Below are 144,179 nucleotides of genomic sequence, written 5' to 3'. Positions count from 1 at the left end.
TTCCAAATGTCTGGAGTAGCTGCAGCTGAACTGAAGTCAATGCCAGCTCTCTACTTTTATTCAATCTATTGTCTTTGTAGTAGTTTTTGGTACTTGTGGCTTTTCAATCCTTTTATGAGAGAAATGTAGTTTTTTTTCTCTCTTTTGTTTTTATGGAGACAATGTGCTCAAGCAAGACATGTTTTTCTAAGATTGTTTTTTTCCCCTTCTATCAGAGAAAAAAGAAAAATAAAAACCCAAACCCAGAAACATCTGTTTTTCTTCAAGTTTCTGAGACTTTCCATGTCCATTCCTCAGTTATTACCACCAGCTAATTGTCAAGTAGGTGATTTTTTTCTAGGTTGTTCTTAAAGAGGAATCGGAATAAATACACTTGGGAAAATGATTTTCTGAACCCATTAGATAAACTCTTTGGGTAGGCAAGCAGTTCTCAGTGTTTACCCAATACAACTGTGACCTGGATTGCTCTTGGAATCTGATTTTTTCTTGTCTCCTTTCCATCCTGCTGTCCCCACGCATTTGATAGTAGAAATGATTGAACACATGGGAATGACCCTCAAGGTGGCATTATGACCCATGAATTTGTATAAAACTTAGACATGTCTGCAATAGAAAGCTAGTATAATAAAATCTCCATGATCTTCACATTAACTTTTGGAAGAGATCTTTGAATTGGTCTCAGTTTTTTTTTTCAGTAAAATGAGGCAAAATATAAGTTCATAACTCATTGAAATTTTCTGAATTTTTATAAGTAGTGATATAAGCCATTTACTTCCCAAATTAATGGAAAGAAATGCAATGAACACTAGACTCTAAATTCAAAATAATTCTGTAATTAAATGAACAGACAGTTCAGAATAGACTAGCATTACATTTAAATCAAATTTTCCATTTATTTCTTTTTTCATAACCATTTTGATACTAACTGGTGTGGCACAATTTTGCAACTGTTGGTGCACTGATGATTCATTTTAAATATGCATCTACTCATGGTTTATGCTTGTGCCTTTATTTAGTGTTTCAGATCCAAAAGTAGACATATGGTGAACACATATTTTAGTCAATGAGAGAGAGGAAAGATTCTGTGAGCAAGGGATATCGAGACCATGACTGGAAAAAGTACAGAGACAACTACCAAACTAGTGGAAATGCATGAACTGTGGACCAATAGCTGAGGGGCCCCCATGGTACTGGACTAGGCCCTCTGGATAAGTGAGACAATTGTTTAGCTTGAATTGTATAGGGGGCCCCCAGGCAGTGGAATCAGGACCTGTTCCTAGTGCATGAGCCGGCTTTTCGGGAACCTAGTGCCTATGGTGAGAAACTTTGCGCAGCCTTGGTGCAGGAAAGAAGGGCTTGGACCTGCCTCAACTAAATGTACCAGGCTCTGCTCACTCCCCATGGGAGACCTTGCCTTGGAGGAGGTGGGAATGGGGAATGGGTTGGGGGGAAGGCTGGGGGGTAGGAGGAGGGAGGACAGGGGAATCTGTGGTTGGTATGTAAAATGATTAGAAAATCTCTTAATAAAAATTATTTAAAGTTAAACAAACAAACAAACAAACAAACAAACAAACAAATAAATAAATAAAAGATATTCATGAAAGAAAATGCACCAGTACCCGAGTAGATGGGGTTGAAGTTAAAACCTCATGCTTTGCTTATAGATAGGCCATCAGAGACAAGGGATTCCTGTTGAGAGTTCACTATATACAAAGAATAATACTAGATGCTTTTAGATTTAGTTACTTATATGCTTCTCATAGGACCAAAAGGAATATGCATTGATTTCTCTGTACTTTTTTGTTTGTTTGTTTGTTTTTTAATGAAAATCCTGGGGTTTAGTTGTGATGATACCTCTGTAACCACAGAGGTAGTAGAAATAGAACTCAAGTCAATCTCCTTTCCCTCCCTCTCTCTCCTCCCACACCCTCTCTCAAACATGATCTTGATATTTGACTAGCTTGACCTGATACTCACTAGGTAGTTCAGATCAATCTCAAACTCATGAATCCTTCTGCCTCAGTCTTTCAAATGCTGGGATCACAGGTACGCCCTGCCGTCACCAGATTCAAAGTTCTTTTCTGACTCTCAACCTCAGACATAGCTAATAGACTACCTTCAAGGGCTGAAAACTGAAATTGCCATCTAACTGTGGGGGAATGAAAGAAAATTAGGGGATTTTAGAAAGTGTTAGTAATGTAGGCCTCTTGATAAAAATGAGCGATGCATGTGGCATTGTAAGATGGTTCCATAACCTTCTACCAGTAATGTTTATTATGTTACAAGACAACAAGGAGTCTGCAGTTGTTAGGATTAATAATCAGTTTGTGTCAAAATAGGAAGATTATCTGTGTGGGCCTAACTGTGTCACAGGAGCCTTTCAAAATTTTCTTTAGCTTGTTGCAGAAGAGAAATTCAGACTTTCTGAGCCTGCAAAGAATTCCACATGAGGAAAATTGATGACTGGTCAGAAGTAGGTCCCTTGGGTAAGACCTGAGAGAGGCCTCTGGTTGCTGTAAGTGACCCGGGGCCAAGAAGCAGCAAGAAAGCAGGCAATCTGTTTTACTTCCATCAGGAACGGTAATCCTGCCAACTGTGTGAATGAACTTTGGAAGCAGATTCTCCTGGGAACTTCCAGCCTGGCTATGACACAAGATACAGAGGGACCAACAGGAATATCAGCTAATAAACAAGTGCATTTTAATCTGTTAAATTTCTGCAATTTGTTATGCATCATTCAAGAGCTAACACATTAAGTTAATGTCCAAACGAACCTTGCTCATAGTTACAAGTGAAATACTTTACTACTGAAGTTGTTTGCTGACTTGGATACCTGGATCATTTTCTTATTGTTTTTATCCTGAGACTTTGCCTTCACCTGGAAGGCTTATCTTTATTTAAGCACACTGATCTATGTCAAATCAGAATAGAGAATGAATTCTGTCAACTTTTAGTTTCTACAACATTATTTCTCTTGAAAGAGAATTGAAGGTCATTTAAACTATGTTTCCTATATGCAGAAACATTAAGTCATGTGCTGTGTGTGTAGGTATGTGTTTTATGCATATGTGACTGTTGTGAGTGATTACACATACCTATGTATGCACATGGACACCAGAGTAGTGCGTCCCACCTTGTCACTCTAGTTTTAATTTTCTTGAGACATGGTTTCTCACTGAATTGAGCTAGACTGGTGGCCGGCAAGTTCCAATGATTGATTCTCCTGTCTCTGCTTCCCACATTGGTGGAATTATAGACACATATAACAACACACCCAACTTTTTTTTAAAACATGGATGCTGGAAATCTGAATGCCAAACTTCCTGCTGGCACATCCAGTTCTATTGTCCAGTGGACCATCGCCCAACTCCCAGACTTTTGGTTCTCAACCAATGGGTTGCAACCCCCACCGGGGTTGCATATCATATACCCTGCATATCAGATATTTGCATTACAATTTGTAACAATAGCAAAATTGCAGTTACAAAGTAGCAATGAAAATAATTTTATGGTTGGGGGTCACCACCACATGAGGAACTGTATTAAAGGGTCACAGTATCCGGAGGGTTGAAAACTACTGTCTTAGAGTGTGTTCTTAATAAGAGATAGATAGACTTAATAAGAGATAGAAAGATAGTAAAATGCCATCTACAAAATGTCATTTGTGATGGAAGTAAGTCATCACACAAGAGTATCTTGTGCACTGTTAGGAATCAGAAGTGCTTTCAATGTACTGGAGTGTCTGGCAACTTTGTTTGAAAGTCTTGTTTTTATTAAAATGGCTTGGGCTGAAACTTTCTTTGATAATTTAAAATTCCTTTCCACTCTCCCTCCTTCTTCCTGCCTCCAGCCACCATGCTTAAAACATCACTGGTATTTTGGCAAATGAGGCAAGATTAAAAACAAAGTCCTTGCCGAGATTTCTTCAAGCATCTGTCTAACAATAACACAGAATGTGTCGATGGGTATGCTTTATTCTTGCTGCTGTTGTGCATGGATTTTATTCACCCTTATTCCTCAAGACCTGCTTATGTTGCATGTTGCTCTAATTGGTCTCATTATACCTTTCCTGGAGCTTTATGTCTCATGAAGACTAACTGCTGAGATACTCTAGGCAAGTCAGCAACAGCACCTGTAGCCTCACGCCTCCACTTCTTTAGTATTTCCTTAGTCAATTCCTCCATCACTGTGGCACTCTTTCATCCATTCTTGTTGGCTACTGGTGCTGTATAACAAAGTCACTACACTCAGTGCTATAGAGCTGCAACAACTGTGTCACATGTCACTCTGTGGGTCAGGGATGGTTTATGTCTGTTCCATAAGGCCTGGGGCCTCAAGTAAGGGTGACTCAAACATCTGAGGCCTGAATCATTTGCAAGTTTCTAATAACGGGTGAGTTGGCATGACTCAAAGGCTGGGTGTGGATGGGACTATTTCCTGGAGAATCTAACCATGGTCTGCCCCTGAGACTTAGGATATTCCCCACATAATCCCCATGTCTTATAAGAGAACATACCAAAAGAATGTCCAAAGGGGAATTTCAAATGACCAAACCAAAAGTCACTTCGGTGCTTATGACCTAGAAAAATAAAATAAAATGTGCACAGCAGCATATCTACTGTACACTGCATAGCCATAAGTCAACTAGGGAAAGGTGAATCAGTAGCTGTTATTGGTGGGAGAGTAGCAAGACACACTTTAGAAAATACTTTAAATAGTCTTATTTGCCCTCTGCCCATAGTTCACAACACACCTGCACTGTAAATAATAGCACCCAACTCCCCTCAAAGTCTCACTTCGTTGTGAATTTCGGGCTCAAAAACCCAAATTTTTGTCCAAATGAGCTGATGTGTTGGTGAGATTCCCTGCGTGCAATACCTCTAGTGTGATTTCCCTTGGTATGACTTGTGAATGATAAGAAACTATTTGTTCCTCAAACATTAGTTGCGCAATAGCAACACAAATGCAAGAAAATTGTTCTAATTAAAAAAACGGGACCATGGTTTCATAATAATTGAGGAATCCAGCAGAGAACATGTATTTATTTCCTTGATTCAGTCACATCTGCAACCTAAGAGATGAACTGTGTGACTGCTTGGGGTCATCATGGATTCTTTGTGCTATTCTTGCCATATTCTTTCTCTACATAAGCAACAGCTTAGTCTACAACTGAACAAAAAATTCACATTTGTTTGCTTCTCTTAACAACTTTAATATGCTCATTGTACATGATGTCGGGTTTTATAAAACTCTTTCAAATACATCATGTACATTGGCCATATTCATCCTTCCACGTCATTCATTTATAATCTATATCCACAAAGAAGAGCAACTACGTGTTCCTGAGTCTGGCTTATTCTGCTTAATATGATGATCACCAGACTTGTCTATTTTCCAGCAAATGACATCATCTGATTTTTCTCTGTGGTTGGATAAAATTTCATTGCAGGCATGCATGTGCATGTGTACATGTGCGCACACACACACACACATACAGGCATATGCACACAGAAGTATGCACATGTCATTTTCTTTATCCTATCATCTTTGATAGACACCTAATCTGTTTCCACAGCAAGGCTATTTGAATAATGTTGGAATAAATATGCACACACAGGTATCTATAAATATTCGTGTGCAAGTATCTAAGTGATATGACTTAGAGTCTTCTGTGGATATACTCATGTGAGTTATAGCTGGATAATACCGTAATTCTATTGTTCAGTTTTTGAGGACCCTCCACATTAACTTCACATTGGTCACACCTTACAATCTACCGTTAGTTTCTCACCAGCACGTTTATTATAATTTTTTAAATTTTTTTTTACAACAGCCATTCTGACTGGGGTGGTTAGAATCTCAGCATAGTTTTAATTTACATTTCTTTGTTTGATAATGATGTTAAACAGTTTTGTCATGTTTATTGTCCATTTTCACTTCCTGTTTGGAGAAGAGTGTGTTAATTTTATTACCCTATTATTGATCAAGTTGTTTAGAGTCTGTGGTAGTTAGGGTTTTTTTTAAATTTATTTATAAATTCTAAATATGCCAGTACCAAGCTGTTTTTATTACTGTAGCTCTATAGTAGAGCTTGAGGTCAGGGATCGTGATGCCTCCAGGGGTTGTTTTATTGTACAGGATTCTTTTGGCTATCCTGGGTTTTTGGTTTTTCCATATGAAGTTGAGTATTATTCTTTCCAGGTCTGTGAAGAATTGTGTTGGTATTTTGATGGGGATTGCATTGAATCTGTAGATTGCTTTTGGTAAGATTGCCATTTTTACTATGTTAACCCTGCCTATCCATGAGCATGGGAGATCTTTCCATTTTCTGACATCTTCAATTTCTTTTTTCAGGGACTTAAAGTTCTTGTCATATAGATCCTTCACTTGCTTGGTTAATGTTACCCCAAGCTACTTTATATCATTTGTGGCTATTGTAAAGGGTGATGTATCTCTGATTTCCTTCTCAGCCTGTTTGTCCATTGTATATAGGAGGGTTACTGATTTTTTTGAGTTGATCTTGTATCCTGCTATGTTGCTGAAGGTGTTTATAAGCTGTATCAGTTCCTTGGTGGAATCTTTGGTGTCACTCAAGTATACTATCATGTCATCTGCAAATAGGGAAAGCTTGACTTCTTCCTTTCCAATTTGTATCCCCTTAATCTCCTTATGTTGTCTTATTGCTCTGGCTAGAACTTCAAGTACTATATTGAATAAGTATGGGGAGAGCGGACAGCCTTGCCTCGTTTCTGATTTTAGTGGAATCGCTTTGAGTTTCTCTCCATTTAATTTGATGTTGGCTGTTGGCTTGCTGTAAATTGCCTTTATTATGTTTAGGTATGTTCCCTGTATTCCTGATCGCTCCAAGACCTTTATCATGAAGGGGTGTTGGATTTTGTCAAATGCCTTTTCTGCATCTAGTGAGATGATCATGTGGTTTTTTTTCTGAGTTTGAGATATCCTTATACCTCTAGATGAAGTTCCCTTGGTAATGGTGAATGCTCTTGATTTATAAGTAAATTTAGTTTTTAAGATTTAATTGAGATCTTCTGCATGCATATTGAATTGGGAGATAGTCCATTTGTGTGTGTGTGTGTGTGTGTGTGTGTGTGTGTGTGTGTGTGTGTTAATTGGTTTTGGTATGTGCATTCATCATATGAGTTTAGTAGCATCTTTCACCTCTCTATTTTATGAACTATGTTTAGAACCACTGATGTTGGTTCTTTTGGCTTGGGCTTTGCTTAGATGGCAGGCATTTGGTTTGTTAGTGGATTAATCTCACAACTTGTTACAGATCTACTTAAATTGCTTATATTGTCTTTGACTTTGGTAGGTTATATATATTCTGAAATTTATTCATTCACTTTCCATTCTCTTATGTTTGAAATATAAATTTTCCAAGTATGCCCCAGTGGTTCCATGAATTTCATTGATGTCTATATTAGTGCCTCATTTTCACCTAATTTATAACTTTGAGTCTTTACCTTCTCTCTGGTTAATTTAAGAGTTTGTTAATCTTGCTTGTCTCTTTAAAGAGCCAACTCTTTGGCCCTTGTATTTTTCCCTATTCTTTCTTTCCATTTCAATCATTTCTCTATTGGTCTTCTCTTTATTGATTTGGGCCTTCATTTATTATTATTATTCTAAGGCTTTTAGTTGCATCACTAAGGTACTTATTTGTGGTGTCTCTGATTTTTAAATATAGACATTTGTTGCTACAAAACTTTCTTTTAGAATTGCTTGCTATTGTACTATAACCCCCATGGTTCTAGTACATCGTGTTTTCAATTGATTCCAAGATTTAAAGGAAAATTCTTTCTTGATATCTTTGATGACCAACTCATCATTTAGTAATATGTTGTTAAGCCTCCACAAGATTTTATGTATTCTGAAGTTTCTCTTGTTCTTGATTTGTCATTTTTTTCTGTTATGCTCAAACAGAATAAAAGACTTAATTTGTATCACAAAATGTCATCTATTTTAGAGAAAGTTACATGGGTCACTGAGATGAATGCATATGCATAGTATGCTATGTTTGAAATGAGTTATCTGTAAATGCCTATTGAGACTATTTGAACTATCAGTATTCCATTCTCAATTTTTAATCTTGATTATCTGTTTATTGATGAGAGCAGGGTATTGAATTAATTTAATATTGTATTGACACCAATACACACTCTGTATCATTATGTCCTGTAGTCTTTGGTTTATGAAACTGGGTGTGCCAATGTAGAGTAGATATGTGCTTAGAGTGATAATAGTCCCTTCACAGTTTATGCTCTTTATCAATATGGAGTTACCTTCCTTATCTACCCTGATATTCTCATTTGATTTCTTTCTTTTTTTTTTTATGGTTTTTCGAGACAGGGTTTCTCTGTGTAGCTTTGCGCCTTTTCCTGGAACTCACTTGGTAGCCCAGGCTGGCCTGGAACTCACAGAGATCCGCCTGGCTCTGCCTCCCGAGTGCTGGGATTAAAGGCTTGCGCCACCACTGCCCGGTTCATTTGATTTCTTGTTTGATCAGATGTTAGTGAGATACACCCCTGCTGGTTTTCTAGTTCCATTTGCTCACAACATCTTTTTTTCCCTTTATCATTAAGACTGTGTTTATCTTTGTTAGTGAAATGTCTTTCTTCTGTCAACCCATGGAATTCCTTTTTAAATCTGTTCTGCTAGCCTATGTCTTTTGCTTGGAGAAGGAAGATTGTTAACTTTCTAAATTATTATGTAACGTCTACCTTCACTCCTGTCATTTTGTTCTTTGATTGGTGCTTGATGCTTCCCTGCTCCTCATTTGCTTACTTACCAGGCTAGTACAGTTTATTCTTTCCTGTGGCGTCATGGATACGTTCACCTTTTTCTTTGGTATGTCTAATTACTTTCAACCATCTTCTGTAGTGCTGACAGTGGGCATGTGTTGTTTAGTTTGTGTTTATCATATAAACCTTTTATTTCTTCAATTTGGAAGTATTGTTTTGTGTGCTTGGTGTTTTGACACCAGTGTGGTACAAAGAAGTTCTTTTCTGGTTTTTTTTTTTTTTTTTTTCTGTTCATCATTCTAAGTGCCTTATGTTTCTGGATGGTTATTTCTTACCTTAGATACGGATATTTTTCTTCTGTGATTTTATTGCACATATTTTCTATGACTTCATTTTCTTCTCCTCTTCAATACCCATGATTTCTAAATTTGGTCTTTTAATAGCTTCCCATAGATGGTGTGTGTTCTGTCCATATATTATTATTTTATATTTGTCATAGCCTAAATGTCAGGTATTCAAGCCTTGATATACTGTCTTCTTGATCTATTCTATTGGTGAGGTTTTCCACTGATTTTTTTTAAATTTAACTTATTGAACTTTCTTTCCATTTACAAACTTTCCATTCATTTTTTTTAAAAAATATTTTTATCTCTTTGTTGGACTATTTCATATTTTGTATTTATATTTCGTTCATCTACTTTTAGTTGGCTTTGTATACATTTAGGACTTTATTTGTGTCTTATTTGAGTTTGATAAAAATTCTCATAATCATTCTTTTCCTGAAACTTCATGAAATTAATTTCTATTAGCATCCCTTATTGTGATACTAGTAATTTTTGGAGGAGTCATGCTGCCTCAATTTTCTTCATGTTTCTTGTTTTTATGCATTAAGATTTGTGTATCTGAGATGGATCACTGTCCTAGTTAGCTATAATTGTTAAAATAACACAGCCTCGGGTCATTTCAAAGGAAAGCTTCGAATGAGGAGTTGCCTAGATCAGATGGGCGTGTGGGTATAACATTTGGAAATTGTCTCAATTATTAATTGGTATAAGTGGACCCTCCCCCATTGTGGAAAATAACATTCCCTTGGAGGTGGTCCTAGGATGTATAGGGAACTAGCCAAGGACGAACCTTAGCAAGCCAGACAGCAAGCCAGCAGATGATATTTCTCCATGGAATCTGCTTCAAGTTTCTGTTTGACTTCTTGCCCTAATTTCACTCCCAATCAACTGTGACCCGGAAGTGGAAGCCAAATAAACCCTCTTCTTCCGCAAGTTGCTTATTGTCAGTGATTGGCACTGCAACATGTAGCCATTTAGAACAGTTGCTGACTGATTTTTTAAAAATCACCTCTATCACTTCAGTGGAAGTGTTTCCAGTGTTCTAATGGAACTAGTTTTTAGAAGACTTAAGATGTTCTTTCTTTCAGGATTGAGAGTATAGCCCCATAGCCTAACATGTAGATTCTCCTGGGTGCCTGCATTTCTCAGGGCATGGAAGCAGAATTATGAAAGGAGAATCTTTCAGGATTGTTTAGAGAGACCAGGTGTCAAAAGATGGGACCTATATTCAAATTTTGTATTATATTCCTCTTACTGTCTCTCCGTGTGTGTGTGTGTGTGTGTGTGTGTGTGTGTGTGTGTGTGTGTGTGTGCGCGCGCGCGCGCGCGCATGTACGTGCAGACACTCATGGTGCATGTGTGGATCTCAGAGGACAACTTGCAGGATTTGGTTCTCTCCTTCGACCATGTGGGTCCTGGAGATGGAACTCACATCATCAGTCTTATGAACAAGCACCTTTTCTCACTGAGCTGTCTCACCAACCCCAAGGATGGGTCTTTTGAAGAGGGAACAGTAAAGCATCCCTGCAGTGCAGCAGGTTAGATAAGCAATACTACTTCAGCCACCATCAGAGGATGAACGTGCCACAAGCCACCATCTCGTTTAGTTGTATGTATATACACTAAATGTATGGTTTACTTATTTCTTTCTTCCTAAGCCTTTACTCTAAAGTATATCTTCTTTCTCTAGGATAAAAGGCAAAAAAGCTGATCAGACTCACATTCACAGCCAGTGAATTTCTACAGAAAACCTGTCATTTCTATAGCAAATCTGTCTTTAAAAAGCACAAAAGACTTAATGTGTAGCGTTTACAGTGTGTATTCAGAAGTGGTACTCTATTCAATTGCCCCACAAAGAACTGTAGCTATGTAGTTTAAGGAAATTTTTATAGCTTTTTTGAGCTTTAAATTCCTTACTTGTAAAGTGGTAAAAATACTATCCACCTTCTTTGGTATAATGAAGACCAAATCAAAAGCTATATATAAATAACATAAGACATTATAAGAAATAGCAAGTAATCAATATGTAATTCATATAATAAGTCTGATTTTCAGCCCACTTTTTACTAAATAGCTAACACACACACACACACACACACACACACACACACACACACACACACACACACTTGAGTGCATACATGCGCACACACCTACCCCTGCTCTCCCACCCTCACACCACCCCAATACATGAAACATTAAGCTTTGGTATTACCATGAGCATTTGAGGGCTAGCAGATGTTTAAAGAATTATATGGTAAAAAATGTAATCATCATTGAGGAAAATTAACATTTTTAATACTCACATCCCATATTTTTGTCTTAACAATTCTCAAAAGTTGGAAAATTGGATGCTTTGGGAGTTATAATTTCTCAAGAAATTTGGAAAAGGCTTTCCTGTATCATTTATTCTTAATCTTTTGTTTTGTATTTTCACATTGATCTGTATAATTGATCTTAGCAGCATATTTATTTTACAGTAATATTAAAGATGCATTTATTCTGTACTAAATATTTTCTCAGACTGTAGAAAATATGTTGAGAAAGAGAAGGGTGGATTTTTTTTCTTAAATAGATGACAGTTATTTTCTGATCTGGCTTGTTTTAGCTACATATGCTTTTATGTGTTCAAAGGACAAACAACTACTTTAAGAACTTTATAACCATTCTGAAAATGATGATGATACAATATTAACAAAATGAACTGGGGGACTGGAGAGATGGCTCAGAGGTTAAGAGCACCGACTGCTCTTCCAGAGGTCCTGAGTTCAATTCCCAGGACCCACATGGTGGCTCACAACCATCTGTAATGAGATCTGGTGCCCTCTTCTGTATACATAATAAATAAATAAATTTTAAAAAAAACGAAATGAACTGAAGAAATAAAGAGTGAGAAATATTGGAACGATAAGTTGCAGAACATCTAAACACAAGAACCAACTCTGAAAAATTAGTCTAAGGGGCTGATGAGATGCTTCAGTGGGTAAATGCAGCCACTGTGTAGACCTGGCAGCCTGAGTTTGGTCTAGGGGACCCATGCAAAGGCAGAAAGAGAGAAATGACTCCATAATTGTATTCTGACTTCCACATACATGCTGTGGCATGTACACACTCCACACATATCATGCATATTCTTACACAATAATAATAATAAATAAAATTTTAAAAAATTATATCCCTTCTCCTTACTTTTTCAGAGGTTAGACAAACTTTTGTGAGTGTAGTTTGGGAACTGCTGGGCCTGGATAAGTAATTATTATTTTTTTTTTTATGACTTTTGGCTTGTAGCAGCCTACCTTTTCTGAGACGCTGGCACCTCCACAGTTGCGCATTAGTGTCATCTAGACCCTTTCATGGATGAGTAATTCTCCTTTCCTCATCTTTTCTCTGTCACTGACTTTAATAATGGGAACATTTCCCCCTTTGGAAGTCTCCCAATGTCCCCCAGACACCAATTGGTCAACTTCCCACCTGATAAAGGTATGGCTGACACTCACAGAGTGAAATAGCTGAAATTTGTAGCCCGGGGTGATCTTGAGACGTTATTGTTCCTGTCTGGTGATGACTGACTGAATTTGCAGCAGAAGAAAGCCCTGAACCTTCGCTGCGGCTGCACTGGCTTTCCTAGTGGGCTGTCTGCAGGCAGGCACCTGTGCGTGTTCTTGATTTGTAAGACATCTCTCTATAAACATCTTGGTTCTATTTTCCTTTGTTGACATGTGTGAGCACCATTATGGTCGTAATTTTATTTGATGGTACATGACCTTTGAAGTGTTCTTTGTGCATTTTGCAGCTCCAACTCTGTGGGGCCGAAACAGAACATTGTTTCCTGTGATTTATAATGACATGGGAAGATGATTAGATCTTTCACATAATTATTCAGGATTTGGCAGATTCTTGAGCTGGATTTTAAGCGACTGGAAGAAAAAAGGCCTTTTGAGCAAAATATTGCTTCATCATACTGATTTCAAAGTACTTTTGCATTCAAGGCAGCTAAAATATAACAACGTGGTCACTATTTCTGAGGTGCTAGGACTCTCCCTTTATTTCTCTTAAACTTTTAAAGAACAGTGTTCAGAGTGTTTGACATGTGGCTTGACATAACCTTAACTTTGACCTTAACTCTAATTCTAAACATGGCCCTTACCTCCTCCCAGCAATTTTTTGCTATGTTCATTCCTATTCTTTGTGCCTTAATTTATGTTATTTGAAGGCAATTAAAAATATATGCTCTCCAATAGCATCCTCCCTTTTAATTCATATTGATTTGATCCATAAGTGTACTAAGAACTGAACAGACAGTTCTCAAAAGAAGAAAAACAAATCATCAATAAATATTTGAAAGAGTTCGACAAACATAGCCATTGGGGAAAATCAAGTTAACAGAAAAAGAAAACACACACACACACACACACACACACACACACACACACACACACTGGAATTTTACAAAGCCATGGAAAAGAAGATGAAATTATGTCAATTTTGAAAAATGAAAGAAAATGGATATCATCATATTAAAACAAGACAAACTTGGAAAGAGTAATGCTTTGTCAGTTGATGAATCTGAATTTAAATTTATGTAAAAGCATATGCATAACACACAGATAAATATGAAGTAAATTAATATAGAAAGGGACCTATGGGATGAGGATAAAGAAATCTGAAGATTGGGCAAAAGCAGCTAAGTGCTGTGAGATGGTCTTTCTGCAGGCTGTGAATATGTGTTGCTCCCATTGGCTAATAAATAAACTGCTTTGGCCTATGGCAAGGCAGCTTAGAGACAGGCAGGAATCCAAGCAGAGATACAGGGAGGAGAAAGGTGGAGTAGGAGAGACGCCGGCCTGCTGCCCAAGGGGCAACAAGATGCCAGCAGACTGGTAATGCCACGGCCATGTAGCAACACATAGATTAATAGGAATGTGTTGAGTTAAGTTATAAGAGCTAGCTAGCAAGAAGTCTGAGCCATAGGTACTTGGGACTGAGCAGCTGCAGGACCAGGTAAGACATGGGAAAACTTCCAATTACAGCTAAGAGAATTTGTGTGACATGAAAAGAGACAGATGGACATTTTAAGAGGAGAAAGGGGAACAACAAAAGGGATGGATGGTGATGGGGGATAGTAGTTAAGGGTAAATATAGTTTTAAAAGTATAATGGCATTATATGTATACAAAGTTATAATTCAGCTTACTACTCTGAATACTAAACTTTGAAAAAATATTTATTTTATTTTAGAGATAATATTACATCCTTTCCCCCTCCTCCTTTCTCCCTCTAATTCCTCTTATGCACCCTTCTTTGCTCTCTTTTAAATTCATGGACTTTTAAAAAAATTAATTGTTGTTGTATGCATATATGTATGCACACACACTTATAAATGTAACCTGCTCAATCTGCACAACGTTACTTGTCTATATGTTTTTAGGGCTGGCTGACCATTTGGTATTGGAAGACTGATTGGTGAGCTCTTCTTTGGGGAAGACGATTTCTCCTGCTCTCGGCATTCCTTAGTTGCCTAGCTCTTTGTGTAGTGTTGAGGTCTCTTGGTCTTTTTACTGTCCTCTTTGTCATGTGTACTGTTCCTCTTGTTTAGGATGTGTTTAGTCTGTCATGTTGGTGAAACTTGATGGGTGTACATTTTAGCATTAGGAGACACCACAATCTCACAGCAAACTCCCTGGTGCTTTGGCTCTTACAATCTTTCTGCCCCCTCTTATGAAATGTTCCCTGAGCCTTATGTGCAGTAATTGTTTTTTGTTTGTTTGTTTTTGTTTTGTTTTTTGTAGATGTATCCATTGGGACTGTGCTCCACAACTGTGCGTTTTGGCTAAGTGTGTGTGTGTGTGTGTGTGTGTGTGTGTGTGTGTGTGTGTGTGTGTTTTGCTTTGTCTTTTATTTGTTTTGTTTTGGTTTTTTAGTGGTCTCGTTTGTTGGAAAGAGAAGGTTCTTTGATGAGGGGTAAGAAGTATACTTAATCTGTGGGGCTGAGGACAGATATTTAGAATGTAGTTAAGAATTATACTGGTTTAGTAAAGTTGTGATTTTAGATTCTTATCCAAGATCCATCACTTCACTAGTCCTGGGTAGTTAGCTGGGATATTAGCATGAGGCATAGCTCCCCGGTGGCTGAGCAGGTCTTAAGTCCAAATAGAGAGCTGTTGGTTACCACCAACATATGTGTGCCAATAGTGCACTTTTAGGATCATCAATCCATCTGGTCTTTGTTGTAGTTCATAACTTGACTGATGCTTGGAGTGTGGGGGCAGATCTGGATGGGTGGAAAGGTTGGGTATGGAATTTGAGAGGCCTGTGGGTTGGGAGGTAAGCATGTTGGGTCCAGGAAGAAGCCTAGAGATTGGTTGTAGAGTAGGCAGGGGTGTCCAGACTAGACCTGGGCATAAAATATAGGACCCAGACTAGATATGGCAGATTATGGAGGTTGTGTGGAGGGGATGGTCAAGCAGATTAACAGGACCAGACACTGGAGAAGAGTGTGGGAAATCTGGCTAGGTAGATGACACATGAGAGGGACTTCACTAATTTTTCTTTTTTACTAAAAATTAGAAAATATATTGCTCACTACTTTATCATCCCTCGACACTTCATGTAGCTTTAGTTTTTCACTTTGAAATATTATTAAAATCCCAGTGATAGATAAAATTAGTGCTTGCACCTCAGTTATGATAATACTTAGACTCCAGATTAAATAATCAGTATTTTCAAGTTTTCAAATGCAGAAAATTATAACAAATTTGGCAGAATTTTGAAGTCAAAAAAGTTATTGTAAATACATAGCATAATTTCTATCCTATCAAGAGAACTTTCTCAAATTTGAAGGCACCTGTAAGAATGCCCATGTCCATGTTGCATTATTGATCTGACTCTCAAAATGGGAGAAATTTCCACGTACAGAATGAATTTCCTCTCTCTTGAAAAGATTCAATTACTATAGGTATTTCTGCAGGAGCGGATAACGTTATATATGTCAGTAATGACTCATGGGAATTCAAACACATATATAGCTTCCAAACTAAACACTTAGGAAATAACTTCAAAAGAATTGCTCCTTGGAAACTTGAATAATATTGACTATCAAGGAGAAAAGAAGCTCAAGTGCCACTTCCCTGAGGAAGACTTATGAGAAACTTAAAAATCATAAGAGAAAGGCTGGGCGATGAAGGCCTTTAATCCCAGCACTAAGGAGACAGAGGCAGGCAGATCTCTGAGTTAGAGGCCAGTCTGTCTACAGAGCGATTTCCATGACAGCCAGACTAAAATAGAGAAACTCTGTCTCAAAATACAAAAAAAATTGATATGAAGGCTGGGCGGTGGTGGCGCACGCCTTTAATCCCAGCACTCGGGAGGCAGAGCCAGGCGGATCTCTGTGAGTTCGAGGCCAGCCTGGGCTACCAAGTGAGTCCCAGGAAAGGCGCAAAGCTACACAGAGAAACCCTGTCTCGAAAAACCAAAAAAAAAAAAAAAATTGATATGAGAAAGACAACAAATTTAGTATAATATTTAAGAAGGTAAATGTCACAAATAGGAATTTTAGAAGAAGAATGAACTGACAGAGATAATAAATGCAAAGTGACATTATGTTAGATATCTATTTTTCTATTACAAATTACCCTAAAACCCAGGGTAATTTAAACACTGCACTTTTATTATCTTATGGTTGCTGTGGGTCAGAAAGCCTGATTCTCACAAGTTCTTTCATGAGCTTGTAGCCAGAAAGAGCTGCTGGCAGAGGCTATGCTTTTTCAACCCAACTGTTGGTGAAGCACCCAAGTTCAAGACAACTCATTGTGGCTTCTGGCAAGAAGCTCCAGTTCCTTCACAGAGATGTTCTCCACTGAAGTACTCACAGAACAGCCTTCCCCTGAGCAAGGGCTCTATGAGACAGAAATGAAATAGTGCATCCCTGGTGAATGAGCGAGCTTTCTGGATCCCATTACCTATGGTCAGACACCTTGCTCACCCCTGATAAAGCAGGGATGGGCTTGGTTCTGCCTCAATTGAATGGACCAGGCTTAGCTGTCCCCCCATGGGAAAACATACCCTGTTGGAGGAAGGGATAAAGGGTGAGAGGGGATGTGGGAGGGATGGGAGGAGGGATTGAGAGAGGGATCTGTGGTTGGTATGTAAAATGAATTAAAAAAAAATGAAATCATGCACAGGCATTCTCAAGACAGAACTCAGAGCATAATCCAATACCAGCAGGGACATCTGCTCACTCCTCTGTATGCTTTAGGAGACCAACTTGGTACAAACTTCTGTGGGATGACATAACGATGTGGCTATCCAAAAGTGAGAATTATTGGTAGTCTAACTGTAGGTTCCTTGCCACAAATATTACAAAAGACGTAACTCTAGAGTTGAAAAATAGCCAGAATCTGCATTTCCAAAAGGTTCAACCAATTCTAGGTGAGGTGAATAAGAAAACATGTATATACATTCTGTGTAAAAGTTGTGATTGGTGCTGGAAGTTGTAATTCAGTGGTTAAGCACTTGGATACTATGCACTAGGTCCTGTGTAGATGTAACCAACCTTCTTATTAAATAAGAAACACAGAACCAATGCAAAGAAGAAAGCCAAGAGGTCAGAGCTAAGAGCTAAAACCTTACCCTTCCTCCTGCAGTGGTCCTACCTCTCTGAACCAGAGCTACCCCTGTGTTAAAGTCTTTATATAGAGTTCCTGTTCTGCCTTCTCATTGGTTGTAAACCCAACCACATGACCGTCTCATCACGACCTGTTTGTATAGGCCTCCAGGTTTTCTATGATTGGTATTGAGATTAAAGCCATGTGTATCCAATACTGGCTGTATCCCTGAACACACAGAGACTTACCTAGCTCTGCCTACCAAGTGCTGGGATGACAAGCATACACCACCACTGCCCTGCTTTCCTATGGCTTGCTAATAGCTCTGACTCTGGGCAACTTTATTTATTAACATACAAATAACATTTTAATACAAATAAAATATCACCATAGTCCTGGGTTCTCTCCTGAATATGAAAAAGGAAATAAAAACTTAAACACTAAATATCTAATGACAAATAACAGCAGCTGTAAGCTTAAACTTATTGTCATTACAAATAATCAAACACCAAACTAGGGCAAGACTTAGCTTTGAAATATATATATATATATATATATATATATATATATATATATATGTATGTAATGATAGAGAAAGAGACCATGAATTTACAAGATAGCAAAGTTGGGTATATGGGAGTGTTTGGAGTGAAGAAAGTAGGGAAGTAATGCAATTATATTATATAATCTCAAAGAATAAAGGAAGTAATAAAAATTATTATCCAGAAGAATGGTGTCTAAAAGCTAATGAAACTAAAGGATAGCATGCCAAGAATTCTATATCAAGCTGACAGCATAAACCTAAACAATATGAACAAGACCTCGGAATATATGTCGCTCATTTTTTTCTCTATAGAAATAATTGAGAAAATATATTTATTAGCCCACTATATAAACTGTTACTCAGGGCCTTATCAGGAAATATAGGAAATGAATACTGGTAGCATTGTACTATGTATGTTTATGAGAATACATAACGCATATGATAATTTTTCTTTAAAATGGAAGGATACTCCAGAAAGGAAATGATGGGGCTCGATTTTTGTAACAAACAGCCCCAAACCAATGTATCTGTGATTTTCTGTAATAAAAGCTTCCTTCTCACTGTTCATAGTTATCTTCTTTACCTTTGGCAACTCTTCCATATAGATGGCCTTCCCCAATCTTTTTTTTTGGAATTTTTTTATTCATTTTACATACCAATCACAGATCCCCCTCTCTTCCCTCTTCCTGCACCTCCAGTCTTGCCCTCCAACCCAGCCCCCATTCCCTCCTCCAACAACGTAAGGTCTCCCATGGGGAGCAGAGCTTGGTACATTCAGTAGGGGCAGGTCCAAGCCCCTCCCTCTGCATCAAGACTGTGCAAGGTGTCCCACCATAGGTAATGGGCTCTAAAAAGCCAGCTCATGTACCAGGGATGGATCCTGATCCTACTGCCAAGGGGACCCTTAAGCAGACCAAGCTATACAACTGTCTCAGTTATGCAGAGGGCCCAGTCCTCTTAAACTTTAAGTTAGTTAAATTTGTGACTCTTCCATTTTAAGACAATATCTTTTTGGAGTGGCCTCTTAGAAATGCTTCAACCTGGAAATCTCCCACAAGACTTCCATTTACAGTGTCCAACTGTGTGCAAGAGAGCTCTGAAGTAAATGCAGAAAATAAAAAAGAAAAACTTCAATTGATAGAATGTAGGTCTTTTATATTGAAAACAGAATCCAGAAAGGAGAAATCATGTAGAGTATTTCCTTTCTGGGTTGACTTCCAATGCCTTACCCCAACTGACTGAAGCATTAATCAACTTACCAAAGTCCTTCATTAACATGTATGCTGATTGTAGGTACAAAATAATGTTGGGACTCTGTCTCTTAGGAGATGCTCTGATTCTGAGCACTCAACTAGTCCTGCAAAATGTCTTTCATCTTGGCAGATGGTCCTCGGTGCAATATTTCCAATGGAGAACAGGCCATCATCTACAATAAAAATTTAAACTGATATAATGATGAAAATGATAAATTTCTCAATGAAGAAAATTATAACTATAACAAACTTGTTAGCTTTTCTATTGTTTATGTGTGCCTTACACTCCCTCATCAGCCCAAGGAAAAAGGCCCATAAATCTTGCAAAATGAAACTTTTTTTTTTCCAAGACAGGGTTTCTCTGTGTAGTTTTGGTGCCTGTCCTGGATCTCGCTCTGTAGACCAGGCTGACCTTGAACTCACAGAGATCCGCCTGGCTCTGCCTCCCAAGTGCTGGGATTAAATGCATGTACCACTACCGCCTGGCAAAATTAAACCCTTCTGATTAAGTTTTTTCTTCTTTTTCTACAAGTTAGGCTGGAACTTCAATTGTGTCTATTTAAATTCAGTTTGAGTTAAACTTTGTATAACACTTAATAGTTCTATCTGTCAAGGCACCGAAGGCAGGAAGCATTTCAATGAAACTCATTCCTTTGGTTTGAGATGGCTAAGATTTTCTTTGTAGATAAATCTCAAGAGTTGACTAGTTAAATGTATGTAGCTATGGAGAAAATATTTCAGGAAACTTGAAATTGTCTGGCTTCATGTAAATATAACTAGCTGTCATAGAAATTCAGGAGACTCTGAGAAATTGAAAATCATCTTATTCTGATAATAGAAGAGGTCAGCAGGATGCACATATGAGAAAGCGAAGTCGGAGAGGGATCAAAACCATGTACTTACTCTCTTTGCAGGGCTTGACACAACTCTGATAAGAAAACTTCTGTCTAACGTTCCTAAATTCCATTTCATTTGTAATAAACTTCTCAGCAAGTCATAATTAGATTTCTTTGGTGATAAGAAAAAAATTAGTTGATAGCATCAAACATTTTAAAATTGAATTGCTATAGTAACGAATAATTTACTGATTGGTTGATTTCCCATTGGCTAGGGGGCTGAAGAGATTGCTCAGCAGTTAGGAGCACTTGATATGCTTTTCTTTTTGTTGGGGGGTGGCTGATGGGTGTTTATTTTCTGCTTAGTGCAAGGAACAGTTATGAGTCAGGAAAGCTCAGGGCAGTGAGAGAAGAGGAGGGCTCTATCCAACTCTTTTTTTTGTTTGTTTGTTTTTTGTTTTGTTTTGATTTGTTTTTCCAGACAGGGTTTCTCTGTGTAGCCCTGGCTGTCCTGGAACTCGCTCTGCAGACCAGGCTGGCCCCGAACTCACAAAGATCTGCCTGCCTCAGGCTCCTGAGTGCTGGGATTAAAGGTGTACACCACCACCATCAGGCTCTATCCAACTCTTGCTGGTGTCTGCTCCTTGTGGCAGCCTGCCTAGTTTTCACAGTGGGGTGGTTGGGTGGATGGGGCTCCAGCCTAGCAACAGTGAATCTTGGGGCAGCCACTTTTTCTGCTGGGCCAGGATGGGGCCCTAGTGGTGGCCTGGCCAGGATGAATGACTAGTTTCTTCATCGTGTTAGAAGCCAGGCCATCAGTGATCATTTCACTTCTGGAGGCTGGCGGAGGTGTGTTGGGGGTGGATTTATGTTGAGCACTCAGGAGACTCCAACACTGTGGACATGAATTGGAGGGTGGACTTCCCAAAAAAGTAGCCGACACACCAGAGGCTATGCTTAGTTCTGGGGAGAACCGGGTGGTGGGGTACTCAGCACTTCCACAGGAGCTGTTGCTGGACAAGGAGGTCAGGGGTAACCTATAGTAGTCATGGGTGGCCACAAAAGAGCCATTTATTAGGGAGGGATCACTCCCGTGCTTCAGGGCCTGAATGTTGAGGAGACCTCTTCAGTGATCCCTGGCAGGCCTGGGCACTTGGTATTCTTGCAGAAGGCCAGACTCTGGTGTGAGCAGCCAGGCTCACAACTTCTTATAAATGCAACTCCAAAAGATCTTCTGAACCCTGTGAGCATTTGCACACATATGCACATGTGTGTGCCTACACACACACACACACACACACACACACACACACACACACACACACACACAAAATAAATCTTAAAGCTTCATTTGTTTGCTTTGCTGTTGATTTTTACTCTTTTTTGGGGACCCACTACCCAGGTCCCAAATAAATTCACACAGAAAGGCTTACTATTACTTATGAAATCCCAGCCTTAGCTTGTCTTAGTTTCTAGCCAGCTTTCCTTAACTTAACTTATCCCATCTTCCTTTTGCCTCTGGGCTTTTTCCGTTCTCTTACTTCTGTATCTTACTCTTACTCTGTGGCTTGCTGTGTGTGTGTAGCTGGGTGGCTAGCCCCTGGAGTCCTCCTCCTTCTCTGGCTCCTAGAACTTAGATCCCTCCTCCCAGTTTTCTCCTTCTATATATAATCTCTGCCTGCCAGCTCCACCTAACCTTTCTCCTACCTTGCTATTGGCCAGTTCTTTATTAAACCATCAGGTGTTTTACACAGGCACAGTAACACATCTTTACAGAGTTAAACAAATACAATATAAACAAAAGTAACACACCTTAAAATAATATTCTACTACATGCTTGCTTATTTATTTATTTATAAAAATGGTCTGGCTAGGTAATTCTGGCAGTCATGAAACTTATGTAGACCAGACTGACCAGGAACTCACAGACATTTGTCTGTTTTTGCCTCCCAAGTGCTGTGATGAAAGACAGGCCTCATCATGCTTAGCTAGGTATTTTATAATAGTGACATAAAGCAGACTAATACTGGTTAATATGATTAACATACAAAGGCAGGCAACAGAATAAGAGGAAAATTAAATTTGAGATTATATTTTCTATTGTTCTTTAAAATATAACTTATTTGCTTTATATAGAAGGCTGTCAAGTATAATATTTTAAATTTCCTTTGTCATTGGCAACTTACTTGGATTCTGTTTGGAAAACATAAAAGGCATTATAACCTGCAAAAAAGCCAATTCCATTGATCAGACCATATCCTACTAAGAAAGTCCAGGTAAGCAGTGTATGGGTGCATATACACTAAAATGGAATTATAGTTAAAGCATGATTCTATCACATCTAATGATATTCACTTATTAACTTTTAATCTGTCACAAACAATGAGCTCAGATTACTTATATCAGGACTCTTCTGTTTTTTTAAGGTTGCCATAATTAATTTATTATTTTGTGATTATAATTACTTCATTACCCCTTCTATTTCCTGCTTCCAAATCCTCCCATATACCCCCTTTGGTTCAAATTCATGGCCTCTTTTTTATCAATTGTTTATATATATACATATATATATATCCAAGTGTGTGTATGTACATATTCTTAAATACATAAATACAATCTGCTCAGTCTGTATAATGTTACTTTTATGCATGTTTTCAGGGATGACCATTTGATACTGGATAAATAATTGTTGGATATACAATTGGCATTCTCTTCTCTGGGGAAAACTATTTCTCCCCTGCTCTCAGCACTCCATAGTGTAGTTTTTTGTAGTACTTTGTGTAGACTTGAGGCCATCCACATTAGCATGTCTATTGCTCTTTTTCTAGTTCAACTCATGTTTAGAAAACCATGTTGGTGAGACTTTGTGTATGTACCTCCTGATATTCTTAGGAGACACAATCTCAAAGCCAAGTCCCTGATCCTCCCCTTCTTACAGTCTTTCTGCCTGCCTTTTGCGATGACCCTGAGCCTTAGGCATGAAAATTGTTTGGTAGATACATCTGTTTGGACTGGGCTCAACAACTCTGCACTTTGATAGATTGTAGTTTTCTGTAATGGACCTCAATGGTTGCAAAAAGAAATTTGCATGATCAAGGATGAGAACTACACTTATCTGTGGGTATAAGGACAATGTTTAGAATTTAAAATTCTTCTATCTTAATATATTTTAATTTAAGCCACACACCATTGGCGGAGTCTAAAAACACTATTTTAATGTATTTAAATTTGAAAAATAATTCAGCAATCCATGCGTTCTATTGCCAGTTACCAAATTAATGCCAAAGGAGCATTTGTGGTTTGACACAAAACCTTAGTTGAGTTGCAAAGAACACTTCCTTTCAGGAACTGACATTCTGCTCTCCTTCCAAGTGTCTTCCCACTCCAAATGGTTTTTGACTTTGACAAAGATCTTATATCTTTTACCCGATTACCAACAATAAAAAATGTCATGAGAAGAGAAGGAAGTAATTACATATTTTCATTGGTCCAACATATCATCACTAGGGTCTCTTAAATTTCCTGTCATGTCAGTGGTCATGGATACTGGTGTAAATTCTGTAATCCTTGGGGGACTCTTCACAAGAGAGTGTGAGCTATGGAGGACACCAACTTTCCTTTCTCCATGTTGGCAAAGCTCAGTGTAATTTGTGACTTTCTAAAAGGTGTGGGGACAGAAACCACACCTGACTCATTAGAAATCTCTCACTTCTTCTAAGTAGGTCTGAGAATTTAATAACAAACACTAAAAAGACTGTCAGACAGATGGTAGGCAGCATCTGGAGGAATTTATAAAATTCTATACTTGTATCAGGTAAAAAACTGGTGGAGGACCCAGCCTTTTGCCTTCTGAAATGAAGCAGTCAGTCAGAACAGAGAAGAAGAGTTGTAGTGTGATTCACTCACAATGGGACAGCATCTATGTCTACTACTTGACCAAAGCATGTCCATGTGTGGATGCTATGAGAAGGTAGATAGAGGAAAGCTAGGAGGTCCCACCAGAGCCCAACCCCAAGTTCATCTTGGATTTCTGGCTTCTAAAACTGTGGGGAAAATGCATTTATGTTCTTTAAGCCCAAACCTTGGATATTATCTTATGGCAACTAAGACTAATAAAGGACAGAAATACATTGAAAAGGAAGTTGAGTATATGGTAGCCTTCTGAGACACAGCTAGAAGAGAAAGTAGGAAATAGTCTGGAATGAATTGGCACAGGAGACCACTTCCTGAATATAACACCAGTATCACAGACACTGAGAGTGACAATTAATAAATGGGACCTCCTGAAACTGAGAAGTTTTTGTAGAGTAAAGGACACAGTCAATAAGACCAAACGACAGCCCACAGAATGGGAAAAGATCTTCACCAACCCCACATCTGACAGAGGGCTGATCTCCAAAATATATAAAGAACTCAAAAAGCTAGACATCAAAATACTGAACAATCCAATTAAAAAATGGGCTACAGAGCTTAACAGAGAATTCTCAACAGAAGAATCTCAAATGGCTGAAAGACATTTAAGGAATTGCTCAACATCCTTAGTCATCAGGGAAACGCAAATCAAAACAACTCTGAGATACCATCTTACACCTGTCAGAATGGCTAAGATCAAAAACACTGAAGACAGCTTATGTTGGAGAGGATGTGGAACAAGGGGAACACTCCTTTACTGTTGGTGGGAATGCAAACTTGTACAGCCACTCTGGAAATCAGTAGGCAGTTTCTCAGAAAGTTGGGAATAATTCTTCCTCAAGACCCAGCTATACCACTCTTGGCCATATACCCAAGGAATGCTCAATCTTACCACAAGGACACATGCTCAACTATGTTCATATCAGCATTATTTGTAATAGCAAGAACCTGGAAACAACCTAGATGCCCCTCAATTGAAGAATGGATAAAGAAAATGTGGCACATATACACAATGGAGTACTACTCAGCGGTAAAAAACAATAATATCATGAAATTTGCAGGCAAATGGATGGATCTAGAAAATGCCATCTTGAGTGAGGTAACCCATACTCAGAAGGACAAACATAATATGTATTCACTCATAAGTGGATACTAAATGGGAGGGAAGGGATGGCCAGACTGCAACCCACAACTCCAGAGAGGCTAGCTAACAGAAAAAGACCCTAGGAGGGACACATGGATGACCCTGTGAGGGAGAAGTGGATGAGATCTACATGAGTGGACTGGGTTGTGTGTGTGGGGGGGGGGGTGGCAGAGGGTGAGGAGTGGGGGATGAGAACATAGGGAAATGGGAGGGTCGAGCTGGAACAGGGACAGAGTGGGAGGGCAGGGAGGAAGATACCATGATAGATGAAAAATCAAAGTACTTGGTACAGCAGCTTTTCACAAAGGCAGAGAGAATTAAGGAACACGAATCTGATGTAAAAATTATGCTTGTGCCTACAATAATGGTTAAAGAAGGGGTGATTCATAGGAAGGGTAGAAGGGAGGAGAAGGGAAAAGGAAGAAATCATATAATTATATTTTAATTAAATAAAAATAATTTTAAAAAGAATGTGTGTGGATGAAGGTAAGGGTATGACTTTAAAGGTAGTACCTCAAAGAACATTCCTGCCCAGTTTATCTTGAGTTACGTTTGTCCTTAGGTCAAGAGTATAAAATAAGGTTGTTTTTTTTTCTTTAAACTTGATTTAAGACCTGTAGGGGTGTTAAATAGATTATTTCTGTAAGTAGAATGGGTGGGGCATTGGGAACTAAGAGCACTTTGCTTTCTTGGCAGTGTGGTGTCCTTCCCTGGGGTCACCAAAGTATGAGTCTTTTGATGGGAAGAACTTCAGTATTCTAAGATTTTTGCACAATTGTAGACATGTATATATTTATGTGAGGTAGCATTTAGTATATTACATGATGTTGCTAAAATAATGTAAAAAAGAAAATGTCATGTTTTATAGTAATGTCTAGAAAAAATCATTGGCAAAGGGCTTCTAACCCCCCCCCAATATTTTAACGTAAGACAGATTAATAACAACAACAACAACAATAACAACAACTGCAAGGCTACATTGATCAAATTAGGACTAACAGTCTGATTCTCCAGCTGGTAATTCAGTGTGGCACACATATGTGTTGCTGTAGGAGCAGAAAGAACATGAGGAAAGACCATCTTTCCCTGTTTTTAAGCTGTTGTGCCCTCACTCCCTGTGTGGTGCAGTGAAAGTTTTTTTAACCAGTTCCAGGTGTAGTTGTTTTTTTATCCTAAAAGTGAGAGACAATCCTCTATAATTATTAAAAACCCCTTCTAGTTCTAACATACATTTCTGAGATTATTTCAAGAGCAGAAAGAGACTGGACTGAGTGTTTTCAAATAAACTACAATGTAGAAAACCTCTTCAGCATATTGAAACCCTAGATTCACGAAGCACAGACTACAAATACACACTATGGCTAAAGTAAACTTTCTGTATGTGCTCTGTCAAGCAAATTGCCAATCACGATTTCCTACCCTGATGTCACAGGAACAAAGAGTTGTCGTCTCACGCGAGAGGAAATAAGTCATCTAATGTGTTAGAGAAAACCCACAGTGAGATAGAGAATGAGATTCTCACATGATATGAATTTTCGTTTAGCCACATCTGTCCTTAATCTGTGTGGGAAAGGATAGTTTAGGTTTCCCATTGACCTTCTTAACTGCAAGGCACCACTAGGGATGATTGGGGATGAAGTAACATCCAACACATCCACATGAAAAATAGAGTTGAAGTTTTTTTATCACAAAAATCTCTCTATGCTATATTTCAATGTTTACTGAAACAAACATTTTATAAAACAATGATGGTATTACTCATTTATGGTCTCATTCAAAATTGTTGTAATAGGAAATGTACATTTTCTTTTGTCATTCTTGTTCACAAATTGCTGAAATATTTCTATGCAGCTCAAGAGTTTGCACATCTTCCCAGTCCCTGTCTAACATGGTAGACATCATTAATTTTTACTTTAAAATATAGTGTGTTTGTTTTTTCTTCTTGTTTGCCTTTCTTATCCCATCTGATTTCTCTTCTCTTTTATACCCGCTTTCTTCTTCATTTCTGCTCTCTCTTCATTTTCCCTTCATCATGGGAACACGTCCAAGGTCGGGTCTCTGATCCTTTGCTGACTGTGTATCCTGAGGGGAATATGAGCTTCCAATACAACAACATGAAGAAATGGTGGGGGATCCTGAGGGTTGGAGGGAGGCAGGGATCAAGGAGGGGAATGGGAGGAAAGGGTCAACAAGGCAGATACGAAAATGCCATAATGACTCTTATTTTGAATGTTAATTTAAAAAATAATCTAAAAAGCAACAATGTTTTAAAATGAATGCCAGTCTTTCAGTGCAATGTCTAGAATAGAATCAGGGAAAACTGGGAGTGTTCGATCTTAAATATTAAAATTCCATCTGATTCTGAGTGTACCTTCTCCTTCCTTTGAGCAGTGTTTGCCAACACATCAGAGCATGGACAAAAGGAAAAAGAAAAACAAACCAACCAGCAAGCCAAAAGCAGGCCTAAAGGGTTACTGCTTAAGGATGAGTGACTACAGAGAGAAATAAAACAGTTCCTTTAAAACTGTAATAGGACAACAATTAGGGTGTTTGGCCATCCCAGTGGGACCGGGTCCTGTGCTCATTGCATGAGTTGGCTGTTTGAAACCTGGGGCCTAGGCAGGATTGCTTGGCTCGGCCTGGGAGGAGGGGACTGGACCTGCCTGGACTGAGTCTACCAGGTTGATCTCAGTCTGTGGGGGAGGCTTTGCCCTGGAGGAGATGGGAATGGGGGGAGGGGCTGGGGGGAAGCTGAGGGGGACGGGAGGGGGGAGAACAAGGGAATCTGTGGCTGATATGTAGAACTGAATTGTATTGCAAAATAAAAAAAAAAAAACTGTAATAGGGCGCTGGAAAGCTCAGTTGTCAGAGCATTTGCTCATCTTACAGAGGAGCCCGGAATGAAATTCCCAGAACCGCTTTCGGGTGGCTCACAGCTGCCAGCAATAAGGTGTCTAGAATCAGTCAGTTGTCTCTGCCCGTTAGACCAATAAGAGGCAGGAAAAAGAAATCTAGAAACAATAGGTAGCAGCAAGGGAAAAACATCTCAGACCCAGCCACAGAACCTGACAGATGAAAGACCCCTTTAAAAAGTGAAGAACAGCTGGGTGGGGCAAGGAAGGGATGGAAGGCAGAAGAAAGGAGGAAGAGGAGGAGGAGGAGGAGTGGAAGGAGGAGTGTTAGGGTCTTGGAGAAATCCCACAAAAGATCACCATCCACGCATGCAATCAACCAGAGCATTTATTTCCTGGAGAATAAAGGTACCAGCATGCTGGGGCTGCACATCCTACATAAAGGCAAAATGGTGACCACAAGAGGCTTGCAGGCTCCTTTTAAGCACAGCTAAAGCGGAGTTTCAGGGACAGTTAGGTCATCTCAGATATGACTGGGTTATATGACAGACTATCATATTAGTATATTCCTAGTTGGCTAGGGCTAACAAGGACTGCCTAAGGCTATAGCTTTTCCATTTTGGGGCAGGCCTGGACAAGTCCCAGGTTCTGTCCTTATTGGTGATTACCTTGGGCTGCTAAATGTGGGGGCCGGCCCAGTGGCCCAGGCTTTGTACATGCTATCTCCCTCATCCCTGATGTCAGAAGCATGGAAGATTGATTGTTCCTTGTTCGTGGCTTCCTCAGAAACTGCCTGTCCAGTTTCACGAGGCAGGAACTGAGGCCTGGTTCTTAATCGAGTTATCAGGAGACTGTCATGGTATTTGCCTGGCCTTCTCAAGGAGAAGCAGACTAGGCTGGCCTCTCCTGGAGGGCTGAGTGCTTTAATGGTCTTTCGTGGTCTTCTTCCAATCAAGGTTGGCCAGCATAAACAAAGAAAGGCTACTTGGGCTAAACATATCCTGATCTGCCTTTAAACTTATCTGACTTGTTGGTGCAGAGTACAAGCAGGAGCAGGTGGCAGGTCTGCTGATGGGAACAAGAGCTGCCCAGACTGTGTCTTCAGTTGCTCAGTTGCCAGGCCTCTGTCATTAGGTCCCGGAGGTGTAGCTGGAGAATTTTTCTCCAGCTCCCGCCACCAAGTCCCGCCAGTCCCGGAGCCCACTTATAAAATAAGCACACAGACTCTTACATTATTTAAACTGCTTGGCCATTAGCTCAGGCCTATCACTGTCTAGCTCTCACTCTTATATTCAGCCCATTTCTATTAATCTTTACTTTGCCACATGGCTCATGTCTTACCGGTACTTTACATCTTCCTTGCCTTGGCGGTGGCTCCAGTGGGTCTCCCCTTCCTTCCTCCTTCCTCAATTCTCCTCTCTCCTTGTCCCGCCTATACTTCCTGCCTGGTCACTGGCCAATCAGTGCTTTATTTATATAGAGCGATATCCACAGCAGGGAGGTGAGGAAGGAGCTGGATGTCTGACATCTGTATTACTTGCCTGTGTTCCCTTTCCATATCTGTGTGCCTGCAGGGACTCTGACTAACCCCTAGTACCTCAATCCAGTACCACCTTTAGGCCTCTGCATGTATGTGGTACACACACACACACACACACACACACACACACACACACACACACAAACACACACACACACATCTTAAAACATTCTAATTTAAAAGAAATATGAAGCATGAACTAGAAAGCGAACCCCGGCCTTTAGCCCTTCTGCCATCCCGGTGCCGTTTAAAGCGATGCCACGGCGTTGAGATAGATGCCCTCGGTAATATCATCATAGTTTATAGGTATAGTAATCATTCAATAAAATTCTATTGAAACTATGTCTGTGTATTACATATCAGAAAGATTGATTTTTCAAAAAGGTTTTTAAAAATACAAAGCGGCCACAGCAGCCCACCCAAAACATTGCTACAAGACACAGCGTGTGTGGAATCCTACAGGAACCGTTTTCTCCTGTCAGCTGTGACAAAGCTGAACCTGGTGACCCAGAGCATGGGGGGTGAGAGCAGTAGGACCAGAAGTCCGATGTCAGCCTCAACTACACGAGATCCTGACTCCAAAACGAATGAACAAGTAAATAAAAATAAAAGTAATGTGTTTTGTTTATCTTTTGTTTTCTAAAGAGGTTCTCACAATGTATCTCAAGCTGTCCTGGAACTAGCTGTGCATGAATGGCCATTGGGTACAAACTAACAGCAGTCCTCCTGTCTCACCCTCCTAAGTGGGGTGAAATTATAGGGCTTGATTTCCTGTCTCGTCGCTGAAATTAAGGATGAAATTCTGTATGCAGCTACATAGAATGGATTGTTTCTCAGGCAATCAGTCATAACTCACATTTTTGAAAAATGAGCTTTTAATTTTGTCTTAGTGACTTTCATGAAATCGAACATTTATCATTATCTGTTGTGGACCCCCTTGTCTTGGGCCTGTTATATAGTCAACCAAACGAACATTCTGAGCATTTTGGTCCCTCTACTTATAAATTTGTACACGCCAAATCCTACTTAATGCCTAACAAATACTATGGTCAGAATGGCAAACAACAGCCATAGGTCAAAGTCAATTTCTGTTTCAAAGACCTTTCCTGGATTAAGTGTGAGTTATGTACATTTGATTGAGGTTTGGAAGAATACAAGAAATCTTAATGTCGTTCTACAAAAGTTGCATGGTTTTGACTTTTAAGATATTTACAAAAGAAAAATTTCTTCTTCTGTATGTGCCAACCTTTTGTATTAAGAGATCGGGATAAATGGCGCTTCCTAGCTATCTACACTACTCAGAATTAAAGAGCAAATTAGAAGGGCTACATGAGGGGGGCAGAGTTTTATTTATAATTTCATATATGAAGCATTTAAATGACGCCTCCATGAAGTTCTCAGTTGTTGTGGCTTTGATTTCCCTCTATAGTTAAGACAAATTGTAACATTAAAGCCAGGGCTTTAAACACAGCATTAATCTGCTCTTTCCCTTCAAAGCCTAATATGCTGAGACTCAGGGAACTTGGTGATTTTCTTAGGGACACAGGTATGCCAGAATTTAACATGGTTCATGATTTGCAATTCAGTGCCCAAGGAGATTGGATTCTCCTACCACAGCATGCCTCTTTAAAGCAATAAGTTGTCATCTCTGGAATTAAAAGGATCCCAGGTCCTGTAAATGAGCAACAGTCTCTTTCCAGTGAACAAAATAATGACAAGAACAGAAATTCAAGCACACTGATAGATCAGCTAGTAATTGTAAGTAGTGTTTTAAAATGTGTCACTGATTTTATTAAATAGTTATTTGGGTATCATATGTGATTTTTTTAAAAGATTAAACGATATATTAATTGAGAGCATTCTAGAACTCATAAACTCAAAAAGTATCTTTTGAAATAGCTTCTAATTAAAGCTCATGCTTTGCAGACAGCAGAGTCACACAGAAAAGTGTGACTTTCCTTCAGCCCTGTCTGCATGTTCTAGGTTGAAACTTAGACCATAGTTCAGGGTAGCACTGTGGTGAAACTATTCTATGCGCATCCTCTTGCCTGGAGCATCTAACTCTTCTCTCTACCACTCAGTGGCATTCCTTCAGGAGCAAGGTGTACACAAAGAAAAGCTGGAGTCCAGGCAAGCTCATGGCCCTTTCTCCATCTTTTATATCACACACTGAGGAACTTAATCTTATATTCACACCGTTCAACTCTGTTCTAAGTGGTGCACATATGGAGGAAAGGAGGTATTTTTAGACATTCTAATAATGGAATCAGTTTCACTCAAACAGTTTGTAAATATTAAAACCTCCTTCAAAAGCAATCTGGAAGCTAAATCTTACACAACTGCTTAGCAAAACATTTTTTTTTGCCTTCAGCCTTTTAGACTGAGTGTACAATATTAGATTTCTGGACATGAAATGTTGTTTATAAACTTTCCAAGTTTTGGATCTATTAGCTGTTGCTGTGAGCTTCTAGTGTTTTCTCAGCTTTATCTTTTGGATCAGCCATGGTATCTTGGGATTCTTTGCAGAGTTTAAGAGCATTCTCACTCTAATTTTCAGCTTTTTGTTAAATCACATATGTGGATATTCTAAACAACTGCTCAGCTTTAGCCCTAGTCCATCTATACTGATGGTAAAAAAAAAAAAAAAACCCACCCAAACATTTATTACAATGTGTTGAATTTTTATGGTCCACATAAAATTGCAAGCTTCTCCGGCAATGTATTATCTTTGTCTATGCTACTCTTGCTTTTCCATCAAAATTATTACATCTCCAGGGACAAATAAATTTTTTTGTCTCTGGGATACTTCTGGCTTTAATTTTTAGTTTAGTGGGGTTTTTTTTTATTGTTTTGTTTTGCCAATATATTTTAAGAAACACAAGATTTAGATTGATATTCAAGCTAATACATAACAGTCCTTGTATCGGGTTCAAACCTTTATAAAGCCTCAGATGGCTCACCAAATGAAGCTAAGATTTTATTTTCTAAAATAGCTAAAATAATTAATACATTCCCAGTGTATGAAATCTAACAATGATTTACCAAATGGATAGTAACTTACACATAATATGTTTTGTTTCATTTTTAGAAGAAATGAGTTGAAAAATGATTTGTATTTCAGATGAGTTACAAAGATAGAGAACATTGGATGAACATGGATCATGTTAGCCTGTAGGATTCAAAGAGGTTGACTATGATTTTCATGATTTTTCTCTTTAAACACCATTGAACTTGCTTTAAAAAAAAAAATAAAAACATCTTGCTGTTGTCAATTTGATTTTTTTCTCTCCCTCTCTTCCTTTTTCCATCAAAATTAAAAATGTAGGCCTTATCCAGTGTATCCAGAATGTAAATGAATGCACAGTGCCCATGATATCTGCTTTGAGTCTGCAGAGTACTCTTCACTTAAAAACGGAAGACAACTCACACATCTGTCATGAGAGAATTTTGGAAGTTGACATTTCATTTCCTAAAACCTGGAATATAATGTAAGATGGCAATGGACTGAACTTCACAACTAATAATACAATTTTCACTTTATTTTAAACATAGTTTGCATGTTATAAAAATACTGATCACAGTGAGCTTTACCAATTGTTATTGCTATAAAAATGAATGCAGGAACAATATTTTTAGTGGAAATAAATTATATAGTCATTCTTTTTTTTCTTTTTTTTAAATCACAAGAGAAAAACCTCAGCTGTCTGGTCACCGGTAGGAAACCATTCTTTGAAGAGGTCTTTTCAGATGAGCGCCTGTCCATTCCTGCAGCTAACCACATGGTTCAGGAAACACAGACTTGGGCCTCTGTCACTGTGGTCCCACAGAGTCTTTCTGTGCATAAACAGTTCTAACGTGGCAACAGTTTTTTCAAGACAGTAAAATGATGAACTGAAAACTGGTATATCTTAGTTCATATGTGGTCTTTTCCAATATGATGGGACACAGCGACATACTTCTTCACTAAATGACAGTCCCGGATCACAATGCTTCAGTCGATTTGGACATGGTCGTCTGTAACAACTAGAAAAACAGAGAGAAACACATGGTGAAGACCAAAGTAGAAAGTCATGATGCTAAAAATCAGCTTTTATGTTTTCTTAAGTTTAAACTGGGAAAAATTACTAATTTCATTATAAATGTGTTTCTGGGCTTATAAATGTTTAAGTGTGTGTTTACGTTTACGGAACTGTAGAGGAGTGGAAAAGCCTTTAAAAACATGTCTCTCTTGCGGACATAGCAATGGAAAGCTGGGCTATTGTAAGCATTAATTCTTTTGAAGTGCCTTCTGCTTTGTGGATGAAAGTAACATAAAACAGAAATTTTGAAAGTGAGTATTTAAGGTCTGCTGATTTCCTGTGATCACATAAGCCTGGCAATGTTCACACAAGTCTGGGATGTGCCTGGGACCCAGACTTCCAGGCAATTAAACCCAGCCATCTTGGCAGGACCATAGTCTTTAGCGAGCAGCCCCGTCCACACTCTTGTGTTTTTACTCCGCAGCTGGCTGGGTGATGGTGGATAACTCATCCTTCTCCACCTGTACTCCGGATGGTAGGGGGAAACATGAACAGTTAGGGGCCCTTCTCCATCCACACTAGACTTCTAATTGCTGGGAGTGGGTGAAAGGACAAGTTATTCATCATTTGACTTTTGGAAGTTCTGTTTGCTATAGTGAATTGACTCTAGCTTTGACGAATGTCATGGAAGAGGAATATGCCTCACTGTGTAATGGACCAGAAAGGAAAAGTAAGGGTGAACTAAAGAGACCCTTAAACAACTCAAATTTCACCTCATTTGATGTATAAAGGAAAGCACAGCCAATCATCTTTTAAAACATATTTAAAATTGTTAATTTTATCATTGACAATTTCATGTGCATATATAATGCCTCCAGATTACTCTCACTTTTTACTCTCTCTTATCTCCCTGCCACCCCTAGCAACTCCTTCTCTTCCCTACCAGCCCCTTTCACATATTCATGACTTTTATTTTGGTTTCTGAACTGTTCATTTTAATCATGGCCAGCTGAGTGATTCACTGGAGCCTGAGGGGGAAGAGGTCATGAGTAGGTATACAACTGACGGCAATGAGCCCTCTCCCTGAATTACCAGGAACAAATAATTCAGCCATAAGGGGTTGTGTTTAGCCTCTCCTCCATCCTTGACCCACATAGATCTATTCCTGCATAACCCAGATGTGAGCATCTATAACTACAGTTAGCTTATAATTGTGATGGCTGTGTCTTTCCTAGAAGAAGACAGTCTGCCACTCTTTGCTCTATCTTCCTAACTCTTACATTCTTTCAGTCCTTATTTCTGGAATGTTGTCTGAGCTTTAGAGGATGATGGTATAAAAGTCTTGTTAAGAACTTTAAAAATATTCATAACTACATAATGAATACAATTTCTTTAATAGAAAAGCATAAGGTTCTCAGTGGTCAATGACAGCTGATGATTAAGGCAGGAAAAAGAAAACACACACTGCCTTTCTTCATTGAAATATATATTAAGAGAAATGTGCATATGTATGTTACATATAATATGTATATATAACATATTATAATATATATTACAATTTTCTATTTTGCTCCATCCATTTGACACCACAACCTCGGGAATTATACACTTAGAAAAATGGGCATACTACAACTTGCAGTAAATGTAAAGACTTAGCCTAGTGATATAGTTCAGGGCTGGGAGTATTGCTCCATGGCCACTTGCCCAGGACACTCCAGCTTAAATCTTTGATACCAGAAAAGCAGGACAGAATCTTATGAAAGACTTGTTAAGCAAAGATATAAAGATATAAATATGATCTACTCAGCTAAAGTGACAGTTCTCCGTAGAAAATTATGATGTCCGGCTAGTTTATATACAGTCACAGAAAATTTAAATTTGGCAATATGTACTAGATTCATTGAAAAAAAGATTCAATGTGGAACATGGCTTAATCAGGTTTGCTGAAATGTAACAGCTGCATTCTTGTGGATATAATATTATATTTTGGAAATATATTTTGCTAAGTGGAATATGAATATGCAAGTAAAATTGGAAAATGTGTATTATTCAAAATGTTTTCTATAAAAAGTATTAATTTTCCTGTAAGGAAGTCTGCAACAACGCCGGAGAAAAAATACAGTCAATGAAATACCTGGATTTAGTGGTGCCCTATTTATTATTCAGTAACTATAAATGACAAATCTTCAGAATTATAAGTTAAAATGAGAATACAAACTCTTCAGATCAAAAGACCGGCTCTACTTACTGATGTATAAGATAAATGATAAACAGTTATGAGGATACAATATTAAAAATCAAAAGATAATGGCTTTTTTTAGACTTTGAAAGGGTACTGTCTGTCTGTATTTAAATAGTAGACAGAAGAAGATACTCAATGAAAGAGAAAAGTTAGTGAACAGCAGGACACTAGAACCTCATGTACTCTGAGTAGAGAACTAGAAAAATAGAAACATTAAGGACACTCTCAATAAGTAGTTCTCAACCTATGGTTCATGACCCCCATGGGGGGGGGGTTGAATGATCCTTTCCCAGGGGTCACATATCAGATATTTACATTATGATTCATAACAGTAGCAAAACTACAGTTACAATATAGCAATGAAAACAATTTCATGGTTGGGAGTCACCACAACAGGAGGAACTGAATTAAAGGGTTGCAGCATTAGGAAGGTTGAGAACCATGGGTCTAGATAAAATATAATGATCTTTACTGGATCCAGGAACTCAGAGGCTTAAACACAGTTTAACAGAGAGACCTCTGCCAGGCTAGAGTCCCTGCTGAGACTGGAGATGGAAGAGTGGAGAAAGCCATATGAAGTGGAGCAACTCTGACAAACAGCATGATGTGTTCTCAGCATCAAAGTAAGAGGACAATAAAACAAAAGAAATCTGCAATCTTCATGAACTGAGGGAGCAAGAAGACAGAGCTGAGGATTCCTGTGGGATGGTCTGTATGTCAAATGTGTTGCTGATTGGTCAACAAATAAATCACTGATTGGCCAGTGGCCAGGGAGGAAGTATAGGCGGGACTAACAGAGAGGAGAATTGAGAGTACAGGAAGGCGGAAGGAAGGCACTGCCAGCCACCACCATGACAAGCAGCATGTGAAGACGCTGGTAAGCCATGAGCCATGTGGCAAGGTATAGATTTATAGAAATAGATTAATTTAAGATGTAAGAATTAGATAGCTAGAAGCCTGAGCCATTAGGCCAACAGTTTAAATAATATAAGTGTCTGTGTGTTTATTTTATAAGTGGGCTGTCAGATTGCCAGGGTTTGGTGGGATCCAGAGAGAAAACTCTCCAGCTACAGAGGATACTGAGGTATCTTAAGCAAAGGTGTGGCTGCTGGACCAACATTGAAGGAATATGGCAAAACCATTGAAAACAAAGATCTAGATTAAACAGTAGTTGTCTTTTTTTTTCCTAAGACAAAAGAGATATAAATTCAGACATAAAAGTGGAAAGTCTTTGTGTCCATGAACCTCATTTATTTTTCTTGATGAAAAAGAGAACAAAACCATGCTGTAAAAAAATGACGAATGTTTGGGAGGCATCCAGGCAGTGGGACCAGATCTTGTGCTCATTGCATGAGTTGGCTGTTTGAAACCTGGGGCCTATGCAGGATTGTTTGGCTTGGCCTGGGAGGAGGGGACTAGACCTACCTGGACTGAGTCTACCAGGTTGACCTCAGTCTGTGGGGAAGGCTTTGCCCTGGAGGAGATGGGAATGGGGGGGGGGGGCATTGGGGGGAAGGTGAGGGGGACGGGAGGGGGGGAGAACAAGGGAATCCGTGACCGATATGTAGAACTGAATTGTATAGCAAAATAAATTAAAATAAATTAAAAAAAAAATGACGAATGGTGCAGGAAAGATGTCTCAGTGGTTTCAGTACTTGCTGCTGACACTGACTTGCAACTGCTTAACTCCAGTTCCAGGGATCCAGTGTCTTCTTTTGTCCTCTGTGGGCACCAGGAACACACATGGTGCACAGACATACAGACAGGCAAAACACCCATACAGGTAAAATAAAATAACATTTCAAAAAATGCATCTTGAGTAACTTCCAATGATTTCGTTTTTAATTTTTAATTATGTATTTATGTCTGTGTTTGTCTCTGGTTACATGCCATGTGGGTACAGGTGACCATAGATTCCAGAAGAAGGTGTTGGATCCCCTGGAGCTGGAGTTAAAGGCAGTTGTGAACTGAGTGAAGTGGGGGCTGGAAGCCATCAGGTTCTCTGACGGAGTACCATGTGTTCTCAACCACTGATTGGTCTCTCCAGTTGTTCAAGTGACTTTTAACAACATTTTAAATTATTGTCATAGTTAGCTTCATCAATCGACCTGACAGAAATCTAGAGGCATCTGAGAAGAGTGAACCTCAACTAAGGAACTGACTAGCCTATGCCCATGTCTATGAGACATTTTCTGAAATGCTAACTGATGTAGGACCAGCTCACTGTGGATGGTACCATCCCTAGACAGGCAGGCTTTGGCCCTGCAAGGAAGTCTGGGAGCAAGCCAATATAAAGTGTTCCTCCAGGTTTCCTTCAATTCCTCCAGCTTCTGCCTTGACTTCCCTCAGTGATAGACTGTTACCTGGAAGTCAAATAAGCCCTTTTTCCCTAGTTGCTTTTCGGTATGTATTTTATCATACCAACAGAAAGCAAGTTAGAACATCTATCTAGTTCTCATTAAGCATTTAGTACAAATATGTCATTTTCTGATAAAATTCTGCAGGAAATGGTGCTGTGCTTTATTTTTAAGCATTAAAATGATGCACCGGAAGCATGTGGTCCTAAATTATACCTGGAAGTATAATTTCTGGAGGCATCAGACCTGGACTCCTGAATGCAGTTCTAAAATAATATATACATTCTCTAGGAGAACTTATATAGGACCCTGCTACATCAGTCTCTAGGACAAAGATTTAATTTTGAATATAACCTAGGCTTGTTTTTGTGCCTTTTGTGTTCTAGGGTTGCTTTTGGGGTTAATGAAGTCTCAAAGACCAAATGTGCTCATGTAATCCTGAAATCCTCAAGTTCATGATACCAAAGCGGGAGTGTGCTACATTCTAAGTTAGCCTGGCTATATAGCAAAAGAAGCTAAAAATCTCACAAAAGTCTAGTGTCAAGAAAGAATAGCATTGATTTAAATGACTGTGTTTCTTTCTCAAATAATTTAATGCCTTCATTCTAATAAGCAGCTGCTAGTGTGGGTTGAGAAAAAGGCTCCTGGTTGAGAACATTGCATTTTCTAGAAGGGAATTAGCGCTGTTTTTGTAGACTTCTTACCTGCATGTTTGATGGTGGAATTTCTTCCCTTTTAGGAAGCACTTCTGTGTGTTTTCTGTACATTCACAGGCACATTTTCCGGGATTCAGGGGTTGGTTTCTAGGACAGGTTCTTTTACATACACACTGGCATGTGTTTTCATCAAATTCTCTGTTGGCTCCACATGAGGTGGGCAAAAGTTTGTTTTTACAGACACACTGGCACGAGTTTCTGTCTAGTTCTTTGTGGGGTCCACAGCTGGATGGCCGAAGCCCGCCTTTGCAGACACACTGACAGGTATCTTCGTCCAGCTCCTTGTTGGGTCCACAGACATCATGGAATCCATTGGTTGTATCTAGGAAAACACAATACATATTCACTGGACCTTACTTGGTTCAGGATGTGACATAACATACACGCATTCATAACATCCTTCCTTTTAGTTTTTCAGTAAAGGAATGTATGTAAACATGTCTTTACATAGAAGTTAAAGGTAAGAGCAAAGGAAGCAGCTGATATCCTACTTTATACTCATTTCAATGAGTGATGAGCAGAATATTGTGATAATTTAATATGAAAATATGATAATCAAAATCCAGATAAGATATAGACAGAAGTGTTTTTTCACTTACCATCCTCAGCATTTGAATAATAGATAAAATCCTGCTGAGCCAAGCATCGGCACATGTGGTGATTCCATACATAGTTGGCTGGACAAGTTTTGTTGGCTGCTTGACACCTTTGAGGAAACAAATTAAACAGGAGCTAAACGACAGTGTAACTGGCATACAGAAGTATAATTCTTTGCATGTGCATGTTACAAAACATGCTTACAGGAAAGCTTGAAAATACGTCAGAACAGAGGAGATGAACCATTAATGTCTCCTCTCAAACTATCCCCACCTCATCTGCCGCCAGCTTTTAATCTGAGTTATAAGTTATAAGGTCAAAAAGGACTCCCGATTTACCCTTTTTAAAGGCAAGCAGGTTTCTTTGTATAATGATACATTGTTTTAACTTACTAAGAAATGCAATGATGCCTTCTATATTACCCTGTAATTTCCTTTACCAAATAAAATATACATTTCAGGCAACTCCAGAGGTCATTTGATAGTTTTTCTCTACATAACTTTTAGTGGCTGTATAAAATTTCATGAAAAGTTGTGATATGTTTTATTTCTTATAATAACAATTTAAATGGCTTTTGCCTTGCAAATCCTACTTCAGTTATGGTGACATTCACATACAAACACATTTACTGTCTTATTTCTGAAACATAGAACCCATAGCTCTAATATCTCTTGATCAAGCATAATTTCCACTTTCCATTCCACCAAAAATATCCAAGAGCATGTTTTCTTGTATTTTTTCTTTCCTTCTTTTCTTTCTTCTTACCCTCTTTTCCTTCCTTCCTCCCTACCTCCTTTCAACAGTCACGATTTGTTTTAGAAAAAAAAAAAAAAAAAACAATGGAACAAATGGTCTTCCGTCAAGGACTTAAATTACTCCTTGGATGTTCCAACTATCTTGCCTTTGACTAACAAGAGCCCATTCGTATTGATGACCACAACATTGGGCACTTTAGTGTGACAGGCCTCAGCTATTCACTGACTCTACCTAGAGTGAACCATTTTTCACAGAGCCACAGTATTGCATATCATCATCATCGTCACCATCATAATCATCATCATCACTACTACTTTAGAAAATGACATTTAGAAACTATCACTTGGGATCTGTGCCATTAGATTGAATTTCTTCTAGATCTTCTGAGTCAAATGCAGATGTATTCTGCAGACTGTTTTCCTGGTTAATGTCTATTCAGGAGGCTCCTTGGCTTTTCACATTCTAACTTAGAGAGCATATATTGATCTTTACTACTTGACTTGTCAACAGACATTGGTGTAGACAACAAAGGCAAAGATTTACTTAGATATCATACATCATTCATTTTTAAGCAATATTATAAACAACGATATGTGGTGTGCTAAGAATGCTGAATGAATTCCAAAATGTTACAACACAGAAATAATCTGTGGAAATCCTAAAAAGTACACTGAAGGCAAACAAATAGGCCATGTGCTTTGGATGTTGCTAAGAAAAGTTACATAGACTACTCAATGAGATAAAATACTCTCTTTCAATGACAGCCTAAGAACTACTGTGAAACTATACAAAGATTTTGTTTTGGGTTTTATTTTGCAGAAAAAGCAACTCTGAATTGTGTTTGTTTGGAAGCAGGCCCTCACTATGTAGTGTAAGTTGACTTTGGATTTGTGATCCTTGGCCTCTCCCGTGCTGGGATTACAGACACATATCTCTAGGTCTGTCTTCTAAATCTGTGCATGTTATAACCATGTCTACTGTCATTCTGAACATCACCTCTGATGGTTTAATCAATGTTTTCCTTTCCAGCAGTTTACAGGAATTCTAAGGAATGGTCTATTCATTATTTTCAATATGCAGCTTGTCTAAAACACCCCGTATTTTTCAACCACACCATCACCTTTGGCAAATGGCACTGACTAATTTGATTTGGTTCACTCTTCCTTTCTTTACTTCTCCCAAGGGTCATGGCTGCTTTAGGGTCGTGAGAGAGTCTATTACGGGGCACTTCTTGATTTAGTTTAAGTTTGACTTTTTCTCCCTGTGTTATTTGCTATGTCATGGCAACTACAGCCTCTCGCAGAGCATGAAAACAGTCCAGGTGATAACCTAGAAGCAAGTATATGTTAATGGCAGCAATAACAGATGCTATTAAAATAGATTGTTTTGTACAAACACTATAATTTACGGTAATTCATTAGAAATAAGCTATGCTTCAGAGTTAACTACAATTCGCTGTATGTTTTTTTTTCATTTAAAATAAAATTAAACATGCTTGCCACATATATTTTTGGGAATAAGCAAGTGATCTTATGCAAGATAAGCATGTATGTAGTTTTAGGCAAAAGGAACATCAACTATTTCCAGAACCAACATAGGATAGCTAGGACTTTCAGTACACATATTTCACTTCATACTAACGAATTCCAGTGAAATATTTGGTCTCCAACAATCTTTATACAAATAGTTGCTTGTTTTATCCTGGGTATGCTATATGCCTTTTGGTTTTAATCTTAAAGATGTAACATCTTTATTTACTTGTGTGATAATGAATTAAGACTATGAGAAATGTACGTTCATTCTGGTCCATATCCCCAGTGTGCTATTACTTCTCTTACTATTTTTGTTTATATATTTCAGTCTTTCTTCTTGGAAGACAACCAAAAGCAAAAGTCAACAACAAGGCAACATGTTTAAACTTTGTTTGTCCACTTAGTATTTGCTGGAACATGTCATACTATCCTAAAAAATTCAGCTAATCCTAAGGGAAAATCTCTGTCCACTGCATTATTTTGTCATTGTGGTGGTTTGAAGGAGGGGTTCCCCATAAGTCCCAGATATCTGGATACTTGGTCTTCATTTGACAGATGTTTGGGGAAGATGTTTTTGGCTTGCTAGAGGAAATGTCATTGGGGGCAGATACTGAAGTTTCAAAAGACCGATGCCATTTTGAGTTAGCTTTCCGATTCATGCATGTGGGTCAAGATCTTAGCTACTGCTCCAGAACCATGCTTCCATGATCTCCCATGAAGATGGTAATGGACTGTTATCCCTTTGGCACCATAAACCCTTAAATAAATTCTTTTTTTTTAAACTGTTGTCTTGGTTATTTTATCACAGCAATAGAAAGTAACTAATACAGTTATTATTTTATTTTATAATTTGGTCATGAATGTGTATTGTCCATGATAATTTTAAACAGTATTTATCAGTTTTCCAAACCAATAGTAATAATTTAGTATGTAAGTTCTAGCCAAACTTTAGTATCCTACCATGAAATAATCTTTATTATCCTTCTATATATAGTGATAGCACATATTGGTTATAGGTGGACACATATTGCTATGATGGCTGTAGAAATCACTTCTTTTTCATTTTGCCAATATGTAATTTATCCTACATTTGTTTGATGTAGTATGTTTCTAGCTGTTGGTTACAGCTGGAACATGGAACATGAAATTAATTGAAGAGTCAAAATGTACATTTTAAGCCCAATGAGATGACATATGACACTACTTCCAGCACCCAAGATCCTAAGGAAGATGCATCAAGAGTTCCAGGCCATCGTCTTGGGCTATATAATAAGTTTGAGGCTAGTCTGTCCTATGTGAGAAAGCTTCTCAAAAAAAAAAAATCCAAATAAAGGCAAGGCCATATAGTCCCAAATGAAATGGCAGAGTGATGCAGTAAAAATGAATTTCAACAGTTTTTTTTTCAGTTACACACAGATACAAATATGCATTAATATGTTCATACAAAGTCTCAGACACAGGTCCCCTCTCCCACCTGTGGTATGTATATATTTGGTTGCAGTGATCTTTTTTTTTTTTTCAGTCTAAATTTTTGACAAAACAAAGATCTAAGCTATTTAAATGGCAGAGTTACAGGAGTCCTCTCAGCTTCTAGCCCTCAGTTATTGGAGCAATAAGGATCTCCCCTTTTAGGGGAGCTTGGGAGGATTTATGCCTTTGTTCTGTCCACCCAGGCAGGTCTCCACGTTTAGTAAGCAGGAAAAGAAAACAAATTTCTTTCTTCTACACAGAGTTTTCATTTTTTTATGGTACAGCATTCTCAAAACTGTAAATTTAAATATATGAACTTTATGTGTAGACACAATTGCAGAGATTTACTTTGGGAACGTTATACAAACATCCAGATATGTATTTTCCTATGTAGTAAATGCAAAGTTCACATGATCTGGCTGTAGCACCTCTTTTTCTTTTTCGTGCTCATGTGGAACAAAAATAGAAGCTTTGGCCAACACTTTCCATTATGTTATACCTGCAACATGCTTGACAACACACACTTCAGAGCAGTTAGTAATGGCTTGCTTAAAGGGAACTAACTGTTTTGGATTCTAATCATCTTGAAACACAATTTAAATTTCTAAAATATATGAGACGTTTCACACAAATAAGAAAATATTACTAATCATAAACATACTAATGTTGAAACCTGAAATTATGCTGGATATTATTGAATTAAAGAAGCCAGTATTTGGGTAAATATATTTATATAACTGTTAAATGACACTCCCTCCTTCATATGCAAGAAGCAAAATCTTAGGATTTATAGCATACTATTCTAAAAATGAGGTGGAAACAAAATTTTTAAATGTTACTATATTGTAATGAAAGGAAGTAGTGTCAGAATAGATAGAAGGATTAGCACAATGTGCTTATAGGCTTTATTTTTCAATCTTCAAGGCATTTTCATGACATTGAAATTGATATTCAAAAGTAATGAATGATTAACATGCATATATACATTTTTATAAATAAGATATTTCATGTGCTACATTTACAAAGCATATTACTTGAAGCATACGCTTTCTGCAAGGCATAGAATATTTTTTCATGTAGATTTATGTTGGGAACCATGTAAGCAAATAAAAGTTTCTTACTTTCCCCTTTAAACAGAATTTGTAACTTTTATGAAGGATGAAGTTGCTTTTATAAGAATTATTTCATTATTTGAAAACTTCCTTGACAAATTTGCTAGCAATTGATTTTGCTGTTTGAAATAAGTGGTCATGAATTCAAGGCTCTATACATTTCTCAATGGGAAAAAAATGATGTGTTCAATGATAAAGTCAATTTTATTAGTCCATTACATCTCTGAAAATTTAGAAAGCATTCAGGGTAGAGTAATTCTAAATGTTGGGTAATGATTAGTAGCTCCTACACTTTGAATATTTTGGCATGCTACTTCATGCTTGCTATATTTGTGACTCATTTGTTCTACATTTTGGCACTGGGATTTTATATACTTAGAGATCCTTGACTTGCCAAATCAACATGAAATGAACTAAAACACACTACTACTTCTATTTGGCATTTGACAGAAATGAACTGAGATGTTATGATTCTTTCAAAGAACTACAATCTTTATATAATTTACTTTATAAATTAATCACCTTAATTTATTTGGAGTTTTATAGCACAATTGACAAAATTTTATATTGTTTAGCTACAAAATGATGTTTTAATATGAGTATAAGCCTAACCCTACATATGCCAAAAAAGTAATTAAAGGGAATCCTAGCTACATTAACAATTTTGGTAAATATCAAGCTAAAGATTTGCTTGCTTAAATGTCAACTGTCGATGTCACTTCAATTGATGAACTTCAATTCTATATATCCAGACATTTTTTCAAAGATTGTTGTCTGAGTATCAAATGGAAGGACAGCTGAATTCTGGTGATGTAAAGGCTATAGAATTCTGGATAAAATCCTCCACTAGCTTCATTCCATTTTTTTTAACTTAACTTCATTATTCAAGTCTCATGAATACACTTTTATGCTTATATAGACATTTATTCAGTTACAGCTCTTCTATACTGCTTAACAATGAATAAAAATTAGTAAAGCTTCTGGAGGCATAGCTGAATGGTAGAGTGTTTGTTACTACATGTGTGTCTGTTACTATATATTTTTACTATAGTTCAGTTCCCACACACAAACACACTCATACCACATGTATATAAAGTGGTTGTGGGATATTTGTACACTATGTGAAGGTGTAGTGCTGTGATTGGTATAATAAAAAGTTGAACAGCCAATGGCTAGGCAGGAGCTAGAGGGTGGGACTTCTGGGCAGAGAGAGAGGAAGTAGGAGGAGATAATTGAGGCACCAGAGAGAAGCAGAATGATTCAGACACACAGAATGGGAAAGAAAGGTAAAAGGCCACAAGTCAAAACATAGATTTATATAAATGGATTAATTGAAGTTATAGGAGCTTGTGGGACAAGCCTAAGCTAAAGCCAAGCTTTCATAACTAGTAATTAGTCTCCATGTCATTATCTGGGATCTGGCTGGGATAGAGAAGGACTTGATGCACAAAGTGGCCTTGTGTTTAATGATGTCATGAAACTTCTTTCATCCAATATAGCAAGAAATGTATCTTAAGATTTGGAAGTTTAAAACATAAAGGCCTATAGTCAATATTCCTACATCTAAACAATGTGCATATGCTTATTTGTCTTGAATAGAATTTTGTTGATCCCCATGAGTTGTTGCCTTGTCTGTGATGTTGCTTGCCTGTGTTCTGTTAGTCTGCTGACTGGAAGAAGAGTGGATGGAGGCAGGCTTTGTCCAGTTCTCAATGAAAAAGATGGTGCGTAAGTCTAACGGATGCATTTCATAAATTTGACAAGCATTATTTGAAAGAATAAGAAAGTATTTCATTAGTTTAAAAAGTGAATTGAAAACATCAAATACCTTTTCTTTTTATATAGTTCCAAACAACTGTTGTAAAGCATTACTGTGTCACAAAAGGCTGCCCACCACTGGATATGAAGCAATCATGCTGTATGGTCACTGACTGGTTAACTGGGCACAGAGTACTGGCATTTAAAACTGTATGATTAGGAGAGGAGGGATCCAGGTGAACAAGGTATGCGGAGCAGGTATCAAAACCTCTGCTTTATTTATTTTTACAGAGGTTTTAATAGGACGGAACAATAAAAATTACTACATCAGTTTGTCAGATTTTATTTCCTCATTGAATTTAAGTGAATTAAATTAAGCCAGAGAATGCATAAAGTTATGTAATCAGAAATGCAGTTAAAAAGTATCCATCAATGTCTCTGGACTTAGTACCCTGTCACAACCATACTTCACTAGCAGGAAACTAAAACCCAAACCAAATGACAATTACATGACCTCAAAATAACTCCCTGTTGTCAGGAGTACCAGGGAAGGAGATATGAATAGGTGTAACATGGGATTTCAAGGGCAATGGAATTCTTCTGTGTAATAATATGATGGTGGATACATGACATTAGTCATTGGCCCAATTATAGAATGTACTACAAGGAGAACTCTCATGTAGCCTGTGGAATTTTATTAATTATACTACTAGCTCATCGATGAAAACAAATATACCCCATCTTCTTTGTATCTTTCCCTTCACAAGAACTGACATAGTCTATCAACCAGGTTAAAATAATAATTATTTTCCATTTTGTGAGCATTAAAACACATAAAATGTTTTGGTTATACTGAAATTTGTTTCGCCATTTTTCAGTACACAAAACTTTCTACTCTCCTCAACACCTTAAAAAAATAAGAAAGAAAGAAGACTCCTTAGGCTGGTGTTTAATGGTTTAAAAGCATAGCGTAGAATTTTGAATTTATCACTCTAATTTTGCTGTCGGCTGGGAAAAATCACAGGCATGGTGTCAATGAAGAAGAAGAACTGGCAGAATACTCTGTTATTTACACTTTGTTGTTTCTTCTCCTAGTGAAGCTGCCAGCCTCAGAAATGCTGTGATGTCAAAGGCAATCTTCGATAAACCAGACCATGCGGCTACTACATAATATCTTGTTAGAAAAAAATAATGCCGCAGGGTTTAAACAATGCTTCTCTTGACTGAATTTTACTGGTACGTTCATTCATGCCAAGAACTCCTAAATGAGCATGTTAGAATATATACACATATATTCTATATCTGTATCAATAAACATATGCATATATTCATACATAATCTATATTTGTATATATATGTAAACATATGTATATATTCTGTATCTCTCTATATAAACACATGTATATATATGCATACATATATATTTTGTATATGTATAGAGAGAATATTGTAGAAAATGATGAGCAGACATATACTTTAAGATTTCAAAAAATAATGATGTATGTCCATACAGATTTTAAACTTGCAAAGAGGGTATTTCTAGAACATCCTAAAATGCCTTCTTATGAATGCTGAGAAAAAAATTCTTTCTGATGAGATAATTTAAGGTTATGTTTCAATTTATGTCTTAATTTAATGCGAGTATTCTATATCTACTCTTTTATAAATGTTAGTAAATTATTTTTATGCTCATCTCTTTATATTTAAAGAACAAGACTAATGTATGATCTTCAAACTTAAAGGGAAAACTGGGTAATTAAAGCTGGAAAAAGAAAATGTCATGACTTTTGAACCTTTAAGCAATGGGACTGAGGATCTATTACAGATTAATGGACTAAAAACATTGAGTTCTCAAGTCTTAAATAAGAAGGTGCCTGGGCTATGTATCTTCTGTCCTCCTCAGCAAAGATAAGAGTCCTTACAATAATGAAACTCTCCCCTTAAATCCCAATAAATGTAACTTCTTACTATCAAGTACATTTTATTTAGTATTTTAGTGCCAACATTTTATAACAATTCAGTAAACAAATCAAAGATGAATTATAATCTGAGCTAGAATTTTCTATTTTACAACCCCCTTTATCTTTCTTTTCAAGTTGACACTACTTCAAAGACTGACATCGTATCATAATTGGCTTCAAATAATAATTTGCAGCCATTTTATGATGCATTAAATACAGTTTAAGATGCTTTTACCACGTTGAACCTTTTCATGTCACTTATCTATCTTTAAACTTCCTATTCTAGCCTCATATTTTTACAAAAACATGAGGATTCCTAGGCTGATGTTCACTACTTCGAACTCACAGCCTTAGTCTTTTCATTATTTAATACCATACTGATTTAATGGACAAATATCTAATTAAATCATCCTTACCATTGCCACTAGACTGTTCAATTTCCTTACATTTTCATTGGACACAGCAGACATCAACCAATTAACCAATAAATTCACCACTAGTAGCTTTAAGATACCTGTCAGACAGTGGTGGCTCACACCTTTAATGCCAGCACTTAGGAAGCAGAGGTAGGCAGATCTCTGTGAGTACAAGGCTAGCCTGGTCTACACTGTAAGTTCCAGGACAAAGCTACAGAGAGAAACCATATCTCAAAAGATACTTATGTCTTTACATAATATAACGTTCTCATTCTGTGTGTGTGTGTGTGTGTGTGTGTGTGTGTATGTGTGTGTGTGTGTATTCCTTCTATGTTTACACCCTTCTATTTCTATTTTGTAGCACATTGATTTGCCTGTCATATTTGTCATGGAAACATAATCACTTATCAGTTTAATAGAATATAGTACCCGCGAAATAAACCAACTTGATGTACATGTAATAACATGGTTACATCTCTAAAGCATAATGTCCAGAGCAAAAAGCAATGCTGCCATCTTAACACAGAAGCAGTGCTGACTGTGGAATTTGGATGAGACAAATGCAGTGGAAAACCTTCATCTGAGCGCTAAGAAATGGATGTGGCCTTAGAAAGGAAAAAAAGAAAGAGAACTTACTTCAAGCTAAAAATCATAATAGAAACAAGACACAGCACAGGAAATGACCTTGTGACCAGGGAATCAGATTTTGTAAAACACAGACATGGAGAATAATGCCAAGTAAGATGACAAAGAAAAATGATGGTGAGAAATTTGTGCTCAATTCTTTAAGCAACAGAAGGCATCATTCTTGTTTGGACAGATCAAATGATGTCTTTTGAAGCTTGCTTACGACAGTGGACAGGAATGGGGGGAAAGACCTGGTACCAAGAGACGGACTTGATGCTGATATGCTAAATCCGACATCCACACAGAATAAAGTGGATGAATATAAGTGAGGAGAACTGAATGTAAGTTGGAAGAGGTATCTCCCCCTCCTCTCAAATCAAGAATAATACTTGTGTGGGATAAAAGAAGCAATAATTGGGGATAACTGCAATTTCAAAGACTCGAAAGAATATGAGAACTTTGTGCTTTGACAAACAGAGAAATAGAATGGACTGAACTAGTCTTTAGGTTTAGCATATAGCTAATATAATTGTATGGAAATAAAAGTTACATGTAGAAAATTATTGACAAGCAAGAATATGATCAGATCTTCAAATAAAATTTTTGGGAACCATGAACACAAAGATGATACCTAAAGTTCTCAGAATGGATGCTTTGCCCGAGGAAATAAGGTCTAGAAATTGACCAGCTCTCTGAGGGCTGCATGAATGAGATGACAGGGAGGACCTGCTCTTCAGAGATAACTGTGAGATTTTTTCTTCTTCAAGCCAAGGAGGACAGATTTGTGTTAATATCAGGCTATAACTGAGTTCCCCTAAAATGTTCCAAAGAGAGTCACTTATCTGACAGCTTAAGTTGAGCATCATGAAGAAATCCCATGGGAAGACCACTGTTAGTGCAGTACATTTTGTGTTGAAGCCCCAAAGGTGAGTGTGTTTTTTAATATTTTGTACTACATATTGTCCATCTACTTATGCTGTTATAATAAGTGCTGGAATTATGTATGATACTACTACATAGGAATAAAAAAGAACACTGAGCTCCATCTCTGTCTGGGGGTTCAAAGTTCCTAGGACCCAAATGACAATAAAAATTATTCCAATATAACTTATTCACAGTGTCCAAATTGATGCTCTGCCCTTCCCTTTGAAAAATGGTACTCTCTGCTATAATAAAAGAATGACAGGAGAACAACTTGAATGTTAAATGACATTTTTAATGTTATTTCAAGTTATTTATATGAAGAGAAAATTCAAGTAATTAAATATGATTTCAATAGTCAATCTTTGCTGAAACAAGAAATAGAAAGCTATATTTCAACTGTATTTTACTGTATCATCGTAATATGTATGGCTGATATTTGTTTTAAACTTAAATCACTAAGGCTTAAATTTTTAAGCTTTAGCATAATTTCTAAGTGAGTACTCAACTTCACAGATGTTAAATCAATGTGGCTACTTCATTACTTGTATGAACAGTGGTGGGATGTGCACCATTCTATAGAATGTCCTTTTATATGGTGAACTACCCTGCTTATTCAATGGGTAGTCAGTATAATTCTACTATTATTGCATAATATTTTATGTTTTGTATTTGATGAGAAATATAACCATCTTTATAAAATTTCCTTTGATAAACTTGTGTTTATTTGAAGATAATTTTAAGTTAGGAGAAGATGTAGAAAAGAACAGACTTAATTCATACTCACTGTGATAATGTTGCTGGCAGAGAACGTCTAATAATTGAATGAACTTGTCTGTAAACGTCCAGTTTAGACATGCATCGGCAGGAAGTATGATTGGCAAAACTGATTGTGACTGGTTTGGGGCCTTGAGAGAGAGGCACTGTAATTTCAAACAACTACAAAGGGACAAAAAGAAGAAAAATATTATATAGATGCTACCGAGGACTTCTATGCTAAATGTTGGAGTCCAAAAGAGTGCATGAGATTAGCTTGTTATGACTTGGTTTTGCGTAACATAGGCAGAGCATTAGTGCTTTTCAAATGATAAACAATAAAAAGTGGTTTGCTCCTAAATAGTACCTTCCATCAGAATAATAAATATTTCAGATGCTTACATCATATCACTAGCTATGGATTATATTATAAGTATGATGACCAGCTAATGACATAGAACAGAGCAGTGACAGACCAGTGTGTTCAAGGAAAAAGAATTATTTCAGAGTCCCGGATTACTCAGTATCAAGGTCTTAAAAGCCTAGGGCTTTAAAATTCAACACAGATTTTCTGTAGTAAATATCTTCCTGACTTACAAGCAAAGCTACTGGACACAGCCTAGAAATGCTTAGTTAAGTCCTATTTTATGTAAACCAAATCCATAGACATAAATTACAGTTATAAAACTAATTTTCATTCCAAATGAAATTTCTTCTTGAATGTTTTACACATCTCAGATCTCAAGAATTTGCAACATTTAAAATAAAAACAAGTGATCTATTATTTTAACAAACAAAGCTGTGTTATTGCAATCTTGACAGACCTTATAAAAAGGAGTTGAAAAGAAAGTGGGGGCATTTTACATGCTGTTGGACTCGAGTCTAAAGATGAGATGTGACTAAGGTGTTTTCTGCATTTCTAGTTTGCAGAGAATTACAGGTCTCAAAAAGGGCAGGAGGGATAACCTATAGACTAAGTGGATTTCAATTTCTAAAGATCACAAGCCAACTTATTACTAGAAAGAATGGTAACCTTACCCATTAACTGCTTGTTTGTAAGATCTATTTATAGTAAAAAAAAAAAATGACAGTTGAACCCTGTGTTACTCTGTATTGCCATAGCAATCTGAGAAGTTCTCCAAAGGGAGAAATGCCTCAGAGCTGTGGAACTGCCCCCTGCTCCTTGGCCGTCATTTCATGCCATCACTTAACCATTGCTGACAATGGCGAGGGGTAAAAATACATTTGACAGCTTTGGTCACACACCAGGAAGACCTTTCTGCTGAATTATAAAGAAAGAAATACAATTATTTATGACATCGTGGGTGGAATTTAAGACTGTGTAAAGTGCAATAAGCCAGGCCCAGAAACACAGGTACTATGTGGTCTCATATGCATGTGCAAAATAAAGTAACTGATGTCATTAAAATTAAGAGTAGAAATGTTGGCTTCCAGAAACTGGGGAGGAATGATGGGCCATGCTGCAGTTAGGAGGTAATAAGTAGCTCTGGGGTACCATTTCACAGTGAGGGGACCACTTACGGGGATTGTGTATTGTACATCTGAAAAAGCCAGATGTATATTCAGTATTTTTGCAGAAATAACATAAATATTTGAGGAAATAGGCTTTTAACCTGATTACACAATGTGTACATATTTAAACAATATGTAGTACACAATCAATATGAAATTCTGTGTTTTTACTGTATCAAAATAAACTTACATTGATGAAAAAGGACCATCTAAATTATACGATTCACATTTTCTTTATTTGAAGGGTACTTAGATAACATTCAATAATTCAACTACTTTCTAGCAAAACATAACATGTTCATGAAAGATAGATATAAGATTATATATACCCAGAAAGGATAGTTTTCTTAGCTTCCACATTTAAGAACTATATGGGTTTGGAAAAGTGGTTAAGCTTTACCAAGGTATATATATATATTTAATAAATCAGTTAACTAAAGATAATAACTAATGTATTATTTCTTTGGATTGTTAAGAAAATTATGTAACATAGTGTACATGAATATGATTATGTATATAGTTTGCTATAGAGATGCTATTATTTGCATAAATTCTCAAGGCTATGTATTTTCCAGAATACTATACATTTTTATAGATAATATATGATCTCAACATGCCAGAATTATGATCTTGAGCAATTCTTTTCTGAGCATGCATTTGTTTATGCTGCTGACATGAAACTTCTCATTTGACGGCAGACATTCCTTACCTATAGATAGCTGTTTTATGAAAAAAACTTGTAAGTCTACATAAGCTACAACTTTTCTTTTGTTTTAGGACTTGCGCTAAGCCTATAACACCAGTAAGTGGTACAGAGGATACATAGGTTGTGCATAAAAAGAGGAATTTTAATATATTTATAAATTATTCTTTAATTTTTGTGGCACTGGGGACAGAATCTGGGCTCTTGCATCTGATGTAATGCTGAGCTGTGCTTCAGTTCTTAATATTTTTATAGTTTTATATGATTTCACTTGCATATTTAAACATATCTTAAATTATATAAGCAATGATAGCAAGGCATATAGGTCAGTAAATAAAGGTATAATAATGATTATATAATAAAAAGATAAATATTTGCATCTAGAGCTGTTGGAGAGCTTTGTAAGAACTGTCAGTATCAAAGTTGTGAATAAAATCATGGGCATTACTGTGATATGCAGTGAGATCATTGAGAACGAAAAGAGAACACATGTAATAATAGAATCCTGGGGGACAGGAGCATAGAGGAGGCAGAGAAAACAAGTATCTTGTGAGAATGTAAACTACTCAGGGGGAAGCCCGGAGGGAATACGCAATGGAAGCTGAGGCGAAGAAAGAGAGAAGAACTTGAAAATGGTGCCTTTGGTTCAGTGTCAGGCAAGTATCTCCTACCTAATGGTTGGGACTGGGTGGAGACTAGGAACACCACAAGTAGTTCTGCGGGGGTGGATGGGCAAAATCTCTAGGAGAGGAGCAGCAAAGTGAACTGGGGGGCAAGAAGAGAGACCAGTAGGACTGGAAAAGGACTCAGAGGTGGCAGACCATTGGGGCATCTGCTGTTACAGGTTTCCTACTGCACCACTGACACTGTCTTACATGACGAGGAGCAGAGAATCCAGCAGTGACAGAGAAGACAGTTTTGGAGATAATGCCTATGCCACACGGTTGAAGTGCCCCGCCCCCAAGCCTCGGCAGCAACATCTCCACCCACAATGTTGCCGCCACTCACTCCAAGTTCCATCCACCCATTTATCCAAGGGGGAAAGGGACCAGAAGGCCACAATGGGCAGCCTAAGTGATCATGGAACCATTCTTACAAGCTCGTAGATAATATTCATCCATGGATGGGTTGTATTTAATAGCAAGACCTTTGAAGAATTGTTCTGGTCAGATGCAGGACAGTTAAACTGTGTATTAATAAAGGATATTCTTAGAAAAATCAACACAGCTGTGAGCATCCGAAAGGTAGGAAGGGGTGTGTGCATGAATAAATAAGGAAAGGGATGATGTAGCAGGTGAAGAGGCTTAAAGTCAGAGCACTATGTAGAGCTGCTTCTGCCATATGCTGAGAGCTTTAATAAGCACGGCAGCTACCGTGGTGCTTCGGAGTTAACCAAACGAAAGGAAAACAAAATCACAACTAATGTTGTCACATTTCACTGTGGCTAAGTGGGCAATAGGGAAGCTGAACTGAGTTACTGTGACCTACAGGGACAAACGGGCTGCAAGCAAGAGACTTTCCTTGCAAAGCGTTTGACAAGTTTTTTTTCAGGGAGCTTTCTTCATTCTGTAGTTGATGATGTCAGTGAGGAAAGGTTAGGGATCCAGAGAAGTTTTGATTAATGTGAAAAGTAGGGTTCTTTATATAAAGTAGGTTGTATCCATCTCTCAACTTGGGAAACACTGCCAATTGTGTGTGTACTGAGGCGAACTGCACCTATGCCAGCTTCTGCTGCATACTCAAGGGGCTCCTCTAGTTTCCAATTTCCTTTTGTATTGCCCTGTGTGTGTATGTCGACGGAAATATGTCTGACATTTTAAATTTTGTAAGTGTGCTGATTTGCATGTTAATTCGTGATTTTTCCATAACTATGCTAAATTCAGTATTACTTAGAATGAACGCATAGGCCTCTTTTCCTATTCAGATGATATATGCTTAGAAAGCATAAACTTTAAAACACAAGTCGATAATCAATCACTGGAAGTACATTTTAAAAATGCATGTGCCACTTTCAAACTAAATATACATACTCTTCAAAGAGTTGGTTGCTTTTGTCCTTAGTCATTCCCTAGTATGAAACAAGAACCAAGAGTTGGAGGTCTTTTTTTTTTTTTTTTTTTTTTTTTTTTTTGGTTTTTCGAGACAGGGTTTCTCTGTGTAGCTTTGCGCCTGTCCTGGATCTCGCTCTGCTAGCCTCGAACTCACAAAGATCCTCCTGGCTCTGCCTCCCGAGTGCTGGGATTAAAGGTGTGCGCCACCACCGCCTGGTGAGTTGGAGGTCTTAAAGAATAACAGGTAATGGGTAGAGTCTTGGAATTGCCATTTATAACTGTAGCTGAGGAACAGCTATCATAATCCTAAACCTCCAATCCATTATCTATAAAATAATGATGATAATGGTGATAATGGTAATGTCTACTGATGAGTCTGGATTCTGCCTTCTCCCCACTCCCTTTTTTTTTTTTAACCACAACAACAGCTACCAAGATTAATGTAAATATTGGTTAAATGGATTCTGATGTTTATTTTTTGTTACTGTTTAAACTATTTTCTTTGTTCATATCATCAATAATTTATTTATTGAGTATCTATAAACAGCAAAGGTCTTTGCTGGAATTCCAGCACGATAGCTGTCATTAATGATGTTTATCCTTAAGCAGCTCATGGTTAATAGTATAATCAGTAAGAGTGAAGGCAACACACATGTGTGTATGTACTGATCACACACACACACACACACACACACACACACGTACATGTTGTTGCACACACATGAATACACCACAGTGACAGACACCAGGGGAGAATTTTTAAGGCACCACATAGTTTCTAATAGATACTCTTAGTAAACAGGAAACTGTGGTGAACCTTCATGTGATGTCTTCTCTGGCCATTATGTGACATCTGAAAACTTAACTACAATCTTCTGTCAGTAGATTCTATATAAACATAATGATGTTTGAAACAGCAAGTGGATTTTACCATGCTTCAATACTATTCTCACACTGTTGTTAGACTAATTTCTGTTTTTAATCTGTACATAGTAGCATTTTTTATTCACTTTACATTCAAAGTATAAAATTCAGGCATGGCTTACAGAATTAAATAATGTTCCATATCCAATGTGTCTATTCAGTAGGTACTAAAAGATAGCACAATCTATGTAAAAATGTAATCAATTACAGTCTGATATTTACTAAAACAGTATTGTGCTATGAAGAAAGTACTTCCAGAACAACACATAATATTAATTCATATTTGATCTAATATTTAAGTTGTAAAAATATTCCTTATAAACAGGTGTTATATATGTTTATATGCTTTGTTTTGGTTTGTGGATAGATTTAAAAAGGCATGTATATAAAGAAGGCATTCTTTAAAGTCAAAAAATTGAAAAACTGCTAATTTTATATTCTATGTGTGCCAAGTAGAGAGAAATGGGAAATATTTCTGACTTTAGGTTCTCTGTTGTTATCTACTGGCATTCTTTAATAAGAATATATAATGATTAATTCTCACCAACAAGAATGGATTTCAAATAAAGCACACTTTGAAACAATAGTGTTTACCCAGCATAGCAACTGCTGCAGATCAACAGTTCCCATTTCCATACACCTTACAAGCTGTTCAAGAAAAAGTGCAGAACTTCTTTGTTGGGAATAGACTGGGCTACAGTTTATTACTAAATTCAAAGGGCATATTTTTGAATACTAATATGATCAAAATTGAGACTTTTAAAACATCTTCATGTCTAAAATACAATTCGCGTTTCCTCAATCCTAACTTTGAGCACGTTTAACACAAAAATAAAAGGCTGTGGCTAGAGGGTATACCAGCAATAGTAAAATCAGACTTAAAACTACCAAACATTTAAACTAATAATTTCTAAAAATGGGAAAAGACGAAAGTTCAAAGTTCAGGCTAGCTGTCAAACTTAGTGTTCCAGCTGCACAAGCAGCTGTTCAAAGCCTGTGGAACATAGATGGGATCTGGAATGAAAAGCAGAGAGAAGACAGTTTTGACATCCAGCTCTGAACTAAATTTTAATATACTGTCATGCATGAAATTCATACACTGTGTTACAAATAGGTTAAAACCCCGATTCAGGAGTTTTCAGAGTAGTTGATAGAATTTTAACATATCAATATCTTTATTGGACCAAATTAGCATGTTCTACAGATGCCTTTACTACTCTCTTCAGGAAAATATGACTATTGCAAAACTTTCTACTATCTCTTCCTGGGCTCTTTCTCCCCATCAAGATGAAATCTGTTTTCTAAACTTTACTTGCCAAATATTAACTTGCTAAAGAAACAACACAAATCACATTCTATTTATCCAATATATGAATAAATATGAGTGGAATAAATGAATCTTTCCCACTACCGCAGCGTTCTGGAAGAAGTGTTTCCAGCTACAGTATAAAGCAATAGTATGCCCACTTTTACTACAAGTTTCCAGTCTATACTGAGGCATAAATATATTATGCCACAAAGAGATTATGACACATTTTATTTAAATATAGACAGGAATGATTTGGGGAATACATATGTTTATGTGATTTTATAAAAATAATGAAACATAAATTGAGAATTCTTTTTGCGATGGAAACACAGCATTTTAAACAATGCTCAAAATTAGCTCATGAAGGCTAGGCAGGCAGCTCTGGCCTGGTGCTAATGATTATGCAAAAAGGGCCCAGTTTCTTCAAAGCAAACTTCAGGCCTTTCAGTGAGATCCATGGTCCTAGTAACTTTTCTTCATTTATTCCTATCTTTAGGATGGCATTTAGGGTAAAAAGGAATATTCGAGAGCTGCTTACACCAGGCGTGTGGCTACAAAGATGTCTTCTTCTGCCTCCACTTTCACCGCCAAATAATTTACTTTGCGCAAGATTCACTTTAGCTTTCGGTTTTTGTCTCCTAAATATACAACTTCACAAAAGAAAATACACTTAGGGCATGTTTATGCAAGAGGTGAAGATGGCATCCAATCTGTATGTTTCTGGATGTTCAAGGGGGAGGCCTCTGAGCAGTTGTTATTGATTACTTCAGTTTGGAATGCTCAGCCCATGTGGTTTTACTTTGCAACTAGAAACTGGCTTCCTCACGCATTCTGATAACCTGCCCTTCACGGAGACCCATAAGAAAACATTTCTATGAAGTTTCCATTTAGAAAAAAAATCAACAATCCAGACACAACACTTGAAGTCCTGGTGTTCTTAAAGTTTATATGACTCAGACTGGTGACTTTGATTGCTCAAATATGTGTCTGAAACTTTAACAAAACAAAGCTTCGTGTTTTTTTTTTAATATTTGTTTGGGATTTTTTGTTTTGTTTTTGTTTTTCCTTTTACCTTAAAGAAATTTAGCAGTAAGAAAGTTATTTTTTTTTAATTGGAGAGAAATCTTCACACATTCTCACATGTAAATTGGTAAGATTTTTTTTTTATAAACTTAGGAGAAAGTTATCAAGTAGATGTAACAAACTGCATTAAAAAGAGAAAACATAACTGACCACTCCTTCCTTCCTTGGGGAGTTTCATGCTTTAGCCACTTGGGATATAAAGTTCATTGAATAGACTTCCATAAACTGGAGGAGGCCTCATTCATAACACCTACACTACTTTTAATGACTGGATGAATATTAATTTTATTTTATAAGTTGCATTTTCATTTTGTGTATGTATGTGCAGAAGTGGGGGATATGTACACTAGGGAAAGTGGGTCCACTCAAGTCGAAGTTACGGGCGTTTGTGACCCACCAGATCTTGGTGCTGGGAATTGAACTCTGTTCCTGTATAAGATCAGCATTCCTAACCTCTGAGTGATCTCTCCAGCCCCAAATACAATTATCGTGGCCACATACTAAATCCTATTTGGACAGAATGTATATGTTACAACTTACTGTAAAAGAGTATAAGATACCACTCACTTAACTGAATTTAAGTTAAATGCATTCTTTTAATCTAAACAAAACCATGCAAGAGGATCCTGTGGGTAGGAGGAGAGCATGGTTTTACAAAATGAAGCAAAGTAGTGGCTGAGGTAAATAATTAATCATGAATAACAATAAATAATGAATGCTGATTTTTACCTTGGCATTTGTTTTTTCTCTTCTGATAAATTTGCTACTAATAAGCACATTAAACTTCACTTCAAATAACAATTAGCAACATGATGCTTTCTCTCAAATCAAAAGTTAATAGACCCAACCACATCACTAGAATTCTACGTCCAACATCACTCTAATATCTGCACCTTTTAGTATTTTCAAACTCCAAAACCAGCATACCCCAAACTCAACCTCTGATCTTGAAGTAATATCCTTTTATTTGAGTATTCACTCTACTCAGGCCAAGTGTTTACCACGTGCCAAGTATTGCACTGTTTTCTCTAGGTTAATGAACAATTTTTGTTTTCTTGGAGTTAAGGGAAAAGAATAAAGAATAAAAATAAAAACATGACAGATGATGGGATGATGGCGAATGATGGGTAACAAAAGTAGCTATGGAACAATTACAGCACGATGTCATGGAAATGCAGAAATGGCTTGTATAAGTAACCCTGAGGGTGAGCAGAGCCTCACTGGGTAAACGGAGATTTGGGAACCAAGCAGGAAGATGTCAGGTGATGTTTCTGACAGGCTGCACAACACTGAAATGATAGGCAGGCGAACAGCTACATGATCCAAGAGTTAACAGAATTTAAGGAGCAGTGAAAAGCAGCTTTTGAGGGTCAAAGCAATCAGAGATGGGAGCTGAGAGGCAGGGATTATGGCGGGCCCGGGAAATCGCGTCTTAAAGAAGGGAACGATAAAACGTATTTCAACTTTCGGTCTTTGTGGATGAGGGGACATGCTTTTCTGGGTATTCCAACAGGCAAACACAAGCTTATCAGTACACTGGATAAATGCTGTCCCAAACTCAAGAATACAGTACTACTGGAAGGAGTTTACTTCACTACAAAATGTTGCAAGTGTGTTGGAAGGAACTAAGTATGGACGTAGGACAGTAGCTGTTAGATTCATGTTTTATGGTCCTAGTCAGAGATAAATGTGGACAACATCAGAGTGAAGACGTTATTTGGGCTCCAGAGATACTTGAAAGTTACGTTTATTTAGTGGAATTCTTGATTGAACTTTCAGTTTAAAGAATGCTTGGCTTGAGCAAACTGATGACAGTGTAACAATGAAGTGGAAATGGGGGAGAATGAGGTTGACTTGGTTGCTTCTCAGGCAGTCATAGGCATACTGCCCGACTTTCTAGGAGCAAGCAAGCTGAGTCACAATTTTAAGTATGGATTATGGAAACCAGGAGAGACATGAAGTAGATCACCATGAAAAGCAAACACAGTAGTCGATGAGAGACCATGAGTGTGCAATTGGCTAAGAGGGGTCTTCAGACAAATGTTAGCTGTCCTCCAAGTTTCTCAAATCCCAATGTTTCCACTGTCATAGTGCATCAAGGTATCTCTGCTGCTCTTCCCAGTTAGTGAGAGGGTATCCTTTCTGCTTTCCACACCTCAGTTTCCTCTCTTCCACATCTACCCCCTGTTCTCATGTTAACACCGACATGTTATTGTAAACAACACATGTCTAATATTGTCATTCTTCAGCTTAAAGGTCATTTACTGAGCCCCACTGCTTTTAGAATAAGATTATAGTATTCACCAAGGCCCGATGACTGCCCTGTAACTTACCCTTCAGTATCTCCTAATATACTATTGTCTGATCCTTCTTGTACATCCTGTTTTCTTGGCTCTCTTCAATTCGTAGGGATCACCTACTCCCCTTTGCCCTAGTACCATCACACATACCTCTTAGTTAGGCTTAAAGATTAACTTTTAACTGGATAGACCAGTAATAATTGAGGGAATGGTCTTAATTTCCACAGTCATTGACATTACAACAAAGTAAGACAATGTTTAGCTGATAAACAATTGTTGATCAGCTAAAGTATGTATGCCGTAAACAATCAATTTGACAAAATTTTACACTGTGCAAATTAAATCACAGTTTCAATTTTTTTTTCCTTTTTTCATTGCACCACAGTGTGTGATTATTTAACTTTATATTTTGAGTGTGTATTTCTGCTACATTTCTAAAGCCAGAGGATTTAAACTTAAATGTTTAAATACGCACTTTGTTGCTAAATGAAAAATGGTTGGTGTGTGTGTGTGTGTGTGTGTGTGTGTGTGTGTGTGTGTGTGTGTGTGTGTGTTGTCCATGTGTGAGGGAGTACAAGTTCATGTACATATGACAGCCAGAGGTCAACCTCAGGTATAATATTTCAGGAGCCATCTACTGTGTTACTAGAGTACTAGAGACAGTGTCTCTCACTGAGACATGGGCTTGTTTACTGAGTTAGCTTGGCTGGCTAGTGAGCCTATCTTTGACTCCTTAGCATAGGAATTATAAACTCATATGACTGTGCAGTACATTGGTACTAGATACTGAGCTCAGAACCGTGCGCTTCCCAATTAAGCAATGTTAACAACTGAGTTCTCTCTCTAGTCCCTGATGATGGTTATTGTTAAAGTTCAACACAAACACAGCTATAAATGAATGTATATATAGTGCAGGTAGACATATATATTCTATATTCTACATATGCTGTAGATGATATATAGTATAACTCTGTATACACACATGCGATTGTATTATGTCATGCATATTTATTGTTTTCTTGACGAGACTTTGACTCTACTGTAGGAGCAGAGTCTACAATGCATTCATTTCTTTCTTTGTGAAACTGGAGCTTCCAAAACAGAGGCTAATTGAAACATTTACTTCATGCCCCCAAGAAAACGTAAGACCTTCCCACTTGAAGTAAGTCGCTGCAATGGGATCGGAAGTCTACATTCCTATTCCCCCGGACGACAGAGAGGGCTCTCACACTGAAAAGAGCGTGGAAGTACCTACCGTCTTGCTGAGGTAACCTGTGCTGGAGTTCATGCACTGGAGCCCCTCGCTGTTGCAGCAGCCCCCACATCTGTAGACGGACACACATGGAGGTTTAAAGAAGGTGTTTGTGGCTGCTCCAAACTCCTTCCCCACATCTATACACACCTCACGTGGCATGCATTGAGTCTTTCTCCACTCATGATCAATACCTGTCGAGTCATAGGGAAGTCAGTAAGTTACACAGAAGCCACCAAGGGAGAAGCAAAGCCTACGCGTTGGGAAGCTCATCATATTTTTTGTTGTTGGTGGTGGTGGTTGTCTTTTATTCTTTGCTCTCTGAGTCATTGAGAGGCCCGCCACCCAGCTCCCAAATGGATCCACGGAGGCTTACTCTTTCTGAAGTTTCCCTCAGTGGGACAGTCGTTGACTTCCTGGTGCCTGGAGAGATGGCTCAGCCCTTAAAGGCTAGGCTCACAACCAAAAAATATAAGAGTTAATCATATTTGACTTGAGACTTTAAGATTTAGTGTAAAAAATTAAAGAAACCACTGACTGTATGGGAATGTAAAATAAGATTTAGCAGGATGACTGAGGAAGTTTCCTGTTAAAATGGTCTCTACAAGGAGGTAACAAAAAATTAGAATTGAGTTAAGGATTTAAAAAGTCACACCATTATCCTAACACAAACGTTTGGTTATTCTTGCTTAAAAAAAGGAAAATTTAATATATGGATGTTTACAAGATGTGCAAAAACAAAGCTACGCCCTTTGCCTGGCATGTACAATTTTTGTGGTAATGAAGCAAAAGTAAACAGCATGTTTTTTGCTTTTCTTTTTAAACTGACAAGTAAATGAAAAGAAAAGTATGGTTTTGGTGTCAATTCAAAACTCGTTTTCAGGCAAGCTATCCAACACTTTTGAATAATGTCATGACAGTAGCTATGTTCAAAACAAGGTTATTTTCCACCTATTATGACTTGTAACCTAAACTGACTCTTTCCAGGAAAATCAAATTTCCTATTCCCTTCATATGCTTTGTCTTGGACGTCTGCTTTCATAAGTTGTTGGTTTTCCTGTGATACTATTGACTCTACTATAATAAAAATGATGCAGTTGCTAAGTGCTGTAGTTTGCATCTTCCATATTTCCTCTAAAGTAACACTTTTTAAGGGCAATAAATTATGGCTTATTCCACCATGATTCCAGTTAATTTGTCTGGTTTTGCTTTAAACATACTTTGCACTATCATTGTGTGTGTGTGTGTGTGTGTGTGGGTGTGGGTGTGTGTGGTGGGGTGCCACAGAGCTAGAAGAAGACTTGGCTCCTCTATCATTCTCTGTCTTGTCTTGAGATAGGTTTTCTCAGTGAGCCAGATGCTAAGCTGGCTGATGACGCCAAGCTGGCTGACGATCTAGTTCACAGGGCTTTCCGTTGTCTGTTCTCTGCAATGCTGGGGTTGCAGGCACCCGTAGCCATGCATACCTTTACATGGGTCCTGGGGATTCAAACTCAGGTCTTTGTGCTTGCATAGCAAGCTGTCTTGCCTACTGAGTCATCTACCTGGCCCCAATACCAAGCTTTAAAACACAGAAATATTCAAAACTAAAGAAAGCTTTTTCTAAATTGGCCTGTCCACTCGTATTACACCATTTTACACAACATCATAATGTTTTTGTGAAATGTTATGGTAGCTATTTAACTACTTCATAAAAGGCAATTCTGAACCAGTTATCTCTGAGGTAACAAGACAGAAAGTAGCTTTCGGAAGGTCAGGTGTGGTGAGCAACTATTTTTCTTTCATTACTTTCAGTGTGTGTTTGTCTGTCTGTCCACCTGTCTATGAAAATAGTGCCCAGAGTTTTATGCATCTTATGCACAATGAATAAATGTTCTAGCACAAAAGTGAAATTGAGCATGTTTAAATAGAAATAAAAAAAGAAAATTCATGCATTGCTGTTTTTCTTAAAATATCCATTTTCTTGAGATACAAACCATTAAACTAACCTAAGCAATTCAAATAAATTAACACAGTACTAGAAAATTTATTAAGTATTTTCACATGTTTACAGTGGACTATTGTCTCAATTCTCAAAATAAATGTGTGTTCATATGCATGTGTCTCCTAGTTATGAATTTCAAGAAATCATCTAACTATGTAAAAAGAATTCCCCAAGTGTTTTATTCAAAGTACTTCTGCTCACTCCTATTTTCTTTATTGTGGGAGGACTTAAGGTATATTGAGCTGGAAGCAGAGGCCCACACCATCATCATCACCACTGTGGAACGCCTGAGGTTCTTCACGCACTTCGTTGCCCGTACTTACTTTTCAGGATCTCTGTGTTATAATGTGCAGCAGCAAATTTTACTGTGTCCCCTGTCCTGGTGTTGAGGGTGGGCTGCTGCCAGCCACCTTTCCTTAGCTGGCACTTGTACATTTTCCAGTAGTCTGGGTACAGGACAGACATGAGCTCATCCACACTGGACACTGACCGCAACTGCTCCTCCAGGTCTTTGCCTGCGAAAGCCTGTCAGACAAAAGTACAAGATCAGCTCTTCACCACACTGAGAGTTTAGGAAGACAAACTCAAAACCCTTCTGGTTTAACGTGACAGACACTGAATCTGCTACTACAAGTCTTATTAACAAACACTGACTTGCTTAAAAATCTTATGGTAAAATTAAATTCATATTAATACTTCATGTCTCTGAATTAGCACAGTTAAACTGTATTTGTTTTTAAGACAAAAAAAGTGAGATATAATTTTTAAAATGATTTTAAAATTCTTTGCGGTAGTCACAGCTTTTTTGCATATTGACAAATTTGTTGGCTTAAAAATTTATTCACATATATATTTCCCTCCCACCATACATAAGCAAAATGACACGAATTTCCCCTAAAGTTATGTACCAGCATCTATACAACTAGCCTTTAAACATATAGTCTTTAAAATAGATACATATTAATTTTAATTAAAACACAATTATGTAACAGACTTTTAAAGTTGGATTGAAGGCTGTATTAGTGATAGAGCACTTGCTTAGAATGCTCAAAGCCCTGGGCTTGACTCCTAGCACTAAGAGAAAGGAGAACAAGCTGGACCAGTTATGGCAGCATGAAATCCATACTTGAAGTTGAACTTCAGAGGAGATCTTAACATCACTGAAAAATGATGCAATATCATAACTTCCCAATTTATATACATGGTGTATTTGCTTGGGGATACGCTCACAGATGACACAAAGCTCAAGAATCAAAAGTGTGCAGATCTAAAATGTTTACTGATGGAGAGAACAGTTATGAAGGCAAAGTGACTGAAGGAAGCTTGTTCCATAAGATGATACATGTGATAACAGCTTCTGAGCATTTCAAAATACCATGTGCATGTGTATCAAGGCTTATTTAATACATTATGTGTGTGTGTGTGTGTGTGTGTGTGTGTGTGTGTGTGTGTGTGTGTGTGAGATTGTTTGCCAATCAATCCTTAATAAAACTAGAGAATAAAACAGTGATCAGATATATTTTTGGTTAACTGCCAAGTATGATAAAATGTCATAATGCTTCTATTAGCATCTAATGGTTAAATAGCCTTCAGAAAGCAAGGAACAGTGAGGGCCTGTGTGTGACAGCAAGGTTGCTAGAGCTCTTCCCCTACAACTCTGCTAAGACTACATTCAACTTCTGACCTTATCATATCCCATAGAAATGCAGAGTAGGTCATGTGTTCACTGAACAAAGAAGAGCAGCACCACCAGGACACTTCTACCACATGGGGGACATGCACAGAACATTAGATGGACCATGGGTATATACACTGGATGATAACCACACGGAGGGAAAAATAATTCTTTTGAGTATCAGTGGGAGTATATATTTGTAATGGCTCAAGGAAAATACTGTATTGCAAGATGATGGGACCTTACACCTTCTGTGAAGACAGCAAATTCACTTTGGAATTACACTTTGCATAACTGATGTTGTTTTATCAAGGTATACATTACAAACTCATTGCAAGTCTGTCCATATATGAATGTGAACAAGTGTTATATAGAAAATAAAGAATTGGTCAAACAAGTTGCAAAAACAACAGAAATCACAGAAAGTAATAGAATCACATTACAAAATGGTGATTGAAACATGGCAAAAGTGCACAATATGTACATTAACACACAAGAACAAAACATATACTTTTTGAACAAAATTTACATATTGAATAAATGTATACTGTTTTGAGTAAATGAGATACAGCAAAAACTAATTATGCTTAGGGTGAGTTATGTTTTTAATATACTTTGTATTAAGTTTTAAGTAATGTACATACATAACTTTTAATAATCAGAATAAAAATAATCATCTGTAAATACATTGCAGGCTATCATATTAGCTCTTATAATTTCATAGAATGTGCCTTTGATATAGTATTTAAATTATAATAATCACTGAAAAGAGCAGAGGTTATTACAAATAAATGGAATAAAAGTGGGTTACAGGCTGAGCTACCCATTTCCTATTTCCCACTAGACGGTCATTACAGTATTACATTTGTATGAAAGATAGCTTTTAACATTGAAAAACCCAGATTATCTCCATCTTGGATTGAAATCTCCTATTATATTGTCTAATATTAAACTTCAACTCTTTGAGCATCATCTTACTTTGTGAAATAGCAATAATGTCTTTTCATGGAGTTTTTGTGATGATTCAAAGGAAACAACTTAAAAGTATAATGCACTTGCTGCAGACAGCAGAGGAACTGTCATTGGATTGTCCTTAGTTAAAATGAAGCTTTTACACTGTTGTAATCAAAAGGTGTGATGCAGAATTTCTTCTGATCAGACCCCTGCATTTTCACACTAAGTGACTAGCAAGCTAGGAATTGAGCACTGTTGGCGATGGAGTGGTAGGTGCTCAGTTAGTATTCCAAGGAACAGTGATAGAGTATATGGAAGACCTACATTTAGTCGTCCGAATGTACATTTCCTCCAAAAGATTACATTTGACCATCTAATTGTGAAGCATTCAATTCACATTCTACTTTTGAAGACATGAAGAGGCCTCAGCAATCTACAATGAGTTCTCAACTGAGCAAGTGACATGCAAAAATCCCTCAAAGGGAAGAGCTATTTACATGAAAGTCAAGTTTATTCTTAACAGACTCTTCAATCTTTGTGTTCACTATTTTCTAGAACACTTAGGTGATTTGCTTGAATATTTGTGGTGTTCGTTTTCCAGAATTTCCCTGTAGTTTAAAAGAGAGGATCTTACAAATGGATACATAACTTGAAATAAAGCTTCAATGCAATCTACAACTGAAAATAATTTTGCATGTTAAAAAAGGGTTGATAACTAGGAGATATTAGTAGTTATCCTTGGATGTCTTTTTGGCATTGATGTATTAGTAAATAATGACCCCAAAGATACCCAGTGAAACATTTTCAGGTGAAACAAAAGTCAAAAGTAAGTTAGCAAGGCGATGAGCAGAAAATGACAACAGAAACAATCACCTCAGTCTCAACATTAGCAGAACAATGACGCCAATCTGTGGTGATATATAGTGTACCCCAATAAAGCTTACCTGAGGATCAGAGGACAGAGCCAGTCACTAGATTAGACATAGAGGTCAGACAGTGCTGGCACACACCTTTAATCCTACCAATCAGGAGGCAGAGATCCGTTTGGATCTCTGTGAGTTCAAGGCCACACTGGGTTACAGGAGAGAAACAACCAGGCAGTGACACACGCCTTTAATCCCAGGAAGTAATATGGCAGGACCCAGAAAGGCATATAAGGCGTGAGGAAACAGGAACTCACTCTCTTGAGGCTGAGAATTTTGTAGAGGTAAGCTAATGGCTGGCTGTTCTGCTTCCTTGATCTTTCAGCTTTCACCCCAACATCTGGCTCTGGGTTTTCTATTAATAAGGCCTTTTAAGACTTGTGTTGCACCAATCTCAATTTCTTGGAATCACACAATGAAAAAGAGCCTTTTCACCTGCATTCTATGTTTCTTCTCCAGTATGAAAAGCCATAACAGAAGCCGAGAAAGTCCTAAAGAAAGAGGGCTCTCAGGTGTAACTGATAACTTTATGTCATACACTAATGTTCCTTCAGATGCCTTGGTTTGATTAAAGTTTGTTCAGATGGCTGATAGAGAGATGACATGATTGCATGTATGTATTTCTACTTGAAAAATCCCAGAGGATCAATATTAGATAGGAATCATGAAAGACATGCTGAATTTGTTGGGATTAAAAATTTGTTTTTAAAAGTCTATAAACAAATGCTAAGCATTTTTCAAACTACTATCAAGTATTATAATATGCATGTATAAACTGAATGTTTATTAATAACTGGATGGAGTTGAAACTCATGGGGAAATCCATATACTGCTATTATGAAAACTTTCTTTTTCTTAAATTTATATATTGTTACCAAATGATAATAATCCGAAGTGATATAATGGGTAAGAGTCAATGAAAAGGAGTTTATCACTCTATTATAGTTTTATGAGAGCCCAAAAGGTGCATATATAAATCTGATTGCTTACCCAATATATTTGTATTTTAGAAGTGGGTAAAAAATAAGATAGCAATATATAAGCTTAAATATTAGATGTTTGTAATTTTAAGTCTGCCATATATTATCTTTAATGGTATATTATTAGTAATGATTTGTATTACTGTAAACAATTTATAAGATAGCAGATTCTACCTTATAATTTTATCTTACATTCCATGGTCAAAGTATTGGCTCAGTAGGAAAATAATTTGACTAAGCTACCAAACAGAAAACATTTTTTGTATTATTTGTCATACAGATCACCTCTCTAGCTTAAGAAACCAAATTATTAGTAGATGATGTCACCTCCTCCCACAGTTTTCAGAGTAGATGTCACCTCCCACAGTTTTCAGAGTAGATGTCACCTCCCACAGTTTCCAGGGTAGATGTCACATCCCACAGTTTCCAGGGTAGATGTCACATCCCACAGTTTCCAGGGTAGATGTCACCTCCCACAGTTACCAGAGTAGATGTCACATCCCACAGTTTCCAGGGTAGATGTCACCTCCCACAGTTTCCAGAGTAGATGTCACCTCCCACAGTTACCAGAGTAGATGTCACATCCCACAGTTTCCAGGATAGATGTCACCTCTCACAGTTTCCAGAGTAGATGATGTCACCTCCCACAGTTTCCAGGGTAGATGTCACCTCCCACAGTTTCCAGAGTAGATGATGTCACCTTCCACAGTTAACAGAGTAGATCTTACCTCCCACAGTTTCCAGGGTAGATGTCACCTCCCACAATTTCCAGAGTAGATGTCACCTCCCAGTTTCCATAGTAGATGATGTAACCTCCCACAGTTTCCAGGGTAGATGTCACCTCCCACAGTTAACAGGGTCAGGAACTGACAGAATTGCTGACTGCCTTCTTTGAAATGGAGTCAGATCAAATCAATAAAGTAATGGCTATTCCATTTACTCATCCACTAAGATAATAATAAAATAAATATAAATAATAAATAAATAAAACTGAAACGTGTTTTATTTTGGTTGTTTGGTCCTACTTAACAATGGCATTTACATAACGCATGGAGTTTCCTAATTATTTAAAGCACACACATACACACACACGCACACACACACACACACACACACACACACACACACACACACACCCCACAGGAAAATGAGGCTTTTAGATTTGAGAAAGACTTCAACATGCAGTTATAAAATTCACCTTTTAAGGCATTCTCTGAGATAACTCATAACCATACAAGGCAATTCAAATGCTATCCTAAGGAAAGGAATTTTGTAAATGTTTTACAAAGCCTTATCAAGTCCTTTCACGGAAGGTCTCAAAGAAAGTGAAGAGTTGGGCTTATTCCACACTCAGTCCTCTTGCCAACCACATCTACACAAATCTGGAGCCTCAGAGGCCAAAGTTGGAAAGGGTTTCAATTCTAGTTTAGTGTTCAAAGCTTTCTCTAAGAAGTTTGAATTTCTCAGTTTTGTCTCGAATGTTCTATTGTAGATGTTGAAAATAATTCTCTAATAAAGAATAGATGCCATTTATACCTATCATTGAAACTGTGAGTTGTTTTTAAATAGGCCACATTTTTGTTGGTTGCATATAGAAATGAAAAATTTAAAATTCACATTATTTCCCTATCAAAATTGGGTGATATGGTGGAGAACGCTTTATTCATTTCTAATCATGCTGTTTCAAAGCCAACTTTCTGTTTCGCCAGTCAGCTCTGCGCAGTCAACACAATGGAAAACAGGACACATTGAAGGCACAGGGCACTGAAAACAACCGGCGAGACCTTTTCCTCTAGAATTAAATTCCCATAGATTCTGCTTTCTTGTACCAAGGCAAAATGACCTCGTAAATACTAATTATTCTGTTTTTTGTTCAGGTGTGACTGCAAACAGCAATAAGCAGATAATGAAAAAGCGTTTACAGCAGCTTTGATTCTTGTCCATCTAGAGACATCTGGAAACATCTAACTCAGGTCTAGAATATCTTTTTTTTTTTTTTTTTCAGAACAATGTGAGTGTTCCTACTAATAGTAGAGAGTGGCCAAGACACCACCATACACTCACAGGTCAGTCTCCTACAGAATTGTCTTAGGGTGATGTTTTAACACTGCTGCATCTGTAAAACACTGCAGAGGGCAGTAGAGGGCTTCATTAGGTGGGATAATTTAACTTCATCAGATGACGTAATGCAAACGTCATGTACTGCTCTCAAGAACATTCCCGAAGGTGGAAATTTTTATGAATTTCACTCTATAAAATCCCTTGGAATTTGGCATGAATGAGTGAGTGGGTTTAAATACGACTATGCCCTTGGATTAATGTGTATCACACAGTGACAGGAGCACGCTTTCCGTTTTCACATTAAGCATTTCTTAACTGTGTTCCCTTGGCTCGTAACAAACAGCAAAGTGTATTCATTCATATATAGTATGCCTAAGTAAATGCCAAATGTTTATGAATTATTTCCCTTGTATTGGTTATAATTTCAAAAGCAAGCTTTACGTCTTTGAAAAACGTGCACCCAACTGCTTGGGAGCTGGCTTCGTGGGTAAGCACTGGTAACACTAACATGAGGACCAGTTTGAACCCACAGGACCCACATGAATGCAGGCCAGGTATGGCGACTGCCTGTAACCCTCGTGCTTCAGAGACAGAGATGGGAATTGACAAGCTCTGGGTTCAAGTAACAGACAGGGCACACAGCAGCAGTGTCAATTCCTGTCTCTATGCTCACGAGCACACATTCACGTGCCTCCACAAACACCTGTAAACACACACACACACACACACACACATATACAAATGGATATTTAGAAATTTCTCTTGAAATTAAAGCATGTAATAGGTTTTAAAATGCTTATTTTTAGTAACGTCTTTTTGATAGGCTAAGGAACAACCGATGCTGACATTATTTATTACCGATTGTAATATCAATAGCATGATTTTAACTTTTTTTTTTTTTTTTTTTGGAGCTGAGGATCAAACCCAGGGCCTTGCATTTTCTAGGCAAGCACTCTACCACTGAGCTAAATCCCAAACCCTGATTTTAACATTTTTAATAAACATATAATATTCCATTAGAAAGTGACTAGATCATGACCACACAGTTTGAGTGGACTTTTGTAAAATGAATTTCTGTAATCCCAAACAGATGAGCACAGAGAACACTAAGTACACCCTGGAAGCTTTCTTTATTATAATTATATTAATTACAATTCTCCGCTAAATGCCGCTAACATTATTCCAGGTTCTTTAATTCGATTTTACATTGCTTTGAGTTTACAGTGGTGGTATGCTGCAGTATGTATCCATAGTATTGGGCTTCTTTTCTCAACCTTGTGTTTGTGAAAATGAACCATATACGAAAGCTGCTGGTTTTCCATTCTGCAAATTACTGCACTCTCTCTAGTCTATGTGTATGCAGTATGCATTTGGGGAGGTACACAATAAGAAAAAGAATTGAGGCTCATGAATTAATCACATAATTAGCTGCCCAGTGAAGGCCAAAATAAATGTATCAATTTACACTTCTGAAGGTTGCATATGAGTTCCCTTGCTCTGTGTCTTTGCCAACAAATATTAGTTGTTTTTAAGTTTTCAGCCACTCTAATATGTATGTAATAATATTTCATTGTGGTTTAATGTCTTTAGCTGTTTGTAGAGGCAGCTACTAAAAGCTCTTTATTCATTCCTGTTAGCCATCTTTGGTGCTTTTATTTGTGAGAATTATAAAAGTATTCTGGATAAGTGTTCTTTTCATTGTGTTCCTTTGGATATGTAAATCACAGACATATACTGGAATTAATATTAAGCCTCCTAGTCAATTATTTGGGAAGTGGCTGCTGGGTATTTGGGAACAGGGAGGCGGGAGAGAAACTTCCGCCTACACCTTCCCCTGTTCTGTACTTAATAAAAGTGCTTGAGTTTCCAGGTTGTTGCTACAAGGTAGCTGATGTCATTCTCTTAGAATGCACACAACCTAGTGAATGAGAAATCACTCATTCAATACTGATTTCTGGGGAACAAAGTTTTTTTATACTAATGATATTTGAGATTTTTTTCAAGGTTAATGTTACTGGTATATTCTTTAAAAAGACATTTAACTTAGGGTCATGAAAATGTCATTCTACATTATTTTCTAAAATTTTTATTCATGTTTGGGACAACTATGAACCTGGAATTGTTTATTCAGTATTGTGTGAGGTAGGTGCCAGAATCCTATTTTTCCACATCTAACTGATCCTGTGTCATTTATTCAAAGCTCCATCGCTTTGGCATAGGATAAAACTGATCCCCTTCTCCTCTATCTAATTATCTACCCCTATGCTAGTTCAAAACTCTAATTGTTTAATTAATTAACATTGTGGTGCTAGAGACTGAAGCCAGGATCTTGCAGGTATGTGCTGGTAAACAAGTACTCTACTGCAGGCTACATCACCAGCACCTATAATAGCTTTATAATGAAGTTTGATAATTATTAAGCACACTATTTAGACTGTGCATGTGATTTCCTGATTTTCAACAACAGTACTGATATCCAAAAGAATTGAAATTTTATTTCCCTTTTCTTCTATCTCAAATTTCAGCTACATTTTTTTTTTTTTGGAAAATGTAAGATTGATTTTGTGTTCTTTATTTCATGAATCAGCAGGTCAAATGAAACACCCAGTGATTCATATATGGTATGTGCTAAGGATGATTATAGCTAAGAGTGTTGGTAACAACACTAAACATCTAAGCACTCACTATTTTAGGAGTATTCATTCTTATATAGGAAGGTCTACTTCAAAGCTCTCTTCATTCTCAAGTTTTTCTTACAACCTGCACTCTGTGAAGTCTCATGTTTCTCAGTTATATGTGCATGTTACTTAAAAATACACATTGCCTACCTAAAGACACATGCTTAATATAGTATCTGTCTAGGATCTGGGGTTTCTAGCATATCATATTTTGAGAAAGCCTATGTGCACAGCATAATACAATAGTAAGAACATGTGTTCAGCGTAGATAGATGAACTCATTTTGTAAACTTAGCCACCATATTTACTGTGTGCAGGATCTTTAGGGATCATTTCCTCAGGTGAAACATGAGGACAGCTGTAAAATTTTAATGTGATCCTGTGAAATAAGGTATGTAAGTAGCCAGACACTTATTTATGGTTTTCTAATTTCTTTAAATATTAATGATGTTTTATTAGTTTCCTTTCATGGTTAAGCTTGAACTGAATTTATTATGCCAATCTATTTCATATAGATGATTGATTTTCTTTCTCCAAGGCTTCCATTCACAAAGCAACATTAATTAATTTATTTTTATTCTTTTTACTTTATGATCCTGTATGTAGGGGAGCTAGGAACACCTATTTCTCCCTGTGGCAAGGCATGCTTAGCCTTTCCACAAAAGGTGAAAGGCACTCATAATGATGGAATCCCTGAAGAAGTTCTAAGGCGCATCATTGCCCCCACAAAGGGGCTTCTTCATTGGCAATCAGGGCCCATTTAATCCCATGAGGATGAAAAGTGGGGAGAAGAAAAGGAGATGTTTATCTCAGACCAGAAGAACATATTGCAACTGCTCACGGGAATTAAGGACAGCTTAAAAGTCTCAGGAATGAGAAGCTGGCCTGGAGCTCTGGATCTTTAGTGGGTTTTTAAATGGTTCTTTGATGCCCACACTTTAAGCAAGGTGTGGAGGTGATACCGACAGCTTCCTTGATTCCACCAGCTGTTCCATTTTAGCAAAGAGTCAGCTGAAAAGGGCTGAGACACTCTTAAGCATCATATAATCCAGAGGATTCAAGGATTTGCATGCCCGTTTCTCAAAACAATCGTAACACACACCAGGGCTTACATGGAAACATAATGCATCTCACACAAAAAGAAAGATAGTCTTCAAAGGCAGGTAAAATCTATGTAAGAAATGTCCATAATTAAAGTGAATGACAATGGTAAGGGGTACTGGGAGGTACCTACACTTTTTTTCCAGCCCTACTGTGGCTATGTTTGAAGTTCATGCTTTATGTGTGAAACTAAAGTTGGCACATGTTTTCTCTTCTAAAGCATCCTGTATACTCCTGAAGATCCTGAAGCAGAACTGTGGTCTGTTACTTAATTTCTTAAAAATTTTATATATATATATATATAAAATATATATATATAATATATATATATATATATATATATTCCAATGCCTCTTCAGCTGATATTTAGAAATCCTAATGCATTTTAAGGTGTAGATAACAACAAAAATTATTATGTCCACAAACAAAAACTATATCATGAGATGTACCTTGAGAAGCTTATATTTCTAGTACTTAACCAATATTTTTGTAAAGAGCAGGGGACTGAGACACGTTAACTAGGCAGCCCCTACCTATAACAAAGTATTTTAAATAAACGGCAAAAGAGAAAAGATCATGAAGTTACCATTTTCTACTGAATGACTATAGTGTGCCAAGGAATGTTCTAGGCATGTTATTCTGGAACAAAGTCTCTCCTTTAGTGCAGTGTTTAAGCTAGAAATTACATATGTTTATTTTGAGAGCTAAGAATCCTAAACAGCAGCTTCCAAAATTTCTGCTTTTTGAGGAACTTGCAAATCTTAAGACATACCTGTTTTGTATAAGGCAATTAATTCCAGACAAATTCTCTGTAGTTTATGTGCTTGTGTCTAAAGGATTCCAGATTAGTTACTAAAGTGTCAGGGAGAGGAATTTGTTGCTATGAAACAATGTTGAGGAAAACAAAGTTGAATTATTTAACCAGAAGTACTGCATCTAAAAACATGAAACTTCCATTTTGCACTCTCACCAACTCATGAGTTGTTAAATTACTTTCTATGACTAAAACCTACTTCAGAACTTATTTCAGAGAGGCAGACTATCAATTTTTAATTGTTTTTTTTTAAAAATCTCTTTACTAGAGCTGAAGAGATGGCTCAGTGGTTGCAAGAGATCTCTGCCCTCCCAGAGGATCTAAGTTCAGTTCCCAACTCTCCACATAGGGTAGCAAACTATTGCCGGTAACGATAGCTCAAAGGGTTCCAATACTCACTTTTTTTTTTTTTTTTTTTTTTTTTTTTGGTTTTTCGAGACAGGGTTTCTCTGTAGTTTTGCGCCTTTCCTGGAACTCACTTTGTAGACCAGGCTGGCCTCGAACTCACAGAGATCCGCCTGGCTCTGCCTCCCTAGTGCTGGGATTAAAGGCGTGCGCCACCACCGCCCGGCTCAATACTCACTTTTAACCCTGGTAGTGATGTAGTGGGTAGCCATTCCAGGTTTGATCTGGAAGTTCCAACCCCCATTGAGGCTTCAGGAACTCTCACACCTACAAGGCGGGGCCAAGAAAGGACCTTGAAGACCAGAGATCCTGATGCGCCACGGTCTCTCTTGGTTCCTGGACCCTGTACGCTGGAGGTAGACCAAGCAGTGTTCTCCAGAGAACACCACCAGACTGCGACACACACACACACACACACACACACACACACACACACACACACACACACACACACACACACACACACTTCCTAAAAGCAAAATACAACTATGGACTAAACAGTGTCATCATTCCCAGACCCTGTTGCCTATCCCTCCACTTGTAAGTTACCCCACAAAATAAACCTCCCTTTTAACTACGTGGAGTGGCCTTAATAATTTCACCAATATAGCGTCTACACACATGTGGCACACACACACACACACACACACACACACACACACACACACACACACACACATAAATGAATGAATGAACTGAATGAATGAATCAATGAAAGAATGAGCAAATAATATCCATTAGCTCATCATCTTATATGATGACACTGTTTAGTCCACAGTTGTATTTTGCTTTTAGGAAGTATGTGTGTGTGTGTGTGTGTGTGTGTGTGTGTGTGTGTGTGTGTGAAAGAGAAGAAGGGAAGGAGTGGGGAGAGAAAGAGGGAGAGACAGGGAGAGAGAGAAGGGGCGTAGCAGTTAGTGGTTAGAATATGCTGAAGCTACATACTTTTGAAGGAAGCTGGAAAAGGAACTATTACCTATTACACTATACCTAATTCATCATTAAGTTTGCCTGAGGTCAGTCTGCTTAGTGAGCTCGGGGAAACACTTACTTTGGCAAGCCACACACACTTCCTTATCACCCCAGGATTCCCTAGATCCCTAACTGCTTACTTTAGGAACATCACTAAAGCCGGTTCCATTACTCAGTGTCAAGGCTGCTTTAGGCAATGTCTTCCCACAGTATGTATTTCTTCATGTCAGGCATTGTGCGGTTCCAACCACACAATTCCATTTCACAAGACTGACGGCAGGTGTGTCTTTGCAAATACGACTATTTGTACAGGGATATTAATGAATGAAGCACTCCTTACTAACAGAAGATGAAGATTTAAAAACAGATCCCCCCTGTAAATATTCGCTGTAACTTTCCGAGTTCTAACAAACTAGAATTTAGACAAATGAGTATGGTGTTAAAAACTCAGTTGAACTTTAACACGGACAGACATTTCTACCTTTCTATAGGATAATGTAAGTAGACAGTTAAAGTCTTCATTAAATAAGAGAAGAGAACTACTATGCTAATGAAATTTGCAACCAGTATTCATAATTTAAAGCTGAGATACTAGCTTAAGAATAATCGTAGGCCACATTTTATTTCCAGCTTAAAATATCTGACCTATGAAGGTCAAGTTTAGAATTAAATATTTACATTCTACAATGCTCTGTGCCAATAAGCAGAATTCATGTTTAACGTTTCACTAGAGGAAACTATCCACTTAATTGAACCAGAAAATTTCAAACATTGGACTCTCTACTCCTGTCTGCATTTAGCTTCCTGACCCCCCAAGATACAACCAAAACATTATGGAGCTCAGTTCACTTGATTTAGCTGGTAAAATTCCAAATTGAATATTTGCTAATATTTGCCAGGTACAGTTCTATATGACCAGTATATTTACCGAACTGGATTTGATTTTAAGATAACTGAAATGAATATTCTTTATTTATTCCTCTTGTTCATAAGACTATATTCCCAAGATATTATTTGACTTGGGAGTCCGGAGAAGGAGAAGGAGGGAGAGGAGCGGGGGAGGAGGGAGGAAGTAGGGAGAACAGAAGGGGGTGGAGGGAGGGTGAGAAGGGAGAAGGAAACAAGCTTATCTATCTAGCAGAAAAGCACGTCAATCATATTTGTTATACACATTCATTAATACAATTCATAATATTGGATATTTAGGTGAAGGGAGCTCCTTATGTCTCTGGAGGGCCCACATTTCCCAACAGAATACTCCAATATAGAGGAGAAACTAGAACATGTACACCAAAGCCGTGTTTACAAAACTAATATGGCACTACTCTCATCTATTTTTATTTGTTCTGAAAATGGGTTTTATTTTTTTTTCAATTTGAGTGTATCAAGTGCTTTAATAATCTCGACTATAACTACCTCATGCTGACAATGACTCTTGCTAGAGTGACTGTAAACAAACCACTGAGCCCCTATCTAATTGGCCTCATCGCTGAGTCTTCTCAACATTTCCTTCAGGAAACTAAATGTCATAGTTTAGATGTTGACTGTTTCTCACATGACCCTGTGAAGGTATTAGGCCCCAGGAGGATAACCACAGGAGGCGTTAGAACATTTAAGTGGTGGGGTTCAGCGGGAGGTTCTTTGGGTTACTGAGGACATGCAGCGGAAGGAGACTGTGTGATCTTGACCCCTCCTTGCTCTCTTTTCCTCCAGGCTCATGATGATTTAGAATTCGGCTTCACTAAACCACTCCTGTCTTGGTGTGCTCCCTAAACATAGGCCTATAAGCACGTGTTCATGGACTGGAATCACCGTAACTGTAAGACCAAAATAAACCTTTTTCCATTATAATTACCCCACTTATTTGATGCTGTGATGAAAATCTGACTAAAACAGATCTTTTCCCTACTAAGTCAGTTTCGAGAGAACCTTATCTCCTGTCATAGGTGATCACCTTGGGTATTTGATCAAATCGCACATTTCCCAGCATCCCCTGGATCATATCTGATCACCTCGGCTGACCTTGAGCAAGAATCCCATTTCCCAATCTTTCTTCCTCCTTTCAAGAAAACTAATCAAATGCTTCTCATTCTCCCCAGAGCCATTAACTCCACAGATGTGTGCATCACTTTTATCTTGTTGAAGCAACACTTAACTGTTCTTGTTATTGAGAGTTCTCTCTCTCTCTCTCTCTCTCTCTCTCTCTCTCTCTCTCTCTCTCTCTCTCTCTCCACCCCGCCCCCGGCATACAAACCTGCTGTTCTGATGAATTAAAAAATAAATAAACACAATAAATATAAGCATACAAAGAAAACATCAAGCAGATAAAAATATCTTGAAGTCCACATCCTTCTCCTCTCTCAGAACTTAACAGTTTGAAAGGACTCATGTGCTGGGTTCTTCCTTGTCAGCCTACAGCCAACATTCCATCTGGGCTCTTCTCCCCAGCAGTCCACTGGAACAACCCCATAGGTCATCGCTCTGCTTTTCTATTAAAGCCATGTGTGTGTCTGTGCCTCCTGGAGACCATATTTTTCTGCTATTTCCTCTCCATCAGTGTCTATTATTAGCCAGGACCTTTGCTTACTTCTCCTATACATGATCTCTCCAATTTGAGTACTAAAGGTTCAGAACTATTTTGCCTCCCATCATCTCACTTCCTTTTCTGAGAAGATGGAGATGTGTGCCTTCAGCCTAAACTTTTCTCAACCTTGTCATTAGACCTCTTAAGACACCACCACTCCTAGCAGCTAACTTAGAATTCTCTAATTTCCCCTCAAAATCTTTTCCCCATATGCACAGAACTTACTAACCTGTATCTAATTCAAGAGTCTGGAAATCAGATGTACTAGTTCACTCTTATTCCAAAATGAAATCTACCAGCAAGTCTTAAATGCTTTATTACTAAATTATAGCAATGTCATCCCTGTTTGCTCTGCAGTTCTTGGTCAACACAACCATCACCTCTGCCCGATTCACAGCATCATCCTCAAAATTGGTCTTCCCACTTGCTTTCTAAATCCATGCAATTGACTCTCTCTACAAATCAGAGGGGTCCTTACCAATGCTCACTTAATGAAGCCACTTACTCAGCTCATCTGCTTAAGAAGCTCACCATCATATTTAAATATAATCCACCTGCCAACACTAAGTACTTGGATTGTCTGGCTCCTATTGATGCCTCAGTTTTTCTCAACTGCATATACCACCCTCTAAACCTCACTTTAGAACAGTGGCTCTCAATCTGTGCATCGGGACCCCTTCGGCAAACCTCTTTCTCCAGAAATAATATTTACATTATGATTCATTAACAGCAGCAAAATTACAGTTATGAAGTAGCAACGAAGATAACTTCATGGCAGGTGGTCACCCAACATGAGGAACTGTATTAAAGGTTCACAGCTTTAGGAAGGCTGAGAACCACGGCTTCAGAACTTTAGTGTCTTACAATCTTCAAGCTTATTTTAAGCAAATAACCTTGGCAAAGATCTCTTTTCTTTCCTAGAACTAGATTCTCCTGGCACTACACATGGCTGGTACCTTCTCTTGGCCAAAGGTCAACTTAAATATCAAATTATCACTACAGACTTCCATCTGATGTAACTCTATATCCCGAGCCACAAATTCTATTTTAGACCCTGTGATTTCTTTTCACAGCACCATCCATGGTGCTGTGAAAACATCCTCACTCATTCTTTGCCTTATTTGTTCTCATTTACTCCCCTCCACACCTGATTTGTTGCTTCTGAGTGCTTCTTCTTTGCAGCACTCCCACAATGCAACAGGGTGCAGGTAAGCAGTCTCTCTTCATTTTTCATGTCATTAAATAACATTGCTGGTGACTTTCACAAAACCTTATAAAAGCAGCTAAAGGTGATTTATTTCAAATTTCATTAAAGGTGCTCCAAAAGTGACTGCTTCCCTAATGGTATTTAGGAGGCTTTCCTTTTTTTAGTCTGAATCATGAATGAAGAAAATAAACACAATTTCCTTCTTAGAGTGAGGATTGAAAGAATATGTGTATTTCAGCCAAGTTTTTCACCATGTTAGCATTGTAACTCTCCAACTAGGCAAAGCAAAGCAAAGGATAATAAACACAGAAGTTTTATGTTTTTTAATATGATTTTTTAAAAATTTAAATCAACTAAAATGTAATATGAATAGTTGACTGTTAGAAGAAGTTCTATAAGGGCCATTTAATATAATGCAAGAAATATTGATTTCATGTCTTTCCAAAAGGCTTGAAATCTCAAGTCAGAGACAATGACGAAATCACCTGTCTACACCAGTGCTGTACAGAGGGTCCTACTGGGTTGTCATTCATGCCTGGTCCAAGCCTCTTACTGGCTAACTGAGTACTGCTACTCATATGTAACTAACCCCACTTCGCCCGAATCACAGTCCTCGTATAACAGAAAACGAAGGTGACAAGCACGTAAGGATAAACGTGGTTGCAAAAGTCCTAGTGTGGAAATCTACTAAACAGGGCTGTGGAAAGGGCTCCAACGTAGGAACGTTTGCTCTGCAGACCCGAGGGTATGAGGTCCTGAGTTCTGATGCCCAGAAGCCACATAAAAAGCACGACAAAGTTGTGTGTGCTTGTAACCTCAGCACTGGGAGGGAAAAAAAAAAAACAGGCAGATCTTTAAAGTTCCCTCAACCAGGTTCAGTATGAGACCTTGTGTCAAGGAAGGAAGCAGTAGAGAAAGGCACCTAAAGTTTTGTTCTCTGCACGTGCATACCCAGGCTGCACGGACCAGTACAGTTGTGGCATGTACATCCACATGCCAAGTACATCCCCCAATACAGCGGTACCAAATTTAAAAAGTAAATCATAAGGTAAAATTGGGAGTGGGGGCTTTGAACTCAGTGTTGGGGAAGAGTAATTTGTATAGCGTTTGCCTTGTGGAGATAAACTATCAATGACAGAACTCTTTCTAATGTGTTGACTCTTGTGCAAGCCTTACATAAGCAATAACAGTCACAGGCCTTGACAAAGACAAAGCGATGTCCTGCAATGTCTTCAAATCTTGTAATAGTTATCTATCAGTTAGTCATTGTCTTAAAACATTTGCTGCACTGCTAAGATAAGAGCTAAGCGCAGGTGAATTATAAGTGAGAAATTACGGGCTTGCCATGCAATTATGGGGGTCAAGTTTACACTTCCAGAACCCATGTAAAATGATAGGTGCAGTGGCATGTGCTTATAATTTGAGGACTAAGGGCTGGTCAGTGGATGGAAACAGGAAGATCTGTGTGTGTGTGTGTGTGTGTGTGTGTGTGTGTGTGTGTGTGTGTGTGTGTGTGGTGTGGTGTGTCTTTGTTTCTGTATGTGTGTGGCAGGGGGATTCTGGCCAGCCAACCTAGGCAAATTGATGAGTGCCAGGTTCTATAGGAGACATTGCTTCAAAATATGGATGAAAATTAGGTTCCGCATGAGATCTGAGTCAAGGCAGTAAGACAGGGAACAGTACAGAAAGTCACTTTTGCCATACAAATGACTGCACACACACACATGCGCACCACAAGCACATATGCCCATACCTACACAAACAAATAAATAAAATGTATGAATAAATAACTGAAAGTGGAAAATTAAGCTTTCAGCATCTAATAAAACATGGCAGGCTGAATGCAGGATTACAGCTTGGATTTGTTCCAAATCTACTAAAATAGGAGTAGTATGTTATAATCACAGAGATAAAAAGAAACGAAGTCATAACACATGTAAGAGAGTACAACTTTTTAAGATGGCTTACCCAAAGGCTTACCCAAACAGAGAAAGCTGAACAGATGTGCTTATTGATAAGAACGAATATATGAAGCATGGGATTAAAATTCCACATATATAGATCTATTAATACACTAGCTGCTATGCAAAAATGGAAGTGATGAGATAAGAGAATAAATTGGTGAACCGATTGAAGTTTAGTTAAAGGTTGCTTTCATATTTCTGAGCTATCCCATCAAGCCAAACCAGTTTTCAAATCCTACCTGGAACCTAGAGATTCATTCTATGGGGACACCAAATCTCAGGTCCTGCTTCAATACATGAGATGAAACTACAACACTGACAGCACCAAACGCAATTTCCTCTTTGTGACTTTGGGCTCACTGAAACTCTGACATGACATCAAAAGCAGAACTTTTGAAAGTAAGAATAAGTTGGATTAACCAAAATTACAGTTCTGTTCTTCAATGGAAAACATTAAGAAAAACAAAAACAACAAACAAAAAAACAACAGCAAAAACCAGTTCAGCTAATATAGGCACTTGCCTCCAAGCCAGAAGACCTAAGTTCAATAATGGAAATGCACATAACAGAAGAAGAGAACTGGTCCACAAATCTCCCTGACTTGCACAACTGAGCCCCTGCCTCTCTCTCTCACCCAAATGCACACACACACACACACACACACACACACACACACACACACACAAGATGAATGAATAAATATACTAAAAATTTAAAGAAAATTAAAGACAAACTGAAACTATGAATAAAACAATTATGCATCATATATCTGATAAAGAATTTCTAGCGAATATTTGAATTTTTCCTAATAACCTTGTTTAAAAAATAGAATACTTGAACATATGTTTAAACAAAACTATATTCAAATACTTGATTTCAAAAGTGATAAAAGAGCAAAAATTCAATGGGAACAATCTAAATAAGTGTAAAAGTATCTGAAAAGAATATTTGGAACATTTATGTGTTTTTACAAGTATGTATTACCTACTCATTATCACTTATAAAATGTCTATGTAGAAATTGTCACCTAATACCTAGCCATATAATTTAATAATAATTTTAATAAAGAATTAAATATAATAACTGACTTTTCAATTAAGCAAAATTTTAATAAATATACTTTGAAATATTCAACCATGCATTTTTTTTACTTTAAATGATTAGGAAATCAAACAATCTAATTTTTTAAAAGTCATCTATGGCTGGAATCAGTTCTTTCTTTGAAAGAGAAAAGGTACCTTTTAAGGCTTTTCTTTTACTTTTAAACTATTCATTTATTTACTTGACTATTTATTTACTTGGCTAGCCTTGCAAATCTGGTTTTAACCCTCTTGCATTTTAAAGTACCCATTGTATTTTTTCTCATTTTATATTGGTTCTCTCCCAGGCAGCATTTCTCTTCTTTTCCTTCATGTTCTTCTTTCTGTCACTTTTTTTTTTTTTTTTTTTTTTTTTTTTTGGTTTTCTCGAGACAGGGTTTCTCTGTGTAGCTTTGAGCCTTTCCTGGAATTCGCTTTGGAGACCAGGCTGGCCTCGAACTCACAGAGATCCACCTGCCTCTGCCTCCCGAGTGCTGGGATTAAAGGCGTGTGCCACCACCGCCCAGCAACTCTTTCTGTCATTTTTAAAATAAGTATGTATTTTGAATTTACCCTGCTGATTCTTAGAATGTGCTTATTCCCAATCTGTTGAGAACTTTCTGCCCCTTCCTGTACACTGTTCTCTCTTCTCATGAGGCCTTTTCTATAGCCTTAAAGCTAGCCAAACATTTTTCTTCTAACACTTACCTCCTATTATTATTTATCTAAACCAGGATTAAAGCATAAATAAAAACATGAATTCAGTCAATCATATGGCTATGAATTTTTAAACATCATTCCTCTTTCATCGTTTTTATCAACACCTTTAGCATCAAAAATGGAATCCCTGCTGGTTACTTCACCACAGTATTAGTCATTGCATGTTTTTCACAATTAAAAATGATTTTATTTTAGATACACACAGAGCACAGTTAATAAAATAACAATAGTATTGAGTAATTTATATTTGGAACAGAAAAAAATGTGCAACATTTTGAATGTGGGTCATTTAACTGTTCTATCATTTATGAATTTTTTTAAAAAAAGAACAGAAGAAAAGAGGGAAAAAGTGTAAATTAGCATATGCTACACTGAACTTTTTTTAAAAAAATTTCAGCACTTGGTATTTTGGACAGAGGCTTTTGGAAGAAATTTGTCCAGAAATAAAATTCCTATTTTTTTCTTTATTTGGAATTATAGGAAGAGTTCAGCATAGAAAGGAAATTATGAAGCCCTGAGTTTAATAGTTTAAAAACAGGCCTCTGAACATGGCCTCTTTTTACAGGAACTGCAAAATGTACATTGGGTTCAAGAGGACTTAGTATTGACTTCCCAGTGTAAGGAGAGATTGGACCAGCAGCCAATAAATACCACTGTAAAGAGATGCCTGCCCTCTGAGCGTTTTCAAATTCACCATTTGGAAAGACCATGGAATTGTTTTAGTATGGTGTGGAAAAATATTTAAAGTGGGTCTCATTAAAATGGCACATATACATAGCCTTTTTATAAAACCTACAACACCAAAGGCTTTAGAAACCAATCCACCTTAACTGAAATGAAGGTACCATTAGACAAAAAAAAAAAAAAGGTTTTATAGTCACTGCTTACTGCTAGAGAGAAAACATCTTTTGTCTGTGGAGATATACACATTAATTTTTATTAGTAGAAAATTCTTTAAGGGCTCCAAGTCTAAGCTTTTATTGAATAACAAGAATAATTTTAGAGAAAATAAAAACTATACCTAATACAAGAATACAAAATTAAATGATTGAATGGTTTGGACAACAACTTTGAATTACCCTGCTTGGAAACTATAGAGTTCACCCGCAAATTACACATACTTACATAATGATGTCACCATACTTTACATAAATATCTACAGCTCGGTTTAACAGTTTTAACAGTTTTCTTTGGCTTACAATTAAATATCACATTTGTTCTGTGCACCAAAAATAGAAGCAAAGAGAAGAGTCTTTAGATATAACCATTGTTTCTTGGCCATTTGGATAACATCAAGTGTTGAACTGTCCTGAGCATATAATTTATCTTTCACTGACAGCTGTGGAAATTGAGTAAGTTATTTAGTTTCTTTGTGCCCCAATTACTTCTGTTCTAAAGAGTCTGTAATACTGCCTCATGAATTGCTGTGATGATTAAAAGGGATGTCTTGGTAGAATTCAGTATAATGCTTGGGACACATAATAAGCATTAAGTAAATATTAAATAATTTTCTCTCCAATGCCTGCCAAGAATTTTAAAATTTAAATGTATACACATACAAGGAATGAAAGACTTGCATATAATCATTCATTTCAATGGAAATATTTATTATATTTATTTTAAATATTTCTTTTGTAAAATTACTATTTTATAACCATTTAGATGCTTTTCACATTCCTAAATATGCTCACCAAATAACGAATACAGAGAGCCAAAAAATACTGCAGAATAAATATTAATCAATGAGCTACTTACACAGACAAGCATGTCTGATATTATGTTTAAGGATGCCACTTAAAATAATGATCTCCTGGTTCCACAATTTTAAGAATACTTAAACAAAATATCTAATGTATTAGTGTGTATTTATTTTAAGCGGTTATGCAAAACTGGAACTCTTCACAAAATGAATGGTAACAATAATTTAAGAGACCACACACTTTGGCTCATTAAGTAGTAAACATTCTAAAGACAGTTGTAAACCACTAAGAAAATTAGTTAATTGAAACAACAGAGATTATATAATAAGTTTTTGCAAAAAAAAATCTTATAATTATTCAATTCACATAAAGAGTTATATTTGAAATGCAACTTTAGATTTAACCTAGAATTTATTCAAATTAAAAAAATTATTTGGGGGTTCATAGAGATTTGAAAAAAATCTTTAATTGTTTAAAATGAAGGATACGTATTTCAATATAAGTTAATGTTTTGAACAGACACATTGTAAGAAGAGTCTAGTTGCATGACTTTATGGGGTTTTATTTTGTCAAATAAAACCTGCATTAGAAAACCACATCCATGCTTTCAATTTTATCATGTTTCAACCTTAGTGCTACTTCAGAATTATAGATGGTTTCAACTTCCATTTATATGGCTGTTAAATTTGCTTCGACATATATTTCTATTTCTTTATAAGTTGCAAATGAAGAAGGTAATAAATGAGTAGAATTGTGTATTACTGACTTTAAGAGGCATTGTGCCACTTTCTTTGGTGGCTGAACAAAGGTTGTTTGGTTACAACCATGTCAATAATGTATCAAGTAAAAAGTAAGCACTTGAAATGCTAGGATACAGCCAAAGCCCAGTGGAGCACGCTCAGCACTTCAGAGGTGAAAAGAGAAGACTCACAAGTTTGAGGCTAGCCTGCTCCACATAGTGACTTCAGGTTCAATGTGGCCTCACAGACAGACTGCCTCTACTAGAGTTATTGGCCAGTGAGGTCCTAACAACCCCCAGATAGTACAGCCTCTTGTTATTGCTCTTCCTTACACTCCAGACTTTACTTGAATCATAGAACATGGATAAATCAAACTGGTGTTGAAATGGGAACTCCATCCTACTGGCTAGCTTTCAAAGTGCTGGGAGATGTTAATGCACACTACCAGAGGAGAAATGTGACCAATAGTCTCCAGCTGTGAACTCTGGAAGCTGCAATAATGGAGACTTGGCAAGATATGCCCAGTGGTACAGCAGTGATGTGAATGTGAGGGAGGGTACCAAATTACTTCCTTATTATACTTTAAGGTCCACTTCCCAAAACAGAATCCATACCTGGGACCATTATCAGGGCTAAGAACCTGGGGCTAGGCAGGTCATAGGCACTAGAAGAGAACCTATTACTGTTACTCTGCTAACAGGACATGGTGTTAAACCCACTCCTGATGAGTTCTCTTTATACCCATAGATTAGTATATCCCTCAGACCTCATCAAAGAAGCTTCTTTTTTCAGCAGATGGCATTTAACACGGAGACCCACGACTCATCAAAGTGCATAGAATAACTGACTTATGGAGGGTTCAGCCCTAAATGGGACATCTATATCTTATCTCCTGCACCCAAGACTCAGAAATCATCATTGAAGAGTAGATTTTAAAAAAAAAAGCCAGAGGTGGTAAGTGACTAGAAAGAAACTCCTGAAACAACAGGGTAGTGGCACACTCGAAGTTGTGATGGCATGCACAAGGCCTGTGCAAGCTCAAGCCAAATAGAATCCCAGAATAGAAAGAGAAGAAGGTCATTAGGACCTGCAGCGGACGAGTCATTAGGCCATGGATAGTTGCTGGGAAGACAGAGTCAGTTTTCTTTAAGGGCACGGAACCTGTTATGGAAAAGAGACTCCAGTACATGACCACACACCTGAGTACACAGCCAGAACTAATTGAACTGGATGGTTTTTTAGAGTGAAGATAGAAGGCTGGGTAGGTATGGAAAAGAGGGTGGATCTATGAGGTGTTGGAGGATAGAAGTAAATACGATCAAAGTACAATGTATAAACTTCTCAAAGAATTCATAAAATAATTACTTCTATATAAAGAATCAAATACCAGGCTTTAAAAGACAAAATTTTAAAACAAACAAACAAACCAAAACAGCCATAAGCACTAATATAATAAGTCAGGCAAAAGACAGCAATAAACTATAACTTGTCATCAGGAATATTTTGAAATCTTTTAAGAAATAAAATAATTACTCAGTTGTCACTTTCTATACGCCAATCTAATGGGAAGTTATACTTTGAAATTCTGGAAACAAGCAATGAACAAGTAGGCCACAGTGAAGTCTGTACGGAGCCTTCTCTGGGTCAAAATTCAAACTAAACTAAACTGAAAGTATCAAGAGTTTAATATTAGATCTGGAGGCCGAGTACTCATCCAGTGAGCACAAGACTCTGGGTCTCCTCTCCAGAACCACAAAAACAGAAAAATAAAAACAAAGTACAATGTTGATCATAATATCACCTTCTGAGACACATCATATAACATTTAAGTGGTGTCTTTTCAGGTTCTACCTATTTTTGGTACTTGATCCTTTATTTATAGCTTGATACAGCAAGGCTAGTTTCCCAAGAAGTCAGTCTCCAGCTCATTTCGTGCACAGTAGGACAACCAAGCAGGCCCTCTTGATGCTCCACCTGGTTCTTTGGGAGTTTTGTGGCAGAGGCTGTAAAGTCAGTCAGTTTAGGGGCATGCCAAAAGCATGAGCTCAAGATTGTTCCAGAACATGGAAGAAAAAACCCTTCAGTTTATTCTCACATAGGCACTTGGATAAAACTCTGTCTTGCCGAATAAAACAAATATTTATTAGACTTATAGATGATTCTGGTTATCTGTATAGATAGCATCATTCAGGCATTTCAGACTAACAAAAATAACTGCTACAGAATAAAAATTAAATACACCAATTGCCTAAGCAAAGGTAGATCATCTTCGCCATGAGCTCAGGCATTTAGTTTTCATTGCGTATTAAGCAGTTCTTTTGTGAGACTGGAACTGAATTAACACTCATGGGTTTAAACAAGTGTCTCGGCAATCAAGGTAAATAGCAAGTACTCAACAAATGCTTGCTTGTATTTTAGTGATTAACCTATCAATTGATGAGGTTTAAAAGAATTGTTCAAATCTGATTAAAGAAAGAAAAAGGAAAAAATAATGAAAAAAGGGAAATCAAGCTAAAGGATGCTTTACTTTCTAAATTTGCAATGCCATCATCCAATATTTCCTACATAGTCTACTGTCTCGATCACCTGATATCCACGTACTTGTTTTCAGATTAAGAGCTCTGGCTTGTTTGTTTGCCTTTCTATTAAACCATTGTTTTCTAGTAACATTATGTAACATATGGAGAGTTGCGTGCAATTGACTTTAAGGCCTAATATTGGAGCAAGAAAAAAAGGGCTTGCGCTAATTCCAAATGATTTAATTGTTAGAATAATGACTTAGCTTATGTAAATCACTTCCGTGCCCCAGGCAGTGGCAGCTGTGTAATCGGCTGTGATGAAGATTGTATTGGGAGACTGCACAGGCACATTAAAGCTGGAGAAATCTGGGCTGGAGAGTCCACTTTGGGGCTTGATTTATCTGCTATGGTTATCTTTAGTATCACAGCCATTGGGAAACTGCCAGAAGCTACTGAAATATGCTGTGTATGTGGTACCTCGGATTCTTTCTTAGTTTCTAATTTAAAGCTAATAGAGTACACAGTGTTCTATACAATCTACAATATTTTATGCTGTGGCTAATAAAAAAAAAGATAAAGTGTAACCTGTGCTTGGAAAGCCATTTAACGCATGTCATAAATTAAAATGTTTGTTTTGAGTATTGCTGAATGGATTGTTCATTAGAAAGAAAACACTCTGGACTGAAACCAAGATTTACTCAAAAGAAGGAAAAGGAAATTATATCTATCCATGCTATGCAGTGCCTTGGCATTTGCCATGTTTAGAAAGAAACATTGAATGGTACACCATTAAAACAATTATCTCTATTCATTTCTTTCTCTTCTGCTTCCTTCTACATGGTACCTGTGTATGACTTGGGAGGAATATCAAGGGTTTGGAATTACATCCATCTTAATTCAGACCCCAAGTCTTAGACCAGTCTTAAATCTATGCTCAAATAACATGAACAATCATTTTAACGTTCAGCTTTATCATATTTAAATGTGCCTCACCACAAAAATTTTTTGGGCAATGCTAAGGACTGAAACACATGGTACTCAGAATGGTGAATCACTACTGTCACCCATTCCCTCAGGAATAATTTTTAAGTTGTAAAACTATGAACAGCAACTCTCCTCCCAGTCAGTTCTGTTCAAATCTCTCTGAGATCTGCAATATAATATTTGCCCACAATGATGTAAAAGGCCAAGTATTAATCTTATGTCACGAAATAATTACTTGCCTAGAACTGAACGACAGTATGAAGACAACAGGTGCATAGCATCTCCTAATTTGAGACAGGAGCAATACTGAATTACCATGGTAGCAACCGAGATGAGTCAAGCTCCGAGGGGAGCTCGGTGAGTGCTGGCTCAATGGCACAGGAGGAATTGGACTCTGAAAGCCAGATATACTCAACAAAAGAAGAGTAACACAGGGAAGCCAGGAGAGTAACTGGTTAGAAGGGAACAGCAAAGGTAGACAGAGCAATTCTGCTGAGCACCATGGGTGATTCTCCCTGTACATTCCAATATGAGTTTCCCCGGGTATGCTATTCTCCTAGAAATGAATGAAGGCAGAGCAGTTAATTTTCAAAATATCAATTTTTATGTTGATAATACACAGCAGTCAAAATATTTGGGACAAGAAAATCCCTAATCAAGTATGTGGCTTCAGATTGGGTGCTTTGCTCACTAATAAGAATCGATATCCAATAAAAATTGTACAACAGAATCATAAAATATGGTTAAGTGACTAAAACTCTTGTAATGACAAGATATTTAAGATATGATTCTTCATGTACAATTATGTGATTGTTATATAAAATTATATGCAAAATGTAAAAAGTGTTTTATAATATACATTAAGAACACCTATTTTAATCACATATATAAGTGCTATGTATAAAATAGTATATATAATAATGCTTTTATATATAGATACCTAAAAACATGTCTGATGATATTGATTATAAATAACTAGCTTAAAACTCCCCAGTGAAAATCAAGTCTAGTTTACCTATTTTGCACATAGAATGATGACTATATTAAGGCACTTAATGATTTATTGAGTTTTAAAACATTTATTCTACAAGCTAAAGAAATACAACCTTTTCAAATTCTTCACAATATCCCCAATAAAGTAAATGTAGGATAAATACCATTTAACCTATGGTCTCAAATCTCCATCCTACACTTAATTTTGTTTATAATTAAGTTCACACAAACGTATCAAAGTTCTGATTTACAAAAGCTCTAGTCTTCCTTCTAAAAAAGGAAACTAGCCACAGGTATGGAATTGTAACTGACAGAAGCTGTGCTGTTCTGTTTGTTTGGTTCAGCTATGTCAGGGTTGATTTGGCTCTGGTGCTAGCTACTCATGGCTTTGTTTCATGCTAAGCACATGCTAATTCTAAACCATATCCCCAGTCTGTTACTGTACTTCAAAGGCCATAGTCATATATTCCCAAATGCTCCACCAGACTCAAAACTTTTCGTGTTTACAACATTAATAAAACTTGAATGTGGGAAAAGTCCCATTCTGAGAATGAAATGTCTCCTTGTGTTGACCATGTTTGACTGCAGTTAATCTTGCACACTCATTCTTGAAAATCCGCTGGCTGACCATGAAGTCACTGGCCATGAAATTATTTTTATGAAGGCGATTGTGGCTTATTATCACGTGCAGTGATCTGGGCTCAATCCCCAGTGCCAAAAAGCAAAACAGAAAAACAAAGCCAATTGCATTGTTTATCAGCTGCCACTTCATAAACGTAGTTTATTGTTCACGGGGTCTTTGACAAAGAAAGTTTGTATTAGAAGGTACAGGCTGATCCGGGCGTCTGCAGAAGCCTGGACAGCTAGCACACATTTGAAAAAGGAAAACACCTTATTTTCTTATAAATCTTGCAATGCTCACGACTAAAATTTCATTATGACATGAGAATACTCCTCTCTTAAATTAAAACAAAAATAAATTACTTCGTTCTTTTGGAAACTCTAGATCCAAATGAGAGGTAATAGAATTAATAACTACGTGCAAAGTTCAGTGAAAAATGCCCTCAACTATAGCGTTCAGCAGCTGAGCTGTCAGCAGGCATAGTGTAACATGGCAAACGTAATTATCATCTTTAGAGATATGAATTTTTTTATTGTTTTTCTTGACCAGAGTCGGGGCTGCTTATTAATACATGACTATTTTATGCACTTCAAGCTAGAAAATGTCAGAATATATAAGATGAAGTTGAAGTTTAAAGAGCAGTTACGTTCTGAGTCGGTGACTAAGCTGCAGAGAAAAACACAGACTCTCTTCCCTGATGATTCTCCTCTGGAGCCTGCACTATCCACACTATCATACGTTAGTTGCACAATTCCGAAATGGCCTTTTATCTCGAGCTGTAGTGTGCCCCTGGAGAACTTCTGTCTGAGTGGACAGTTTCTGACAAGCTTCCTCCACCCACCTGATGAAACAAAGTACAGATTAAGACAGTGACAGAGGCCCTGGGTCATACACTAGCCACTTATCCTTATTTACATCTGAATGTCACTGCTTCCTTGAGTACTGAAGACATTTTATCATTTCTGTTGAGTCATACATTTGCCCAACTACTCGTCTGCAGAACCACTGCTACCACCTTCATTCTGACAGTTACTCTAAAACCTGTGATGAACGTGAGCACACACAATCACAAACACACGCTGTTTAAAATATAAGTTTGGGCCCCTCTCTTTTAACTCTGACTTATGAGTCCTAGACAGTTTGGTGGACAAGCGTTCCATATGATATGAATCTCTACAACATTCACTCCGTAGTGCACTCTACTGAAATCTGCCAACAACTATGGGTTATTTGTAGACTCTGCTGCCAGCCTAGGGAAATGTCAGATCTAGTTCCAGGGACAATCATGTCAACTAGTCTCAATATATGTGCACACAACCTAAATAACCTTGTTTATCAGGGATTCACGGGAAACAGAGTGGAAAGACTTCCAAATTTATCACAAGTCATAAGTATGAGGTCCTGCTAAAGCTCTGTAGCTGGAGTTTTCTCTCCGGGTCCTGCCAAGCCCTGGCAGTCCCTTAGTCCGCTTATAAAATAAACATACAGACGCCTATATTATTTAAACTGCTTGGCCATTAGCTCAGGCCTATCATTGTCTAGCTCTTACTCTTATATTTAGCCCATTTCTATTAATCTATACTTTGCCATGTGGCTCGTGGCATATTGATACCTTACATCTTCCTTGTCCTGGCAGCTCCAGCAGTCTCTCCCTCTCTTCCTGTTCCTTCAATTCTCCTCTCTGTTAGTCCCGCCTATACTTCCTGTCTGGCTACTGGCCAATCAGTGTTTATTTATACAGAGCGATATCCACAGCAAAGCTCTGTCATGGCCTGTAGTAGAATATTATTTTAAGGTGTGTTACTTTTGTTTATGTTGCATTTGTTTAACTCTGTGAAGTTATGTTACTATGCCTGTCTAAAACACCTGATGGTCTAATAAAGAACTGGCCAATAGCAAGGAAGGAGAAAGGATAGGTGGGGCCGGCAGGCAGAGAGACTATATAGAAGAAGAAATGTGGAACGAGAGAGAGAAAGAGAGAGAGAGAGAGAGAGAGAGAGAGAGAGAGAGAGAGAGAGAGAGGAGGAGGAGGAGCCAGAGAAGGAGGAGGACATCAGAGGCCAGCCACTTAACTACACAACCAGTAATGGAGTAAGATTTACAGAAGTAAGAGAACAAGAAAAGCCCAGAGGCAAAAGATAGATGGGATAAGTTAAGGAAAGCTGGCAAGAAACTAAGCCAAGCTAAGCCCAGGCACTCATAATTAAGAAAAAGCCTCCGTGTGTGATTTATTTGAGCAAAAACCTCCAACAACAATGGCCTACCTGGGTATGACCTAGGCCCTTGACAAACACATTATGGTGTTCAATTGCAATTGCTGTGTTTCAAGACAAGGGGATAACAACTGCAACAAGTCAGGCTGTCTAATGTATTATTAATGGCACTGTGGGGGTACATATGCTGCATAGAAAACAAACAGAAGATGTAACATCATTTTGCATGCACTTACTGTGATGACCTGCAGAAGACATATTTTCAGTTACTCAGTTTATACAATCAGAGACAATGTACAAAGACAAAACGTTGGTTCAATGTAAGAAATGGTTTCCTGAGATGCAGTACTTTCAAATCTAGGAGTTTTCAGGAACGTAATGTGGAGGGGTGAGAACAACATATAAGAAGATAAGTAATTTGTGAGAGGCAGTAAGGAAGGTATCTGGCTGGTGAGTTTTTATTTATTAGTACTTTGGTTTTGTTTTTGTTTTTTTTCACCATTTAAATGTGACAAGCAGGGTGCACAAAAATATCTTCTGCCTGCTTTAGATAAACCTGTGCTGCCCATTCTCTGCCTAGGAGGAGGGAAAATTAATCCATGCCAGGATAGTAATGTCTGCCTTTTTGGGAAACTATTTACTAAGAAAAACACAGGAAACACTAATACCGGGATGTAAGAAGCAAAGGAAGGAGGCAGGGAGGGGAAAAGAGAAAGGAGAGGCTGAGGAAGGACAAAAACGGATAAAGAGAAACAAGGTATTGTGTCTTAGGTCTAGAACACCAGGAGCCTCCCAGATGATTGTCTGTGTTGTTTTTATTAGCTCCCTGTACTGTATCGTACGTGATAAAAAAAATAATCCTTACCAAATGCTTTCAAAAATGTAACCCTCCTCTTCATTATTCTTCCATTATCTTGTTTGAGTTCATTATGTTTTGGAAAATTGCACTAGTTAGTTATGGCACATGTGTAAAACCCAAGAGCCCAATAACATGTGGGTGTTTAATCCTGTGAATTCCAGTGTACGGTAAGTAACCATGAGAAAGCTGGTTGGTCATATTAAAATTCCCAATATCAGAGAAATAACATGAACCATCACTGAAATTCTAAGCAATCCTAGAAATTATCAAAGGTCACCCCATGCATTAGTTATTCGTGGAAACTCACAAAAGGAAGGCAGATGCCAGATGTTGATAAACTCCTGTTTGCTGAGTTTATTAACCAGATGCAGAAATTTACTTACTGCCTGAGTGCTTAGATACCATGGAGATATGCACTTTACAAAAATGCAGATAGGGAGCTAAATAGCCTCACTTGACTATGCATGATGCCACGTGACAGTGCATACTGAATAAGGTGCAGGCTTCTGCTTCATGTTTCCATTTACATAATGCAATGCTTTGACATCATGGAAATATATCATGGGGTCGTATCCTGTTACATCATACATAAGGTTTAGCCATGTGGCTTATATAAGCATTGAAAACAGAAGCATGGAGAAATGAGATGCACTTATAGACAAATCAAGATAGATGCAAATTGAAGTTACAAGCTGAAAATGCTCTCCTCTGGTAGGGCTGTGTGTAGAAAATGAATTAATTAGAATTATTTGCTGATGTCGGTGTTTTTTGAATAATTAAAAACAGTATGATAAAGGCAAAAGTAAATGAACTAAAAATGAATACATTATTTTTAAAGAAATACCACAACCAGTCTTCATTCAAAAATATAAAGAATGTGATTACGAACCCAGTGTCAGAATTGAAGAGTAGATGCCTTAAGTATATAAGTATATCATATTCATAATAATCAAGGTGTGCTTCATTAAACAGATTTTAGAAGGAAGCAGTTTGGGCCTAACAATAATTATTTGCTTTGATAAACCTTGAATTTAAACTAATATTTTTAAGGTTTTTGTTTGTATTTCTAGGCTATGTGGATTTATGTATACCACATATATACAGGTGTCTGCAGAGGCCAGAACAGCACATCAGATCTTGCAGAGCTAAGATTGTAGGCACTTGCGAGCTGACCTGTGTCAGTCCTGAGAACTGACCTCAGGTCTTCTGCAAGAGCTGTAAGTGCTACACTAATATTTTTAAAGCCTTCAACAAAAATAAAAATCAATATATTAAATAAACTGAGATTGGCAAAGCCATTTAAGGTATGTACAGGGTCATTTAGTATGCCTATCAGTATTCCTAAAAATTTTACACTTTATCAAGGCTGTATTAAACTAGCTCTGTATTGACCCCACACCTTAGATGTCATTATCATGTGATGACATCTATAACATTTCTTTTAAGGTGAGAGAAAATTTTTCTGTACTTTATAAATAGGTCATGAGTAACAACTGTGGAGGTAAAGGATAATTACCATAATGAATGGCAAAGCAAACCAACCCAGAAGGACAATGAGCAATTCTTGAAGGGGTATAGGGTATAACACCAAAATAAAAGACAAATGAATAGGAGATAAAGGTACTTTTCAAGAGAGAAAGCAATACATGTTGGAGAAAATAGGCTGTAATTAATGAAGACATATAAAATAGATACTGATCTAAGCACCTGGGAAAGCCCATCATATAAAAAGATGAGCAGAGTGGATGGGAGGGAGGCTGGAGGGAGGAACTAGGAAGAGAGGAGGGAGGGAGAGGAAGCTGTGATCAGGCTGACAAAAAAATTAATAATAAATTGATTATTAATAAAAACTTAGAATATGAATAATCATTTTATTCTCAAAAAGAACATTTATCATGCAAAGCCACCATGTGATAATCTAAATTCTGTGATCCCATTAAAGACTAGTAGTATATAGAAGTCAGAGGAGATATTGGAGTTATCAAAGAGGGAAGAATGCAATGTCCCTGAATGTAACCAATTACCCAGATGATAAAGAAGATTACAGGGGGTGGACACTAGCAGAAATCCTGGAACAGCTTCCCTCCCTGTAAGATCATTAAAAGATTGAAGATCTTGGAAAATAAATGCAAAGGAAAGACCAACTGAGACACACTCTGTAAAACTAAATTTGGGTCAGTCTTTTAAATGATTTTTACACACAGTAGCAGTTAAGTAGTAACACAGGCTGAAATAAAATTTAGAACTCTTAACTAATCAAAAGATATTCCATGACAAGACATACTTCTCTGCTTTAAAAAAAAAAAAGCTGAATAGTTCTTTTCAAAAATTTTGAATAGTACATTTCATGAGAACTTATGGAAAACGACAATAGATCAGTAAACAATAGATATCTACTGGGTGTGTGTGTGTGTGTGTGTGTGTGTGTGTGTGTGTGTGTGTGTATGTGTGTATGTGTGTGTGTGTGTGTGTGTGTGTGTGTGTGTGTGTGTATGTGTGTGGATGTGTGTGTGGATGTGTGTGTGTGTGTGGATATGTGTGTGTGGATGTGTGTGTGTGTGTGATGTATGTATACACTGACATGCTTATATGCATGCATGTGTTGGGGGGAGAGTGCATGCTCATGGATGCATGTACATGGGACGGCCAGAGGTGAACTCTCTGATCTCCCTCACTTGTTCTCCATCTTACTTTCTGAGATAAGGTTGTTTCTCACAGACCCAGGATCGCACTGATTGGGTAGACTGGCTGACCAATAAGTGCTGGAGATCTATCAGGCCCTATCTCCCCCGGAGCCCACACGCTAGAGTTACAGACCCATCCACCATGCCCATTTTTCACATGGGTGCTGGGGATCTGACCATATTCATGTCTCCAAGCCTGGACAGCAAACATTTAAAAACCTACTATCTCACCAACCTCAGAACTAGGTGTTCTTTATTTCTAAAATGGAATTTTCTGTTTTGAGAAAAAAAAATGAAATGTAAAAATAAATGTATTTCCCAGAAGAAAAAATAAACAAATCAAAGAACACAAAGAAATAATATTAAACAAATTAGTCCTTATTAAAAGCCATGATGATAAAGCAGGTACATATTTAAGCCTAAATACTGAAATAAAGCCTGAAGGGGAATGTTCACATACTACTCCTGCATATCAGTAATGAAATGGATTTCTCACACATTGAGACGAAGGTATTCAGGATTTGTTCTAAAACAAACAGCATTATAAAGAATGACACATAAGACAAAATTACATTCACTTTGAAATACAAGTTAATAAAGATAAACTGTATATAAAATAACTATTTAGGAAGTTATTATAACACTATTAATATCATCGAGGAAAAAATTAGTACATAATGTAAATGTATTCATCGGTACACTACAGAATAAGTCATTTTAATTACAAACCTACCTTAATGTCTCAAAATAGGAAAGCAGCTGTATGCACATATGCTTTGTAGAAAGCAAGCCTCTAGTAAGATTCTAGTATAGAGAAAGTTCACCACAGATTTAACAAGTTTTTCTCACAGATGTGTGTTGTGTATAGGTTTGTGCATACAAGTCAAACAGTATGTCCTGTCAGAAACGCTCATGAAGTCTCAATATTCAATAATTTTAAATATTCAATAATTTGTGGAACAAGAAATCTGATCATAGTACAGTTATGGCAGAAATAGCTAAGTAAAATCTTCTACAAAGAAAAAAATAAAAAGAAAAGGAAAAAAAAAGCCTCTATAAATGTTTAGAAAAATAACCATGGATCATAGGGGAAAATCTTCATCCAAATGAAGAAGAGAGAAGGAGGGAGGGAATAAAAACCAGAGTTTTACAATGAAAGTGTCAGTGTTTCAAATTGTCTAAGAATAAGTTTAAGATGGGAAAATATAAGATATTTATTAAAAGCTAGGAGACAGAAAACAAAGTTTAGTTGAACTCAAGTTAGAAAAAATGATGAAAATGCATTTAAACAGGAAGGCTATTAATGGGACAATAACATAAAATAGTGAAAACACAATGTAGGGTCAAAACAACCTAGTTTTTTTTAAATAGAATGCAAAGTAGGCAGTTTTCTAATGAGATTAACTCAGATTTAGAATTCATAAAGAAAAAATTTTTGGATTGAAAACAGATAATTATGTATAGAGGGGATAGTAAAAATCATAAGGGAATGAAACAATGAATGTTTGAAAACATATACAGCCAATTTTTTTTTAAAGAAAATTTAAGTAAAATTTAAGAAATTTCAGCTGGGCATGGTGGCTCACATCTTTAATCCCAGCACTCAGGAGGCAGAGGCAGATGAATCTTTATGAGTTCAAGGCCAGCCTGGTCTACAGAGCAAGTTCCAGGACAGTCAGGACTGTTATATAGACAAACTTTGTCTCAAATTAAAAAAAAAAAACACAAAAAGAGGAAAAGAAGGTATTTTAATAGATAATTTATGTATTATTAATACATAAACTGATTAAAGAATTCCTTAAAGACAAGCATTCTGCTTCATACGGAAATATAAAAAAAATGTTCACTATAGCAATAATTGAATAGATAAAATGTTTGAATCAACCTGAATATCTGTCTACCAGAGAACATTCAGTCATGGATTTTACAGCTGATTTCTAGACATTCAGAAAAGTTCTGGGTGTCAACAGAGTTTGTTTTCTAAAGTAAATCATTAACCATCCCCCCGACACAGACACACACACACACGCACACACACACACACACACACACACACACACACAGACACACACATACACACTATATTGAAGGATGTATGTGTGATATGAGAAAAATCCAGAAAGATGAAGGACCTGAACATATGTGGTAAACTATAAGCATATTCTTTGAGTGAAAGCTCTGGATCTGGAATCCTGGCTATGGTGAAGGAAGAGGATGAGATCTATACAGAGCTGTTCAGCAGTCTACATTCATAGCTGCCATGTGGTTTTCTTAAAAAAAATACACACATTTATATATATATATATATATATATATATATATATATATATATGAACAATACTGTTCTGAATATTCTTTACAAGTCTGGGTTGTAAATACACAATTATTTTTGTATGTGTGTGGTGTGTATGCATGTATATATGCATATTTACATGTGTATGCATGTATATGAGTGCATGCATGTATGTGTAGGCCTCATGTTATCATATATATATATGACATATATATGGTACACATACACTTACACACACACACACACACACACACACACACACACACACACACACACACAGAGTAATATAAGGCAAGATGTAAGGAATTTTAGAGACCACGAAGATTTTGGGTCTTTGCTCTCTTCTGTATTTGGGATATGTCACAAAAGAAAAACAAACAGATAGAGAAATATCACACTTCATATATTTCTACAAAACATGTGAAGTATAATATAAAATCACTACTAAAATATTAGTAATGTGATTAAAATTTCATCTTAAATTGTGTTTAAATTCTTGACCTCTAGTTTCCTTGAAATGGCTACTTTATTATTCTCGATACTAGAAATAAACCTCTAATAAAAAACCCTTCCTCTAATAAAAATGTCAAACTTAAGATAAAAATGTGCACATTTTCTCTGACTAGCAAGGGTTCTTCTCACACTTAACTCAGAAGCAATCATTTCCCCACAGAATTGAAATAAAAGAGAAGAAGGATGCCACAGAGACTTAACTTCCAAATCCATCAGCCATGCCATTGGCTTGCAAGGTTGGTCACTGTTAAAAATGTTTCCTCATTTGTAAAATGATAACAATGTCCATGTCCTGATATTATTTTAAGGACAAAAGTACAATGTAAGGCACATTCTTTGTTCAGTGGTGCTTACATATAACTTACTGATGGAAATAAATACATGAAAATGGGTCCAAGACAGTTTGTTAGAACTGCAAGCAATGAACCGAAGTCCTTTAGAAGGTGAAGCTTTGCCTTATCCATCCCTGTTGCTCGTATTTCTAGCCCGACCCCAGTGAGATACTTCTGGGTTGCAGGAGTTCTATTCCTACCAGCTGAGTGCTGGTGATGCTGTTTGAAATTAAATAGAAAGCTGTGTATTGTTGTTCTGTTTGGGGCGTGCTTTGGGGAGGGACAGGAAATGGCAGTGGGTGTCAAGAATGAGCTAGAGTCTGCGCTATAAAACAATGAGCAGCAATGCCGCATGCATGCCTCGGGCTTCAGAAGAGAGAAACACCTTATGGAATTCATTAGCTGTGTGGATTCCTCAGCCATGACTCTGTGGCAGCCTGGAGGATTGCTACAAAGTTGTCAGCAGGCAACTCTTTTGGTCACTGGAATCTAGGGTGACCCTTTCATTAGAGACCATTGGCTCTTCTTTTGTGTGTGTGTGTGTGTGACCCAAAGGAGTCTTTGCTCATTTTAAGATAGATGTGAAGAAGAGAAGAAAACACACACCACAATTTCACCAACATTTTAAAGCAAAGCTAGAATCCAGTCTGCTAATCCCTCCAAAGTGAAAAAGGGTTCTGTATCTAAAGTTACTACATTCATTCTCACATAAACTGTAATGGTTTACACGCTGTAAATCCACGCAACTAGTCTGATTTACAAATACCCTCATTAGAATTATATAGCTTAGTTTCTATCTTTTGAATGTCTGATTTTTGGGACGACTTCTGCAACCGTCATTGAGAGACAAACGAGACTCATGCACCGCTTTGCCATCTGCAATGTATTTTTATATTAATTATGCAAATTAATACAACAAACTTCTAAAAGAAGCATTGCTGTCATCATCTTCCTGATGATGAACTTAAAACCAAGAGAAATGTGAAACTATCTAAGATCTAATGGAGAGTAACTAGGAAGACTTCCAACCCACTGTTGCTAACTTAATTTCAAGTCCCTTCGTGTAGCTTAGCGTTTATCACTACATGAAGATATACAGAAAATTGAAGTGTTCCTTTAATTTTAAAACTGCAATTCTTTACACTGTTTTCACTTGAGGAGAGAAGACTTTGTATCTCTGCGTTTGATTAGGAAAAATAATAGTTTCCTGGTGTTTCTAGAATAAATCACACAAGGAGAGTTGTTTAAAATAACACAGATGCATTATGTTACAAAGTAGAGGTAAGAAGTTAAAAATGATTCTGTTGGGGCCAAGGTGTCAATGGAACCTCTGATGAGGGTCTACAGAAGGAGCATATCTTCCTTTTCCAATGTCAAGAAGCTGTCCACATCACTTGGCTCGTGGCCTTGCTGCCTCCAAGGTCAGCCATGATCAGGGAAGCCTGCTCTATTGCATCACTCCAAAGCACTCTCTACCTTCTGTATTGAACTTAGAAGGCCCACCCAAAGGAAGCAGAAGAATAGGGTAGAGAGTAAGGTCAAAATTAACCATAAAAGAAACCACTAGTCAAGGAGAAAGACTAGAAACTTCTCTGACCAAGCCAACATGCACGGGACAGAGCATGTGAGAGAAAAGCCAGCACTAAGCAAATGAGCCATAAAATATTACAACCCTCTCTGCTTGGAGCCACTGAGCCTCTGATCTTTCTCCCAGTTCTGACCTATTTCCTTTCTTGGGAATGCTCTCTTTCCTAATAACTTGTCTTTCTTTGCCACTATCCATATATCCACATTCTTGTTCCAGAACAAAAGAAATGTGGAAATACCCGAAAGTACTCATTACATCCCATTAAGCACCTAGGGCACAGATCGCAGTCTTCTCATCTCAAGAATCTTCACTTAGCACCCTCTGCTAATGCAGAGAAGTATTGCCATGTAGGAAATTGTTCATTATCTAGGTCATAGGACATGCTCATCTTCATGGGTTATCATAGGTTACACAGGTAGGTTTGAGCTACCAGAAATCTCTAAGTGAGCCAGGTGTGGTGGTACACACCTTTAATTCTAACACTGGAGAGACAGAGGCAGACAGATCTCTATGAGTTCCAGTCAGGTTGGTCTACATGGTGAGTTCCAGGACAGCCAGGGCTATGTAGAGACACCCTGTCTCAAAAAAAAAAAAATCTATCAGTGTGGGATGAGGGTGAATAAGTAGAGAAATAGAGAAAAGTTTAGTGTTACTGATACATTTTGAAGAGGAATGTTAGGACTTTCTCTAAGTATGGGGTACATGCCTATGATACAAGCACTTAGTAACCTGGAAGACTACGAGTACCACAACACCGTAGGTTACATAGTGAAATGGTGTGTGTGTGTATATGTGTAACTTTTTATAGTATACCTACAATTCTTAATACAGATTGCCTTATCATCTACATCAATGTATGCATTCACATAGATGCCAGTTTACTTAGCAGACTGACTGTATTCTATTGCTACTGCTGAATTTAAATACATTAATATAATTAAATTAATCATCCTATGTTTGATGCATACAGATTACCACACAGATGGGTAGTTAAAAGGTTAAGAAGCTGCCTCCCATAATATGTTCATGTCCTTCCAATTTCAGCAAGCTCCAACTCCCAACATCAGCATCTGCATTTTGTTGCTTGAGTGTCTCTCTTACTGCCAAAGTTCATGATGCCCGTTTCAGGAAGGATGGACATTTTGGGGATTAAAGACCCTAAAACAGCCCTTGGCTGTTGAACCAGTGGCTAACATGAACTGGTAAGTAAAATTAAACATTTCAGTCCCAGAACTTACAGTCCGTATTTCACCTAGGCACATGTTCCACACCATCTTCCAGAGATCCCCCCACAAAATTAAGCCTCAGGTTCTCTTAGTGGCAACCCTCTCCTCCTCTGTCCCACTTTGTTATCTCCTTGCCAGCTACCCTGGAATCCCTCCCCCTAAAAACTCTTCCTTCAAATATGGCTCAAAGTTTACTTCCAGGAAAAAGTTAAACTAAGATAATCACAAATATTTATAGATAACTCCATGGCTGACTGATATGCTATGCAACTTCTAAATGGTAATACATGCACATGTGATCATATTTTCTCATTTTCTTCCATTCTTCTTTACTTGCCTGTGTTGTTTTGAGACACAGTCTGACTATTTAAACTCAGGCTGGCCTTGGTCTGGAGACCCTCTTTTGCTTCCACCTCTCTACTGCTGAGATTACTGGCATGTGCCACCATGTGCAGCTGCTCTTTTGTGGAGCTCAGCATGAACCTAAGGCCTTGAATGTGCCTGGCAAGTATGTTACTCAAATATTCATATTGCCTTAGTCCATTTTTGATGTTATTGAAATCTACTTGACTGTGGCTAATCTACAAAGAACAGACATTTATTTGACATACAGTTTTGAAGGTTAAAAGACAAAGATCAGAAGTCCCAAGGGGTGGCTTGTGAAGGCCTTCTGGCTAAGCCACCCAATGTGGCAGATGGCATCTACATGGCAAAGAGTTCAAATGGAGAGATAGGAAGGGGAAGCGTGAGGAACAGGAACCAGGTTCACTGCTAAAGTGCAGCCTATTCCTGTGGAAACTTAGTCATCCTTCGAGAACCATACTAGTCTCTTCCAGGAGTAATACTCACCTGAGCTAATCATCCCTTAGTGTGTAACAGTGCTGAGATCAAATTCTGACTGTCACATGACACTTATTATATAACTCTAGGCAAATTGTTGATTTTTACAATCTATAAAATTATAATAATGACATTAAAATTATAACGGTATACCAAGGTCTTATAAAAGTTCGCTTTTGAATAAAGATAACTAAATGTTTAGAGATCTGTTAACATCAGAAATCACTTTAATCTGTGAGTGGCATGTGTCAGTAAACCTAACAGAATCGGGAGGGTATCAAGGTTACACAAGAAGTTTCAGGTCAAGTTCAATTATAAAGCAAGACCCTGTCTCAGAAGAGAAAATGACATGTAGAAGGGAAAGAAGAAAAATATATTTCAGTCTACGTTGTGAGCATTCAGCTATACACAGCTATAAATAAGATCCTTCAAAGCTTTGAAGTTTTTTTTTTTTTATAAATAGAGAGAAAATCAATTAGGAAATGTGCAAATAAATAAAGAAATAATCAAAATGATTCTGGAAACAAACAGAGGACTGTAATAGGAACTTGGTGGTTACTTTGGAAGAGAAAAAGAAAGTATTACCCCCCACACACACACACACACAAGGAATTGGCATTGAAGTTGGAACCTCAACAAAAGGCAGATCCAGCCATGCTCATCTAAGGAAGAACATTCCAAGCTCTCAGAAAAGAATGCGATTACCAAACAGACAGAGAAAAAGCAGCATTCTTCTGAAAATGGTGTATGTGGCATCGTGGTGGGAATAAAACTCACAGAAGTTCTTAGTGCTCAAAGCAGGATGAGTTGTATTCTCCACGGTGTTAGCGTATGTCTAGGGTTGGTATAACTTCACAATTAGAGAAAAATTCTGTCTTCTGTGAACAGATTCGACTTGAATATGCAAAGGAATGAAGGAGAAAAAAAAAAAGAGACCACTTAGATTTTTCATCAATCATGAGAACAGGGCAGGGCATAATACTATCCCAGTCTAGGGACAGCAACAGTTGAAATGTATGAATTTCATGGATTTAAGACACATTTTAGAGAAAGAGAAAAGCTGACTAACTGATAGATTATTTGAGGGTTTCAGGCAATAATATTAAACAAAAAATTAATGGTTTTCATAAATTCATTCTAATTATACACACACACTCAATGTCTGGCACTTAGGAAGCACCCAGTAAATGAAATGGAAACCAGGTATGGACAGAAAGAGAATTAAAATATAGACCAGTTAACTGAGAAACCAGGGTGAGCGTACACTAATAGGCAGCAAAATGAGGTAGTGGCTAAAACAATTATTTCTTAACATAATTTTTTTTTCTCCATGAAGATATCCATAATCTAGGTCCATCTAACTAGGTTGGTTTTTTGTTGTTGCTTTTTTTTTTTTTTTTTTGGTTTTTCGAGACAGAGTTTCTCTATGTAACAGTCTTAGCTGTCCTGGAACTCACTTTAGACCAGGCTGGCCTTGAACTCAATGAGATCCACCTGCCTCTGCCTCCCCAATGCTAGGATAAAAGGCGTGCACCACCACCACTGGCCTAAGTAGGTTGTTAATATTAAATCTACAAAAAGCCAGCAGGGTGGTGATGGCGCACACCCAGGCAGATCTCTGAGTCTGAGGCCAGCATGGTCTACAGAAAAAATTCCAGGACAGCCAGGGCTGCACAGAGAATCCCTGTCTTGAAAAACAAAACAAACAAAGAAACAAAATCTATAAAAAGTCACACATATGACACTAGTCCTCAATGTAGTACATGTTAATTGGGAACTGAATAGGTAATAGTCACTATGAAAGTTAGAAGATGTAAGATCCCTGAATCTGTGCTTATATGAGCACAGACACTATTTATATTCCAAGGCATTCCATTAAGACCAAGAGTTTGATCTGTTAACAACAATGACAAATAGGCACAATCAAAAGCAATGCTTACACTCTCAATAAAAAAAATATTGTTTCAACCATAGGCAACTGAATTCTAATGTAAATTCTAAAAGTACACATTAGAGAGATTAATGAACCCAAAATGCTATCCTCAACACACACACTACACATAGAGTACATGTTCCTCATCATCTTGTGATCAGTTTTTAAATGATCTCTCTTCTTCTGAATATACCTTTTGCTGCCTTTCTTCATAGCTTCCTCAGAGTCTAAATTTTTTCACATTTCCTTACTATATGATTATCCTTAATTGTGATGGGCAGCAGGCCTCTTTAAACAACATGAAACTATCACTAACCTAATGATTTGTCACCTTGGCAGTCTTTGTTAGGACAACTTACATTCAGAAAGTCTATAGAGTCAATGTCTTTTAGGAAAACATGGTCTCTTTTTTCCCTTTGTTTCCGTAGAGGTGAATGCACAACCTTACTGAAAGTTTTCTGTGTTTCACAATCTGAAACCATGTAGTCGACATCTCAACATTTTCTTACGGTAAACATCCACTCAATAACATACACTTGTTTATTACAACAACCTAAACAAAAAGCGTTCACTCGCATGGAATGTAGCAAGTGGACAAGTGTGTGATTAATGGACAGAAACGAATAACACATGATTACATAGTTGAAGGCTGATTTTGGTGAAGAAATCTTTTAACTGTCTCTGATTTTCTTCATAGGTTTTATTTTCTAATCATCCTGAATTCTGATGCACCATATTGCCTTGCTGCTATACCAACTGAACAACCGAGTTTTAACATGCTTCCCAGAACTAAACTTGTATTTAGATGAACAAGTACCAAGCATCAATCACAGAAGACAGTCCTGAGCATCAGGGCATGCACACTTTCAGTCTTGGCAGCTGGCACTAGAAAAACGTCCATCCTGACAAAAACTAAATTAACTGTGATTATCCATCTTGATCCACGTCGGGAAGGATACAAGGTGCATCTGTCAAGTCAACATCATTCTGAACTTGGTACTTTGCTTGGCAGGGTAACTTGTTTCCAGGAAATGCATTTCTCTCCCAAATCTGGTTGTTAGTCTGTGAATACAATTTATAACTTATATGCAAAGACAGAGCCCTTTCTGTAATAATGGCCACTTCTTAGTTTGTGTACAATTTAAATACCAGACCTCATTGCTACCTGTGTTGTCAAATGTTTTTCTCTTGTCGGGCTCATGTTCAAATCCTTTTCTACATACCCACCATCAAATGATCATTCTTAGAACTGAACCAGCCTTGACACAGTGGGAGGGGCTTGGACCTGCCTCAACTGAATGGACCAGGCTTTACTGACCCCCCATGGGAGGCCTTACCTTGTCAGAGGAGGGAATGAGGGGTGGCTTGGGGGGAAGGCTGGGAAGAGAGTGGGAGGAGGGAAGAGAGGGGGAATGTGGGGTTCATATGTAAAATGAATAAAAAATTTCCTAATAAAGAAAGAGAAAAAGAACTGAACCAGGCTTCTTCGAAGCATTCATCCTCAATTAAGACTTGCTCAGCTCTGTGCTCAACTCCTGAGCTTATGTCATCCTGAACAAGGCCAATAGTAACAGGGCTAAGGGGAGGGGGCAATGACTCAGTCAGGGAGGCATTAGGGGCACAAGCAGAGGATCTGAATGCGGATCTCCAGTACCCACATGAAAAGCTGGGCATGGCACATACCTGTAATCTGAGTGTGGAGAAGACAGAGGAAGAACACTAGGGCTTACTGGCCAGCCAATCTATCCAATCAGTGAGCTCCTGGTTCATTGAGATATCCAGTCTCAAGAAACAATGTGGATAGCATTTTGAGGAAGGTACCCAGTACCAACCTTTGGCTTCTGGCTTCCAGAGGTATGTGTAACTGCATGGACACATGCACATGCATGTACGTACACACACACACACACACACACACACACACACACACACACACACACCAGAGTTGCAATCACTCATTTATAAATCAACTATTCTTGAATTACATTTAAATGCCTCTGGAGAAATTCCCATTGAAAGGAATAGGACTTTCTGCTAAGAAACTATATCCCAGTTATCTACCTAAGAAGAAAGCTAGTGAAAAGACCAAAAGGCAAAACTGAATCAAAAAGTTATAAATACCCATGAAACTAAGACAACATCCTGGAGCAAAATTTCAAAGATATACATTGTATTAGAGTGTGGCACTGTCAGAATAAATAGCCCTTATTTATTAGATGAATAGAAGAGACTAGAAATCTTCACCTGTGTAGAAATTTTTGGACTTAATCCATTAGTTCACATAATCATGAAACACTTGTGAGCTTGTTTGGAGGTTCTAGCAGGGGAGCGCAGCTACTCGTATACCCTTGACCGAAGACCGGTCCTCCTCTATTCGGGGAAGGTCGTCCTCTTCGACCGAGCGCGCAGCTTCGGGAGGGACGCACATGGAGCGGTGAGGGAGGAAGGGGACACCCGCCTAGCCAGCCAGATCAGCCGAATCAACCCTGGCGATCAATGGGGTGACAGATGTCGCAGCCAGATCGCCCTCACACTTGTTTCAAAGATGTCATATGGATATATCTCCATAATACATTAAGATTAAATAAGAAATTAGGGAATTTAAGGAAGCAACACATCTTGATTAAAAATACCGTTGGTAAAACAACAAAGCACAGTCCAAATGGAAGCTATAAGGAGGTGTAATTTATGACTTGAGTGACAGTGTGGACAGTGAGGAGATGGGATGCTGATGTCACCAAATATGCAAATGAAAAAACTAATCTCAGTCCCTTCCCTTTGCCCTACACAAACACTATAGGGGAGCTATAAATATAAATGTGAGAGTAAAAGTAATCGGGCATCTAGAAAACTGTTTTCAGGACATTGGGCAGACACAGATTTTTTTTTTTTAATGCAAGGCATAAAGTCAAAGGAAATAAGAAAAAAAAAACTACTCAGTATTAACATTAAGAAACTTTGGCTCTTAACTTAATTACCAACATTCGTTACACATCTTGTTTAAAGCAGGGAACAATCCTAGTGCCTCACATAGAATACAACAGAAATACAATAGGATAACAATAAATCATATTGTATTTCTATTTATATTCTAAAATGATCATTATTCCTGTTTTGAGATGAATATTCTCTAGAGATGGAAAGCATAGGCCCCTTTAGACATTGAACAGATCCTTGAGGCTCAGATCAGAGACTCCAGTACTTGGGAGAAAGTGGCAACACCTTGGAAATACTTTCAAGATTGAGTCAAGAGGACTAGATTACCTGATGATTTGAACATAGAATAAAAATGAAATAAAGAAAAACTACATGGAGTTCTACTTAAAACAATTTAATTTACTGCAGCTGAATGAGCTGGAGAAAGCTGTGTGTAGAGCAAATTTGACCAAGAAGTGAGGAGTCCATTAACTTGGTTCTGAAGGTGTTAAACATGTTAGAGTGATAATATATAATAAAGAACTGATGATATTATACAGTTAAGAAGGTAGATTCAGACAACGATGGAGAATTCAGGAAAATTTATAAAGTGAGAACAAGAGAAATCACTGACAACGAATAGAGATTTAAAGAAACTAATCAAATTAATAATCAAAGTGGATATATAATACAGATATTTCCATATTAATAAGGTGAAAGGGGCGGGTAGATGACTGAGCCAGTGAGATGCTTGACTCATGAGTGTGAAGACATGAGTTGAATCCCCAGTACCCAGATAAAGATGTGGCATGGTGGTATATACACTCCACCTCAGTGCTGGGAAGGAAGACACAAAAGGATACCTAGGGCTTGCTAGTCACCTATCCTAGAAAACTGTCCAACTTCAAGTTCAGTGAAAGACTTTGTCTCTAAAGACAGGTGAAAATGATTGAAGAAGGCATGGGACATTAATCTCTGGATTTCATACTAGTGTGCATTCACACGCGTACATGCACACGCACATGCACATGCACACACACACTGATAGATGCCAAAAGAAAGAAAATCAGCAAATAAAGCAAGCAACAACAAAATAAAACTAAAAAAGTGCTCGAGTGTATGCAGGGAGAGCCAGCAGGGAAAATGAGAAAAGGTAATTAGTGAGATAAAACAGTATCACTAAAAACAAAAGCTGCACAAGAAGAATCAACTATTTGTAGAAGTTATTAAACAAAGTGGGAGGGTTGCTGTGGGATGATCTGTATGTCAAATGTGTTGCTGATTGGTCAATAAATAAAACACTGATTGGCCATTGGCTAGGCAGGAAGTATAGGCGGGACAAGGAGGAGAATAAAGCTGGAAAGTGGAAGGCTGAGTCAGAGACACACTGCCAGCCGCCTTGATGAGAAACAACATGTGAAGATGCCGGTAAGCCACGAACCACGTGGCAAGGTATAGATTTATAGAAATGGATTAATTTAAGCTGTAAGAACAGTTAGCAAGAAGCCTGCCATGGCCATACAGTTTGTAACCAATATAAGTCTCTGTGTTTACGTGGTCGGGTCTGAGCAGCTGTGGGACTGGCAGGTGAGAGAGATTTGTCCTGACTGTGGGCCAAGCAGGAAAACTCTAGCTACAGAGGGTTGTTACAGAGTCTTAACTCCTCTCTCCCTGGAGCCATAACTCCTCTATCCTGCTCTGACTGTCTAGGAAGCAGTATTTCTCTACCTTGCTTTTGAAAGCTGCCGATCAACAATGGTCAACCTTAAACTCTAGAGTCTACTGAAACTATTTGAACTGGTCAATCCTGAACAATTTAAATCTCCTATTCTTACCTTTTCCACAGAAATGCCAATAAAGACTGTGGACTACACTCTCCCTTCCCTCCTGATCTCTGCCACCTGAACAAAACTTAGCATTTTCTTCAGTCTAGGAATTAACAAAACTAGCTAGGTTTTTTTGTTTGCTTGTTTGTTTGTTTTTGTTTTTTAAATAAAACTCACATTGAAATCTAATCCTCAGTATAGTGGTGTTCAGGGACTTTGTAAGTTAACTAGATCTTGAGGGTGAAGTCTCATGAATGAGGTAAATATAGGTCTTCATAAAGGTTTCTATGGCTATCATAAAACATCATGACCAAAAGTATCTTGGGAAGGAAGGTTGGTTTTTTTTTTGTTGTTTTTTTTGTTTTGTTTTGTTTTGTTTTTGCAGCTTTGAGATTACAGTCCATTATGAGAAGAAGTCAGGGCACCAACCAGGCAGGAACTGATGAAGATGCTTCTTACTGGAGACAATGGCTCTGTTCTTATGTCTTGCTCAATCTCCTTTCTTAGACCCCCTGAACCACCTGCCTAGAGGTGGCACCACCCACAATGGCCCATGGAAGAGTACTGCTTACTGGTTTGCTCTTCTTGACTTGTTCGCACTGCTTTCTTAGACCACCCTGGACCACTAGAACTGTGAATAGTGAATTTCTGCTGTACCCAGGTCTCAGTCCTAAGGTATTTTGTTACAGGGGCTTGAACAGAGTAAGACATCCTGTTACCGTGTACGGATAGAATACACTCCATCCTATCTCTTAGACCAGTGGTTCTGAACTTTCCTTATCCTGCAACCCTTTAATATAGTTCCTCATATGGCGATGACCCCTAACCGTAAAAGTATTTTCGTTGCTACTTCATAACTGTGATTTTGCTACTGTCATGAATCGTAATGTAAGTATCTGAGATGCAGGATATCTGATATGGGACCCTTGTGAAAGAGTTGTTCTACCCCAATGGGGTTTCTACCCACAGTTTGAGAACCACTGTCTGAGACATATTAGCATAGAACACTTCATTTGTTCCTTTTCTGTGTCCTTATGTGACTGACAGTGACGTAACAAAAACAGAGTCTGATGCCTTTTTTTGGACTTCACGCCATGAAGGTCATTGGTACCTTTAAAAGAGTTATTTTTATCTATGGGTCCTAAGTGTGAAGTTAACAAACCCAGACAGCATTAATAAACAGGTGCTGGGATGAGCTTCATTTTTTTCCTGTGAGCCACGATGGAAGTGTAACTCATACTTATGGACTTAACAATTTTGGCAGGCACTGGAGAAGGAACCAGTGCTTTATTGGAACTCAACACAAACCTAAACCACTGTTTTAAATGGACTTCCTTGCAAAGTGCTAAGGAGCAATAGTTTGAGTAAAATGCCCCACACGGACCCCAAGCTGGTAGAACTGTTTGGGGAGGTTTTGCAAACTTTAGGAGGTAGGCCCTATATGGAGGCAGCTGGTCACTGAGCAAATGTCATTGGGATATCTTGAGCCTAGACTTTCTGTCCCTCTTTGTGTCTGTTTCCTATTTGCCATGAGGTTAAGTAGAATAGAATCTGTCACATGTTTCCACTGCCAGGATGCTCTTCTTCACCAAGGGTCCAGAAACATGGGGTCTCTATTAAATCATGAGCTAAAAGTAGGTCTTTCCTCCCTTACATTGTTTGCATCAGATACTTTGTGACCACAATGAGAAAAGCATGCATGGTCTTGCTTTCCAACAAACAAAAAGATGTATAGTTTCTCCAGGTTATAGTCAAGGAAGCCCAGACTTAATGGGCAGAAAAACATAAACTTCCTAAGGTGCTCAATTCAAACCTAGATCTGACTCCAAAGTCCATGTGATTTCAACTACCTTATGAGCTCTACTAATAGTTCAAAATATAATGATTAAAGATGATACACTTGAATTATTTGGGAGTCAAATCGAGTTCCCTGTACTTAATAAAAACATTATTTACCTACTATCCCATAGTAAATAAATTCAGTAAAGTATATTCTTACAATGCTTGGGAAGAAATCATTATTCATTAAAAATAAGTCTTCAGGCAATTTTCAAAGTATCAGGCAACTATATAGGGCTATAAAACAGCAATTAGGAAAATTAAAATAGAGGAAATATTCAGTCTCTTGGATGTTAGTTGGCTGCTATACCTTTTATTGCAATGACCTCAAAATACCTAAAAGAGTTATACCAGCAAAAACCAGGTCCACTTCTCTCTGAAGCAACTGAGTAGCCTCGGTAAATATTATTGCTTAAAAATAGGAATCTGTGCTTTTAAAAAAGACCTTTTGTTATTTAAAAAAAGTATTTTACAATATATCTGGCAATTATATTTGGCTACTTAGAGACTTTCATTTCGAATTTGGCAAGTCATTTTGGATGAAAAACAGTAAATTCTAGTATTACTAAAACTGTTGTTATGGAACCAGTTTAAGATATTAGTCATCAAAATGATTATTTAAAATATATTTAGCAGGTTTGTTTGGCTGCCTATGAAGTCTCTTTTACAATGTGACCTGGTATTTCCAGTGACCACAAAGGGCACTATCCCAAGACAACAGAGCAAAATAAAGCCCCAAGGTAGACATCTCAGACAGGAAATAAAAATAGCACATAACATGTTTCAACTTTGATATTATCTACTTTTGGGGCCCTGTCTCTAAAAGGAATAACTGAACTATTTTAGAAACCAACACACTGTTCAGTGGTTCTAAAAGATTACAGTTTAAAGTTTAATAAAAATTGTGGAACTGCACTGTGGCTGGTGAACAGTGAGGTTCGTCATGTGTGTGTGATGAGCACCTTTTTGTGCAGAGTGGCCATTCTCACTGGACTTCACAAGTTCTCATGAGAATCATACAACATCCTCTTACTTCATACTAAATTAAAAGTAGTAATAACTGATAACTATGCAAGCATTGCCTCTCTTATAGCAATCATTTAAACATCTTTTAAAACAGGAATCAATGGTAAATGTAAAATCTAATGTGGACACCAACAGTCCATTTTGACAGTCATACTATGTAAAACAGTTCAGAACATTAAGGGCACATAATCCAATTGCAGATGAAAAAATTCAAATGATGTAAACTAGTCAAATCCTAGAAAGGAAATGAAGTGGGAAAATGTTCCATTTGGAAACGTTCTTGAAGGAATAGATGTTTTCATCTGTTGTTTAAGTGCTTTCCATGTCCGAGTCCCATTATCCTTGATATGTGGTCCACTTAGCGAAAATGTGTTTTACATGGATGATTAAGAATTAGAATAATAGAAGCTGGAGAGATGATGGCTCAATAGTTAGGAGCACTTGTTCTTGAAGAGGCTCTGGGTTCAGTTTTCAGCACCCACATGGTGGCTAGCAACTGTATGAACTGGACCCAGTTCCAGGGGATCTGATACCTTCTTCCAACCTCAGTGGATACCAGGCAGATGTGTGGTAGACATATGTAATGCATGTGGACAAAAACACTTATACACATAAAAATAAATAAACCTACTTTTTAAGAATTAGAATAATAAAATCAATAGGGTTAAATATCAAGGATACTAAGGAAATAGAGAAATGTGTTCCAATGTTTCATTAACATCACAAATGCACTAAATACATTTTTGAGCTTCCGGCTTTCTTAATATCCTTTGTTAGTGGGTAAATCATAGAGTTCAAGAGGAACACACGTACATACTGTTGAACACACATGAAGAATTCCAGAGTTCCCCAGTGGAACCAACAGTATAGGAATCCACTTGAGAAAAGGAAGCATTACTTTCCTCCTTAGAGACTGCATTGCATGTGTACCTGGAGTGTCACAGCAGTGTCAAAAATATAATCATATACCTGACTTGATTACTTGGCTTTTTTTGTCATAATCACATAGCACTTTTCATACAAACACATGTAAAAATTGAGCATTCTGACTAAGTCATGGTTCATACAGTAGGCAATGGAAGGAAATCCTTAGGGATAATTAATATTGGAAAGTTTTCTGCTTTCAACTTTGTACATAGAAAATAAGAAAGTGAAAGAATGTTGAATATTCTTTGTCACAGAAAATAATGTAATAATAACCTAATTTGATTTTATTTGACTGAAACCTACATTGTTTCAGTACTTTTTGAGAATAATCGCCTTCCCAAGATTTTCCTTTCTCTATTGCTCATCCACTTTTGACACATTAAAACTAGTGAGTTCACATCCTCATCTGTATGAATATTTCATGTAAAAATGCTCTCTGCAAATTAGGTCTGAAATCTTTTGCACATGAATAGTCATATTAATCTTACTCAAAACTCAGTGTTTTGAAAACATTAACCTTGTCTGTTATTCTAAAAAGAATGCTTCAAGAGTATAAGCCACAAAAAAGGGGAAATATCTAGAAATCAGCAACAAATGCGACAAATGTTACCCACATCCTGTGACATTCCATTTCTTCCTGACAAGGAAATTTTGAACATCTTTGAAATCACTCATCCTTTGCTTCTCAGCCTATCTTGATGTTAATGATGACAAAAAGACAGTTTTGATCAAAACTGAGAAGCTTTTTTGTCTTTTTGTTGGGGTACTACCCCCCACCCCCACCCCATCCCCGCTCCATTAATCTTTCCTTGCCACCAGCTATACTGTTACAGAGGCAGAAAAGTCCCTGCAACCATGAAAGGGGAAAGAGTAGAGAAAAGCACACCCATGCTAAAATGAACAAGTGAAAAAGAGACTGAACCCTGGAGCACTGATGAGATACGACAGAGAGGCCATCTATGCTGTACCGTATCTTAGCCACCCACTGAGGTTGTTTGGTTATTGTATAGAAATAAACTCCCACTTACTTTAAAGACTGAAATGCAACTTTTGTTGCGTACACCCAAATCTCAATTTAACTGATCATCTCAAATTTTTGGTTAAATCATTTGAGACTGAAATAAAATTATTTCATGGTTTTGCTGTAACTATTAAAAAGTTCTTTCTAGTATCCAAGAACAGGCATATGGAAGAAAGCCTGGGAAAGAAGAGTTAAGTAAGAAAACTAAAAGCAAACTGTTAAACTGTATAAAGGCAAGGAGGAACAGGAGAAGGATAGCACTTGATCAATGAAAAGCAGCAATGATTCTGTGATTTCAGCTGATTCGTTCAGATGGGGTTATGCTCAATAAATATTCATTTAAAATGCTAATTTTCAGAAACTCAGATATACACTTATAAAGACAACTTCATTTCAGATAAAAATAAATGGCAATTTAATATTCCATGCTTGTGAAACTTACATGTCCTCAGTAAATTTCTAGGGGAGAAAAAGTAGAAACCATAATCATCAATGATACATATCGTAAAGTAGATTTATGCCACACATATTATGTACTTCTTAAATAATGGACACTCTAGGACTACCTAATTTACATCACTGCAAATGATTTCAATAGAGTGAATACAAAATTAAAGTTCTGGTGAATGTTTTATCTTATGAAACTCAAGGATAGTTTTAAAATTTAATTTTATACATTAGTTTTTATGTAATATCAAAAGGAATGTGTGGTGTAGCTAATAACTGCAGAAGCCTAGACACCAAAGGAGAAAAAGACATCCTGTCAGCCCTTCAGTAACTGTGTACAGTTAGGGCAATTAGTCCATATTAATGGAGTTTGTAGAATGTTCACAGCAAACACCATGTAAAATAAAAGAAAGCGAAACTAAAACTTTACCAAACAATCAAGAATCAGAATAAAATGATAGATTTTGCCAAGCATGGTGGCACACACCTTGAATACCAACACTTGGGAGGTAGAGGCAGAGGCAGGTAGATCTCTGAATTTGAAGCCAGCCTGGTCTATAGAGCAAGTTCCAGGAGAGCCAGGGATATAAAGGAAGATGCTGTCTCGAAGTTTTTTTGAAAAAAAAAAAAAAAGATTGCTTTCCCTATATAAGCTTAGTAGAGATGTTCATTCGGTGATCTAGATCATGTCTTAAAGGGAAACACCAGAACAGGTTTTAATGAACATTGCTTCCTATACCTGACTTGATTTGTATCCTGTAGACTGCTAAGTAAGAATATCCTCAAAATCAATTGCTCCTGCTTCAGACCAGGACAAGCGATGGGGCAATTGATCTGATTTAAATAACTGATACAGTCAAAGTGCCTTAACATAGGAAATAGGCTGCACAAACACTGCCGACTCAGAGGAAGTCCAACCGGCAACCAAATGGGAAATGTTCTGGCAGAAGTGATTTTAGAAACATGTCCAGGAGTTCAAATGAACAAATCCTTAGCCCAAAAGAGAAATGAGTAAGTTGGAGGGAGAAGGCTTATCAAGATTCAAATCTTGAATTATTTTAGATGTATTACTGCCTGACCTGTATTCTCCAGCTCCAGTTTATGACTTAGAAAAGAATTTAATTGAAAGGAATGTACCAAGTCTATAAGTAAACTATTAGAAAATTATATTAACATATATAATATTTTACTTATTGTTTAATTTTTTTCTACATAAAAATAATGTTAACCTGAAACACTTAATCAGTGTAGAACAGTTTGTACACATTTGGAAGTATGTTGGACAGAGCACTTCCAAAGACAAGGACTCTGCAAGTCACCCAGACATGCTTTTTTATCACTTCTAGACATTCTTTGAGTTTCAGAACTGCAGTTAAAACAGTTCACGTGACATCTGCAGGCTGTTGTTGACAGATGTGATAAGCTTGTAAGTCATAAACTGTGTTCCCAGCTGTTTTACATTTCACTGAGCATTCTTTCCTAAGATCCCATCTGATGACGGAGATGACACACCCAGGGTTCCCGAGGACCATAATCAATCAGGAATTCTGAAGAGCCCAGGTGTTTTAATTATTTATTCATTGATCTGAAGGAAATTTCAGAAAATATTTTCTTCAACTTCGTTCCTTGTCAGTTTCAAGACTTCTCAAGAAATTTTTTTTCTCAGGAATTTCTTCCCTTCAAGAAAAATTGAAAAAACCTTCAAGAATTTCTCTCTCTATCCTGTCTAGTTTTCCAAACAATTAGGGCTAGCCAGAGGTTCATCTTCAGGCTAAAAACTCTTCTTTTACAATTATTTTTTTAAATCATAATATAATTACATTTCTCCTTTCGCTTTCCTCATCCAAACCCTCCCATATATCCTTCCTTGTTCTCTTTTAAATACGTGGTCTTTTTTGCATTAATTTTTATTGCATGTTATACTTATACACATATATATTCCTAAATATACTCTACTTAATCAGTATAATGTTACTTAAGTATGTTTTCAGGACTGACCATTTGGTATTGGGTAACCAAGTGGTGTGCTCTTCCCTGGGGAAGATTATTTCTCCACTCTCAGCTTTTCTTAGTTGCCTGAAGTTCTTTGTATAGGGTTGAGGCCTCTGGGCTTGTCCCTGTCTAGTTTGGCATGTCTATTGGCATGGTCCTTGTTCAGCTCATTTTGGGGTAGTTATGTTAGTGATATTTTATGGGTGTAGCTTCTGGCATTACTAGGAGACACTGTTTCACAACAAATTCCACAATCTCGTGGCTCTTGCAATTTTTCTGTCCCTTCTCCACAATGTTCCTTGTATCTTAGGTGTGGGAACGTTTTGTAGATGTATCCACTGGGACTGGGCTCCACAACTCTGCATTTTGATTGGCTATGGTTTTCTGTAGCGGTCTCCATCTGTTGCAAGAGAAGATTTCTTGACCACGCAATCTTCCAAAGGATCGAGGCAACCAACAATCCTACCCAGTGATGACTCCTGAGTCATAATATCAATGACCAACATGGCACAATAAGCCTAAGAGTGCAGTAGTGGTGGCATGTTCACCTTTTTGATAATCAACAACTCTCTAATTGGACTTAAGACTTGCTCAGCAAGGGGGAAATCATGCCTGGTACTGGAAACCTACCTAATTAATTAGTACTAGTGAAGTCATGATAATGGAGGAGAATCTACAACCACTAACTTACTTAACCAGCATAATCCCTAACAAGCTAAACATTTAGCCTTACACACATAGATAAATGTAGTCCTCTCTCCTCATCAAGGAAACTTCTCTTTATGAACACTTTTAACAGTTAGAATGAGCAGAGTATGGCCTTACCAATACATACCTTTATTTATTTGAAAGCTACTATTGAGTAAGTCATCTTAAAGCATACATAAAACAGAAATATAATATTTTTAAAGGATCCATCAGCTGACTATAGAAGTTGAATTAAAAAGATACAAATTATTGTAGCTTTAAGGGTCAGTACATTCAGGTACCATAGTGTAAATTTAGAAAGGCAATCTTTCATCAAGGGCTTATGTAGTAACTATGAAAGTCTTGGTCCACATAAATGTAAAAATTATCTTTTGACACACAGAGCTACAATTTGAAATTATAAAACAGTCTCTGTTTTTCAGGGAAGAAAATGAGGAAACAAGAAAAATAGTTCCTTTAGCAGAAAAGTGATTTGAAAAAAAAAAAAGGTGGATAAATGTCTACTACATTTTATCAACCAGAACTAACTTATGGCAGTACTAGCTACAAGTTACGCTGGGTTCCATGACCTCAATTAGTTAGTTGAGTTCAGCTATGAGTAGTTCCAATTATTTTGTTGAATTGCACAAACAAATTGAATCAGAGCCGACAGAGCAATGGCCTATGATCAAATCTGTGAGGAGATAAAAACCCAACATATTCATGTCCTCAGATATTTCGAAGGTGTTGCCAAAGCTTCCCAGAGGAACCTAACAAGAGAGCTGAAGCAAAATGGAAAATGAGAACCAGAAAGGACAGAGAAGACTCATCACTCTCTGGCCCCTCCCCACTCCAAGGCTAGACCTGAGCTCAAGAGCAGTTTTCTCTGATGATGTTGTAGCCCAAGAATTTGGGGAAAATTGGAAAATGTATTACACAAGTTTTAGGTTTGTTTGTTTTCAGTGTCTTGTTTATATCAGAATGAACAACTCACCTATATCAAGAGTAAATATCATCCTAGTCTTAATACTTACATTTATTAAAGTGTAAGTTCTTCATCAGTGTTTTAGGTTATGGATAACCTTGTTAGTCTTAGTCTAGTATTTCTTACTTTGATGTTTATTTTTTGACACGTCCAGATGGGAATAGTTTCAACTCTTAAAACTCTTTTAATACATGAAATAGTTTGCTTCCTTGGATCTTATCGCATGGCTTCCTCCAGATTTTAAGTCTTAAACACAAGAACAGAAAGAGCAATAACACATGCTGAATTCACGGACAGATGTTATTAAGTGACTGACAGAAATACAAGGCTGTTCTTGTGTGGATGGGTGGTATCTACTTCACAGGCCCTGTGTACTTAAGTATCTGGTTCCTTTGTTTACTTGAACTGATATTGAATTGTTTCTTTTTTAAAGGCCTAAAATCTAAGAATTTACGATAACTTTTAAATAAAGCTTTATTTTACTCACAATTACAGCCACAAATATATTGTATCTTAATCAAAACAAATATAAATATAAAATAGTAACACACAGAACAGAGGACAGTGTGACTTGCCATGCTGATTGTCTAGCTGTAACAAGTACAGAGTCCTTGTAGGTGGCATTGTTTGGAAGCTTCTATGTTTCGACTGTGTTTCAGTAAATTTATATTGCTATTTGCCAAAGGGAAAGAAAAAACATATTTCTAGGGCTGGCTCAGGGACTGGCTGCTATTGTAGAGGGCCCACTGGGAGCTCCCAGTCCCAGGGAATATGAACACTCTTTTGGCCTCTGTAGGAAGCAAGATTAAATATGATATATACACACACAGAGAAACTAAAATAAAATAAAAATAAATTTAAAAAATAAATTTAGGAAAAGAACAAATAAGGAAGTAGAACCCTCCTCTAGAAAAGAATGCTATTTGAAACAAAGTGATCCTTAACATGTCCTAAATAAACTATTTTTCCAATACCAGCCAGAAATTCAAATTGGCAAAATTTAATCATAGACTGAGTGCCTTTCCCCACAGTGTGTCACAGAGTTGAAAATGTCTGCTTCTTTACACTATTTGTGCATACTTTATACAGACATAGTCCTACACTGATAGCTACTATACATGTAATAAACATTTCAAGTCATAAGACCAGCTAACATTACAATAAAATCAAATCCACCCTCAAAAAAGGTATCAACTATAAGCCAAAATAATAGGAAGATATATAATTAGTGATGAAAATATAACAAAAAGCCCCATCTTCTAAAAGAATTTAAGTTCAAACTCAAATTGATTAAAAAAAAAGAACTCAGTATATACTTCCATGTATTTTATGAAGATATACATATATTGTAATATGAAGGTGCATAAGCAATAAAAAAAATTCCTGGCAGTGATGGACACAGTTATTCTGTAATTAGAAAAGGCAATTTGGGGACAGGAAAGCAGCTGGCAGGTAAGAGCACTTACACTGTGTTTTAGTTACTTTTCATTTGCTGTACAGAGACTTCATGAGCAAATCAACTTATAGAAAACAGTTCACTGTGCCCTTGCTTACAGTTTCAGAGGGTGAGTCTGTAACCATCATGGCAGGGAGCGTGTTAGCAGGCAGGCAAGTGTAGAGCTAGAGCAAAGGGCTTACATCTGAGCCACAGCAGAAGGCAGAGAAAGGGAGGAACACTAACTAGGAATGGCATGGGCTTTTGAAACCTCAAAGACTAGTAACACACCTCCTCCAACAAGGCCACACCTCCTAATCCTTCTCAAACAGTTCCCCAAACTAAAGCCTAAGCATTCAAATATGTGAGCTGGTGGGAGCCATTCTCATTCAAACCACCACACTGTAAATAAACCTCATGACTGAGTCGAATCCCAAGAAGCCACATTAAAAACCAAAACAAACTAACAAAACCACTTGATAGGGTAATGGGGTGATTTGCATCTATAACTCCAGAACTCTAGTGTTTGGTGAGATGGAAGGTAGACACGGGAACACTGGCTTGAAGCTCACCACCCTGCTAGTCTGTAGCATACTGAACAGTAGAAAGAAGACTAAAGACTGCCTCAGCAAGGTCGGGAGCCGAGAAGTGACTCCCAAGAGTTGTCCTCTAAGCTCCACACATAAACTGTGGTATATGTACACCTGCACTATCCCCCTCCCTCTTTTGATTTTCTTAAAGTAATTTGAAACCTACTTAAATATTTAACTGAAAAATAGTATGCTAGAATTAAATATAATGGAAAAAGCAGTGTTGGAATGTACTACAAGAAAACTTCCTACTGTGTGCCTAATATATTGATTTAAAACAGTTACTATATCATTGGTGAGTATCAAAGAGCATATTGTCCAATGGGATGCCTTATTTTATGGTCAAACAATATGCTCTAAAGTAAAACTCGTTTTAACCTTCATACAATTATCCTGGCATTATAATAGGACCTAGAGTGTAACAAAGTCCTCATCAGAAAAAAAAAATCAATTAACATGATAGTAGATGTTGGGTGTGGTGGCACATGCCTTTAGTCCCAGCACTCTGAGAAGCAGAAGCAGGTGGATCTCTGTGAGTTCAAGGCCAGCCTGGTGAGTTCCAGAACAACTAAGGCTATTACATAGAGAAACCTGGTCTCAAAAAAAAAATATATTCATGTTATATATATATATATATATATATATATATATATATATATATATATATATGTGTGTGTGTGTGTGTGTGTATGTGTGTGTGTGTGTGTGTGTGTGTGTGTGTGTGATAGTGTCTTAGACTCAGACAAACACTTCTATAAAGACTGAACTTAAACTTTTACAGAAAACAGCCGGGCGGTGGTGGCGCACGCCTTTAATCCCAGCACTTGGGAGGCAGAGGCAGGTGGATCTCTGTGAGTTCAAGGCCAGCCTGGACTACCAAGTGAGTTCCAGGAAAGGCGCAAAGCTACACAGAGAAACCCTGTCTTGAAAAAACAAACTTTTACAGAAAACAGAACTTCAATGTTCTAAGTTAAGACTATTCAGTCACAGGTAAGCCATTGATTTGGAGTGAAATCCATAGTCACTATATTAAAATCCACACTTAAGAAATCTTGATGACCTTCTACTAAAGAATTAAAGATTTTTAAGCATGTACACCTTTATGTGGAACTCATTAAAATTGAGACTAATGACAACTGGGCACTTGGCATTTTACTGTGCTATTAAAACTCACCTATTCCATTCACTAAGCAAAAAAATCTACTTTTTATACACAATACACAACAGATACGATAAAATGTATAGTTCATCTCATTATCAAAAATTTAACTTGAGTGCATAAAAAACTTTAGCTAGTAAGGTATTGCAACTCACATTGGAAATTAAATTATTTATTTGCTTAATTTAAATTTTTATTGGTCTGAGACGATCCTATAAAGAAGAAGCTGTCCAAGCCCACAAGAAGTATAGCTATTAAGGGAGGCACGTGGGGCATATACTCAGCAGAGTGCACACATTTCACAGTGGTGTAGTAAAATCTCTACCAAGAGTAGCTTCAATAATGATAAAAATGGCACAAGAGAACCAAACTTGAATTTCAGAGGTTGTCAGCTAAAGTAGGACTGAGGAGCTTTTGAAGCATACCTTGTGTGAGTTTGCTTTCTGCACACTGACAATGTACTCAACACTTCAGACATAGAAGATTTATTTGGACTCATGGCTTTCAGGTTTCAGTACATGATCACTTGGCTCTGCCATTTTGGCATGTGGTAAAAATAGAATATCATGGTGGGTAGTATAGAGTCCTAACCTCACGGAGAGATGGAGGACAGGGGCAAGGTGGGGGCGGTGATTCTAACCTCTCCAAGGGAATGGCCTTATTAACCTAAGTTAATTCATTTTCATTAGACCCCCAAATCCTGAAGGTTTCACCACTTCCCAACAGCATCCACTAGAGGCTGGCAAACAAACCCGTAAGTATAGAGGTAGAAATAATGGAAGGAAAAAAAGGAAGAAGGGCACATAGATCAAAACAGAGTCACTTCAGTGTAAAATTTGGCAGCCACAGAAACATCACTCCTTCTTTATGACTGTTTTGGTGGTTTGAATGGCCTTCATTGGTTCCTATATTTGAATATTTGGTCCCTAGTTGGTGGAACTCTTTGGGGAGAATTATGAGGTATGGCCTTGCTGGAGGTGGTGTGCTAGGATAGGCTTTCAGGATTCAAAAGACTCCTGCCATTCCCCGTGTCTCTCTCTGCCCAGCAGTTGTGGATCAAGATGTGAGGTCTCAATCACCCCTTGACTCCGTCAGTCATCATGGATTCCAATCTTTGAAACGATAAGCCAAATTATATGCCTTCTTGTATAAGTTGCCTTGGTCATGGAGCTTATCATAGCAACAGAAAAGTAACTAAGAGCTTGAACAGTCATATGAGCTTGGAATTGAGCAGTCATACGTCAGTAAATTTCTTGTTCACTGTCACATTTCACCATAAATCAGTAACGTAATGATGCTCTCTACTCATGGAGGTACATCACAAAGTTGTACTTTTCTAAATTAAAATTCATCTCCACCACATCAGGTATCATTACTAGCAATGTTGAGAGGGAAAAAAATATTACATTAAAAATCTATGACTTGGAAAAAAAATCTATGACTATTCACTTATTGTATGTATCTAAAGTAACTTCAGACACCCTAGTTTCAAGTGTGATTGTCATGACTTACGAATAATTTTGGCCCAATATTCGAATTTGGCATGGATAAACATAAAAAAAAATTAAAGAAAGTCAGGAGACTCAAGGATAACAAACAATGAATCACTCTCCTCTCAAAACTAAAATTTGGCTCCAAGACAAAAGGATTAGTTTGTTTTCCTAGGATGTCATTAATGTCACGACCCATAAGCAAACAAGAATCTAAGTTAAGTGTTCCATTTTCAAAACAGAAACTTGGAAGAGGGCTTTCAAAAGAATAAAGTCACTAAATACGCACAACAGACACAAAAAAAGAAAAAAGAATTAAGAATATTCCATCTAGGCAATGATACTGTAGTAAAGTAAACCATGGTGGTTTCAAACAGACCCACATCTGGTCCTTGATAGTAACTGGCTACTTGCAAGAAACTTTTTGAGTGAGCGGAAATAGCAATGCATTTTACAGATTATAGGAATTCAATTACAGGACACAAGGCAGCTGTGCGGCCACTCAAGTTAAAAGAAAATCAAGACATTTTATTTAAGATTCCAATCTGATTTAATTTGCCAAATGTGTCTACTCTTGTTTTGGTCAGAAGGAGACATGCGGTGGGGATGAACCTGACTGATGCATAAACAGACAAATGAGAAAAGGAGCCATTTTCTTGATGAAAGGCTACAGATCAGGCTGCCCCCCGACACACCTTTGACAGTAAGGTAACTATGTTTGCCATTTCTGAAAAAGTTGTAAACATTTCACACTGCCTGTTTGAGAAAGCAAAGAAGCAGGTTCCTGTATGCCTCAGTTCCCATGAGGGAGATGGGCTGTTGGTCCCTGCATGGCACACACACATGCACAGTTTTGCTCTCTTTTACTTTGTTTTGTTTTCTACCTTTTCTAGTATTTTAGCAAGCTAGACTCAAAAATATTATCAATTGCATGAAAATGTTCTCTGCATGTAACAGAATATTAAATCATCAGTCATTTCAATCGTGATTTGATCAAAAATGCAAAATAAAAGCAAATAAAAGTGCAGCCATGTTTAAGGAAAGAAAAACACTACAGAAATGAAAGAAGTCACTACAAGAAATTATTTAATATAAAAATCTAAATCTGAATGCTGTGAAACTTACACATAAGTGCTTATTTGTGTGCTTAGATGAGATTCTAATCTTTAAATCAAAATTCAAAATAAGATTTTTAAAAAGATGATACCAGTATGCATGTAGACACATGTATGTACAATGTATTGTCTATGTGTGTATTCATTTATATGCTGACTGGCTACTGTGTTCTGTTTAGAAGTAGGGCTGATATCTAATTCAAAGTCCTAAAATACTCCAATGAACATCAGTACTGGGATCCTAAGAAAATGACTAGGTTCTAGAAAATATTTAGAGTGTCGAATTGTATATTCCCCTTATTTTTATGGTCTCCTTTTCTTTAATTGTTGTTACATACCTACGTGTGTATATCTACATACGTATTTCTAAATAAATAAATATGGCCTACTTAGTCTGTATGCTACTTGCATGCATATGTTTTCATGGCCGATCATTTGGCATGGGATAACCAGTCGATGTCTTTTGTTTTTAATTCCTTTTTCCTGACCACTCAGTGCCCAGCAACACACTGTATGGGACGCAAGGGAACCATACAGCTCATAGTATTGACTGATGTCCTAATAGAAGGATCAAGTGAAGCCAGCTATGGGAGACTGAGGACATTTAAAGCACCCAGGCAAACGAGACTCCTCTAAGAAGTGTCGATTCCATGACTCATCTAATGGACAGCAAGCAAGGGACACCCTGTACCAGTTGCCATCAGAAAGACAATCCCAAAAGAGCAATGAAAACTCACTCTTCTTAGCAAATCCACAGAAGTTTAGCTGCTGCGTGCAACTTCCATTGCGTTTTCTCCATACTTTCTTCAGTGAAAATGCGTTTTACTATTTTAGGCATTACACACTAACTTAGTTTTAGATTTACCCATTTATCACCATACATAATAATTTTGTTGAGATTTTAGAGGTTCACACATTGAAATACCATATTAGCATATTTATAATTAGCATTGTCTGTTAAAGAGTGTTTTTTAGGTTTGTTTTGTTCTTAAGGGTCATGGTCTGACCTTGGTCCACTGCATATATGTATGGTTATGTATCATGGTGTTCCTGTGGGAATCCTAACAGTGGGAACAGGAGCTGTCTCTGACTCTTTTGTCTCTTTTGGGGACCCTTTTCCTCCTACTGGGTTGTCTCATTCAGCCTTGATATGCGGGGATGTGCCTAGTCTTATTGTAACTTGATATGCCAGATTTAGTTGATATCCCTGGGAGGCCTGCTCTTTTCTGAAGGGAGCTGAAGAAGGAGTGGACCTGGAGGAGAGGGAAGGGGTTGGGGAGGAGATGGGGAAGGGGAAACTGTGGTCAGGATGAAAAATATGAGAGAAGAATGAACGAAACAACTAGTAAACAAATACATGGGGACTGAATAATTAAAAAATAATAAAGTATATTAAAATGTTTAACTATTTTCCTAAAAGGCCAGGGCTGTCACTTCCAAGGACAGACAAAAACCTAGGCACCCAGCAACAGGTGAAAACATGTTATGAGCACTTCATGTGTGGCTTTAGTCTGAACAATTAACACTCTACATACATAACTGCTTAGAAATTAGGGTAATTTATAATACATTATATGCAATAAATTTGTTTTTAATGTCCTGGATAATCAGAGTTACTCCATATGCCCATGACATAATCTCTGCTTTGATTTTTTCCCCTTAGTCATGAAGCCAAACCATTACATTATAGAAAGCTAACCACATACCTGTCATAGTGTTTATTCATCCCTCTATCATCCATTACTTACCTATCTAATCATTAAGCTTCGGTGATATAGTGTGACATCATGTTACCTTCACCTTTCTTGTGAAGAAGCTAACCTGTGCTGTCCTACAGAGAGTACAAGGCACTGGCAGGGTGTGAACATGGAGAGCCAGGATAAGGATTCAGGAAGTATCACAGAGCCCACATCCCTCTCTGTTGCTTAAATCTTTGTCCAAGCGATTCTGCTCTGGGCTGTCATGTGCCTGCAACAAGCTGTGAACAATAATGGTGACTTCTAGGCACTGTTCTTGGAAGTTCAAAGCAAGGCACAAGGATTCTGCAGGTGGAGGATAAAGCAAGCGTGGATCCAGCCTTCACCACTTAAGACCATATACTTTATGTGAAAGGAAAAAGGCCACTTGGAAATCAAGATATAAGGTAAAAAATAAATACCAAATACAAAGTCTACTTAAAACCTGTAGAAGCTCCATCTTTCGAAGCTACCAGGGCAGTGTCATTACAAGGAAACAGTGAGACATCATCATACAAAAAAATATTCTAAGACACACTTTGCCATTAATGCTCAATAAAATCAACTAATTCAACATAGTCTCTGTTTTCATAAACTACAAACTCTGAAACAAATCCTGAATGAGCCACAGGAACTGAACATTTACATCGCAGAAGAAACAATTACAAGCCTAAAGTGTTTGTTGTAAACTTTAGAACTTAAATATAGACCAAACTCATTAGCATCCCTTGTTATTCAGTCTTTTTTACTGCATCCAATTTTTTCTCACTTGAAAAAAGTCAATGATACCTTAACTCCCAATTTACATAAATATGAACCTGCAGCTGCGTAGCAAAAGGTCAGCTCAGCTAATAACAGGAATGTATATCCTCCAGGAGTAATGCAATCTTTGACAGATGACAGAGCACATGACCAGCGGTTGGAGAAGGGATGTGCCTCTGGTCAGGCACCATTTGTTCTTCCTGAACCCTCTGATTTGTGAAGGCTTCTTAGACATGAAAAGCGCCCTCTCCCCAATCACATTGCAAACTTGGAAAATCTATTAGAAACTCTTGCAAGGGCCCTGGCTAAGCAGTTGTTCTCTCAATATTCCTGTAAGCCAGGGGCATTTATGTACCAGGCATTGTGGCAAAATCCTGTAATCCCATCCCTCGAGAGGTAAAAGAGAGTTCATCGTCATCCCAGAATGCATAGAGTTCCTGGACAACCTAGGCTACATGAAACCCTGACCCAGAGAGACAGACAGACAGGCAAGCAGGCAGGCAAGCACACAGATGACAGACAGATAGGCAGGCAGAAAGGCAGGCAGACAGATGAATATTGGCCCTCTAGGATCTAGTTTTAGTCAACAGTGAGGCCAATGGTAAAGGCCAGAGAAGGTTCCTGCTCATTCGTAAGTAAATGTGACTAGTTGGCTCTAAAGGCTGTAACGTTTTCCTCTGTCTTCTTACACACTGACACAATGAGCGAAAGAGTTGGAGATTCTGAAAAGATATAAGAGCGTGAGCCTTCCACAAACCCAAAAGGTTTGTGAAACCATTATTTTAGATAAATATTTCTAAGGTTCACTTTTTTTTTTATATAAAAAGGAAAAACAAAACAACAACAAAAGACTAGTCTTGAGAGGGGAGATGGCTTTCAGAAAAGTGCCTGTGGTACAGGCATAAGGACCTGGTTTTGAACCAGAGTATCCACATAATAATACAGGCACAGCAGAGTTCACTTATAACCCGGGCAAGAGGGGTCTGGACACTGAGACAAACACCCTAGCCAAACGGATCAGCTCTGAATTCAGTGAGAAACATCGTTTCAAAAAAATAGTAGAGATTGAGTCAAATGGATGCCAAGGTAGACCTCTGGCCTCCATAGGTATGGGCACACACAGGCAAATACACCTGTACCCCCACATGCACACATATATACAACATCAACAACACTCTATACCCCAAGACTAAAGATGGCTATTACTGCTGGTTCAGTGTTTTGTGTCTTATATTTACCATCCTTGATATAACACGGCAGCCATCTATGGAGATGAAGTGAAAATCAAAATGACAGTAGATTATGAGAGGCGAGCAAGGCAAAGGATACACAAGTTTCTCAGGGTGGCGAGGACCATTATTATTCCCTTTTACTCACAATGCTTAAGGAATCGCTGATATCTAGAGGGTGATGTACATTTGGAGCAGCTAAGGCAAGACCAGCTCTGGCACTGCAAGGAGCTGGCATTCCCCACATGCCGGCCCCCATGTCTTCAGGTACCTGGTTACAGGTGAACCACACACCCAGGCTGCAAACAAGGTGACTGTATGCCCCTCTCCAGAGTTATAGCCCCCAAATCTACCATCCCAAGCCTTCTCAAATCAGTGGACCAGGAAAAAGACTATAGACCCAAAGAAGCACTACAGTTAGTATTTGACTGCTTCCTAAATCAGCTTTCATGGTGTGGCATGACAAAATGGTTATGAATCGGGAAATCATAGTTAAGAAGAAATTTAAAAAAAAAGTGAAACCCAAAGAAAGGTGAATTTGGCCTTTTGGATACCAATCCATATGTATCTATTTTTTTGTCAGAACACAGTCCAAGAATGGGGTCATATGACAAGATTTCTGAGTACTTGTGAGAAAACAAGAGTCTTGTGACCTCAGTGTCATCAAAAACATAAAATTTTCCTTGGAATGTGTTTTCCTGCTCCTCCCAGGTGTAGTGGATAGGAGTGGGTTTACTTCTGATTATTCATTACAAGTGCCTGCTGTTATTTGTTTATATGCCTGCATGGAAAAACATAGTTTTTGTCATGCACGGCTTGCCCATGTAATTGTCCACTCAGGTGACTCCTTTTAATCCTCAGAGTATGAATTGTCTGATGCTCTGAATAAAGTTGGCTATTGCGTGAGATTTTATTCGGCCTCATTGGTCCCATCCTCCCAGGTACCCCCGCCTTCAGAGCAGTAAACAGAGCATCATACAGACTAATGGCAAAAACTGGAGAGAAGAATGAGAAAAACACAATATTATACTTTGAGAAAAACCAAGCTGTAGCACTGTATGTCTGTCCTTAATAGCAGCTAATTCAGAAAAGGGGGACAGCGACCCAATTCTTCCCTTAGACAAACCTCTGCCCTCCTCAGAGGAGACTCTTGGGAAGTCAAACTCTAAGCCAGACGCTAACAGAAATTGATATGGGATGAAGCCCGGAGAGTTTAAGAGTATCCTATTCCTAATTTTGGAATTCTGGTGTTGTGGAAGTGGGGGAGTTTCCTACCAAGAAGCATAGATAGGAGAACACAGAAACACAGACAAGGCTCCAACTAAATGATGACATATTGCTGCTGTATTTACTGTCTATCTAACTTAAATGAAATTACATTTTTATATGTTGAATACTGGTTAACATACCCTATCTTTAATTTTTCATAGAGATGGTAGTAACAACTGTCACAAGTTTATTACATGCCTTAAGTCCTACTGGCCCTAGACAGTTACTTCCCATAACGGCAGAGGTTCTCAGCTGGTGGGTGGGATGCCTTTGGGGGCCGCATATCAGATACCTTGAAAACAGCAGCAAAACTGCAGTTACGAAGTAGCAATGAAGTACTTTTATGGTTGGGGGTCTTCACAACAGGAGGAACTATACTAAAGGGTCACAGCATTGGGAAAGTTGAGAACCACCAGTGTAAGGGCTTCGAGGTTTATTTTGCTTCTCCAAATATGTCTTCTTCCTACTGGTATCTTAAGTGGTCTCTGGAATTACTGCTACCCATCCTCTTTTACGAAACAGCCGAATTCTACAAGTGGAAAACAATACTGTCCTATGACTAAATCATTGAGGCCAGGGTTAATTTTCCCCTCTCCTTCAACTTCCACTGTGATCAATCCCCAGACTTACGGGTCCATCCTCTGGGGCAGCTCCGGCATCATGTCCCTCTGTCTCTGCCCTGCTGAAGCTGTGCATGACTCGCTATCTAAAGTATTTCTTTTACTTCTTAATTAGACCACCCCTAAGTAAAAGTCTTTATGACTTTTAGCTAGTATTATTATTGATGTCAATATTCTGCTTATTATTTGCTAAGATCATAACTAATCCTTCCCCCACGGCCCACAGCTGGCTGGTAAAACAACCAGCAGAAATCTAACTATCTAAACATATTGGTACTTAGGAGAACTCACTGTTATCTATGTAACACACCAGCTCCAAACTGTTCTATATGCCTGCTCATGTCCCCATGCCATCCTGGACAGCAAGTATAGTTCTGGTGTTGATGAATTCGTCTATTAAAAATGCACATCCCAATTACAACCAAAGCTCCTCTCAGAGATCAAAGATTCCCAGATCAAACAGCCACATGGATGAGTCTCTCTCAAATATCAGAATGTGCACAATGTTAATTCCATAATGATAGATAAATTTCATAATAGATAAAAATTAAATAATTTCAATTTCATAATGAAAGATAAAAATGTATCTTGACTTTTTCAACTCTGTGGTAAACTACAATTACACGATGACTATGATAAAAACTAATGAACTTAGTCATTCATATGCAACACATAATACTTTTATTGTGAATAGAAATGACTTGGGATATTATTTCAAATGTATACACCTAACCAAAGCCCAGAGATTTACCTGCTATCAGGTTAAAAGAGAAAACAATGACTTCTGGTGCAGGCACACATATGGCACTTTGAAGAACACTGCCATGGATTTAGTTGACAGCATAAATAACAAACTACAACACACAAAAGTATACAGACTTATTTAAAAAATGGATAAAGAAAACCTGGCCTATGGTAAACCAAACTATGTAAAGACTTACATATTTGCATACCTTTTTTTCAAGAGAAAATGGAGAAAACATGAAATTTGGGGAATGGGGGGCTCTGGAAGGAGTTGGAAGGGCAGAATGGAGGATGGATATGAGCAAAATATATTGTATATATAAATAAAATTCTCAAAGAAAAAATTAAAATATTATATTTAAAGAGTTTAAAAAGTATTTAAAAGTATGATCAGTGACTTGATCAGCTACTATCAGAGAACTTTCTTTCTGCAGCAAATTGGAGGAAATACAAAGACCTACAGCCAGACATTATGTAGACAGTGAGAAACCTTCGAACACTCAGCCATAAATGGGATGTCTCCATCAAATCCCTCCCCTCAGGGTTCAGGGAACCCTGCAGAAGAGGCAGAAAGAGTGTCAGAGCCAGAGGGAATGGAGGGCACCAAGGAAGCAAGGCCCTCTAAATCAACATGATCAAAACATACATGAACTCAAAGACTGAGGCAGCATGGCAGGGCCTGCAGGGCCTGCACTAGATGGGGTCCTAGAGCTGAAAGAAGAAATGGACACATGACCCCATCCCTAACCCAGAAGGAACAAACTACAGTTAAAGGCAGGCTGCTGCATGCCCAGCAGTACATGGCTAACAGAAAGCGAACTCAACAGCATCTCTGGAGGCTCCTTGTCTCATAATGTCCTCTCAGGCCTTTCTCTTTTTCTTTTTCTTTCTTTCTGATTTTTATCTGTTTCTTATGCCTTCTCTTGGGCTCTTTCTGTTTCTTTTTTTCCCAATTCTTGATGAGTTCATTTTTGTTTTATCTCATTATATTTCATTTTACTATCATCCCATAGAAGTCTTTTTGTTTTTTTAATGAGAGACAGAACATGGAAGTGGCAGGAATTGGGGGGGGGGGGGGGCTGTCATCCAGATACGTTATGGTGAGAAAAGAAGATACTTTCCATAAAAGGAAAAAAGTTTGGAAGCGGTAATTTGTATGAGGTAAGTCTTCCTTCTGATTTACTTTTTTGTCGTCAACCAATGTCTCTCTTAAAACTAAATTCTTCCATTCCAACTCACCAGAGTGTGCTCTACCCAGACTCAGACTGCAAATTATTAGCTACAGCAATCAGGTGCTTTTCTGAGCTCAGCAATATTCATTAGTTTGATAACAAGTTTGGAATGTTTCTTTTTATGTCCACAGTATCCAGCTGATTTAGCTTTCTGACACTGGCCTGTATGCATTGACACCCTTCAGAAAATATTCTAGAACTTTTCATTAAATCATACAACCATGAAAAAAAAGAAACAGAAAAGGGAACCTACTAAATTCACTTCCAACTATCTGCATGGCCATGGGTGCAAGCTTTCTCATAGCTTATTGGCTTTTCTATATTTGTAAATTTAAAAAAAAGCAACATGGGTATCTATTGATTAACAAAACTTTGTATGAGTTACTAATATGCATAATGGACATCTTGGTTGTATCTTGTGAAATGCCTTCTTGAGGTTTTAGGAATTTATAATTGGTTTCCCTCTGGTTCTCCTCCTTTGCTTGAAGCGAACTGAGGTGCTTTGAAAGGCCACTAGGGAGAGACATGGAGTCTTCACACCAGTGTTTGGGGTCACTGTGTGCAAGTTTCAGAGCAAGGACACAGTGGTTTCACTGGAGGCATCAGTAAAACAGGCTGTCAAGGTCCTCTTCACCCACTAGGGAACAGTTGAGTACTGCCAAAGTACACTGCCCATGAAACTCAGAGATACAAATAAAGTTTCCTCCTACCGATAAAAAACCCTATCACATACCAAATATCAGTTCTTGTTCAACATACAGAATTTAAAAGATGGTTAACTATGAAAAGAGACTTTTGCAAACAAAATACATAGATTTCCAGAGAAAAGGAGACATTTAATGACAATAGCCTTGAAAATTAAAAATGAAGGAACTTTTTTATCCTGCAAGTCTGTACCTTGCTGCAACACACACCTGAGTGCTCAGACATGCATGCACGCACGCATGCACGCACATTCACACTCCAGTACAGTGATTCAGGACTGACTCTGTGGTAACTGACTGTTGTGTAAGCTATTGGCTTATCAAGGAATGTTTCTTGTCTTACCCAATGCTTCCCACTTTCCTACTGTAAATCAGAGCCAGTTCTGGGCAATGGGAATGATGTCTGAGTAAGTCATACCTACATCATTTTGAATTTGAAGAGTCAGAAAGGGACCAGGTCTGGCAAACCTGAAGGGCTCCAATTACAAGAAGTATTACTGGGTTCAGAGCTTTATTTCTGTGGCATTTGGGGACAATGATTTTTCTCATCCCTAGAGTTACAGTGACATGTTTATGCTCAAAGTTACAATTCTCATAGTGAACTACAAATTCTGGTGTCTTTATTTTTCCCAAATGTGAACACACTGGTAGTCTGGTATTTTAGAAAGGAGTCTTGTCCGTGTTAAAGTGTATCTCAGACAAAACCCAGGGAAGGTGATTTAATCTCTGTACATTCAGTTTGTGTTCCCTAATAGAGTCAACTGAAAGTTGAGAGGAACACACCCCTTGCGTTTTCCCCCACAGCAGGCAGCTACAGTAAACCACTTCATCCTGGTTCCAGCCAGGGGGCCTTCAGTGCGGTAAATACAAAACTTTTTCAGGAGTTCCAAACTTTAAAGATTTATAAATATCCTTTAGAAGGTTCCAGTGAGAAGGACAAGATAGATGGCTTCTTTTGAGAATCTGAATATCTTCAAAAGCACCTTAACATGTTTGTTTGTTTGTTTGTTTGTTTAACTTACAAACAAAATAAAACAAACACATTGACTCTTCAGTTTTTGCTATCTCCATAGCCAGAGTTCAGAAACGCAGTTATAAAGTTGGGAAAAAGACTCTCGTGACTACGATTTAAAAGCTTCCAGTCTCTGTTATATCTGAGATTTGAGCAAGTTCAAGTTAATCCTAAAAATCTAAAACCCTCAAGCCCAGTCACTAAATTTACTTCCACTTTTTCCAAACTAGTTCCCAGAGCCCGGGGCTCCTGCTATAAACACTCCAAGAGCAGAAATCTAAGTTGTCTAGTCACACACCCCAGAAGCTCTTTGGAGTTCAAAGAGCCAGCCAGGGAAAGAAAAGAACATTTCCCTACAGCAATGAAATTCTCTCTGGAGTCACGCCACCAGGGCAGGGTGCAAGCTCCCCTGTTGGCACTAGGAGACCACTCTGAAGGAGAATGCTCCATCTGTGCGACCGGACACCTCTTGGGGCCCTTCCCTCCTCTAACTTTGCTTTCCTTTCTAGTAACAGCTTTCCACTGGAAAAAAAAGAAGGGAAACTTTGCTCCAAGGAAGCGTGCACCAATCTCTAACTTTGGATCCAAAGGTTAAATAAATAATTATGCACACACTCTCCAGTGCAGGTTCTCTGTACACCCAGCAAAGGCAAGCCCCACAGCCTAGGGCTGGGCGCTGCGGGGATCCTCAGCCCAGCCCCGCCGGGGTCCGCGCACCTACCTTGACCTCGCCCCCGTCGGGCTCCGCTTCCGAGAAGCCCAGTCCCGACTCGAAGGCGGCGGCGGTGGCGGGCGCCTCGCGGGGACCCGGGATCAGCGCAGCGGCGAGCAGGGAACACGCCAGAGACAAGAAGCCCAGCAAGTGCATGGTGGAAGGACCGGGAGCAGGGGAGGCCGGTCCGATGGCAGGCGCAGGCTGGAGGGCGCGAGCCTGAGCTCCCGTCCTCGTCCCAGTCCCGCGGTTTCCTTCGGGGAGACACCCCCCCCCCCCCCACCTTGGGCGAGCGGATTCCCGGGGACTCCGCAGCTCCCAACTTTGGCCCTCGGATATGGCAGCCCCGAGCCGGGGTTGAGGCTCCGGGTGTCAGGTACGAGCCTCACAGGAAACCGGACATCCGAGCTGCCCTCGGTGGCGGCCCGCGAGGTGAAGCGAGGGCGCCGGGGGGCCGGCTCCGCCGCTTGCGGGTTTTGTTTTGGCGTTTTGCAAAGAAGGGGAGGGAGCGGGGTTGCTGCTGCTGGTGCTGCTGCTGGTGCTGCTGCTGCTGCTGGTGCTGGTGGTGGTGGTGGATTGGGAGGGTTGGTGGAGCCCAGTCACCCCGAGATGTTCCACTCCGTCCCGAGGAGCCCGCGGGTCCCTCGTCCCCCTCCTCCCTCCCCTCGCCCGAAGTGAAAGGAGCCGGGCCGCGGGAGCCGCGGGAGAGGCGGTGGCGGCGGCGGCAGCGGCAGCGGAGCCGGGGGGCGGGAGGAGGGCGGCGGGGCGCCCGGCGGCGGCGGCGAGGCCGGCGAGCTCCGGGGCGCTCGAGCCTCCTGCGCGCGCGGGGCCGAGCGGCGGCTGCGGTGGTGCTGGTGCTGGTGCTGGTGGCGGCGGCGGCGGCGGCGGCGGGCGCAGGGGCAGGGCATGACTGATGCGCCCTCTGCCTGCGCTTATGTGAGAGAAAGCGGCCGAGGGAGGGAGCGTGCCGAGCCCCGTCTGCCCTCCCTCCCCTCTCTCTCTCTCTCTCTCTTTCCCTCGGAAGCTCGCTCGCTCCCTCCAGCCCCACGCTTTCCTCCAGCCCCACCTCCATCCTCTCCTTGGCTTTCCCCTTTCTCTCCCCTTCTCCCTGGACTTGGCTGGGGGGCGGGAGGTGGTGGTGGTCGCGACCAGAGGCTCAAGTTAAGTCTGGGGACTGGAGCTCTATCCTCAGGACCAGTTTTAGAGGCCACAGAACTGGGCTCAACTGCTAAAAAGGAGGGGTTTTTTTTTTTTGAGGGGAGGGAGGTTGGGGTAGGGGGGAAGACAGTACAGTGGGTAGGAGGAGATGCATGCTTTGGCCCTGGCAGTCCCTTAAGGTCAAGTCTTAACTCCATGCATTCTTTGTCCTTAGAGTCCCCACTGAGTTTGGAATCAGCCTGAGAGTTCTAAACATCCTCCAAGAGAAAGTCATCATTGTGGCAGAGACCTTTGGGGGCCATGGGATAAGAAGTGTCCTCTCCACCCACCACCTCCACTGCTTTCTTTGTCATGTCCCATGAAGTAAGAATGCGGGACATCTCAGAATACAGGGCAGTCTGTTGAGATAGATGCTAGGTTTGTGCTCTTCAGGAAGTTCTACACCTCCAGCAGATGGAGAGATGAGCCCCGAGTCTTCAAGGACACTGAAAGAGATGCACCCCAAAAGTTTCTGCAAGACCTACCTTCGGTTTACAACAGAAAGACAGTAAGGATGGGCAGTTTATATGCTGAAAGTGCAATCTGCTGTGATGCAGCTTGTCTTTGGAAAAACACCTAGAGACTTTGCTGTGTTATGGGAGACATCAGCAGCTCTCCTCCTTGGGGCAGGTGGGCAGATTGCAGAAGTTCCAGTTAAGCAGTTTCAACAGTGTGCAAAACATGAAGGATCGTATTTACTTAAAAGCAAACTATATTACGTATACTAATAATGTACAAAATTCATAAAATTATAGATTGAGGAAAGACTTTTTTGTGATTCGAATCCTAAGATATGGAGGTCTCCTTACCCAACGTTTACACAAACACTTAAACAGCCCTGCGAACAGGGAACGCTCCCCATTATGGCTCTGCACGTTCCCTTTATTGAACGTTGTTGTCATTTCCTCCCATCTATCCATTGCTTTTGACTTTGGCATTTTGCACATTTCATCTCACCTAAGTTCCACACGTACAATCCTTGAATATTTTGGAATTTTGTTACATTCTCCCAGGGTTAACTTTTCCTACCAGTGAAAGATTTTAAAACCCGACAGCTCCAATTACCCTCATCCTTCATGCTAAGTTTATGTTCATAAAGTACGCTGTTCAGAACATGGCTCCATACTTAACATACTCCAGTGAAGCGTGCAAGAAAAGGGTCTTCCTTGTCCGGAGAGAAAGCATTTGTTGACATAGCCTTGGACCAAGTTTATTTTCCGGCAGCCAAAACCGACTCTTGATGCAACGGACACTTAAAGTTGACCAGATTTCTCAAGAAATCTGCGTGCATACTGCAATTTGGTCACGTCTGCTGTGCTCTGCATGTGGGGCAGGGTTGCCTTCCTGTGCCCTAATTTGGGCTTTGTTATTTAACATGAGGAAGTTCTACCTTGCCACAGTCAGCCCATTACAATGTGTTGAGATTAACTTGGGATCTTGACATTGTCGATATGTCTTCCCCTCTTTCCGCGGTCCTGGTGTACCTGTATTTGAAGAACTTGTCACATTTATCTTCACATCTTAATAAAGTTATAGGGAGAGAAAAAGCTAAGGACAGGCTGGATTGTGACTCAAGTGGAAATGGAGTGTCCTTGTAATCTTGTCTCACCCAGTGCAGTGATCCTCAACTTTTATTGCACTTGGAATCACAAAGGGTGGCTGTAAAAACAGATGCTTGGCACACCACCAGAATTTACCAAATTCTGGGAAAAGGATTGGATGTCAGAATGCCTCCAAGAGGCAACCCGCATTGAGAACTTCACACATTTCCAACAGCCTCAGGGTGTAGCATGGTATGAACACCATAACATCTAACATCGACAAACTCAACATGTATCAAAATGTATTAGTGACAGGATTTTTTTTTAAATCCTTAGCACATACTTTTTCCACTTAAATATAGTTATCTTCCTACTGCTATCTTTGTTTGATGCAAATAAAATTCTAGCAAAAGGTGTTTAAATAAAAGAAGTATCAGTAGTCTTTAAAAACAATACAGTAAGGCTGGCAATAGAACCCAGGGTTAGAATGCTTACCCATCATGCATGAAGCCTAGGGATTAAAAGCAGCAGCAGCAACATTATTTAACAGCACACATTTTTTTTACAGAATAAGAAGTTTTAGAAAGTAAAACAAAAGTTTCTAGGGATATTTTCCCAACTTAACACGTAAAAAATTATATTAATCATTCACATATTTTGAAGTTTAAAAGATTTTTTTTTTACTTTTTTCCTGTTTCGAATTTCCTTTTTCTATCAGTGACTTCCTCCAAGGTCTTTTAAGATCCTGCTACTGTTATTTTAAATGTGCTTCTAAAGGAAGGTGTGGGGAGGAGTGGGGGTACATTTCACTATTTGTTTTGTTTTCCAGAAAGTACTACTTTGTTAGTAGAAAGTGAGATGAGAGAACTGGGTAGCACTTGGATAATACCTCCAGTTTGGTGAAGCTATTGGGTTTCCAATCCTTTTTTTTTTTGAGGATCGTGTTTGACGGCAAATAACAATAGGTCTATGTCTGCCTCTTATCAGAGTTTGCTAGCCTCCTCGGGGCCAGGTTCTGTCACCTGCCACCTTGAGAGTCCATCAGAGTCAAGTGGTAGTGACATAAGAAAGGAATTGTCAGTGTGGCGACACTGGGAGGCCCTATGCTGGGGAACCGACAAGAATTTCCAGCCTACACAGGAGACGAAGTAATGCCTGGGACAAGAAGTCTAGTCGAGCAATTTTTAATCAAGCTGGTGTGTGCTCCTTATTAGTTGGTTGATTTCTGCTTGGAGGGTCTGCTAACAAGGAGACAATCGTTGCTGCTTGAGAAGCCACTTCAGTTTGCACTGGTTCCTGTCCAGATTGTACCTACTTAAGGCTGGGGGCTCCCCTGATTTCCTCTGTGGGGTAATGGTTTCCATGTGGGGTCAGTGTTTGTTCCCATTCCTAAGCCCTGAGCAAACTGGACTGTAAGATTCACTGTTTGGGGATTTTGAAAGTATTGGTATTTTAATGCTTGAAAAGGGATGAGAGGTTAGATATATTTAAGACTTATCAATATCATTGCCAGTTTTTAGACTGGCACATTTTTCTGTGTAGCTTTGGTGCCTGTCACGGAACTCACTCTGTAGACCAGGCTGGCCTCGAACTCACAGAGGTCGGACTGCCTCTGCCTCCTGAGTGCTGGGATTAAAGGCGTGCAACACCACCGCCCGGCTCAGACTGGCACATCTTAAGAACTTAACACTTCTTCTATACAGTACTTCAGCAGGAATATGACCCAAGCAGAAGAGACAACTTCAGGCCCAAACCGTGTTTTCAGCAAATTCGGCCTTTATTTGTCTTAGATACACGGTGCATGCTCTAACAAATGTCAGATTCTGCCCATTTCCTTTAGTTTAACCTGTATCTCATTTCAATTACTTTCTTGCTTCCTTCATTTTGTTTTGTGATTGTAATTCAAACTTTTCCGATTGAATGGACAAATCATTTGGTTCTCATAGCTCTAGCCTCTAAGGAACACAACTTCAAAATACAGCTTTTGCCTGGGTGGCGATGGTGCGCACCTTTAATCGCAGTACTCGGAAAGCAGAGGCAGGGGGATCACTGAGTTTGCTTAAGTACTTTTTGTAGTAGTTACCCTTTCTGTTGCTGTGATGTAAAACCCCATGACCAAGGCCACTTACAGAAGGAATAACTTATTTTGGTTTATGACTTGAGAGGAATAAGAGCTTATCATGGCTGCAGCAGCCAGAAGCAGTGAGATCACATCTTTAACAGAAGTGTGAAGCAGAAAGAGCAAGCTGGGAGTAGAAAAAAAAAAAAAAAAAAGGCACTGAACTCTCAAAGCCTACCCCTCACCATGGTGACACATTTCTTCCAGAAAGGCTGCTCCACCCAAACCTCCCCGACAGCATCACCAACGGGGAAACAAGCTTCCATACCATACCTGAGTCTATGGAAAACAATGTCATTCAAACCACCTCGTCCACCCCGGCCCACAAAGGTTCATGTCCATTTAATAATTCAAATTACATTAATCTTGCCTCAGAAGTCCCATAGTCTTAACAGTTATGACACCATTTAAAAGTTCAAAGTGCCTACTGAGACTCAATGCAGTCTCTTTCCTGTAGCACCCTGTGAGTTACATACTTCCATCATACAAAGGCACAGAATATCCAATACCATTCCAAGAGGGAGTAATAAAGCAATAGTGAGGGAAACCTGGATCAGAGCAAAACTAAACCCTAGCAGGGCAGACTTCAAATCTTGCCATACCATGTCCAGTGTCAACAAGGGTTAGGTGGATCCACCTCTCCAGCTTTACTACATGCAACAAGCATCTCTTCTTGGTCTGGTTCCACTCCTGTATGCAGATGTCTCAAGGATCTGGTATTTGTAACATCTTTGGGTCTGAAACTTGGGATTCATTTTCATTATTTTGCATAATGACCTCTCAGGGTCTCCTTCATACCTGGAGTGTTTTGACACATGCTGCCTGGCCTCAGTGGCTCTCTGGAAGCAAGGAGGAAGAATTCATGACCCATTCACTCACACATTCTTCTAATGTCAGCGCCATGTAGACAACACTACCAACTTCAGCTGCCAGCATGAGATGAAGCCCTGGCTCCCTCTGGATCACAGCACCTGTGTGCTGACTCTGAGGAAACACTCCCCCAAAGATTTCACCTCAATAATGCTGGGCTCTTATTAATCACAGTGATTCTTCAGCTCCAGCTAGCCAGCATCCACTGTCCAGTAAAGCAAAGGTTTTGCTTCCATAGATCCTAAATCCAAAATATCAGACAAATGGCTCTAAGAGAGAATTTCCACCGCTCAAAAACTTTGCAAGCATCCCTCCATTGTTGACATGCTCCATGTCCCTATCTTCCAAGCTCCTATAACAGTTCATTAAGCTCTGCACACTCATAGCCCTTCTCTAGCCCCAAGCTCCAAAATTATTTCACAGTCTTCCGGAAAAGAACAACATGGTCGAATCCAGCACAGTAGTTACTCCACTCTTGTTTCCAAAAATCTGTATTAGTAAGGGTTCTGTAAAGGACCAGAACTAACAGAATAAATACACACACACACACACACACACACACACACACACACACACACACACGCGCGCGCGCGCGCACGCGCACGCGCACACATACATACATACATACATACATATATACATGCACATATATATATTATATTTGGGATTTATTAGATTGGCTTACAGGATATGGTCTGAAGAGTCCAACTATAGCTGTTCCACACTGGAGAGGCCACAAGCTGCTCAGTTCACAAAACCCAATGTCTCATTAGCTCAATCTGATGCTGAAGGCCTGGAAGAGACCTGGGGAGCTGCTGGTCTTCAGTCTATGCTGGAATCGTGAAGAAATTGGTTCTAATATCTGTGAAGGAGTGTCCCAGGACTCCTAGCTACAAGTGAGATGAACTTGCCAGGGAATGTGAGGGTTAAGAGTTAAAAGAGCAAAGTTTTCTCCCTCCATGTCTTTTTATCTGGCCTCCACCAGAAAGCACTCCCCATACTTAGGGTGGACCTTCCTGCTTCATAATCTGATCAAGAAAATCCCTCACAGGAGTGTCCAACAATTTCTGTTTTAGTTGACTCTAGATACAGTCAAGTTGACAACCAAAATTGGTCATCACAATAGCTTAAATTATTTTTGATATTTGTCTTTAACTAAAAACTGATTTGTGTTTTATAGTTTGCAAGTTGAATATTTATTATTTTATAATTCTGCTGTAGGTAGTTACACTATAAATAATGTATATTTTAGAAGTACAGTAGTATTTTCTTTGTACCTAAAGGATCGATTATTGCAGCTAATTGTGTATGTGCTGTATTTGTTAGAAAAGAATTTTGAGCTTCTTCAGTAATATTAAAATCATACATGGGGGCAAATTTTAGAACTCTTCAGTTGTACTGGTCTTTATTGATATATCAGACTATAGATTTTATTATTTTTTTACTATTATATAATTTCCAGTTTGAAATACCATTTAAAGTCATAGGCTCTGAGAAATTAACACCAGGTATAAACATGAAATAATAAAATTGTAACCATTTCAACATGATTTACTAATCTCTCCTAGAAAACTCTAGTCTGATAAAGGTAGGATTGCAGGCAAACAATCTAAGTTTGCCATTGGCTTCAAATTTACCATTGCCAACAAATTAATGTGTTAAAGGAAATAATATTCTCACTCTGACAGGCAGCCTGCTTATCAATAACAGTTGATATTCCTAAAGCCTTTCTGGTGCCAGCCAATCCTAAAGAATTGTATAATTAGGTGTCTGCCCAATCCTCCTCAATTCCTCACTTCTAAAGATCTATCTCAAAACTTCTTGAGTTCTGACTCTGAGACCCTTCCTTAAAACTGTTCTCCATCATGACAATAAATCCTACAGAAATGCAACTTTTGTTTACTGCGAGAGTGCCTGCTGTTATTTAGGGAAATCAATAGTCAGGAGGTCCCACCGAGTTCATAATATCTCCTTCATTGCTCAAACCAAAATCCCTTAATTCAGAAATAAATCAATCCCCTGATGGCCTTGAACATTCTTGCTTGGAGATTTTTCTAGCTCCCTCTTGATTTCAGTAACAATTACTTTTTACCAGGCTACCAAGTGCATAGTGACATTTGTCTCCTGAGAGTCCCTTTCAGGGATGCTTTGATTATTTGATTGTATTTATCACACTTAGCCCTTGTAGAAATCTGCTGCATTTTTAACGACATTGTCTCTGACTTGACTCTCTTTGTGGTTTTTCCTTTGGGAGTGAATAACAGGAAGTTCATGAGAAAGAGATTAAGTGTAAACCTTGTTAAATCAATTCCCCGAACCAGCCCTGGGGATCTGACGTGCAGACATTGTCTCAGACTGACATTTATTGGTCAGACTTTGTCAAAGCCTTTATCAAAAGTTGACAAGACTTTCAGAAGTATTGTCTTGCCTATGAGATGCTGATTTTGACTGTTTCTCACCAGGCTTTTCCCACTTCTTAGAGCTATGGGTTCACTGGTTTTGCCCTTGGATTCTGTAGCCATTTGTTGGCGAGCCCAGGGCATAAGGTTATCAAAAAAAAAATTTTTTTTTTACCAATAATTGCAACAAAATGGTATGAATACGCAATTCTTTTTAGTCTCAAGTGTGTTTATATTTTTTAAAGATAACAACAAAA

At 38.1% G+C, this 144,179-nt stretch overlaps 1 protein-coding gene across 1 annotated transcript; it reads right to left on the bottom strand.

The window, feature by feature from the left end:
• Positions 1-33,304: 33,304 nt before the first annotated feature.
• Positions 33,305-136,558, bottom strand: Vegfc (vascular endothelial growth factor C). The gene is made up of 7 exons (XM_052752289.1): positions 135,806-136,558; positions 64,489-64,690; positions 62,185-62,375; positions 51,058-51,209; positions 39,720-39,826; positions 39,109-39,442; positions 33,305-33,809 (listed from the first exon to the last, which is right to left on the bottom strand). Exons 1-7 carry the CDS (start codon positions 135,950-135,952, stop codon positions 33,695-33,697), a joined length of 1,248 nt encoding a protein of 415 aa, XP_052608249.1. The 5' UTR covers positions 135,953-136,558; the 3' UTR covers positions 33,305-33,694.
• Positions 136,559-144,179: the final 7,621 nt, after the last annotated feature.

Source organism: Peromyscus californicus, unplaced genomic scaffold, assembly GCF_007827085.1.
Source record: "Peromyscus californicus insignis strain IS unplaced genomic scaffold, ASM782708v3 Scaffold_23__1_contigs__length_62951481, whole genome shotgun sequence".
NCBI lineage: Eukaryota > Metazoa > Chordata > Mammalia > Rodentia > Cricetidae > Peromyscus > Peromyscus californicus.
This window is presented reverse-complemented; position numbering and strand designations above follow the sequence as displayed.

Bases quoted from the DNA above. Each gene is read 5' to 3' on its own strand.
- Vegfc (XM_052752289.1), bottom strand. From the start codon at position 135,952: ATGCACTTGCTGGGCTTCTTGTCTCTGGCGTGTTCCCTGCTCGCCGCT. The intron at 51,210-62,184 runs GTAGGTACTTCC...GTCCCTTTGTAG, and splicing joins CAGGTTACCTCAGCAAGACG to TTGTTTGAAATTACAGTGCC. The intron at 39,827-51,057 runs GTGAGTATGAAT...GTTTCCTCAAAG, and splicing joins CTGCCAGCAACATTATCACA to GTGTCAAGCAGCCAACAAAA.